General features: G+C 36.7%; 1 protein-coding gene across 1 annotated transcript; it reads left to right on the forward strand.

Moving 5' to 3' along the window:
- Window positions 1–44,811: 44,811 nt before the first annotated feature.
- oprm1.L (opioid receptor, mu 1 L homeolog) lies at window positions 44,812–105,011 on the forward strand. Its single transcript, XM_018262964.2, has 3 exons — window positions 44,812–45,602; window positions 96,097–96,449; window positions 104,246–105,011. Exons 1-3 carry the CDS (start codon window positions 45,313–45,315, stop codon window positions 104,770–104,772), a joined length of 1,170 nt encoding a protein of 389 aa, XP_018118453.1. The 5' UTR covers window positions 44,812–45,312; the 3' UTR covers window positions 104,773–105,011.
- The last annotated feature ends 39,168 nt before the right edge of the window (window positions 105,012–144,179 follow it).

Raw genomic sequence — 144,179 nt, forward strand, 5'->3', positions numbered from 1 at the left:
ATTCAATGTTGATAAATGTAAAGTCATGCACCTGGGATGTAAAAATATCCAAGCCACTTATACCCTTAATGGGACTGCACTAGGCAAATCCATAATGGAAAAGGACCTTGGAGTCCTTGTAGATGATAAACTTGGGTGTAGCAAGCAATGCCAGTCAGCAGCATCAAGGGCAAATAAGGTCTTGAGCTGTATTAAAAGGGGCATAGAGTCAAGGGAGGAGGGGGTCATTCTTCCACTGTATAGAGCACTTGTAAGGCCCCATCTAGAATATGCCGTACAGTTTTGGTCTCCATCACTCAAACAGGACATTATTGTATTAGAGAGGGTACAGAGAAGGGCAACTAAGCTGGTAAAAGGTATTGAAAATCTTAGCTATGAGGAAAGACTGGCCAAATTGGAGATGTTCACGCTGGAGAAGAGGCGCTTAAGGGGTGATATGATGACTATGTATAAATATATAAGGGGATCATATAATAATTTCTCTAATGCTTTATTTACCAGTAGGTCTTTCCAGCTGACACAAGGTCACCCATTCCTATTAGAAGAAAAGAGGTTCCGCCTAAATATTCGGAAGGGTTTTTTACAGTGAGAGCTGTGAAGATGTGGAATTCTCTCCCTGAATCAGTTGTACAGGCTGATACATTAGATAGCTTTAAGAAGGGGTTGGATGGCTTTTTAGCAAGTAAGGGAATGCAGGGTTATGGGAAATAGCTCATAGTCCAAGTTGATCCAGGGACTGGTCTGATTGCCATTTTGGAGTCAGGAAGGAATTTTTCTCCCTCTAAGGCAAATTGGAGAGGCTTCAGATGGGTTTTTTGCCTTCCTCTGGATCAACTGGCAGATAGGTAGTTAATAAAAAAAAAAAAAAAAAGGTTGAACTCGATGGACATGTGTCTTTTTTCAACCTTACTTACTATGTTACTATGTTACTATGTTACTATGTATCATATCTCCCACACATCATTAGATATCAATGTAAACACCCCAAATATGAAAGCCTGGCATCCACTGAACAGTTTGATGCCCAAAATGTATAGGTTAACCTAAACATGTGGTATATAGGGGCCCAAAAATGTAGACACCCTATTTGAGCTATCAGTTCTGTAATTCCAGATACTGCAAAATCAACATATTGACATAGATTGGGGGGGCAAAGTTAGAAAAAAGTACGTTCACCCCAGAAAATCATATATTTTCGGAAAGTACACATTCCCCTGAATCCAAATTGGGTATACATGTCTTTCTACTCCAAAGCACCAAGCTGCAAAACTTTCCGAAGTTTGGCAATTTTAGTGACATTTTCAAAAATCACCTCAAAACGTCCACCATGCAGCATCGTATGTCCCACATACTATTGAGTATCAAAATAAATCACCCCAAATATGAAAGCCTGGGGTCCTCTGAACAGTTTGAGGCTCAATATGTATAGGTGTACCCAAGCATGTGGCATATAGGGGCCCCAAAATGAAGACCCCCCATATGGTCTGGCATTTCAGGTGCTGCAAAATCAACACATTTACATCATTTTTGGGGGGGGGGGCAAAGCGAGAAAAAAGTAAGTTCACCCCAGAAAACCATATATTTTCGGAAAGTACACATTCCCCCGAATCCAAATTGGGTATGCATGTCTTTGTACTCCAAAGCACCAAGCTGCAAAACGTTCCTAAATTTGGCGATTTTGGTGACATTTCCAAAAATCACCTCAAATTTTCCACCCTGCAGCATATGAAAGCCTAGGGTCCTCTGAACAGTTTGATGCCCAATATGTATAGGTGTACCCAAGCACGTGGCATAAAGGGGCCCCAAAAGAAAGACCCCCATATGGTCTGTCATTTCAGGTACTGCAAAATCAACACATTTACATAGATTTGGGGGGGGGCAAAGGTAGAAAAAAGTAAGTTCACCCCAGAAAACCATATATTTTCGGAAAGTACACATTCCCACAAATCCAAATTGGGTATGCATGTCTTTGAACTCCAAAGTACCAAGCCACAAACCATTCCTAAATTTGGTGATTTTGGTGACATTTCCAAAAATCAACTCATAATTTCCACCCTGCAGCATTGTATGTCCCACATACTTTTAGGTATCAAGAGAAATCCCCCCCAAATATGAAAGCCTAGGGTCCTCTGAACAGTTTGATGTCCAATATGTATAGGTGTACCTAAGTATGTGGCATATAGGGGCCTCAAAATGAAGACCCCCATATGGTCTGTCATTTTAGGTGCTGCAAAATCAACACATTTACATCGTTTTGGGGGGGGGCAAAGGTAGAAAAAAGTCCGTGCACCCCAGAAAACCATATCTTTTTGGAAAGTACACATTCCCCCGAATCCATATTGGGTATACATGTCTCTACTCCAAAGCACCAAGCTGCAAAACTTTCCTAAGTTTGGCAATTTTAGGGACATTTCCAAAAATCACCTCAAAACGTCCACCATGCAGACCCATATGGTCTGTCATTTCAGGTACTGCAAAATCAACACATTTACATAGTTTTGGGGGGGGCAAAGGTAGATAAAAGTGCGTTCACCCCATAAAACCATATATTTTCAGAAAGTACACAATCCCACGAATCAAAATTGGGTATGCATGTCTTTGTACCCCTAAGTATCAAGCCGCAAACCATTCCTAAATTTGGTGATTTTGGTGACATTTCCAAAAATCACCTCAAATTTCCACCCTGCAACATTGTATGTCCCACATACTTTTAGGTATCAAGAGAAACCACCCCAAATATGAAAGCCTAGGGTCCTCTAAACAGTTTGATGCCTAAAATGTATAGGTGTACCCAAGCTCGTGGCATATAGGGGCTCCAAAACAAAGACCCCCAAATGGTCTGTCATTTCAGGTACTGCAAAATCAACACATATACATCGTTTTGGGGGTGGGGCAAAGGTAGAAAAAAGTGCGTTCACTCCATAAAACCATATATTTTCAGAAAGTACACATTCCTGCAAATCCAAATTGGGTATTCATGTCTTTGTACTCCAAGTCGCAAGCCTTTCCTAAATTTGGCGATAAAAGCAATGGTTTTTACATTTCTGAAAATCACCTAAAAATATTGCAATTGGCCGCATATATCTCACCCATTGATATACCAAGGCAGCTGGCATGTGCGGACCCCAAATAAAAATAGTGCATATGAGTTTTCTCTGCTGTCGATTCGCCTTCTGTGAACATAGACCCTTGACTTCATATTATGTGCCTCAAGACCCTCCTAACAGCAAAGACCCCCCAAAACCATATATTTTTGGAAAGTACACATTCTGCCGATTCCAACAAAGATAAAGATGTCTTTCTACATGAAACTAACAAACTGCAAAGCTTTTCTAAACGTAGAGGTTTTTACAACATTTCTGAAAATCGCCTAAAAATGTTGCAGTTTGCTGCATTTATGACACACAATGTTTTACGTACAAAGAAAAATCACTCTAAATATGGATGTCAGAGGTCTAATGAATAGTTTGATGCCCAATATGCATACCAAAGTATGTGGCGTGTACAGACCCAAAATGAAAAACATGCATATGAATTTTCAAGCTAGCCAACTAAGCTGCAGAAAAGAGAGCCCCAATGTGCGTTATGTGCCGTAAGTGTAAAAAAGACCCCCAGAAACCCATATATTTTTGGAAAGCACATATTCTGGCGGATCAAACTAAGTAAAATCTATCTTTCTATACCAAAGCACCAAACAGCAAAACTATACTAAATATACATAAGGAACAATAATGCAGGAATAAAATTGCAATAAAACCACAAAAATAGCGTAAATCAATGCAACAACAATAAAATAGTTCAGATTCGTAATTCGTGGCCAAAATCGATTATCCAATAGTCACGCTGGTATGGGAACTTCTGTCTGGAAACCGGTTATCCATAAACTTTGAATTACAGGAAGACCATCTCCCATAGACTCAATTTTAATGAAATAATTCTAATTTTTAAAAATTATTTCCTTTTTCTTTGTGATAATAAAGCAGCACATTGTACTTGATCCCAACTAAGATATAATTAATCCTTATTGGAAGCAAAACAATCTTATTGGATTTAATTTGTGTTTAAATGACTTTTTAATAGATTTAAGGTACAGAGACCCAAATTACAGAAAGACCCCTTATCCAGAAAACCCCAGGTCTCAAGAGTTATGGATAACAGGTCCATACCTTCATATGGAATCAACAATTACTTGAGGTTTCACAAGTATATATCACAGGTATTGGACCTCTTATCCAGCATGCTCGAGACCTGAGGTCTTCTGGATAATGGATCTTTCTGTAATATGCAAGTGCCTCAAAACTTTTTTTTCCATGCAACCATGACGTGCCTTGAGTTGCTGACAGATCTCACCTGCTCTAACTGACACTTTGCAATGCACTGTTGACAAAAAGTATGATGGACTGTTGTGTTCTGGAAGCACACTAATGAACCATGTATAGCTCAAAAACAAAAAGAATAAAAAATACTAAAACGGTAAATACAATTCTAGTTGAATTAATTTGTATCTATAAAAAGTGTTGAATGGATCAGTACAGAGTACTTTTAAAATGCATGTAATCTAAAGTGTATTAAAAAAAAAATTGTAATGATTTTTATGATAATGGTTTATGTAGATGAAGCAGGGTTTACATATGTGCTGTTTTATGCTGTATATTTTTTATAAATACCTACATTGTTCAGGAATAGTTTTCCTTTTAACACCTTGTATGTCAGGAACTTAACACTGTATTTCATTACAATAAAAATACATTGGTTGGCTGCAGGGCCGCCATTAGAAATCACGGGGCCCCGTACAACAAAATTTTTGGGGCCCCCTGGGCCCCGCCCACACTGACGACCAAGCTCCGCCCCATATCCCGCCCACATCGCAGTTAAAAGACCACACAGACATCAGCGCTAAAAAAGTAACCCCCCCCCCACACAAGTTGTAAAAAGCTATTGATGGTCAGGGCCCCCTTATAAAAAAAATTGGGGCCCCAAAAAAAAAAAATTAAAATTTTTTTTTTTTTAAAAACATTGGTGGCAGGGGCCCCCTGTTAAAAAAAACTTGGGGCCCCAACAAAAAAAAATGTAAAAAAAACTAAAAAATAAACAAACATTGGTGGCAGGGGCCCCCTTCTAAGTTAAAAACAAATTGGGGCCCCAAAAAAAAATTTGAAAAATTTTTTATTTTTTTTTGAAAAAAAACAAAAAACATTGGCGGCAGGGGCCCCCTTATAAGTTAAAAACAAATTGGGGCCCCAAAAAAAAATTTGAAAAAAAATTAATTTTTTTTTGAAAAAAAAAAAAAACATTGGCGGCAGGGGCCCCCTTATAAGTTAAAAACAAATTGGGGCTCCAAAAAAAATTTAAAAAAAAAATAATTTTTTTTTGAAAAAAAAAAAAAACTGGTGGCAGGGGCCCCCTTTTTGAAAAAAAAATTTTTTTGAAAAAAAAAAAATGGTGGCAGGGGCCCCCTTACAAGTTAAAAACAAATTGGGGCCCCAAAAAAAATTTAAAAAAAAAATAATTTTTTTTGAAAAAAAAAAAAACTGGTGGCAGGGGCCCCCTTACAAGTTAAAAAAATTTGGGGCCACCAAAAAGAAAATTAATTTTTTTTTTAAAAAAAAAACCCAAAAAAAACAATGGTGGCAAGGGGCCCCTTACGAGTTAAAAAAAAAATTGGGGCCCCAAAAACAAAAGTTTTAAAAAAAAGATTGGTGGCAGGGGCCTATAGAATATTAAAATAATACATTGGTGGCCAGGGGATTAAAAAAAAAAAAACACAAACTGGTGTTCAGTAGAATTGAACTCATGGCTTCAGTACTTCAACTTCGCCTCCTTTCGCGACTTCGGGTCTTTTCACCGCTTCAGGACTTCGGCTTCGGCTGTTTTCGTGACTTCGGGTCTTTGCGCTGCTTCAGGACTTCGGCTGTTTTCGTGACTTCGGGTCTTTTCGGCTCTTCGTGACTTCGTGACTTCGGCTTTTTCCGTGACTTCGGGTCTTTTCGTCGCATCGGCTTCGGCTTTTCGGCACTTCCGCATTCGGCACTGAAGAGGCAAGACGTACGGCTCGGGCGCTCGTAAGGGGGGCCCGGATCTTCAAAAAAATGCAGCGCTGCCGGGCCCCCCTTCATGCCCGGGCCCGGTACGCTTGTCCCCCCTGTCCCCCCCTGATGGCGGCCCTGGTTGGCTGACTCTATTATGGAGACTATTGAGAATTCAAGTTTTAATAAAATTAACTAAGGCCTGTTTCCATATCTGCTCTCAAATATTGTATCTTATTGGTTCATTTTAGGTTAAAGCCAATGTTCTCTCTAATTCCTTCTTGGCTATGTCCACAAAAAAATATTTTGAGTGCACAGTCTAAACTTCTGTACAAACATTTTTTTAAGAATTATGTGCTTTACATATCTTGGATGGGAAGAGTGTCAGCAAACAAATTGGTCCTACTACCAAAAATCCTTTATTTATTCAGGGTATTACCTGTCCCAATAGTGAGATCAGACTTACAGAAACTGGAATCAAATATCTCAAAATTTGTGTGGAACAAAAAAGCTCCCAGGGTAAAGCTTAACACTATGCAAAGATCTACCTCGGAAGGAGGCCTAGGTCTTCCAAACCTCTGGAAATATTATATAGCTGCACAGTTAGCTCACCTGCCAGCCATGCATGCCCAAAGCAATGCCCCCCTGTGGCAATCCCTAGAAAACTGGTTTGTACACCCTTTCTCAGCTGATGCTATGATATGGTCTATGGTGAAACATAGGCCACCAATAACCGGTCGTACTCTACGACATTCTATTAAAATTTAGGATGCGAACGCACCCAATTACTCGCTATTTTCAGCCCACTCCCCAATTAGACCATTTTTCTGTAACCCTCAATTTATCCCAGGTATCCAAAGCCACCCATTTCAGTGGTGGAGAGCCATAATCTTATACGAGTGAAAGACCTACTTACCGTTAGGGGTCCTGCTACCTTCATTTATGAGAAAGATATGACCTCCCAGAATCAGAATATTTTCGAGCAAATCAACTCACACTTTGTTACTGAAAATTGGAGACAACATTTTTTGAGAAATGGTGTATGGATGGAGTCGCACCCTTAAAAGCGATCTCCTCTATGTACAGATATATCAACTCCCCTACATCCTTAATTGACGTAAGGTATATTCAGTAATGGGAAAGAGAACTGGGGAGATCCCTGACAGATAAACAATGGAGTAAACTATGGGACAACTTAGAAAATGTTCTAATAATACAATATTGCTAGAATCTGGTTACAAAGTTCTCTTTCGTTGGTATCTCACTCCTAACAGATTAGCACTTATGTACCCGAATCTGAATAATGAATGTTTTCGGGGATGCAACACGGCTGGAGATATGGTACACATATGGTGGAATTGCCCTCGAGCAACCAGGTATTGGATCAGGGTGTATAATCTAATTTTTGGTGTTCTAAATGTGAATTTATTGAAAGACCCTTATGAGGCGTTAATGGGTTCCCCACCACAAAATGTTACAATAGCACAAAGGAAGCTTATTATCAACATATTTTTGGCTGCTAGGCTGGTCCTGGCAAGATCTTGGAAATCTCTGCAAATAAACTTTAACCTGCTAAAACCCAAAATAGATTGGATAATGGTAAACGAAAAGTTAACCGGTATTGCTCTAGACAGGGTTTCCATGTTTCTGAAAATATGGCAGCCCTGGATAGACTACAGATATGGAGGAACCCTCCCTCCTCAATTGCTGACACTCTGACCATCCAGATATAAATACAGTAGTTCTTTTACAAAAACAATGGGAACGATATGATAACGTAGTAAACCACCTTCTTGCTTCAGTTATTTTTCTTTATAAATATTTTCTTTTTTTCTATTATTGAATATGTATAATTTTAGTTTGATATTTATGTTGAACATACTGGTCAATTGTTACATACAACATGTTCTAATATGATAAATGATTCATCTGTTCATTATGCAATGCTATATGCTATAAGATGTACATGACTAATACATTACGATATTTCCTTGTCTGTAACAAACGACAAACCCTTTTCTTTTGCTTTTGAAAAAATAATAAAAATTTATTGAAACAAAAAAAAAAAATTATGTGCTTTGATCACAATTGATACAAAATTCTTTGTGTGTGGCTATATTAGAGGAGACAGTGGTTAATATTTTATGCTATTAAATTAATATTTTATGCTATTCGGTCTATTTGCAATATGAATGACTTGTCCTTGTTTAATGTTAAACCAGCTTATTTCCCATACTCCTCAATTACCATTAGGGCACGAAATGGATGGGGGGGGGGTCTGGGCTCTTCAAAATATCATCAGCATATAATTCTATTTTCTCCTCTAAAGTTTTATATTTAAGGCATGTTACCTTAGGCTTTTGTTGAAAGAGGAGGGGGCATCTATGTCTTGTGCCTGTACCCTTTGGTGACTTTACCCTATATACATAAACATTAGCCAAAGGTTAATTGAATATCATTTTAATCCTATTTGTAAAACTTTTTCCAAATCCCAAATTTACACAATACAACCCAGAAAAAATGGCTATTTCACAGTATCAAACCCTTTATTAGTCTCTAGGGATTGTATTACTCTGGAAAATGTTTTCTCATTTGTGATTTTGTGAGTTATCGCCTAAAATTTGGGGTTTTCTATGGCATAAAACTTGCCTGATCTGGGTGTATAATATCTGTAATCACCATAGATAATCTCATGGCTAGCTGACAAACAATACTTATTAGTGGATACTTATTAGTGGTAGCTACAAGGAAAGCCATGCCTTCATTGTTGTGAAAAAGAAATTTAATCAATAATTTATCACGTGAAAACTCATGGACAGGAGTTAAGTAGAAGAGAAAAAACATTTCTCCCAATTCAGCTCCAGTTTTTTTCCCAGAGACATCAATAGATTTTTCATGTGATAAACCATAAAATGTTTTTCTGAATTGAATTGCATCTCAAATTGAATCTCGTCCATGACTTTTCATGTGATAAACCCTTTTCTTACTGAATTGAATCTGACCCAATGTCCAGGGACAAATGTTTATAGATTTTTAGTATCATATTCCCTGGGTATATATACTTATATTATTTTTTGTTTGTTCGCTTATATATGCTTACTGTTCTTTGTATCTTTGTTTAATGTATGTTGCTAAGATAATTTTGTTTTGCAACTTTTAGAATTACTAATACATTTGCAATGTTTCTATTTTTTCAGTTTTAATTAAGTATATCAGTTGCTATCATAAGCTTTAAACATGAATTTAATTGTTTATTGATGAACAATTCAATAAAATATGTGAGAGAAACTAAACACTGCAATAATATGATTCAAGTTCTCCCTACAGGGAATCTATATAACTGTAAATGTTTTGCACATAGTGCAGTATTTACTCTGTATTTAACACTTAAACTAGGATTTAGTCAAAGATTTTTCAATCATAGACATTTTATAATTGTAAAAATATACTGTAGCTAAAGAACAACAAAAATAGACACCATAGACACCATATGACACCATATGTGTAGTGATCAGGAACACCAAGAGAAGTACAAGTATGGGATCAGTTATCTGGAAACCTGTAATCCAGAATGCTCCAAATTATGGAAAGGCCATCCCCCATTATATTCAAAAAATTCCAATTTGTAAAAAGCATTTCCTTTTTCTCTGTAATAATAAAACAGTACCCTGTTCTTGATCCAAACTAAGATATAATTAATCCTTATTGGAAGCAAAACCAGCCACTTAGGCTTACATTGTTTTCTAGGGGGCTTAAAATATGAAGATTAGTGATGGGCGAATTTGCGCCGTTTTGCTTCGCCGAAAAATTTGCGAAATTCGCAAAACAGCGAAAAATTCGCGAAACGGTGCCGAATTTTTTTTTCGCGAATTTTTCGCTGTTTTGCGAATTTCGCGAATTTTTCGGCGAAGCGAAACGGCGCAAATAAATTCGCCCATCACTAATGAAGATCCAAATTACAGAAAGATCCATTATCCAGAAAACCCCAGGTCCCAAGTATACTGGATAACAGGTCCCACACCTTTATTGTCTGATTCTTTATATAAATTGTGGGTTAAGTAGGAGAAAATTATTTCCAATGAAATCCTATGAACAATCAAAATCAAAACCACCTTCCTTGTTGTAGATGGATGTGGGTTTGCAGTCTGAGCTACTGGACTTTCCCTTTATGTCAGATACAAAAAAAACATTAGTGTTGTAAAAAATGTAAGTGTTCTCTGGCTTGGTTAATTGGTATTTTATGACACCTACTTTTAAAACCTGTTTATTATCATTATAGCAATCTTTTTTCCATCTCACAGATGAAGGCTCTCAATTAAGCATACTTATGTGAATTGCAGGGCAGGGAAACAGGGTTATCGTAAGATAGTAAGTGGAGTTGGCATGGAAATTTAGAACAAATAAGCATATGGGCAAACTATTACTGTATGTTAACCCTATCCCATCTGAACTAGAAGTAATTTAAATATATTTTACATTTAATTTTCTTAACAAATATCTAGAGAGGTGACCGTGTATTACTGTGGACTACTGTATAATAATGAAGAAAGAAACAAAAGGTGCGCTTGGAAATACCTATAGAGAGAGGGGAGACAAAGCCTATCTAGTGTAGTATCCTCTATGCACTCGAGAAAGTATTAGACGATCGGTTCTACTCACATACAAAAGGATGTAGTTTCGCGAAAAGAATGCCGATCGCGTCTGCCAGCAGTCAGAGGTCGGTTTGCGGCTGATGTATCTGGTCGGTCTTGCGCCTATTGGATGGGGGTGCCAAATAGTGTGGTAACGCTAATTACAGTAAAGCTGTCAAGCAGTTTTGCGCTTACCTCAGTTACAGCTTTAAAGGCGCTGATTCGATCGTGTTCCGTTCCTCCACTTCTAAGTAGGCTGAGCGGCACTTGTACGGGTCTTTGCCGGGTCGCGGACAGATGTTCTTGCGTTGGGAGGGATACAATCTCCTCCTGCAGGCGTGGATCCGATGTCCACCGCAAAATCAAATCTCGGCGTTCTCCTCTGCCACGTGGTCTTCAATCTTCATAAGAGTGCTTTTAGCGATGCCGTCTACTTCTCCACAGGGTAGTTTAAGGGGATTTATTTAAAAAGAAATTCTGCGGCACTATTTTTTTTGCCTTTCAAGTTTTTATTAAATCCAATGATTAGTAAATATAAAACACAGTACAAGGCCCAACGCGTTTCGTATATGGTTATACTTCCTATAGGTATTTCCAAGCGCACCTTTTGTTTCTTTCTTCTTTTTTATCGAATTATATGTGGACGAGTGGATCCACAGACTGAACTTTGGTGCAGCTCCTGTTCCTATCGCTTTGGACTAAGCGCAGTCTTCACTTCTTTGAATTACTGTATAATAATGATGATTTATTTGGCTAAATGTATACGTCCGCCTGTCAAACCTGTTTAGCCAATTCATTCAAAACACTAATCACTAAGATTTAAGAACATTGGAATAAACAGTGGTTACATATGCTGAAGCATAGAGAAGTGATGGGAATATTAGAGTTGGATGATCTGGCTCTTATTACTGTTGGCTAAATCTAATCTGTAATCAGATATCAATAACAACCATTATTGTACTGTCAAAACAATGCTATTCTTGGGCTCTAGGCAATAAAAGTATCAGCACCAATGATCAATTAACATAGAACAATACAGTAGATTCATGCCACTGGCCTTATTAGATGGGAAAGTGGCATTGAATCAGAAAGTGCATATCACTCTGGCCAACCATAAATAATATATCATTGGTTCCCTTCTAAGTTAGGATACTATACAGTCTATCTATCTATCTATCTATCTATCTATCTATCTATCTATCTATCTATCTATCTATCGTCTATTTATCATCTATCTATCTATCATCTATCTATCTATCTATCTATCTATCTATCTATTGTCTATTTATGATCTATCTATTGTCTATTTATCATCTATCTATCGTCTATTTATCATCTATCCATCATCTATCTATCTATCTATCTGTCTGTCTATCTATCTATCTATCTATCCCTCTATCATCTATCTATCTATCTATCTATCTATCTATCTATCTATCTATCTATCTATCTATCTATCTATCGTCTATTTATCATCTATCTATCTATCTATCTATCTATCTATCTATCTATCTATCATCTTTCTATCTATCCCTCTATCTATCATCTATCTATCTATCTATTGTCTATTTATGGTCTATCTATCGTCTATTTATCATCTATCTATCTACATGCCTTGCCCTACCCACCACTGAAATGAATTGTATACTAATAGTAGAATGTATAGCACATACACAAGTTGTATCTAGCAACATCGTCACCACTGGCTCTGGAGCCAGCTATTGTGTGTTATAGGGTGTTATTTTTTTGGTCTCACTGTACAAGACTGAAGAAAAGCCTGTGTGTATAGGTCCCTTTTTATCTTTTAATCTCAATTGCCAGTATTTTCAGATTTCACTTTAATACTCATTGCCACTCAGGTGTTGTAGAATGATTTTAAAAATATTTAATTGAAATAGACAGTTATGAGTTAATGCTACAAATGAATAACAATAAATTACAATAATAGATTAGAGCCATAGTTAAAGGGGAATTCCACAAAACATAACTTAAGCTTTTTGAAATGTAAACATAATTTCAAGCAACTTTGCAATATACATAAATTAAAAATATGCACACTTTTCATGGTATGTAATGGTTTCTGACAGTTCCATAAACCTAGCCCCCTGCTCTCCTGCTGATCTGTCTGACTACTTTGCTGGGCTGGCTGACTACTGTTACTTTGTATCAACAGCCAGCTGTCCGTAGCCTGCATCCTCCAAACCCCACAATTCCTGGCAAATGTGATTTCACTAAGGAAAGGAACATCATAGTGCAATGCATTGTGGGTTATGTAGTTCCATGCTGTCTGTAAGCTGTGGAGAAGTTACAATTTGCAACATCAGTGTTTTAGTCCCTCCTTCCCTGCCAGGATTTCAAATGATGCAGAAAGAAAAGAACTGTTAACCAGCTGACCTCAGCATAGAAAATGGCAAGAAACCGATAATGATGATGGGTATATTAGGGGTTTCTGTGTTATATGGGCCTCTTTATCAAATTTTGGTGTGGAAGCCGGAGTTCCCCTTTAAAGAAAATATAGTGCCATCCATATACCATTAACCTGTAGTATTATGCAGACCGTGATATTACACGGCAATTTGCAAACAATTTGTCTTCATTTTGTATTTGTTGTGGTTTTTTAAAATATTTAGTTTTTTATATAGCAGTAGTGATGGGCGAATAAATTTGCCAGGCACGAATTTGTGCGAATTTCCGTGTTTTCATGCCAGTAAATTATATATATATTATATTAAAAATAATTGTTGTGTGTCAATATTATTCGGACGCCGATTGACTTTAATGCGTTGCTTATAGAGATTACATTCTGGTTGAGGGAGACAATAGTTTTTTTTTAGAATGCCTGAGTGCTAGGCCACCCGCATTAGGAGGTAATTCCTGGTGTGGGCAGCCATGTTGTGGCACTGAGAATAATGCACAGCTTTCGCTTGTTATTTGCATGCATGTAAGGTCACATACATGCACATAATGGGGGAAGTGCTTGTTATATGTGCCACTAAACATGGCTACTAACACTGGGAGTTCCCTCAAGGTGCAGGTCACCTTATGCTCATGGGGGGGAGGAGTTTTATAAAAAATATTGTTCCCCCAGGCGGAGTGAAGCCTCTAATGGTATATATAAAACTGTATGGTGGTGTGGGTAAGTGCTTACGCAGCAACTTTTCATCTGTGCAAAATTCCAACCCAGTACATTGCACACAAAGATAAAGTTATAGATAGAGGTTTGGATGCTAGGATTTATACCTACTGATGTTTAGAGCTAAATTCAAAGTGTGAATTTGTGGAGAGGGCTGACGTGAGAAAAAAATTCTTACTGCCATAATAAATTACAAGGTATAATCTGTTAAACAAACAAGTCCACTGTCTGGTATATGTAGTCTAACCCAAGACATGACAGTTTGAACTTGAGTGGTCCTTAGCAGGGAATGGAGAAAGGAAAAAATGTATGTTGTGTAGGATGTGTATATACAAAGATCCTTTGATCTTGGCAGAAAATTAAATACACTGTTGGCAAGATCTAATTAAGGATCTTTGTATATAAACTTACTGCAAGTTGTACATTATATACAACATACCTTTTTTTTCCCTTCCCAATGCTCTGGAGTTCTGGTGTTCTTTACTTGAAAATGTTAAGAATTAAACTATACTGTCTGCATTTTATGTAACAGCAATAAAAGCTAATAACTGCATTGTAAATAAGTATTATCCTTATTTTCCTCTGCATATCACTCTCGGAAAGCTCAGAGTTTTCCACTTTGCTGCTTTTTATCTTCTGTACATAAAGCCATAAAAATTACTAGTGCAAACGCTTGTGTATCTGATAGTAAAGGCAAATAAAATACTCACATGAGGATTCATTTTTCTTTTGGCAAATAGTGTGCTGAGGTACTGTTATTAGCATCAGCAGTTTGTTATATCCCTTCAAGTCAAGGCTGAAGGTTATTCCATTTGTCTCTTCAGTACTTTCTCAGTCCCAAAGCAGAAATTGTTCACAAGGAACTTTGCCATACAGACAATTGCTCTGTGCTATTTAATATCCTGGGAGTTTGGTGTGATACAAAGTACGTAAGGTTACTTGTAGCTTTAAGATAACATTGTATGACCTTCAGTAATTGTTTTTGTTGTTTATCTAGAGTATAACTAATCTTCACTATCCAACAAAAAAAGTATTCTGAAGACAAAATCCAGCTATTCTATCTGGAGTTAAAGCCATTCTAGCTAATAACTCAACATGCCCTAGGTTTTAGAGTGGGGAATTGACCGATAATTACTTTCTAAAAAACATTATTGCTTAACTTCCACTCTGAGGGCAATACGCTTTGCCTAGATTTATAGACACCCAAGCAGAAATAACCAATAAGAGTGATACAAATGGTAGATTATTCTCAAGCTGGTATTGATTAAATATAGCTTTTAATCATAAATCAATTACAACATTTTTTTTTAAATGTAAATAAACTGTTTAGCCTGTGGCTAGACTGGATATATGCCAGACTGGAACGAGAAGAAACCTTCCACCAAGGTTTGACATGAAGCTATGTGAAACCTGTATTATTATTATTTTACTATTGTCATTAGAACATGTTAAATATATTAAGGGATGGATGAATTTGACCCGTTTCGTTTCGCCAAAAATTTGCCGCCGGCTATATGTCGCCGACGACATAATCAAAATAATAATTTTTTGCCGCACGTAAACAAGACGATAAAAGTCACCCATCCCTAGATAAGCAAATCGGTCCAATTTCGCCAAAACCACAGAAAAATGTAGGTAACGGCAAAAAACTAGCAAAATGCATTGATGGGTGTTTTTTGCACAAAATGCACTAAAGTCAATGGGTGCCTCTTTACAGAGTCTTTTCTTAGTGCAAAATTGGTCAGTAGCCATGTTTTCAAGGCTCTTTTTCCATACAAAATGCATTGAAATCAATAAACAGTTTTCACTTGTTTTTTTTTTGAGCAAATTACGTTGAAGTCAATAGGTATTTTTTTCATGCAAAATTCACTGGCCAGTGAGCATTTTTTCATGGAGTTTTTATCCGTTGAAGTTTCACAGTAACAAAATATGAATATGACAGAATATGCAATTTTGTTAGTTCATGCCTGATGGAATTTCTTTGCTTATCACCATTAATCATTGGCAAAAAATGTGCCAATCAGGGGCAACAGCATTATAGTGGTATAGGATCCGCTATCCGGAAACCTGTTATCCAGAAATCTCAGAATTACGGAATGGCGTCTCCCATAGACTCCATTATAATGAAATAATCCAAATTTTTAAATATGATTTCCATTTTCTCTGTAATAATAAATCAGTACCTGGTACGTGACCCAAACTAAGATATAATTAATCCTTATTGGAAGCAAAACCAGCCTATTGAGTTTATTTAATGTTTACGTGCTTTTCTAGTAGACTTAGGGGCCGATTCACAAAGGGTCGAATATCGAGGGTTAATTAACCCTTGATATTCGACTGGGAATTAAAATCCTTCAACTTCGAATATCGAAGTCGAAGGATTTTAGCTCAAATAGTGCGATCGAACGATCGAAGGATCGTTTTCCCCATAGGCTAACATTGAGTTCAGTAGCTTTTAGATGTCGAACTAGGGGGTCGAAGTTTTTTCTTAAAGAGACAGTACTAGACTATCGAATGGTCGAACGATTTTTAGTTCGAATAGTTCGATTCGAAGTCGTATTCGAAGGTCGTAGTAGCCCATTCGATGGTCGAAGTAGCACAAAAAACACTTCGAAATTCTAAGTTTTTTTACTTCGAATCCTTCACTCGAAGTTATTGAATCGGCCCCTTAAAGTATGAAGATCCTAATTACAGAAAGATCTATTATCCGGAAAGCCCCAAGTCCCGAGCATTCTGGATAAAAGGTCCCCTACCTGTACTATTTTTATTGTACTTGTGCTCTGATAAATTTCAGTCATTCATTACTACTGTACCACAAGTTGGAATTATATCATGTTATTGTGAATGTTCATTCCAGTATCAGTAACTATTTCAGTTGGGGTTTAGTTCATTTTTAAAAAAAAAATAAAGCAACTCCTACTTCAGCAACAAAACCACTAAAATAGGAAATGTCAAAACTTCCATTTGTGTATAAATAGGACCCTAAATCAATTTAGTCTGACCCTGCACTCATTTTGGGATGCCATGTTATATATACAATCAATTCTATGAACTTTCATTTATACAGCATAGCCTTATTGTCATAACATTAATTATTTTAATAAAAGTCACTGCAGATTCTGGCTGAGAAAATGTCTCATTTATGGAATTTAGATGACTAAAGCATCGTTTTAATACTAAAATGTACAAATATTGGTATAGTGGTTTAAAGAGTATGACTCATCTACCATAAGTAGAACTGCAACTGAGGCACATTAAAACATTCACAGTAACAATATTATTAGCGCCAATGGTACACAACACAGATGCTAGCAAGAAATGTAATTTTCCTTACAAATAAGGTACAATTTTAACAAATAACAAATCTGCTGTGTACAACTGAATCAGTGTTTTATAATAAAGGGTATGACTCATCTGACATGAGCAAAGAGGGGCATTGAAATCTACTACATATTCATTAACCAAAAGAAAGTCAGCAACCAGTGAGACATTTTATTGCACTTCATAACATTTCATGAAAACTGATTTTTGGTTTAAAAAAAAAAAAAAAAGATCTAATTTAGCTCTTTGCCTTCTAACTTTTTATTATCTTATAATAGAATATGCTGGTTAGAGAGAAACATGAGTTATCAAGGGGATTATTTACTAAACTCCGAATGGCAAAAATCCAAACATTTCGGGGGTTTTTTAGTATAAAATCAGAATTTCTAGTGGGGAATGGATGGAAAAAGTCCAGCATCTCAGACCTGTCGAGGTTGCATATAAGTCAGTGGGAGAAGTCCCAAAGATGTTCTGATTTTGGGGTTTTCAGGCAAAAATCTGAAGAAATCATAGTTTTCGGGTGGAAAATCCATCAAATTCATATGATTCGTATTTTCATGTTTTTTTCCCTGCAGACAAAATTTGGTGTATTAATAAATAAGGCGAAAAAACTTGTGTGGATTTGATCTGAGTTTTTTTCAGTAGAAAAACCAGTGGAGATAAAGAAAGCCAAATTGAGAGAATAGTATCTTTAGGGATATCTCCACCAACCTATCCAATTTTCCTTTTCATCTTGTAATATTGTTATTAATGATTGACAATACTATTTACATAATCACTGAAGCACTTGTCACTTTACAAATACATAAATCTTTTTATTCTATCAGTTGTGTGTAATGGTCAATACATTTTGAACATAAGCTAACTTCATAGTTCATAATGTTAACCAAATGATTTGCTTAAAATGGACTCCTGTAATTTTGTGCTTTCGGGATAACGGATTTCCAAATAGGGGATCCCATACCTGTAGTTGTGTCAGTAACAATACAACAAAACAATATAATACAAAACAATATTATAAAGATCCATCAATGATCACAATGCTTTCTGTTATGTAGAATATTTTTGTAAGCACTGCAGATGAATACTGCTTAAAACTAAAAGTAAACTGATCTTTAAAAGCGCTTTGTTTATTAATGTGGAATGTTAATGGATGAGAGAGCATTTATGGCAAGGAAGGCACCAGTTTCATCAAATTTTTATGCAACTAGAAAGTCACATGTTTACCAGATGGATAAATCAAGGATATTTTATGCTCGGCTTCAAACAGACAGAAAAACACACTGCAAATAGATAAGTTAGGGTCCAAATCACTCTAGCAAACTTGCATTGATTTGAATAGGAAACTGGAATATGAATAGGAGAGGCCTGAATAGAAAGATTAGTAATTAAAAGCAGCAATAACATTACACTGTTAGCCTTACAGGGCATTTGTTTAAGAGATGGGGTCAGTGACCCCCCATTTGAAAGCTGGAAAGAGTTAGAAAAAAAAGGCGCATAAATCGAAAACTTTAACAAAAAATAATAAGACCTATTGAAAAGTTGTTTAGAATTGGCCATTCAATAACGTACTAAAGGTTAACTTAATGGTGAGCCAACCCTTTAACAGTAAATATCATTATACAGATCAAAAAGTAGTGATGGGTGAATAAATTCGCCAGGCATGGATTTGCGGCGGACTTCCACATTTTGCCACCAGCGAATGTTTTTGCAAAACTGTGTTGAAAAATCAACAAATTGCATAAAATGCATAAAAATTGATGCGTGCCAAAATTATTCGGACGCCCATTGACTTTAATGCATTTGGACAAAACAGTTGCACATATAAAAACTGTCGGGTATCAAAATGATTTTTAAAATGTGTATTTATTAAGGGTATCATAAAAATGTTCCCTGGCAATTACTGTCACTGCATTTTAATTTCAAAACTGCAGCAAAAAGTAGTTTGCTTTTACTTTTAATCTTACTTGAAAATAGCAGAAGTCATCCCAGGGTCCACAAAAGAAGCAGAGGTGGGTAGTGGCTTGATTTGTATTTATCCGTAGGGCAAAATTAGCCAGCCTGGATGATAATATCTATCTCCTTTCTTCTGAATAAATTTAAGAGGGGCTAATTGAAGCAGTATGTCTGCCTTAGTTGCTGGTATTCTGTTGGCCATTCAAAAAAAATCCTTTAAGCAAGATATACTTTCAGGCTCTGTAACCCTTAATACTTGCTAACCTCTAGAAACAAAACCAAATGTAGCAATAAAGCTTTTGTGCATGTCTTTGTTGTAGCAAGGATCCTGAATTCAACTGAATATGTTTAGAATGATTGTTTTAAATAAATGTACATCCAATAGGTCCTTAACACTCTCCACATCACAGTATTTAGTTGGAGAAATCTAATTTTCTTTTTCAGAATTTGTGTACAGAAAGAGCAGGGATTAAAAATTGTATTCCAGAAGGCACACGCATTTATAGCTTCTTCTACCTCTAATATGAAGTACACAGATCAGCAACTGGCTTGATTAAATTCTATTATGTTAGTGATTTGTTGGGTTTTGGTTCAGGCAACATCCAGCAACAAAAGCACAGTTGCACACTCAATGTAGTCTGACATAATAAACATGTACTATACATCACCACCAAGAACAATCATATACCATTATGGTGGTGATTTCTAATACACGATTATTTCCAATAATATTGAGCATGCGTCTGCATATTTGTTTGGGCATCCAAGCTGTACCTTATGTTCACAGTTTGGGGAAGTTCATGTTATGGAATAAAACATATTTTGTTATCCCAGTTTTCATCCAACATCACATTAGGCCTTTCTTTGCTCTTACAGGGTTAGTCTTTAAAGTGTCCTCTATATAGTACTCTACTGAAATCTAAGGGGCAAATTTACTAAAGGGTGAAGTAGCTAATGCTAGCGACATTTGACATTTGAGAGCCATGGAACATTTATTTTACAGTGGGCTCGTGTCTATGGCTTTATTTGATCTCTTTTGTCTTTTTTGAGGTTTGTTGGACAGTTGTATTAAAAAGTGGCCACTTCAAGCATTTGCACCAACATCTCTAATATATATGTCCATACAACTTTAACGTACCCACCCTGTTCAAATTGACCTAAGCGTAAGATCACTAGCGACTTTTCCCTAGGCATAAATGAACGCTAGTGAATCTTCGCTATGAAATGCTCGCACTGAAGAAGTATTCCAGTGTTCCAGGCCCAGTACACAGCTTTGCATTTTAGTGAATTAGTGTAGTGGTAACGAATTTGCGCCTGACGTATTGGTGCGAAGTCTGCGAAGTGGTCGCTGGTGACAATTCACCCTTTAGTAAATCTGACCCTAAGAGTCTCAAGAAACATTCATCCTATATCATAACCTGTTTGCTATTCATACTGCCACACCCTACCAATACTTTGGGTACCCCAAAAATGAACCCCCCAATTTCAGAGCCTTACCCAGGGTCGGACTGGGCCGGCGGGACACAGGGAAAAAACCCGGTGGGCCCCCGGCTCTAGTGGGCCCCGCCAGCCCAGATCCGCAACCTGGATTTCTTCTCTCTCAGGGCCCCACCTCCGAACCCTGACGGCTTCTGCCTCAGGGCCTCCCTTCAGACAACCTCACCGATGCTCAGCACGCACATGCGCAATTGCACACGTAGTTTTTTGCCACTTTCAAACCGCGCGCATGCTGACACGCATGTGCAAGTGGGCACACGGAGAGGAGGGGGAGAGAGGAGGGTTACCGGACAGGAGGCCCTGAGGCAGCACCCGTCAGGGTCCGCAGGAGGACCCAGAGACAGAAGCCCCAGTGGGCCCCGGCCCCCCAGTCCGACACTGGCCTTACCTCTTGCTTAAAAAATTTTTTCCTTTTTAAAATAACAAATGGTTGTCTTTGGATGGCCAGTTTACTCAGCTCTAAATGATAGAAATCTAACGTCCTGTGAACAGAGTGAGTCACATCTGAAGGAAAGCTTTCATTCCAAATGAGTTCTTGAGCTGTTAGTAGTTCTGTCAGTTCAGTTTCACACCATGGTTACAGGCAAGGAACAATATTGAGTGTTTGTACACTAAGGACCATGGACACACCATTTGCTTTTTAATTATTGATCTTTACAAAAGAAGCTGCAAAGAATTTTTTTGTGTGTTTTTGCATGGACTTTTTTTTACAAGGCTACAAAAAATCCTTATAAACGAGTAAACAATATATAAATGAATGAAACAGAAACAGAAAACATATAGCTATATTAGCTATGGCTAATTCTAAGCAACTTTACAATTGGCCTTCATTCTCTATTTTTTATTTTATTTTATAGTTTTTGTATTATTTGCCTTCTTCACTGAATATTTCCAGCTTTCAAATGGGGTCAAAACCCCCCATCTGAAAAATGCTTTATATCGCTACAAATTTATTGTTACTGCTACTCTTCATTACTCATCTTTTTATTCAGGCCCTCTCCTATTTATTTTCCAGTCTCTTATTCATATCCATGCACAGTTGTTAGGGTAATTTGGACCATAACAACCAGATTGCTGAAAATGCAAACTGAAGAGCTGCTGAACTCATAACCACATATAATAAAAAATAATAAATATTATAAATAAAAAAATTAAAAACAGTTGCATATTGTCTCAGAGTATCACTCTCTTCCTCATACTTAAAGTTAACTTGAACGTGAACAACCCTCTTATTGACTGAGTTATACAGTGATTTAAGCTAATATCACTGTTCATGTTAGGGTCACCTGAATAGACATGAATATGTATTGTCTGAGTGGTTTCTTCATCGTACCACAACTAGCGAATTTCAGCGTTTTGCCACCGGCGAATAAATTCGGTGAAAATTCGCCGGCGTCAGTTTCCGATTTTTTCGTGAAAACTTTTGAATTGCTCGATTTTTTTGTGAAAATGTTTGAATTGCTCGATTTTTTGTGAAAACGTTTGAATTGCTTGATTTTTAAGTGAAAACGTTCGAATTGCTAGAGTTTTTAGTGAAAACTTTCTAATTGCTCGTTTTTTAGTGAAACTGTTCGATTTGCTTGAATTTTCATGAAAATGTTCCAAAGTGCTCGATTTTTTTCGTGAAAACTTTTGAATTTCACATTTTTTTGTGAACTTTCCAAAATTCTTAGCAATTTCATGAATTTTGTGGGAAATTCGCCAATTTTTTGGTGAAGCGAAACAGGAGAAATTCGCCGATCACTAACCAGCACCACTGCAGTGTGCGTAACCATGTTCAATAGCATATTCAACCTATTCAAATTGTACAGTTATTGCAGTGAAACGGAGCTTTGTGTTTTTACTCTTGTTTCAATAGTCTTTAAAAGTTCATGCACCAAATCATGAACCTATCATTTTAACTGTGTAATTGTTGTTTCTTGCTATAATAAACCTAATATTTTGCTTTGATGAAGGTGAATAGCAATTACATAAAATACCAGGCTTGCACCATGGAAAGCATCAGGCTAATTTCTTTGCACTTTGAATTTATACAAACATCTCTTTAAAGAGATACTGTTATGGGAAAACATGTTTTTTTAGTGTTGCTCCAGCAGACTTATGTACTTATGTTATACATTTAATTATTAAATCTGACATGGGGCTAGACATATTGTTAGTGTCCTGGGTGGCCCTAGTCATGTGACTTGTGCTCTCATAAACTTTAGATACACTTTACTACTGCACTACAAGTGAGTGATATCACCCCTCCCCACCCCCAGCAGCCCATCAGCAGAACAATGGGAAGGTAACTAGGGATGTAGCGAACTGTTCGCCCGCGAACTAGTTCGCGCGAACTTCGACCGTTCGCGTCCGCCGAATGTCCGCGAACGTTTGGGAACGTTCGCATTTTGAGTTCGCGTTCGATCGTTCGACCATTCGACCATTCGAATTCCTTCGACCGCTAAAAATCGAACGATTTCCATTCGTTCGAACGATTGTAAGCAATCGATCGAATGAAAAGCATTAGATCGAATGGCTTCGATCGTTCGATTCGAATGAAAATCCTTCGATCGAACGATTAAAATCCTTCGATCGTTCGAATCGAACGATTTTAGCGGGTGTTCGAAGTTCGCGAACTGTTCGCGAACGTTCGCATTTTTTGCCGGTGTTCGCGAACGGCGTTCGCGAACACCAAATCGGCAGTTCGCTACATCCCTAAAGGTAACCAGATAACAGCATCCTGGTAAATATAAGAATAGCACTCAATAGTAAAAATCTAAGTCCCACTGTGACTACTTCAGTTACATTGAGTAGGAGAAACAATAGCCTGTCAGAAAGCAGTTCCATTGTGCAGCACTGGGTCTTTCTGAAAGCACATGACCAGGCAAAATGACTTGAGATGGCTGCCTACACACTAATATTACAACTACAAAAATATATACTTGTTGGTTCAGGAATTACATTTTACATGGATTTGCAGTGTAAACAGTGAAAACTACACCATAAAAATCATGACAGAATCCTTTTAATTTAAACCTTTATAACTAGCAAATTTACATCTGATTTAGATGACTCCTCATAATACATATATAAAGTAAAAGGAAATCCTTCCTGTTGTTAAATAAATAAGGAAAATATAAAAAGAGGTTATTGTAATTCAGCCTGGGCCACATTTTTGGAACTTAGGTCATTGTCCTTCTGCTAATAATCATAGTGTTTTCAAGGATGAAATTATGGGCATATGCAAAAAAAAAAGTGCATTGTATGTGAGCGAGGAGAGTGGACAGAAAAGCCAGCTAGCTTCAAGAACTATGTATGACAGGTAGTGATGGGCGAATTTGTCCCGTTTCTCTTCGCCACAAATTTCCTGCGAAATTTGGAAGGTTGTAAACATTTTCCAATTGATCCCTGGGCCTCTCCCATTGACTTAAACAGTAATTTGTCAGGTTTTAGGTGGCAAATTGCCCAATTCAAATTCTTAAAGGTCAGAGTATGATAAATCTCGAAAATCTAATTCGATTTTTTTAAAAAAACTTGAATCGAGTTTGGATAATTCCCAAGTCGAATTTGACAGTTTTGACCTTAAAAAAAATTGGAAATATTGAATTCAAATTTTCAATTCCACCCTTAATAAATCTGCCCCTAAAAGTAAGGTTTTAATTAGATTAACGTAGTGAATGTGCTGATGATCAATCTCTCATGTTTATCCAGTATTCACTTATAGCAATAAGAATGAATTCATATTAAAATTAACTGTATTATTTAAAAGGCTACTCTATTGGTAAGATCTTTGTGGCCTTTTCCCTTAGTCATTCTGGGTGTGATAAATATATATTATTGACCATGACACTCATTTCTACATAAAAGGGTTAATTGCCACATTAATTAAGTTCCTGCCCTTACTGGCAAAGCATAATAAAGGTATTTCATATCTCAGAAAAGAATCCAAACTGGGAAAGAATTCATTAATCAGTCTCAGAGTGAAAGTAGCTTCCTGGCTCAACAAAGGAACACTCTGGGCTGAAATGATTTATCAAAACATAGAAGAAGTAAAATGAGACCTGATAAGGAAAGGTTAAAGCAAATGTTCATTATTGCTGAAAATGATTTTTGAGAACATTATCTTTATCTCTGCTTCACATTTTGTATTACTAATTACATTGGTTTTGTAGACACATTGGGACAAATTCACTAAAGCGCGAAGTGGCTAACGCTAGCGCAAATTCGCCAGCGCTACTTCGTCGATTTACTAACGGACGCTGGTGTAAATTCGCTAGAAAGTGGACCTACTCTAGCGCTACTTCACATCCTTACGCCAGGCGAAGTTGCGCTATGGCGAAGGGACGTAACTATGCTAATTCACTAACTTGCGGATTTTCATGAACGTTAACTCTTGCGCCAGACTTGCCTTCGCCAACTGAGACCAGGCGAAGTGCAATAGAGTAGATAGGGCTTGCTTCAAAAAAAAGTTGAATGCAAATTAGGCATCGCTAGCGTAACTTCGCTTTGCTTGACAAATTAATGCTAGCGTATATTCGCTACCGTTCGCCTCCCTGAGCGCAACTTCAGATTTTAGTGAATTAGCGGCGCCCTGGCGAAGGCGTCGCTAGCGCATTTTCGCTGCTTACCGAATTTGCCCCATAGGGGCACATTTACTTAGGGTCGAATATCGAGGGTTCAAATATCGAATATCGAAGTCAAGGATTTACCGCAATTCATTTGATCGAACGATCGAAGGAAAAATCTTTCGATCGAACGATTAAATCCTTCGATTCGAACGATTCGAAGGATTTTAATCCATCGATCGAACAATTTTCCTTTGATCAGAAATTGCAAGGAAAGCCTATGGGGACCTTCCCCATAGGCTAACATTGATGTTCTGTAGGTTTTACTTGGCAAAGTAGGGCGTCGAAGTTTTTTTTAAAGAGACAGTACTTCGATTATCGAATGGTCGAATAGTCGAACGATTTTTCGAAGTCGAAGTCGTAGTCGATGGTCGAAGTAGCCAATTCGATGGTCGAAGTAGCCAAAAAAACCTTTTGAAATTCGAATTATTTTTTCTTCTATTCCTTCACTCGAGCTAAGTAAATGTGCCCCATAGTAAAATTCCTTAGGTATCTTTTTTTAAGGGGACCTGACACCCTAAGAAAGAATTCCAAAATGTGACTTTATCAGTCTAATTGAGCAAAATCAGATTATGTACAGTGAGGAGGGAGAGTTAATATTAGGAGGGCAGTGACATCTAGTAAGTGAAGAATTGAAACTCACATGTGATTGACAGATTTTTTTTAACAGTTAAAATGAATGAAATGAATTGGGGGTTTATATTTAATTTAAAAATAACATTTATAAGACAGCTTTGTATTTCTGGGGGATAGAGATTTATCATACAGTATACTTGGCTGGGGACTAAAGGTGTGTGCTTTTCTGGTGTCTGATAGGGGGGACACATTAAAAAAATACTCAAAAAGTTGAATATCTTTTTTTGCACCATTGTATTATTACCTCCTTTGTGTTTGGATTTTACTTTTGTAGCTGTATAACTTTTGGAAAAAAATTAGCTGGTGCCATGTCATGATGTAAGTGACTTAGTGCCAAATTTAATAAAAGCTGCATCCAGACTTGGGTTCAATACCCAATTGTAGATCTTACTAGTCTAAGTGCGCTCTATTTAATATTATTGATTTTCAGCTTTTTGACTCTTGGCTTTGTTCCTTGCTATCTTGATCGCTGCCTGCCTAGCCTGCCCTGACTAAAGCTTTTCTGGTGATCGCTATCTGCTTATGCTTTAACGTGAGTGAAGGTATTGCACCAAAGCACCCAGCCCTCTATTCACATAGCCATCTAGTGAGATACTAATATGGCAACAAGTCTCTGTCTTTGTCTTTTCAGTGCAACAATATGGCCACTGTGTTTTAAACATGCATTATTTTAATAGCTATTATTAATGAATAATAAAGGTAGAAAACTATTATCCAGAATGCTTGGGACCAGGGTCTTTCTGGATAAGTATTTTTTTAATAATTTGGATCTCCTTACCTTAAGTCTACTAGAAAATTCACTGAAACATTGATTAAACCCAATAGTATTGTTTTGCCTCCAATAAGGATTAATAATATCTTAGTTGGTGTTTTATTATTACAGAGAAAAAGGGAATCATTTTTAAAAATACAATTATTAATAGTGTCTGTAGGAGATGGAGCTTTCTGAATAACAAGTTTCCAGATAACGAATCCTATACTGGGTACTGATACCAAGGGGGTTATTTATCAAGGTCCGATTTTTTTGAAGTATTTCTAACATAAAAATCCGATCAACTCTGACTGGCCGAATGGACCTTATTTATCATTAAACAAGTCAGAAAAAATTGGGTAGGGCAAATATCCGATAACTTTAGAGCTTTGCCAAATTTTTCATACTTTTCCGCAAATACTTTGGTCCAAAATCCCGAAATTATTGGATATCAGTACGGACAGCAGCGCAGACACTGGGACCTTCCCCATTGACTTATACAGGACCTCGAGAGCTTTGAGATGCTGGATTTTCGGAGTCGGACTTTTAAGACCATCAGGCTTTAATAAATTACAAAAATTCCTAGTTTTTTTAAGTCTGAAAACTACGAATTATTCAAATTTTGGATATTCAGAGTATAATAGATAACCTCCCAATTGTATTTGAATAAATTATCTATAGAGGCATGCAGTGTTATATACTTTTCATACAATTCATATTCAAATATACCTGAATCCATGACCATTACTGAATTAATCAGCTGAGAAACCATTTAATGTTCATGTTGCATGTAGTAAATCTAGCATAAAATCCTTCCCACGTTCTATTTTCTTTCTCCTTTCAGGAGCATCGTTTGATATTCCTTGATTGCTGCTGATTTTTTTCTAATCTCTCATCTCTTATTTTACAAGTTTATCAAGATGCATTTTCCACACACCACTGGAAGTTTCAGGTTCATTATGCATGCCTGCCTGCATTATTGTTTCCTTAATTATGTTCCATACATTGTTTGCTTCATATATATATCTGATTTAGAACTCTTAGGATTCAATAAATTAGTATGGGTCAACAGGGTTTTCATGTGTGTGTGCAATGAAATTCAGTCTTTTACCATGTAAATATTCGATGCAGGTATACGTTATATTTTTCTTCACTCTGCTGGATATTCTCCTGCAGAGATTTGTCCTTCCCTCTCAGTATGCCTCTATGTCAACTGAGGTAGATGATTTTTAATGAAAATTAGTGTTTAATGTGCAATACAGGTATGTCTCCTGTTATGCAGAATAGTTGAGACTTGGGGTTTTCCAGATAACAGGCCTTTTTGGATCCCCATACATGTGGAGGCCTATTTATAAATGGTTGGATTTTAGAGATTTTAGAGATTTCAGAAACCACAACTAAACTCACTTTCTCTAAAACTACAAATGTCATGACATCTATTAAAATATCAGAATAAAAAAAGTACGAACGGAAAATAATGCACCAAAAAATTCTAGTTTTTCGGACAATTCCTAGCGAAAAAAAATCTGAAAACCTCTAAAAGTCTGAATCCATATATAGGACCGCTACAACGTGTAACCTGGAAAGGTTTTGTATTAGTGACTTTCATTGGTTTTACGTACACAAAAATGGGTGGCTGGCTCCAATCTCTATATGGACTAACTAATTAACAACCTCCATTATAAACTTGCTTTAATGCTGTTAGATACCTAAACACATCAAATAGAAAAAAGCAAAAAGCAAGCCACTGGGTAATTCTCACCGAGTGGAAACAGAGGGCGCACTGTTATTCTTTCATATTACCAACAGATGGCGCTGTGTGATATTGCAGTCACTGTTAATCTCTCATATAACCAACAGATGGCGCTGTGTGATATTGCAGTCACTGTTATTCTTTCATATAACCAACAGATGGCTCTGTGTGATATTGCAGTCACTATTATTCTTTCATATAACCAACAGAGGGCGCACTGTTATTCTTTCAAATAACCAACAGATGGTGCTGTGTGATATTGCAGTCACTGTTATTCTTTCATATAACCAACAGAGGGCGCACTGTTATTCTTTCATATAAGCAACAGAGGGCGCTGTGTGATATTGCAGTCTCTTCCCAAGTGAACTGTTGGTATAGGAATGATTAAAAGTGACTGCAATCTCAACTACTGCCCGCTGGCTCGAGTATAAGCCGATGTAGACTTTTTCAGCACATTTTGGATGCTGAAAAACTCGGCTTATACTTGTATATACGGTAATTGGATTTCATGTTTAATTTGAAAAGGACCTTTTATTATACAGATTTTTGTGTCTGGGTGACATGTCCACTTTAAGGTGGGTTGAAAAAAAGACCAAAGTCCATTAAATTCACCCCCTCTAAATGAATCCCAGTACACATAACTACACACACACACACACACACACTGAAACTATATGTACAAATATCTATATGAATTGTAGATTTTAGTATCACTATACCCTTGCATAATTGACGTGCAGTCCGGCCCGGGACACTAGGCAAAATTGCTTCTGGGCAGTAACCCACCAAACAGTGAATGGCGTTCTGTAGACATCTGCAGGTAGAAAGCAATGAAAGCAAACAATCTGAAAATGCTCCAGCTAAAACTCGTTGAATTCATGTAAAAGTCAATGGCAGAGGTCCCTATAACCACTTGAAGATGTTTTTGCCTTCATGATTTTCGGTGTTTTGGGGTGTTTGGCGCTGGTTTCAAACTCAATATATTTGAGGTTTTTAAGTCTATAAACTTCAGGTATTCATAAAAACTCTTTTTTTTCTATCAGATTTTTTTGAGTTTAATTACTAGTGAATTAACCAAATTTGTGGATGGAAGTTTTGGTAAATAGCCCCCTATATGTTAATTGTCAGACTCTATTGTAAACTAAATGTAAGTTATGAACACTTCATAACTATTCAAGGCTTAAGGAAATCTAATATTAAGATCAAGGGTTAAGACACACTATACTGGTTAAAAACCATAGTAGGAAGTTATATATAAAATATATAATTATTTGTGTATTTTGTACCTTGTATACTACAGCTATATTGCAGAAAAATGAACAGATGGTATTTTCTTTGTTAAACATAACTAACTCTGTGCCATCAAGGTACAGGTAACTGTTTTATCATAGAAAATACACAGAGCATGAAACAGATCTTCAATCAGTGCAGGTATTTAAAAGCAAGCATATGGGAGGTGCTACTTAATCATCTTTATACTTTCAGTTTTGTTTATAACAAAAAAATCTATATATTTATCAACTTGTGAATGTTCTCTAAATGTTTTTTGAGTTTTAGGAAATAAAGGTGAACAGAAGTTAAAATCAACGGGGGGTGCCAAATGTTAGCTTACGTTATGCCCTGGTGCATGTGCTGTTACTACGGTTGGCGGCTTGGGTACTGTACTTCTGTATGAGCACTACTGAGCCATCATTTTCTTCCGCCTCTCCATTTTTCTTGGCTGGGTCGGACTGGGCCAGTGGGACACAGGGAAAAAACGCAGTGGGCCCCAACGGCCCAGATGTGCTCCCCCCCATCTGCCTCAAATTACTCGCTCCCTGATCTCCCCCTTCCCCGATCAATAGAAAAAAAGTGGGGGGGTCAGGGGCCTGGGGCGGGTGTGTGGCCCTTGATACGGCAACCCCGGTGGGCCCAGATCCCCCCTCCCATCCAACACTACTTCTTGGCCTGAGCCAATGCATTTGCAGTTAAGTCTGGCTTTTTTTGTAAAGTTTGGATTTTCACTCTACTGATGCACCCCAGCAAGTGTATTTTTTGCTGACAAGAGCTGAACACAATATTAGTAACCTTCATCTCTCAGTCTAATGAATCTAACTTTGATAAATGTGGTGTCTACAAGTAAATTTAGAAGATATATATATATATATATATATAAAAAACAAAATAAAGTCCAGACAACTTATCTTGTGAAGAAAACGAAAATTCTTTATCAAGCAAAAAATGCAAGAATATGCAACGTTTCGAAGCTCCCGCTTCTTTGTCAAGCAATCTAGTATACAATGTTCACACATCCTTAAAAAGGTTACAGCTGTAGACACACCCCCCTAGGGGGTGGTACAAATTAAACACAAATTAGTATATAGTATTTAACCCATTTGGGCATTATACATAGAAACAATCATAGAATTACTTAAATATGTCATACAAGATACACAAGCAATCTGTGTTACAAAGTATATGCTGAAAATATCACATTAATTCAAGGATGCATTTATGTCCCAACCTCTACTCTATATATGCCATAACCTCACTATATAAAGGCATGCAAGTCGTACTCTCTGTTTAACCCTTTAGGGTATAGTGTCTGCAAAGTATGTATCCAAAATTTCTCTCGTTTCTGGAGTTGTAGGAGTCTATTGCCCCCCCGACGTGGGGGGGCAATAGATTCCAACACAAGGAATCTGAGGGTTGCTACAGAATGTCGCGCCGAATGAAAATGAGCTGGAACTGGTAATTTGAGTACTTCCTTTCGAATTGTGGACTTATGCTGACTAATGCGATCACGTATGGGTTGAATTGTTTCACCAATGTAAGCTAAGCCACATGGGCATTTGAGCATGTAGACTACATACTCTGTATCGCATGTAAAATGTCCTCGTAGCTCAAATTTCCTCCCTGTTTGTGGGTGAGTGAACATATTGGTGCGAATCACACTGGAACATTGATTGCACCTCCCACATGGAAACATACCATTCTTTAAGGGGCCCAAAACCCTCTGTGCCTGAACCTTCTGGGTACCAAGGTCAGCCTTGACCAATCTATCTCTTAGGTTCCGTGTACGTTTATATGATAACAGTGGTGGTTCCTGAAAATCAGGAATAGTAGGATAGGCTTTACGTAATAAGGGCCAGTGCTTGTAAATAATGTGATGAATTTTACGAGTACACGGATGATATGTATGTACAAATGGTATGCGTGTTGGCTTAGAAATATGCGGTATAATAACAACTTAACTCAAATTGAACGGGAGTCCCTTAAAGTGTTGATGGGAGATAAAGATGTGATATACAAACCAGCTGATAAGGGGGGAGCATTGGTTATCTTGGATAGGGAATACTATATACAGGAGATATTGAGCCAATTGAGTAATAGAGATACCTATATACAGCTTGATAAAGATCCCACTGATGAAATTACTGGCTTAATATCTGAAGTATTGTCTCGCTATCATGAACAGGGTGTAGTGACTGATAGTTTGAAGGATTACCTTACAAAAGAATTTCCATGTATACCAGTGCTCTACACCCTCCCCAAGATACACAAGAATCTTCAATCCCCTCCAGGACGTCCCATAGTGGCCGGCGTTAATTCGGTCTTATCCCCGTTATCAATCTTTTTGGATAAAGTACTAGCGCCTTTTGTCCAGTGTGGTGAGTCATATGTTAAAGATACATCTCATTTTTTACGCCTAATTGGGGATATAGACTTGGGAGAAGGTACTGTGCTATTGGCAGCATTTGATGTTAATAGCCTGTACACTTCAATTCCGCATGATTTGGGCTCACAGGCAGTACGATTAACCCTCGAGGGTACACAGTACAATACGGCGGAGATTAACCTTTTCATGGAACTACTGGCCCTGGTTTTGCATAAGAATTATTTCTTGTTTCAAGATACTTTTTTTCTGCAAGTGCAGGGGACCGCTATGGGATCCAACGTCGCCCCCACCTATGCCAACATATTTATGAATTACTTTGAACACAATTTTGTCTACAACAATGAATTATACAAAAAACATTGTTTAAGATGGTGGCGCTATATCGATGATTTGTTGGTATTATGGGGGGGTGACGTTGGATCCCTCTTGGAGTTCAAATTACATATAGATACATGTGTTCCCACTATAGGATTTACCCTCACTCATAGTGAGGAAAGAGTGACATTTCTAGATACCAGTGTGTATCGCAAGGGCAGACAACTATACACGGACCTATATGTCAAATCTACAGATCGCAACAACTTATTATGCTTTGACAGTGCACACCCGAGGGCTAACATTTCCTCTCTCCCCAGATCTCAAATGTTGCGTGTTAAGCGCATAGTTACAGAGGAGGAACAGCTCAATACACGTTTGGATGAGATGACCATGAAGTTTACACAGAGGGGCTATCCCAGACAGATACTTGATCAGGAGGTAGCCAGAGTGAAGGAATTGGATCGCACCTCTATCATACAGGACAGAACACGTGATATATCTAAAAAAACACGCATACCATTTGTACATACATATCATCCGTGTACTCGTAAAATTCATCACATTATTTACAAGCACTGGCCCTTATTACGTAAAGCCTATCCTACTATTCCTGATTTTCAGGAACCACCACTGTTATCATATAAACGTACACGGAACCTAAGAGATAGATTGGTCAAGGCTGACCTTGGTACCCAGAAGGTTCAGGCACAGAGGGTTTTGGGCCCCTTAAAGAATGGTATGTTTCCATGTGGGAGGTGCAATCAATGTTCCAGTGTGATTCGCACCAATATGTTCACTCACCCACAAACAGGGAGGAAATTTGAGCTACGAGGACATTTTACATGCGATACAGAGTATGTAGTCTACATGCTCAAATGCCCATGTGGCTTAGCTTACATTGGTGAAACAATTCAACCCATACGTGATCGCATTAGTCAGCATAAGTCCACAATTCGAAAGGAAGTACTCAAATTACCAGTTCCAGCTCATTTTCATTCGGCGCGACATTCTGTAGCAACCCTCAGATTCCTTGTGTTGGAATCTATTGCCCCCCCACGTCGGGGGGGCAATAGACTCCTACAACTCCAGAAACGAGAGAAATTTTGGATACATACTTTGCAGACACTATACCCTAAAGGGTTAAACAGAGAGTACGACTTGCATGCCTTTATATAGTGAGGTTATGGCATATATAGAGTAGAGGTTGGGACATAAATGCATCCTTGAATTAATGTGATATTTTCAGCATATACTTTGTAACACAGATTGCTTGTGTATCTTGTATGACATATTTAAGTAATTCTATGATTGTTTCTATGTATAATGCCCAAATGGGTTAAATACTATATACTAATTTGTGTTTAATTTGTACCACCCCCTAGGGGGGTGTGTCTACAGCTGTAACCTTTTTAAGGATGTGTGAACATTGTATACTAGATTGCTTGACAAAGAAGCGGGAGCTTCGAAACGTTGCATATTCTTGCATTTTTTGCTTGATAAAGAATTTTCGTTTTCTTCACAAGATAAGTTGTCTGGACTTTATTTTGTTTTTTATACATTGTGTCCTTGAGTGGACTAAGTCACAGACCGGTGCACACTCCACTCCACTTTGTTTTGATATATATATATATATATATATATATAGACACATACAAGAGTCCTCTGCACTCAACCCATTATCAATATATTTAAGACAGCGACATTTTGTGCATACTGCTACTAAAAAATGCCTTACCCTTTAAACAAAACAGGGATTGTTTGTCCATATATTGCAATATATTTAAGCTGGCCAACTACGTCAAAGTCATCCCATATCTGGCCAGTCCTACGCTTAATTTTCATCTGATTCATTAAGAATTCTATTGCTTCATTATACATTTTACAAAGGGACTAGGTTTTACCTGCAACTTACTAGCTGCTTTCAAAGTAAACCTCCATACTTGGCTGCCCTTTTATTAGACATCAGTGGGATCACCTGACTATAGCTGGGAAGGGTGGGAGCTACAACATAGAGCAGAGGACTCTTGTATGTGTCTATATGTATTTTGTGGTCACAGCCTCATTGCACCCCCGCCTAATGTTTTTAAAAAATAGTGGTGAGCACAACTTTCCCTTGTTTGTTATAGTTATACAAGAGCAGTGACCAGCTCTATGTTGTAGCTCCCACCCTTCCCAGCTATAGTCAGGTGATCCCACTGATGTCTAATAAAAGGGCAGCCAAGTATGGAGGTTTACTTTGAAAGCAGCTAGTAAGTTGCAGGTAAAACCTAGTCCCTTTGTAAAATGTATAATGAAGCAATAGAATTCTTAATGAATCAGATGGAAATTAAGCGTAGGACTGGCCAGATATGGGATGACTTTGACGTAGTTGGCCAGCTTAAATATATTGCAATATATGGACAAACAATCCCTGTTTTGTTTAAAGGGTAAGGCATTTTTTAGTAGCAGTATGCACAAAATGTCGCTGTCTTAAATATATTGATAATGGGTTGAGTGCAGAGGACTCTTGTATGTGTCTATATGTATTTTGTGGTCACAGCCTCATTGCACCCCCGCCTAATGTTTTTAAAAAATAGTGGTGAGCACAACTTTCCCTTGTTTGTTATAGTTATACAAGAGCAGTGACCAGCTCTATGTTGTAGCTCCCACCCTTCCCAGCTATAGTCAGGTGATCCCACTGATGTCTAATAAAAGGGCAGCCAAGTATGGAGGTTTACTTTGAAAGCAGCAAGTAAGTTGCAGGTAAAACCTAGTCCCTTTGTAAAATGTATAATGAAGCAATAGAATTCTTAATGAATCAGATGAAAATTAAGCGTAGGACTGGCCAGATATGGGATGACTTTGACGTAGTTGGCCAGCTTAAATATATTGCAATATATGGACAAACAATCCCTGTTTTGTTTAAAGGGTAAGGCATTTTTAGTAGCAGTATGCACAAAATGTCGCTGTCTTAAATATATTGATAATGGGTTGAGTGCAGAGGACTCTTGTATGTGTCTATATGTATTTTGTGGTCACAGCCTCATTGCACCCCCGCCTAATGTTTTTAAAAAATAGTGGTGAGCACAACTTTCCCTTGTTTGTTATATATATATATATATATATAATAAAAATATATTTAAAAAAACCTTAAAGGGATACCGTTGTGGGAATTTTTTTTCCAAAATACATCAGTTAAGTGCCAGTCATGTGACTTGTGCTCTTATAAACATCAGTCACTATGTACTACTGTACTCCAAGTTGGAGTGATATCACCCCCCTTCCTTCCCCCCCCCAGTGCCTAACAACAGAACAATGGGAAGGTAACCAGATACAGTAACAGCTCCCTAACACAAGATAACAGCTGCCTGGTAGATTTAAGAACAGCACTCAAAAGTTAAATCTAGGTCCCACTGCAACACATTTAGTAACATTGAGTAGGAGAAACAACAGCCTGCCAGAAAGCAGTTCCACCCTAAAGTGAACAGAACCAGGCAAAATGACCTGAGATGGCTGCCTACACACCAATATTACAACTAAAAAAATACACTTGCTGGTTCAGGAATTAATTTTATATGGTAGAGTGAATTATTTGCAGTGTTAACAAAATAATTTAGAAATAAAAACTACATCATAAAAATCATGACAGAATCCCTTTAAAAAGCAGTTTACACAAGCAAACAACTAGTCCAGTGGTGAGGTTCTACAAAACCCTTTTATTATGAAGAGATGCATATAAAATCTATTATACACTTTGATGAAGGGAAATTAGTGATAGAGAGATCTCACTCACAGGAACAGGAAACATAGTTCAGGAAGCAATCCAGAACCAATAAGCATCATCTTACATCAGACACACAGGAAATGACAATGAAACATGTAGCAGATGAATTCTGGGATCTGTAGAATTCTGTATAATGTACAATAGAAATCTATAATACAGATTAAACACACAGCATAGTGATATATATATATATATATATATATATATATATATATATATATATATATATATATATATATATATATATATATAATGTATTCATAAAAGTATGTATAAAATCGCCCTTACAATTCATTAGATGTGGACAAACAGGCCAAGAGTCAAATATACAATATTAACAAGTCACTATTTGCTACCTCTTCAAGGGTCTCACAAAATCAGAATCCATAATAAAATTGCCAAATCTTGTCTTTCAAGTCCCTTTCAGATGATGAACTAGAAGGGTAAAATAAGAGAAAGTCAGAATGTAAAACCAAATGCATAAGAAGACCGAAGGAGGCAAAGATGGAGTAAAAATGTTTCTTCCACAAAGTACAGGTATGAGATCTGTTATCCAGAATGTTTTGGGCCTGGGGGTTTACAGATAATGGATCTTCCATAATTTGGATCTTCATACCTTAAGTCAATAAGAAAATCATGTAAACCCAATAGGCTAGTTTTAATTCCAATAAGGATTCATTATATGTTAGTTTGGATCAAGTACAAGGTCAAATTGTATTATTACAGTGTAAAAGGAACTCATTTTTAAAAATTGTAACTATTTGGATAAAATGGAGTTTATGGGAAACAGCCTTTCCATGATTCGGAGCTTTAAAGATCATGGATTTCATACTGTATATATTTGAGGTAAGCATACAAACGAATTCATATGCATGCGTTGAGCATTCCAACTCAAGAGTTGATAAAGGTTATTTTGCATCATGCACAGATTTAAGTTAATCAACTAAAACGGCTTTATTCGCTGCCTCTGTCTACGTATCTATCATCTCTCATGTTTTAAGACACTTCAATAAAACAGTTTAAAAGCCAGTGTTTTTTCATGCACAGCTATTTTATTCATACATATTTCAGACTCTCACATTGATGTTGGCTGGATGAGGCATCTTGAGCAAGGTAAAAAGACTAGCCTGATTCCTACTAATAACAAATTATTGTTTTTTTCTTCCATGAATCATTTAAAATGAAGGTTGTGTAATAAAGTTTTCACCACAACCCAATATAGTCCCGCTCAGAATTTCAGCTTTGTAGACTGCATTTTATATGAACAGTGCATAAAATATTAAATCTGTCAGAACTTTATACAGGACGGTGAATGGGGCCTTTCGAAACAAGCATTAAAAAGTATGTAGTGTTCTTAAATGTATAGATGAAAAGGAATTTCAAAGCAGCAAATACTTTGAGGTGTTCAAACAAATAACACCTTCCACGAGACAAGGAAGGAAATTGACTCCCAATCAACAAGGTATCAACCAACTCTAGAGCTGTGGATTAGTCTGCCAGACATAAGTATTTCCAATTTAGTTACAGTCTGGTCTGAAGACATCCGAAATCTGATAATCTCCAATGTGTGCAGAGAACTGTGGATCAGAGGAAACATCTGTGACAATTGTTTTGATGTATCGAGTAGCAAGGGACACTACATCTTTCCCATAAAATTCTATTTTTTCTTCTTTAAAGATAGACTTGCATATATATATATATATATATGGTATAAAAAATTACCATGTCGAAATAAAGTAAATTTTTATTCAAGTCCCAGGAGTGCGCTACCGTCCTTCCCTATACATATCTAGATCCCAGGAGTGGCACCCGGGCGGACCTCGTAAGGGTTAACTAAGAGAGTGCGGATCTGCTTGGCTGATATATATATATATAACAAACAAGGGAAAGTTGTGCTCACCACTAATTTTTAAAACCATTACACGGGGGTGCAATGTGGCTGTGACCACAAAATACATATAGACAAATTGAAGAGGTCCTCTGCACTCAACCCATTATCAATTTATTTAAGACAGAGACATTTTGTGCATACTGCTACTAAAAAATGCCTTACCCTTTAAACAAAACAGGGACTTAGTCTCTTTGTAAAATGTATAATGAAGCAATAGAATTCTTAATGAATCAGATGGAAGTTGAGTGTAGGACTGGCCAGATATGGGATGACTTTGACGTAGTTGGCCAGCTTAAATATATTGCAATATATGGACAAACAATCCCTGTTTTGTTTAAAGGGTAAGGCATTTTTCTGTAGCAGTATGCACAAAATGTCTCTGTCTTAAATATATTGATAATGGGTTGAGTGCAGAGGACTCTTGTATATATATATATATATATATATATATATATATATATAAATATATAATATATATGTTTATTAATGAGGAGCCTGCATATCCCTTAATTAGTGATGGGCGAATTTATTCACCTGGCACAAATTCAGGCCGTGCATTTTCGGTGGTGCATTTTCGCCGGTGAATGTGTGCCAGCGTCCAAAACGAGACAGCAGCGGCGTTTCTAGAATTTTTCGGGACAAATTCACCCATCACTACCCTTAATACTTTACAGAGAATGTTGACTATTGGTCCATGTCCTATACAGTTTAATCAGTAGTCAATTAATCTGCAATCATTTATATAATTGGAATGGAGGAAAGGCAGTATGTAATAAGAACAGCCAAACCTTCTACAGAGAGTGCCTGTGCAAAATGAAATCTAAGTTATTAGCAGTGTAAGGTAGACAAAGGATGAATGGAAAGACAGATAGAGAGCTGTCCATATGGCGGTTATTTATCAAAATCCGAATTCATCTCTTTATTTTCTGAAATATGTTCTGACCATATCCGCATGAGTTATTTCCCCTTATTTATCAATAAAATTTCCTGAAAAATTCCAGTGCGGGAAAAAACTCAAAAAAAAATCATGAAAACAATACGAAAATTCGAATTGTATGAATTTTCTGGCCGAAAACCATAAAATCTTCGGATTTTTGCACAAAACCCAGTGCAGATCAGGATATCTTCAGGACTTCTCCCATTGAATTGAATACAGCTTCGGCAGGTCTGAGACGCCGGATTTTCGGATGGGGTACTTCCATGGTTCTTACAATGGTCTGCATTGCTGCAATGCATTTGCATCAAAGGCAACAGATGCACATGTGACTCCAGCAACATGTGGGCAAAAATAAGGTAATTTAATCTGAAATTGTACTTTGGACACTGTGGTGTGGTAAGTAAATGACCCCCTAATATATCTTGATTTATATTACAATTCAATAAACAATTAAGAGCATTTCTCATACCATATTCTGTTTTTCCAAGATAGTGTATTCACTGAATAACATATGCATTTTAAAAGAAACCTACCAGGACCCCACCAAACAATAAACCCCCAATGAAACATTCCGCACAGGCTTTATAAAGAAATACCTTTACTATATCAATAAGCCAAATACTTGGGGGGCATATATGAATTATGTGAAGACATTCCATTAAACTCTCTGGTTCATGGATATAAAGAATATGTATTGAACATAGGTACTACGCAGCATCAATTCAGAAACCTATAACAATCAGATCTTTGCTTTCATTTTCTAACTAATTCTCAGTTACTATTGGCAACTGCCCTCGTTCAGTTGATCATGTTAGCAAAGGAACCGTACAGTCTTTTATGCTTCTTGATATGTATGGGACCTGTTATCTAGAAACCCGTTATCCTGAAAGCTCTGAATTATTGAAAGGCCGTCTTCCATAGACTCTTTTTTTTTATCCAAATAATTTTAAATGATTTCCCTTTTCTCTGTAATAACAAAACAGTACCTTGTACTTGCTTCAAACTAAGATATAATTAATCCTTTTTTGGAAGCAAAGCCAGTTTATTTGGGTTTATTTAATGTTTGCATGATTTTCTAGTAGATGTGAAGTATGAAGATCTAAATTACAGAAAGATCTCTTATACAGAAAACCCCAGATCCTGAGCATTCTGGATAACAAGTTCCATACCTGTAGTATAACCAAGCTTATATCTAACGTCAAATTTCAAAAATAATAATAATATTTATTTTACCTGAGATACTAGTTACAGGTATGTATATAACAAGGTTTGTGGTCACGAGTCAAAGAGCTTGTATTCAAAAGATTCAGGCTACAAGGTTTCCAGAGTCTCAGTGCAGCTACCATATCTGAAATATGTTGAATTATATTACTGCTGAAGGTAGCTGCGATAGCAACAGAACAGGAATGACAAATAGGATTACCAAAAGAAGGGAGAAACAATCAAAGTACTTCTACTGTATCTTTTTTGATAATCCAGGGTTTCTTGATAAGAGATCCCATACTTGTATCATACAAGCTCATATGGTATCTATTATTATCAGATATGGCATCTGAAATGCCTGGGACCTGGGGTTCTCCAGGGATCTCCCCATATTTATTGAAATCACATAATACCTCAAGACCAGGGGCGCGCCGCCAATGAGGCGAGTTGAGAAACTCGCCTCAGGCGGCAACGCCAGAGAGGTTTCCAGGGGCAGCAAAGAGCCGCTCCTGGTACCTTTAAGAGACGAATTTCCAGTATTTAAACCGGAAATTCGGCTTTAATAATGCGATAGAGTGAAATTGCGCTCTCCGCATTAGTGTTCCTGCCTCCCCTTCTGACAGGTAAGCCGGCAAGGGGGGGCGGCATTGCAGGAGCCGTCTCAGGCTGCCCTTAGCTTAGAATCGGCGCTGCTCAAGACTGCTAAGAAGAACACTAAGCATGAAATATAGCAAATAGGATTGTTTTTCCACCAATAAGGATTGTCTGTTTGCACAGTTCTTATGGAAAATTACATTCCTGAATTTCAGAGCTTTTGATAAATGGGTTCCAAATAAAATATTTCATGCCTGGGATAATTATAATGCTAAATATTAATTCAGGTTTTGAATCTATTTTCCAAAAAGCTTGGCACCTGCGGTTTTCTGTAAATGAGCCTTATGTTCTTTAGTTCCTAAGGCAAATTTACAACTGGGCAGTAACCTATGGCAACCAATCCCATTTTCTTCTTTAAATGTCCTGCTTACAGAAAAACCTAATCCAACATTGGTTGCTATGGATAACTGTTCACGTGTGAATTTGCTAGGGATGCACCGAATCAACTTTTTTGGATTCGGGCAAACCCCCGAATCCTAGGCGAAAGATTCGACCGAATACCAAACCGAATCCTAATTTGCATATGCAAATTAGGGGTGGGAAGGGGAAAACATTTTTTACTTCCTTGTTTTGTGACAAAAAGTCAAGCAATTTACATCCTCGCCCCTAATTTGCATATGCAAATTAGGATTCGGATTCTGTTCGGCGTGGCAGAAGGATTCGGCCAAATCTGAATCCTGCTGAAAAAGGCTGAATCTTGGCTGAATCCCAAACCGAATCCTGGATTCGGTGCATCCCTAGAATTTGCCTAGTGTTGTTGAATAAGCCCCTATGTTTTAACAATACATTATGTCCGTTGACAATAGGGACAAATATCAGTCCTGGTTTGCACCTTGCCCTGTATGCTGAACTCTGAGAGGCAGCTCTTTGAATTCATAATATGGCACAAGAAGAAGATTTCTCCTTACCTAGTGGATTTCTTGCCAACCCATGAGCAAAGGTCTCTTTCTATATATTATCAGATTTAATATGTGAATAATCTGCTGAATGTATGGCAATTCAAATGCCATATAACCTATTAAATATACACAAGTTCATGATCTGACAAAATGTTGTCACTAATGCCATTATAGCTGTAGCATCTGCGGGATAAGAAGACACACATCTGACATGTGGCTGGTAACCACGTACCGTACAACACTGCTCCTACAACAATATGCAAAATATTAAAAGTTTTCTATCATTACAGTCAAGCAAAACCAATTCAGCAAAATTATTTTCGCATCCTCCAGGCAATTTCCAGAGTCACCTCTCTAATCACGGAAATGACATTGTATATGGCAGATAACATACATGGGTGCGTTGAATAACAGTTATACAAAATACTATAAATACATTTTTACGGGAAGCCTTACTAACAAGACACTAAAGAAAAAAACATCTGTGCCCAATAAAAGTAATATATAATAAAAAATAATATAGTCTTAAATATATATGTGAGTATATATATATATATATATATATATATATCTACAAACTTTCAGGCAGCCGCACTCTGATCCAGATTTGTAATGTATTTGTGGGTGCAGGTTCAAAAAGGTTGTACTTAATTGTCATACAGAACCGCACTCCGAAGTCTCTTTAGTGAGTCAAATCACCTTTATTATCATGTGTGTTCAATATGGGACAATACATGGGATCTGTTATCCGGAAACCTGTTATCCAGAAAGCTCTGTATTACCGAAAGGCTGTCGCCCATAGACTCCATTTTATCCAAATATTTCACATTTTCAAAAATTATTTTCTCTGTAGTAATAAAACAATACCTTGTACTTGATCCAAACTAAGATATAATTAATCCTTATTGGTAGCTATATATATATATATATATATATATATATATATATATATATATATCTCCACAAAAACCGCACACATAGGACTTGTTAGTGCAAAAAATGAAAAAATGTTTTATTCCGACGTTTCGGTTCACATACTGGAACCTTCCTCAGGTGGAAGGTTCCAGTATGTGAACCGAAACGTCGGAATAAAACATTTTTTCATTTTTTTTCATTTTTTGCACTAACAAGTCCTATGTGTGCGGTTTTTGTGGAGATATGTACAAGTTAGTAACTTAACCAGCACCTGGGCAGTTGCCTTAATTGAAGAGTGTGCTCCAGTTTTTGGACTTGCTATATATATATATATATATATATATATATATATATATATATATATATATATATATATATATAGGTCCTACCTACTTTTTTTTACTTGACTTAACTTTGCCTATGATTTCAGTTTTCCGTTTTAACCTTTGACTTCTCCTGAAGCTTATTCTGTTGCACACACTCCCTTGAGAATGAAGTTCTGAACAGTGTGCCCACTTAATGAACTATAATGATAGCGATAACTATGTACCACCTCAAGGGCTGTGCATCAGTCTGGCAAGTGTAAAGTATTTTTAGATTACTTGCAGTTGGGATGGAATAACACCTGGAATCTAATAATCTACTTTGTGTGCAGAGAACTGTAGCAATTGTTTTTATGCATTTTCTGACAATGAAAACTTTTTCCTTAAAATATTGCTTTAAAGTAGATAAAGATTGGATGGACCGATGGATAGATGATAGATCGGTAAATGAGGAGAAGGAAGGAATTACAGTAGAATGGGACAGATAATGATGACATAAAGACAGATAGATTGATAGATAGAGATAGATAGATAGATAGATAGATAGATAGATAGATAGATAGATAGATAGATAGATAGATAGATAGATGATAGATAGATAGATAGATAGATAGATAGATAGATGATAGATAGATAGATAGATAGATAGATAGATAGATAGATAGATAGAATTAATGGATAGATAGGCTGGATGGATAGATAATAGATTAATAAACGAGGGAAAGGAAGGAAGTAATTAGATATAGACATTGGGTAGATAGAATAGATAGACAGACAGATGATAGATAGATAGATAGATAGATAGATAGATAGATAGATAGATAGATAGATAGATATAATTAATGGATAGATAGGCTGGATGGATAGATAATAGATTGATAAATGAGGGAAAGGAAGGAAGTAATTACAGAAGAATGGGACAGAAAGAAAGAAAGAAAGAAAGAAAGAAAGAAAGAACAATGGATAGATGATAGATAGACTGAGAGAGATAGAGTTGATGGATGGATAGATAAATAGATAGATAGATAGATAGATAGATAGATAGATAACAGATAGATGATTAGATAGATAGATAGATAGATAGATAGATAGATAGATGATAGATAGATAGATAGATAGATAGATAGATAGATAGATAGATAGATGATATAGATAGATAGATAGATAGATAGATAGATAGATAGATAGATAGATAGATAGATAGATAGATAGAATGTATTTTGTGTGGAGAGAACTGTGACAATTGTTTTGCTGTATCTTCTGACAATGAAACTCCTTAAAATGTTTTTTTTTAAGTAAAGGTTGGATGGAAAGATGGATAGATGATATTGGTAAATGAGAAAGGATGGAAGGAAAGGATTGCAGTAAAATGGGGCAGATAGTGAAATAGAGATAGATAGACGATGACATGGATAAATGAGGGGAAGAAAGGATTACAGTCAATGGGACAGATAATAATAAAGATAGATGGATGATGACAGAGAGATAGGCAGATTATATAAGATAGGTGTCTTTCCAATCGCAATACATTTCAGAAAGTGCAGAAAGCAAGCGATTTCTGGGTACCTAACGTATGCAGCTGCAAGTAAGAACACATTGTCTTTCCACTTGGGCTTGGGAATATAGTAAGTAAGACTAAGTGCTCCTATAAACTGTACAATACAGCACCTCCCAACCTGGCCAGGCGATTGCTGCAGTTTGTAGTGGAGTCAGTACTCCAAGCTCATCTCATATTACTCCAAGCTCATCTCATATCATTCAATGTCTCACGTTTGTGTTGAGTCATTTCTCTTTTCCAAGGGATTAAGGACAAATGAAAACTATTGTGTGATGTTAGCTGCTGCTGCTGCTGCTGGTGAGTGAGTGAGTGATTGTGTGAGTGAGTGTGTAAGCCTTGGTGTGATAGATTGTACAGAGTTGTTGGAGTATGTATATGTTATCAGTGTGTATATGTTGGGAGTGTAGCGAGTGTGTATGTTCCTGTGTTTAACTGTTTGTTGCCCGGCTGCAGATGAGCAAGCCGCTAGTTAGGAGCTCCCTTGTGCCAAAATGCGAATGAATTAGCGCCTGGCGGCGGTGGAGATACTAATGGGGCTGCTGGTGAGGAGGTCGGAAGAGGCGGGGTGTATATAATATGTGGCTGCTGAGGGGACTTAGAAGTGGAGGGTTTGTAGCTGGAAGAGAAGCCGCACGCTCGGCTCTCGCACTGTAGGAAACGCCAATTCCTTGTAGGGCTTCCCAGCGCTTTGTCGGCTCCCTGATCCCTCGCTGCCGCCTCAGAGCTTTCTGTCAGTGAGTGACAAGAGAGGGGGGAGCGCAGAAGGGGCAGCGGCAATAGCGCGGGAGGAGGAGGAGGAGAGTCTCATTGGAGCCGCTCTACATCCAGCGCTCACATCCTAGCGCCTCTTAGCACTAAACTAGCACTCAAGCTAAGCTCAAAATGGACGGTACCCCGACCAGTTCCTTTCGATCTGCCGATAGCCTGCTCAATAGCTCCATCAGCGGCTGGGGTGACAATGGCTCCTACATTCCCATGAGGTGTCCGGTTATCAGCATGGGGAACTGGACCAGACTGGATGACAACAACCTGTCCTACCTGTGCAACCGCTCTGACACTTTCCCTGAGGACAGCGACTCCATCATCATAGCCATCATCATCACCGCTCTCTACTCCATGATCTGCGTGATGGGACTCTTTGGCAACGTCCTGGTCATGTATGTTATTGTCAGGTGAGTCCTGGTCATGTATGTCATAGTCAGGTGAGTCCTGGTCATGTATGTCATAGTCAGATGAGTCCTGGTCATGTATGTCATAGTCAGGTGAGTCCTGGTCATGTATTTCATTGTCAGGTGAGTCCTGGTCATGTATGTCATTGTCAGGTGAGTCCTGGTCATGTATGTCATTGTCAGGTGAGTCCTGGTCATGTATTTCATTGTCAGGTGAGTTCTTCTCATCATGTATATTATTGTCAGTTGAGTCCTACTCATCATGTATGTTATTGTCAGGTGAGTCCTACTTATCATGTATGTTATTGTCAGGTAAGGGCTTGATCCAGTGCCCCCTCCTTCTTGCCTGGCACCCCACCCCAGGCATATCTCAGACTGAGTTCTCCCAGGCAGTCCGATTACTCTCACTAATTGCTACTTACCAGAGAACATGTATTATTTACTGTAAATGGCAAGCGCTTCTCCTTGGATTCTCTATCACACTGGGAAGCCACAGACCTCAAACTCTTGGATGCGATCAAATCAGACCACTTACAACCTGACTTGTTTCATTTAGAAGCAATGGTTTTATTATTTGTACAGATGTATATACTGCCCTATGTTTCTTAGGTATCCATATACAGTGAGTGCCTTTTCCCAACTGCTAAAGATGGAGCAAAACGTATAGTACATGCCATCTAGGGTCCATGGTCTTGGTAGAAAGAAATATAAAGTTTCCCTGTGCCCTGCCCTACAGCCAACCTTCGAACAGGTCCCTCTAAACCCCACACACTCACGAGACAGTCAAAGGCTTGATCCCACCTGCACTTACAGTATTTGTAAATAAACTACAATTAACTTATCACATGTCAAGCTTCAGTTGCAATATAGCAATAGTCGATGATAGACAGATAGAGAGATAGATAGATGGAATCATTTTGTTCCCATTAGACATTATAGTAAAGGTGTTGCTATCGAGGTATGAAGGCATTGCCATTAATTATAAGTAACTTTTTTTCTTCCCTTATAATAATCTGTGAAACTGTATGTACACAGTGCCATCTATTGGATGTGATATCCTTAACAGAAACCAGAAAACGTTTTCCAAACCAAGCCACCATGGCTAAGAGGATTGAACTGAATGTAAAATGAGTATTCTGTCCTGTTTTTTTTATACTGGAGGTTTGCACTATGGGTCCTTCAAGTGGTCAGTCATTCATGTACATTAGGCTGCTTCCTACTTATAATTCAGTGCACATGTACTATATGTAAGCAATTTACTGTGGTCAGCACAAGATGCTTTATTACACTGCCATAGAGTGAGGCCTTGAACAGTACTTAGCTTTTTTATTTTCCTTTATTATTGTTTTTTATTTATTTATATATAGTGTCAACATATTGTGCAATGCTTTTACAGGGACTATATTTCATTCCCAGCAGTTCCTGTCCCAGTGGAGCTAACAATCTAAAGTCTTTATGACAAACACACACACACTATGCCTTGTATATTTGCCTTTTTCCTTTCTTGATAAGACACTGAAGGGCTTGTTTACAATTAGTGGAGCAGGGTTCATAGCAGTGGTGTAAATAGTCTACAGTGGGCCCGGTAGTTGGATGTGCACCTGGGCCCCCCAACAGATTCCATCTATGAATCACGCCCCAAAAAATCTTCCCCTACCCTGCCTCTCGCAATTAGACTTATAGTAGCTCTGCCAGGGCTCAAGGGGGTGGGGGCCTAGGTGTGATTGCACCCCCAGTAAGTGCACCACTGGTGCATAGTGTACAAATAAAGTTGCAAGTTTGTGGTGCTTTGCACCCTGCACTGCCATGAGCATCCACGAACAGAGGTCCTTGAACTCCAAGGACCCACACTTTTTGAATGAATGAATGAATACAGTGCTGTCTGTGTTCAGCAGCTCTGTATTCATGAAGGGTGGACAAGTTGTGCGCCACTGAGAAGTAGTAAGTACAGGGCTGCCTTGTACCTGCCAGTGCTGCCTTCTGCACTTTGCACCACATTTTTAATACATTTCAGAAGCAGATATGCAGATCATAACTATACCCCAGGCTCAAGTGCAACGTAAATAAGAGATTTTACCCTCCTTAGTGCAGTTGCATCTGGGGCTTCTGTAAATGACTCCTCACATCAGTTCTGATCATATGATATTGATGAGTTGTACTACAACAGGGCTTTTAAGCAAATTAATTTACCTGGAAAGATTAAAAAATAGTGAGTATTTTTGTTTTTCATATTGCTGACCATTTACTAGTAATTGGTTCTGTATTACACAGCATCCCTGACATATTAATATAGTTGTATGTGCATGATTTATATACATAGGTATAGCAGAAATACAAGATCATAAAATAGCAAAGACAGTTTTACACAGTCCAATTATGTTTCAAAGCCAGAGATCCATTTGAGTGGGGATGCAGAAACGGCTTTATTGTATTTTCTTGAAAAGCTGGCTGAAGAGGAGTGGAGCTATTCGTATATTATCTCCACTGTTATTTTTTGTTGTATAATTGTAAACAATACAGTAACATTTATTATTTCACTTGCACATAGATCAGCCACTGCCCAGAATATTCCTTGCCTTGCTATCTGAGGGTCTGTTTGTAATGATGTGACTACTGTACTCTAATGAAGTAGCTACTGACAAGTGACAAAATATATGACTTTATATTGATCCAGCACCAAGCCAGCCATAAAATGAATACAGGGAACTATTGCTTTTCCACTGTATTCTCTTTGATATTTTCACCTGATTGGTGTAATCATTTACGCATTTGATTTATCAGAACATATGGAGGAAGTTAACATCTCCAAACCCTTAGGCTTTAAGTTAAATGGGAAATGGGACTTTACAAATAAAGCTTAAATCCTCTTGAACTCAATGAAGTGTGTTCATTTTGTTATACAGCGAAAGACCAAGTTGTTCATTAATATTATTCATACAGTATGGGATCTGTTATCTGGAAACCTGTTATCCAGAAAGCTCCGAATTATGGAAAGGCCATCTCCCATAGACCCCATTTGATCCAAATACTCCAAATTATTAAAACATTTTGTTTTTTTTCTGCAATTAAAAAGCAGCACCTTGTATCTCATCAGAACCAAGATATGATTAATCCTTATTGGAAACAAAACCAAAATATTGGGTTTATTTAATGTTTACATGGTTTTCTAGTAGACTTAAGGTACAGTATAAAGATCCAAATTACGGAAAGATCTGTTATCCAGAAAACCCCAGGTCCTGAGCATTCTGGATAACAGGTCCCATACCTGTATTCTTTTTCCTACTGTTATCTTTTGTTTTTCTTCATCTTAGTCCACCCTAAACTCTGAAAATTATTATTATGTGCATTTTCTTAGTTTATAAAACATGTAAAATAGGTATCCGGTGCCTTCTTGGAGAGAATTCTATATTTTTACTATCTTAACTAGTCTTTTAGTTCCCCCATAATTTTCTTTCTTATTTACATTGTCTGTAAGCTTCTATTTCACATTTCAAATCCCACCTCTTTTTTCTTTAGTCCCTCTCTTCTAGCCATGTGCTTTTGCAAGGTATTCCCTTTTCCAGGTTAACTCCTCCTACTTCCCTTTCATAGTCACTCCACTTCCTTTCTTCTTAATGCTCCTTCCCACTCTGCTTTCTTTTTACTTCCTCTTTCGATTCTGCTTGGATTTCCCCTCCCTATTTTCATCTTGACTCAATTTCTCATTATACCTATCTCTGGTGTGTGCTTTCTTCCCTACCATTAGTCCCTCTGTCATTCACTTTCTGTTTTTCACCTCTTTCTTTCTCAGTTATCTTCATCTTCAACTACAGTCTTACACTGCTTCTCCTGTGTTTCATTCTATCTGTTGCCATTATTTTCAATCTCTCTGTGTCTCTACCATACACATACATAGCTCTTTTCTCTGCTCTGTCCAATTCATCTCCATTTATATTTTCTGCATCTCTTCTCTCATTTCATCTATTTTAAGTCTCTTTCCTGCTCTTGCTTCTGTCTTCTCTACCTGGTAGAAAAAAACCTACAGAAACCTAGAGGCCTGTTTATTAAAGGTTGAATTTTAGTGGTGTCAGAGCTTTTTGAAACCACGATTTCTCTAAGACCAAGAATGCCATGAAAGTTATTAAAAGATCTGAATATAAAAAGCACAAATGAAAAAAAAATGCTGAATCTGGGTAAAAAATATCTATAAAACCTCTTAAGAATTAATGTTTTTCAGATAGTTATTATTGAAAAAATATTCGAAAAGCTCTAAAAGTCTCAAAGGCACAAAAAAGGTCTGATAGGATCAGCATAGCTCCCAATGACTTCTATGGGACCTCAACTGCTTTTACTTGGCAAAGTTTTGTATTAGAGTTTTTTTGTTTTTTTTAGAGAAATAAAAGATCAAATTTTTAGAGAAAAACAAGATTTGTGAAAAAAAGGAACTCCAAATATTAGTAAATAGGCCGCCTTAGTCTGCCATAACCTGGAGATGCAGAAAATGACTGATACTGAGCTCCTAAAGCTTGTAGTTACTCATAGCTTCTATTTGTATCATCTTTATCTACTTCATAAAACTAATATAGGGAGTCAGACAAAAACCTTTTACTTCATTTTACCTCTCCTTTCTTTTCTTTCTTCTCTTTGGATTCTTGTTTCTTCTTCCTTTCCAATTTTTTTCTCTTCTCAGTGTTACAGTATTTCTTTCTTTCTTTTTATATATCAATTTCAATCAAACTGGTGAAGTCTTTAATAGTTCAACACTTCATTGTACCTCCTGGCATCCTTGACAAAGATTAGGTGAGGCTAAGGGGCACATTTACTTAGCTTGAGTGAAGGAATAGAATAAAAAATACTTCGAATTTCAAAGTATTTTTTTGGCTACTTCGACCATCGAATTGGCTACTTCGACCTTCGACTACGACTTCGAATTGAACGATTCGAATTAAAATTGTTCAACTATTCGACCATTCGATAGTCGAAGTACTGTCTCTTTAAAAAAAACTTCGACCTCCTACTTTGCCACCTAAAACCCACCGAGCATCAATGTTAGCCAATGGGGAAGGTCCCCATAGGCTTTCTAGCAAATTTCTGATCGAAGGAATTTTGTTCGATCGATGGATTAACCCTCGATATTCGACTCTAAGTAAATGTGCCCCTAAGTGTGCTTCTAGAGCAGAGGTAGAAGTAAAGAGGAAGTACTGAATTATATTAAAATTAAGTTTTTAAAATATAGGGTGAGATTCAGTTCAGTGAGAAAAAGGTTTATCACGTGAAAACTCATGTACGAGATTCAATTTGAGATGCAATTCATTTCAGAAAAACGTATCTCATGGTTTATCACATGAAAATGCTATTTAGGTCTGCAGAGGGAAAAATTAATTTGGAGAAAAGTTTTTTTCTCCTTGAAATGAATCTCATCCATGAGTTTTCACGTGATAAACCATTTGATAACTTTTTTCTCATTGAATTGAATCTGGCACACTTTAAACCTCTGCCTAAGACATTTGTTTTTGAGGGAAGTCCTGTTTATTACTACTTCATATTGCTCCATGCCTCTTCCCCTAAATTGGGCCAGATTCAATACAGTGAGTAAAAGGTTTATTACATGAAAACTTATGGAAGAGATTCAATTTGAGATGCAATTCAGTTCAGAAAAACGTATCTCAATGTTTATCACATGAAAATTATTAAATTCTATGGGAAAAAAGTGAAAAGTTTTTCCTCCTCATATTGAATCTCGTCCATGAGTTTTCATGTGATAAACCATGAGATAACTTTTCTCCATTGACTATGAAGATTTTCATTCATCCAGGTCATGGTATATCTAATACAAGTAATTCAAAAATAAACAACTGGTCCAGTTGTTTATTTTTGAATTACTTGTATTAGATTTTCTCCATTGAATTGAATCTGGCCCCAGGTTAAATCACTATTTTGGTTTGTCCCTTTTTATTATCTGGCACACTTCCTTTATTCTAAATTTAATGTCAGATTTACCCTGGATCTAGCTCTAGATCACCAATCACACTCTCCATATGTTGCTTAGTTTTCAAGACTTAAGGCAAATAAGTGTCTGAATCATGAAGTCATGATTAATCACTGAAGTAAGATACCAAAACAGCAGTCAGTATGAGTGAGTGGTAAACACAAAATTAGGATATGGACATTGATTTCATATGGTGGACAGTGAAGGATGGTGATTCATTTTGTTTTAATACAAACATGATTTCTCCCACAGAATACAAACCCATGTATAGATGTGCCAGTTGAACTCTTATTGCATAAGCTTCCAGAACTCTAATGGCATTTTTTATTATAAACATTAACAGCAAATTATTTTACAAACTCTGTCATCTACTTTATCTTTTAAAATGTACCTTCTTTAAATAAAAGTAGAAATATATATATATATATATATATATATATATCCTCGAAATGTAGTAGCAATACAATATCTGCAGTTTCTTTTTTATCAAGCTACCCTGTCATTATATTGACTTTGTTAAAGGCTTTATAATATTTTTACAGCAAGTAAATAAACTATTACATTACTTATAATGAAATGTGAAAGAAGCACACGAAGAAAAGAAGAGAGACGGATAACACAATACTATAAAATTATAGACTTTTTAGTGCTGCCACAGTAAAAATATTCTCAAATCTGCCACAATTCAGTGATTTGTTATGTTTGGATCTCTTTATTACTGTCGAGATATGGCTACCTACATCCAGCATGGGGAGTGTAATCTTATTATTATAGGGGACTTTGGTCAGTAGGGAAGAATAATAGTATGCAGTCACTGTATAAACAGTTTTCCAAATATTGTGGTACACCTTTAAAGGAGAAGGAAAGTCGTCTTGCATTTGGGTGCCTAAAGTCGGCTATTTGGAAATTTGAAGAAAGAAGAAGCCAGAAGAAGATCACTCCATGGTGCCTGCTGGGTTTCAGGTAAGTAAATACAATCACTTGGGGGTGCCTAACATTTGGCACCCCCAAGTGCAAGATGACTTTCCTTCTCCTTTAAGTCACAGTCATTAATTGTTATCAGACCTCCCTGGCCTAAACCTCAAAAATTTAAGGCATACTATGATTAGCAGACTATTGAGAAGATTTTCATTAGCAAATGACCATCACTTAACACAGATAATCAGAACAAATTAAGGAAACAGTTACTCGCTGGTGACGCATTTTACTAATTCAAAAAGAAATGTCCTCTAGAGGTTATGACAGTTTCAACATGTTTCTGTGGTTTTTTTTCCAGTTATTATAGTTTTGCTAATGAACGTGAATTGCCATTTAAGCTGTGAGTCTAACTTTTCCCAAGGGACCTCCTAATCTAAATTGTTAGAATTACGTATTTGCTTATCTCAAAATTGTTACAAAAGTATCCTAGTTTAGTCTGGACTTTTCAGTACAAACGTGGGACTGCGGGTAGAGCTGTCAAAAGCGAGACTGTCCCGCTGAAAACGGTACAGTTGGGAGGTGTGGATTAAACCAGTTTCACTTTAGCACTCCCTGTCACTTCCTGGTCCAGCAGGGCACAGAGAGGGCTGATTAAACAAATTACTTGTACTTCTAATAATGAGCTGCTTAAACCCTGCTGCTTAGCAAAGGGAGGGGTTTGTTTGTTTAAAGGTAGGTAAGGGTCACTAAACAAATTGCTCTGTTCCTTTTTATAAAGGGAACGGCGAGGATGCTTAGGGGAAAAAAACCCCGAACTTTTAAGTGCTTTAGCATGGCAAAAAATAGAAACTCTAGATTAGGCAAAATTATAGGCAAATAATATATTTTAACATAATTTATTGTGTTCACTTTTAGAAAAGGTGTTTTTAGGTGCAAACATACATTTTTCAATAGAAATTGGTAATCTAACCCCCCTCCCTAAAGAGGGTTTACTTTTCTGCCTTTCATTGACTTTACTATGTGTTTTTTTTTTACAATACCACTATTTTTCTTTCTATCTTCTTTTCAACTTCAATTAGCTCCACGTACCATTATATAGAAAGATACCAAAATTGCGCCAGCAGCATCCACAAATATGAAAGGAGAGACTGAAACATAGAATAATTACCTTGCTATACTATCATGAAGCCAAATGCATTAGTTTTATCATTTTGAAATACAGTAGCAGATATAAGTGCACTTACTTATTTGCGTTAAATAGTAAGTAATGCAACATTTGGAAGATTGCCAAGAAAGTAAACAATGTAAGAACCCATAAGTCTATTGTTCAGAGCTGCAAAATATATTGGAGTTTTATAAATTATATGTTAATAATTATAATAAGGATACACAAACAAAAAACTAACATTTTATTATATAATTGTAGAGAAATTATTCAGTATTTTTTGACCTTACACAAAACATAGCTGACAGTTTTCATTTGTGTCAGAAGAAAAATGGAATCCTTGTCATGTTCCCATAGAGCTTTAGTTTGGATGGTTGTTCAAAACTTATTTGCAAAGTTACAACTACCTTTACACCAGATGAACCATATTTTTGTGTTTGTGGCAAGGTGCTAAATTTTTAACATAAACAGTGGTTTAATGTATTTATTCAGTTATGAAGGGAATTTAGATCCTGGGTAACACCACATATTTGTGGAATACAAATCCAAACTGCTACAAATGGAAGAGAAATCTGTGTTTAATTAGCTCGCAATAGTGATGCACCAAATCCATTTGTTTTATTGTATTTTGGCCAAATTTGGCCACACACACAAAGCGATTTATTATCCAAATCCTAATTTTCATAAATAGTGAAACCCCAGTGAAAGAATGCATGCACAAAATGTGTACAAATTAGTGTCGATTTCCCTAGTCGGTCTAAAGCAGGGATCCACAACCTTTCTTACCTGTAAGCCACATTCAGATGTAAAAAAATTGGAGGGCAACACAATCATGCATAAAGTTCCTAGAGGTGCAAATTATTGGCTGTGGTTGACGATCGGTTGCTCCTATGAGGATTGGCAGCCTACAGGAGGCTCTGCTTGGCAATACACCTGGTTTTTATGCAACCAAAACTTGTCTCCAAATGAGCACCTGCTTTAAGGCCACTGGGAGCGACATCCAAGAGGTTGGTGGGACTAAAGTCACATGACTGCATTCTGCTACAGCACTGTGATTTGCCAAATCCCAAACACAGGATTCAGTGCATCCAAAGTTTACAATGAAGGGTACATGAGATTTCTTTTGCTTACTGTAGTTAGAGACATTGTGCACATCATTGAATGTAAGGATTTAGGGAGAGAACAATACATTTGTTTTTGTTTTTAATTTTTAACTTTTTAGATTCCAATCCCTGATTTCAGCATTTGAACACCCATCCACCTTCGTTAGACAATGTATGATAACATTATAATGTCAAGAACCAGCTACAGGAATATTTTGCAAAGCAAACTCAAGCTCTCATGCAAATTGCCATTGAAGCTGTATAATAAGTTAACACCTAAAAGTACATATATCTTAGAAACACTGGTGTAATATTTACCATTATATTGTTACTTGAGTATTCAGGACAGCAAATATGTGCTCACTGCAAACATTATCTAACTGGTCTTCTGACTGGGAAAAATGGTGGTGGAGAAACTCACAGAGCTCTAAGGAGTATGAGAAAATGTAGATATAATTCCATTGCTATCTTAAAATAATAATAAAGTTCAAAGTGTATCCAGCAAACATTTCTATAAAGATATCTCAGAGACTTCTACATAATATTATTAATAAATAGTGTATGTATAGAAACAAGGACATAGTATGATAAATAAACATAGAAGCCCTTCACCATCTCCAAGGTTGACAAGCTGGGTCTTTGTGTTGTTCAAACAAACAAGACTACATTTCTGCTGCACACACATGCATACATTAATTGCTTCCAAATGTGAACATCATGCTGTGTGAGCAATGTCATATGTTTTACGATTTGGAAACAGTCACATCATGTACTAATACGCAGGTCTTCACAATTATAAAGGCTACCTGTTGCAACTCCAGCACCCTATTTCAATTAAACATCTAGAAAGACCTGAGAGCAGTAAAGTAGAGATAAAAGCGAAACTAGGGAAACACAATGAAGAATAAGATGCACCAGAGAATGACGAAAAAGATGAAAAAGAATAGAAGTTTGAGAAGTAGAAAAAGTAGAAGACAAGACATGTGGAGAATAGTAGTAGGATGAGCATAAAAAAAGGAGGATGAGAAGAGTAGACAGGAAAGAGGAAGGGAAGGAAATGGAGAGGAAGGGGGGACATGGACCAAAAGGACAAGATATGGCAAGCATTAATCTGAGAATAAAAGACAGAGGAGGGAGATAAAAGGATGAAATAGAATAAAGGAAGAATGTGGAAGAAAACAAAAGGGAATGATCAAAAGGAGAAAAGATAGAAAATGAAAGAAAAAGATAAACAAAGATTGTGGAGTAATATGAGAATAGAGAAGGTAATTGAAAAGCAATGCCCCTGAAGCTACATATCAATTATAAAGACTTTATAATTAAGTATTTTGACATTTATAATAAGTACTAGATTTTGACGTATTTTTTTTTAGCTTCATCTAAATGGCAGGTCCTTTGATATTAGTATTCACTTGCTGCTGCAGAGAATTGGAGATGAATTATTAATACATGCAAATAATTCAAGGTTTCACCAAAGTGGTTTTAAGCAGCTGGCTAACAGTTTCATTCTGAGCACTTAGAGGAGTACTAATGGTAATATTTATTATATCAGAGCAGTACACTGTTGACTGCACATAGGTGTTAATGTGCTAAGGCAAATTAGCTGTTTGTCTCAAGAGGCAACATTTTGGGTACAGCACAAAATGACATCAGTACACAGTTTTGATCACTCCTCTTCAAAGGTTATCAGCATTAGCGTCAGTGGGTGGTTCATCCAAATTCCCCAGGGCAATCAGGTAGGTGAGATTTTTTTTTGTTTATGTTTACTTAACCATAATAGGAGGAAAGATGTTTAGTTGCAATTTGACATGAGGACCCCAGCAACTCACACAACCTGTTCTCCTTCTTTATTTTACATTTGTAGTCGCAAGTCCCCGCTATTAAGTGTTCTATAACTTTAGTATGTTATAGAATGGCTAATTCTAAGCAATTTTCAATGGGTCTTGATTTTTTTCTTTTTATATATTTGCCTTGATTTTTCTGACGCTTTCCAGCATTCAAGTGGGAGTCGCTGACCCCAATCTAACAAAATAAATGCTCTCTAAGGCTAGAAAAGTAGTCATTGCTACTTTTTAATACACATATTTCTGTTTAGGCCTTCTCCTATTCATATTCCATATTCAAATCAATGCATGATTGCTAGGGTAATGTGGACCCTAGCAACCGGACTGCTGAAACAAAAATGCTGCTGAATAAAAAGCTAAATAACTAAAAAAACACAAATAATAAAAAATTAAAACTAATTGCAGCTTGTCTCAGAATATCACTCTTTACATTACCTAAAATATCCCATACCAGGGACATTGATTGACAAAACTTTGTTTTCTGGTTGTAATGAAAGCCAATACAAAGCTTTCATGCCTCCTTGGTAATCAACAGGCAATCGAGGACTCCATTATAAATATAATTCTTGGGTTAGTATGAGGAAACACTTTGTCAGCTAAAGTGGCTAGTAGTAGTGCCTATATAGACAGAGCGTAGTTAGTTTTTACATTGTACAATTGCCATTGTACACTACTACACAACATACGGTACTACATATTAAAAGGTTATCTTCTGAGGGGACCCTGTCCCTGACACATATAGGCTAAACACCAACAGCAATATTCTCTATACATCTGAGACCACATTTATAGTTCTATAATACAAGTATCTGATATTGAGAATGCTCAGTAACTGGGGTTTTCTGGATAAGGGGTTTTTCTGTCAATTGGATCTCCATACTTTAAAATCCGATTTACTAAAATCCGATTTTATCAAATTTTTTTAAATAAAAAAAAAGTTAGACTAAATTCCCATCCATGATTTTGCCTTATTTAACATAAAAATAACAAAAACAATCCGATTGGCAAAATACTGGATAAAATCAAGCGAAAACCCAAACGGTACAAATTTTTTTTTACTTTTCTCCCGAATCACTTGTTGTTTTTTTTTTTTGGGTTGTTGCCTGAAAACCCTGAATTTTCAGTATATTGGGCTAAACCCAGTGCAAACCATGATACAGGATCTTCTAATTGGGATAGGGGCATCTGCCATTATATATAACCTCAACAGGTTCAAGATGGCAGATTTTCGGATTCTGGCTTTCTGCAGCATAGGGGTATAATAAATCCAAAAGATTAGAGGGTTTTTTTCATGAAAAATTTGTTTTTGCCCCAAAAAGCCCAACCCAAAAAAAAAATTTAATAAATGGTTATTTAGCCTATTAAAATTAGTCTATTAAAAATAGTCTATTAAAAATAATTTAAGTGTTAAATAAAACCAATGGTATTGTTTTGTATCTAATAAGGATTATTATATCTTGGGATCAAGTAAAAGGTACTGTTTTATTATAACATAGAAAAAGAAAATATGCTTTAAATTTTTTAATTATTTTTGAGTCTATGGGAGATGCACTTTCTGTAATTCTGAGCTTTCTAGATAACTAATACAGGTATGGGATCCGTTATCCGGAAACCCATTATCCAGAAAGTTCCGAATTACGGAAAGGCCGTCTCCCATAGACTCCATTATAACCAAATAATCCAAATTTTTTAAAATGATTTTCTTTTTATTTATAATAATAAAACAGTAGCTTGTACTTGATCCAAACTAACATATAATTAATCCTTATTAGAAGTAGAATGAGCCTATTGGGTTTATTTAATGTTTACATTATTTTCTAGTAGTCTTAAGGTATGAAGATCCAAATTACAGAAAGACCCATTATCCGGAAAGCCCCAGGTCCTGAGCATTCTGGATAATAGGTCCCATACCTGTACCATATCTGTACCATCTTTCTTACCTAATTAAAGATACGAGTAATACCGTGTCCCTCTTCTGTATAATAAAATGTTGTTTTTCTCACAAACATCATGCTTTTAGGTTGATATTTGCCTCTGTTAATTAACACTGACTGTGCTTCTAGAACCAAGATACTCTAGGGGAATGGAATCAATGTCATTAGCAAAATAAACTAGGTCAAAACCAAAAGTTAATTTTGTAATCCTCAGCAAATTAATCATTATACATTTTTGTGGTTTACCAAAATGTATATTAAATAATTGCTAATACGCATAAAAAGTGATCATTCTTCCAATCATATGTATTTCCTTACTGACTTTTATTAAATTCACCCATCTTTTTAGATACGTATAAGTATTGGATCCAATTTCTGGAACCTCATTATCCAGAAAGCTCCAAATTACAAGAAGGCTGTCTCCCATAGACTCCATTTTAATCAGATATTTACAATTTGTAAAAATGATTTACTTTTTCTCTGTAATAATAAAACAGTACATTGTATTTGATTCAAACTAGAATATAATTGATCATTATTGGAGGCAAAACAATCCTATTGGGTTTAATTAATCTTTCAATGATATTTTGTAGGTATGGAAATTACGGAAAGACCCTTTATCCAGAAAACTCGAGCATTCTGGATAACAGATCCCATACCTGTCGAATTAGATCGAAAAAAAATTAAAATATGCTGATAGGATGAATCTAAAGTTATTGCAGCATGATAACTTGGAAGAATACAGGTATGGGATCTGTTTTACAGAAATCCGTTATCCAGAAAGCTCTGAATTAAGATGGAAGACCATATCCCACAGACTCCTTTTCCTCTGTAATAATAAAACAGTAGATTGTATTTGATCCCAAGATATAATTAATCCTTATTGAAGGCAAAACAAGCGTATTGGGTATTTAATGAATGTTTTATACAAATTATGGAAAGATCTCATCCAGAAAACCCCAGGTCTCAAGCATTTTGGATAACAGATTCCATATCTGTATTCTGTTGGGAGTATACAGATTGCACTGCAATAGTTTATCTTAGATTTCAAATTATATTTGCAGAAATATGCTTCTTTCAACTTATCCCTATTCATTCCTATTATTACTGGCAAGCCCACTGGCTTTATCTGCTTTAGATGTTGCACTGGATGCTCATGAAAATTACCATCAGGGAGCCCGATCATGATGGAACATCAAAAGCCCTTATGTCACACTGTAATTTGCTCTTATCATTCCTATTCAGTATGACAACCTCTTCCCCTTTGTCTAATGAGCAGCATTAGCTTTAGGTGTAAAATGTTTTAGTATTATCTTTGCTGGTCGGTACTTGCCAAAAGCAGAAAGACAGAGAATACTAATTATTGATGTTTTCTCTTTAGAAATCACTGGCATCTATAGTGCTGTAAGATATGAACATATAATTGTCAATCAGAATAATCTGATTGGTAGATGAAATTAAATGGGAGATGCAATACAGGTAAGGTAAAATGACATCTATGTGATTACAGATCTTCCTCTTGAGATTATTAAATCAGCACTTATTGCAGGCTATATATTGTATATATATATATATATATATATATATATATATATATATATATATATATAGAGAGAGAAAGAGAGAGAGAGAGAGAGAGAGAGAGAGAGAGAGAGAGCACAGCCACAGAAATGTAACAGTTTGACAACATGGTGCCTAGGCCAATTAAAGTACAAAATTAATGTAGATTAACAATGTTAGTTACCAGCTTGGACTAATGATTAGTATAGGTAAATCTGATTAGAACACATGTTAATTGACAGAATAAAATGTAATCAAGTTAAATTAGCTTTTTTTTCCTGCCAATTACAGTAGAGGTTATTCTCTGTGATTGCCTGAGAATTAAATAGGATTGCAAGAAACAATAATGAAGCTTAACAATTATTTTAACAAGACAAGGGCAACAGTTTTTTTTTTTATGTAAATCGCCGGCGGGATGGCCGGCATCCTACAACACAAAATCACTATAAACTACTTAAAATCCTACAACACAACAAATATCACTATGAAATTCTTAATTTATTTATCAACATATGAAAAAACTTATAAATCCCATAAAGTTTTACATATATCAAACTGTTGTGGAAATTCAGTTACCAGAGACCACTTGAAGGAAAAGATAACATTTATTTGACACAAGCTCCATTGATTCTGAACGCTGAACAAAGACATCACAAGATTTTTATAGACTTATCTTAAAGGGAGTTACCCGCAGGAGAGCATAGGGATATTTCTACACAGCACAAAAAAACAATGAACTGCTCTTACAGCCAAGCAGGTGGCTCCGCCTTCAAGGCCAGGGTAGTAGTAACCAAGTTTAGCTTGAGAACAGAATCCATCCAAGTCAGATGAGCTCCGGGGGGAATCTGCATACACAGAATATTTTTCTCTCTAAATACCTCACGGTACTTAATCATAGGTGATCAAAGATTTGTTCCCATAGTCAGAAAGATTTTGGAGGGCCTCTACTCTTGTTTTTTTATCTTCTCAATGTCTAGCTGCACATAAGCTATGAAAAGAGAGGTTTTGACAATGAGCCCCCCAGTTTTAAGCAATCTGTGCAGTATAAAAAAATGCATCATTTTGCTGCATAGCCGCATATGTATATATTGTGTAATCTTTGTTGAATGCTGGTTATTTCACATCATTTTTATTTCCTATCATTATGAGTAGGGCAATTGTTGCATTAGAATGGGAAAAGTAACTGCACAATAGATTATATTGAAAGGAGAAAGGTACAATTGGGATGATTCTGTAAAAATGATTCCTATTAAATACCCACATTCACCTAGAGTCAGGCAATTCCCCAGCCATAAATGAACCTAAGGATACTGTGTGAAGCATCTAGTTATTGAGAGTCTGTAATTATTGTTGTCTTTCAGAGGTGGGGTTCTGAACTCAGTTTCGACCTAGACACTATTTGCGGGCAGTTTGCAGGAGTGGGCTGTCCCCATCACTTTTAAAATAGGCAGGTCCCTTGCTTCCTCATTTAAGCGGACCTGTCACCCACACATGAAAATCTGTTTAATATAAGTCCTTTTAAAATTAATCATGAAACCCATATTCTTTTTTTTTCATTAAAACAACCATACTGGTTATAAACTCATTTAAAACTTTTAGCTCTCAATCAATAGGCATAGAGGTGGGGCAGGCAATTACTTTCACTTTCCATTCTGCAATTCCTATATGTCACTGCATTCCTTACATTCCCCCTCCGTCTCCAACATTTAATTTTGTAGCCAGTGCATGGGTATGGGCATCAGGTGCTCCATTATGGTGCATAAACAAGATTTTGGCAAGATTTTAGTTTGCCTTAATAACAGTGTCCACAAAATGGCTGCTTCCTGCTTGATGTTGCTCTTTACTAAAATAAAGAAGATTTAAATCATGTAAACTTAAGTTTTCTTTAAAATGAAGTTTCCTTGATTTGGAATTATTTTTTAGGGCACCAGGTCCCCTTTAAAATAACCCTAATATATTGTATGACTCTTATGGGTAATTTAGACTGTAAGTTCTATTAAGGCACAGAACAATGTATAATCTTTATAATCACAGTGACAACATGGTAGCTCTATATAAATAAGTTATAATAAATGAGAAAGCTTTTGGTACTGTATATGTGTATTTTAGACGTAGAAAGGAATGAACATGTGTTACCACTTTCATGCTTGCCAGCACATTTACTTGCATGAATTGGCTTCAGAAGCACGAACATGCCTCTCTACAGACCTTATGCGTCACAAACTCCAAATAACATATACATATCTATTTGATTATTATTATTGAACTGCTTTCTGCTAAAAAAGCCAGTGTAGCTAAAATTGTATATATATATATATATATATATATATATATATATATATATATATATATATATATATATATATATATATATATATATATATATATATATATATATATATATATATGCAAAGTGAATAATAGTAAAGGTATAGGATCTGTTATCCAGAAACCCATTATCCATAAAGCTCTGAATTATGGAAAGGCCTCCCATAGACTTCTTTATAATCAAATAATTAAATTTTTTTTTTAAATGATTCCCTTTTTCTCTGTAATAATAAACAAGTGCCTTGTACTTGATCCCAACTAAGGTATACTTTAGAACTAGAGGTAAAACAATCCTATTGGTTTTAATAAATATTTAAATGATTTTTTTAGTAGACTTAAGGTGTGAAGATCCAAATTACTGAAAGATCCGTTATCCTGAGCATTCTGGATAACCGGTCCCATACCTGTATTTTATTATGAGCCAACAAAATATGTTTCAATAGCAACACTGGAAAAAGTAAGACTACCTTCCTGACCTGCCTTCTGTAACGAGGAGTCTAACCAAATATCTCTCTGTTAATAAGGTTTAATACACCAAAATAAAAATTTGGTTGAGTTTATATTTTTTATTAAAAACAATCTAATAATAATATTTCCCATTCTTAGCATGCTGACGTGTGTATGCTCTAGCAATGACTTTGAACCATACTGCCCATGTATGCATGGACTGCACATCTATTAATCCTGAGAGGCAATTGTGTGGGAGTGAGGATTACAGAGCTATAATTTAGGCTTCATCTGTACAGCCAATCTAATAAAGTTAGATCATCCCAGGATTATATAAGTGTAATGTAGCATTTCACATATTGTTTCATTATAAGAAATCCTTTAACAAGAGGTAGAGCATCTCACACTTAATCCACTTGGAAATTATGACGAATTTAACAAAAGAAGAACCTTGCCACTGAGAGGCCCAAGGGTTGAATGGAACAGCCCATGAAGCATCTTTTCTATTATTGTGGTATAGTTGACATATGTACAAATGTATAAACCCAACTAATAAACAGCTTAGTTAAGATGAACTGCATCATATCAACTGCATTAAGTACATAAGTATATTTACTGTAAAATATTATATTCTAATGCAGTTTCTTCAGATTGTCATCATGCCTCTCTCTCTAAAGATTCTAAAATCTTTCTAAAACAAAGCTTAATTGATATAATATGGAAAAAGAGTATCTGCCTGTAGATCTATTTGTACCCCAGGCTTCTAAGTAATAACTAGTAAAGTTCCTCTTTCCAATTGTTTGTATAAAAAGCATGTTTCTTGAAGCCCAGCTGCCCTAAATCTTTTATGCAGTAACATTCACAAACTGGATAGAATGAGTGCTCATTATGGGAGAATTTTACTTACTGTAATGGAAGCTGCAGACATGAAAATAGGTTGCAAAGATTTGTATGATAGTGGAACAGCATTTTCTGGCATTAGTTCCCGTATGAATGAATCATAGCATATTATACAGAAAATATTATTTAGTAATTTCTACCACCACCATTTCTATAAAACGGTATGAAATACATCCATTTTCTTTAAAAAGGTCATAAAAAGTTCTCTAAAGTAGAACATAAACTTCCCATTATTTTTCAGTTGAAGAATGATGGGAGGTGTAGGCCAGCATCCATAAAGATGGATGGCAACACTGCTCAATAAAATGCAAAATGCACGGCCAGTGGCACAACAGATGCAAAAAAAACCCACAATCTCCAAATGACTTTCTGAAGTTTGGTTTCCGTCTAATATTGGTGAGCAAAAATGACAAGGTAATCTTAATATGTTGGATAGCAATGAGTTGTCTGACATAGCACTAAGTAGGTTTTGGAAAAATGTTAATGTGAGGTTTTGCTTTAATGCTTTGATCCTTGTTTGTGGATTCATCATGCATTGCCCCTTAATATTATGTTGGGGAATGCTGGGAGTTGTAGCTCTGCAGAATTTGAATGGGGCAACACTGCCTTGAAAGGTTTATATACACTTTACAGAAGGTTGATGCTGGACAAAAACTGCAGATTCCATTTCAACACTCTTCTCTAAGCCAATAGCCAGTGTGTCAAGATGGCTGCCTTCCTGGTATATGAAATGGACACATGCATAAATTGATCAAAAAAGTAAGACAGTCCTATTGGCCAAGGACTGCACTGGACAGTCTTACATATGAGCACCCCAGGTGATCCAACTTTTTAACAATCCTATCAGATCCATTTAGCCTTCCCCTTAATTGACTAAATCAGGCAAACTTGCTTTGTGACAGTGCCAATTGAAAACATCATTGTCAGCCTAGCTTTAATAAAGAAAGGAATAAGAGCACAATATGAAGGAATAGGCCACAAATATATATCCTAAATACTGGTAACATAGACCTACTGTATGCGACAATAATATGAAACAAGCGTTCCAATGCCAATCAGAGAAATCTCATGATACTGTATATTTGTAGAAAAAAAAGTTTAGCAGATACAGAATAAACATTCTGTAGGACTAATTTATTTAATTAAAATTTTGTATTCCAGGAGAACCCCCATTAGTATGTGTTCTCTACATGCAGTGCCACATTCCAAGTGAGGTGCAGCTTTCGGCTTTCATTTTAGGATTGTTCAGGATTTCAGTGCATGTTGCCAAATGTATTGTATATGAACCCTTGGGGTAGCCATTACAAGCGACACACTAATGCACATGCAAACTCCAGCTGGACAGTTTGTATGTGTATATCTTTGACCTCTTTTTTATGACAACCATGATGCAAATGCATCTAGCACTTTGCAAATCTGGGAAAATATTGTGCCTTGTGTGTGCACAAAATTACACAGAAAGATTTAAGGAAACTAGACTTTTTTTTCGTATTTTGCCCCATTAGTAATTGAGTGTATGTGTTCTTTGAGTACATAAAATGCATGCCTCAAAAAACTATAGACTGTTGGGTGATATATTTTGAGAGACTAAGGTGGTTGAGATGCATGTACTGTATGTGGCACAGATATGGAAAACATTGAAGTTTTTAACTTGCATTGACACTATTAAACCAATCCGATCCACCACACAATGCTGATTTATATACCTTTGCCCAACCCACCCCATCTCTGAGGGGGCTGGGGGAGTTAAAGTTTATAAGTAAGTGCCCCAACATCAGTAGAGGGGCTAGAACAGGGCAAGGAGTTCAGAGAGGGGCTTGTATAGTTTTGGTTATGGACTGCGACCTGCCGCTGGCAGCAGTTGGTCTGCTCAAAACCTGTCTGACTCAAGCATTACTAAAGCTTTACTTGGACTGTGTTATTAGGGAATTTTAGATAATATATAGGTATGAATTTCCCTACCAGAAAAAAATATTGTGTTTCTAGAAAGGGTGCTGAATTCTCAAAAATGGCAGTGAATGAGATATTTAAATGAAAATGCTTAAGGGCACTTTAATTTCCTGGTATTATGAGCCTTTTAAAAAAATCCAATAATTGACATATAATCTATATGATCAAACCTATAGAGACTCTCTGTACCCACCTTACAGGCATAACTTTATCTACAGGGCTCTACAATACAGTCTTTTGCTTAGAATTATTCAACATTTCATTTATATTAATGAATTGAGACCTCTCCAGGGGATCCCTAAGACGTAGAAATGAAAAAATCTTGACAGAAACGTATTGACGTTTTTAACATAACACCATGAGTGTTAAGTGCTTTGCTGATGCCTGCAAACTTGGAGTTTACTTGAACTGCTTATTTTGCAGTTTGCAGAACAATCCATATTATCCCTATTAATCATAGACCCTGCTTTTTATGTTTGGGATGTCAAAATTCACAATGTGGTCTGAAGATGATGACAAAACTGTTATGTTCGGTACTATAAAAGAGCCACTACACTACAAGGAGATTTATTCGGTCTAAAGTTGCATTTACAGTAAAATATTTGCTATTCTCCATTGAGAAAGCCATATTAACAGAAAATAAATCTCAAAGTATCCCAGTATCTTGAAAGGGGAGTACTAGTAGTTCATTAAGTTGTAGTTTCAGTTGCGTCCGAGACCTGTTCTTTAATTATGAGATACACCAAATAAACAAGGTGATATACCTTTATTGGTATTTTATTTCTATAGTGTGCCAATTTCTGGCATACTAAAGGAATACAATATTCACGGACACTATACTTGCTCATCCAGAAATGTGGTCTACGGAATAATATGCACAAAGGGGGTTATTTATCAAAGTCTGAATTTATCTCAATATTTTCTGCTACGAACTCCGATCAAATCCACTCGGGTTTTTTTACGCTTATTTCTTGGAATTTTTTTGGAATTTTCACCGGAAAACTCAGAAAACTTCGGGGTATTGCACGAAACCCAGCGCACATCAAAAAATCATTGGGACTTCTACCATTGACTTATATGCAATCTCGACAGGTCTGAGGTGCCGGATTTCCAGATTCAGACTTTTCCATCCTCGAGGTTTAATAAATTCCGAAAAATTCTTGATTTTTTAAAAGTCCGATTTCATACGAAAAAATCTTGTAGACAAGAATGGGCTGAAGTGATGAGAGGAGAAGCGAGGTGAAGGTCAGAAGCAGAGCGAAGGTTGCATGAAAGAGTGTATTTTGAGATCAGAGATGAAATATAGGGAAGGGCTTCATTGTTAAGGGCCTTGAATGTAAGTGTGAATAGTTTAAATTTGATTCTAGAGGAGATTGGGAGCCAGTGAAGGAATATGCATATGGGAGCAGCTGATGTTGACTTGTGAGATAGACGAATGAGTCTAGCAACATCATTTAGAACCGATTGGAGTTGTGAAAGGTGACTTGGTATACCTGCGAGGAATAGGTTGCAGTTTCAAGGTAGGAGATAAAAAGAGACTGGATAGGTGCTTTAGTTGAGTCTGAACTTAGATACGGTCGTATTCAGCCAATGTTGCACAGCTGAAAGACAAGATTTTGCAAGTGTTTGGATGTCTCTCATAGTTTGTTTGTGTACAATATGCTGTAAATATATATTATATATGTCAGAGCCAACATAGCTGCTATGTAATCAGCTTTGAAGAAGGAACTGGAATGTTTTGAAAGCTTGCTATGATTATCATCTTAGCCAAGAAGGTACCACCTTTTCACCACCTTTGTTATGCCTAATATCAAAAGTTTTGCCCTATAACTTTTTCAACTGGCTAACACGGTACTTAAAACTTTACCTGCAAATACCAAACTGAATCTGAATAGCGAAGATAGAAAAATTTAGTCAAGCATGGGTTTGTGGCTAAATTTCATATTTTATTGGAAAAAGATGAAAATTTGGTTAAAAAAATGTTGGCCCGAGAATGCCCACTGACTTCACTGCATCTGAATCCTGATATGTATATTCATAATGTAAGAAAAATAGAAAATATTGGCTTTTAAAAGTCTTGTGATATTAACTGAAACAGCTGACCTAATACAGAAATCCTTGATTTGCTGCCTCACTGTTCAGGGTATCAAAAAACATTTTCCATTAAGTACAGGTATCATGAAAAATCCCATCAGAATAAAACAGAAGGGAATTGAAGGAGGATATGGTGAAGATACTTTTATGGCAGTAGGTTACTACTGAAATGATCTATAATCCCATGTTTGGTTAAAGGGGTGGTTCACCATGAAGTTAACTTTTAGTATGTTATCGAATGACCAATTGTAAGCAACTTCCAATTGGCCTTCATTTTTTCTTTTTTTATAGTTTTTTAGTTATTTGCCTTTTTAGTTATTTCTTATGACTTTCCAGATTTTAAATGGGGGTCACTGACCCCACCTAAAAACAAATGCTCTGTAAAGCTTTAAATGTATTGTTATTAATACTTTTTACTACTCATCTTCTATTCAGGCCTCTCCTATTCATATTACAATCTCATTTAAATGAATGCATGTATCTATCTATCTATCTATCATCTATCTATCATCTATCTATCTATCTATCTATCTATCTATCTATCTATCTATCTATCTATCTATCATCTATCTATCTATCTATCTATCTATCTATCTAAGCAAATAAGATGTGTATACATGAGTAGATCCAGCAAAACAATCTCATCTTCCAACATCAGGCCCAAACAGCTGTATCTCATGAAATTTCAATTCTTGCTACTTTTGGTTTATTCCAGTAGGAACACTGACTCATTTCAGTGACTTCCTTGTACAACATATGCTAAGCTGATGTGTTTAATTACAGTATTATGTTTATTATATAGTTTTAATTACAGTGCTTTACCTTCCACTCCATTGTCCTCTGGTGCTTCTATATCTCCAAAATCATATAAATACAAAAGGGCTACAAGATAAACAGAAAGGAAATAAAGGATATATGTTTGGCCCATTTCCTAGGGCAACACCTGGAGTATTTGCCTGGTATTCTAAACCAGGCAAAGCTTTCATCATACTCTAGTTTCTTTTTCGTGGTGAAGCATGGATACAAGGATCATTAAAGAGAAAACGTGGAATTATTACTTGGACAATAGCAAACTAAATGTAAGATACCAGTGAAGTGGAACAAAGAGGAATAGTGTTGAACCAGTGTCCATGTATTTGTACAATAAGCAGACAATATTGTTTCCTCCTTGATGTTGAATGCCTGAATACAGAGTCACTCATCATTGATCTACACAGTGGGAGGCAAATGGATGGAAGAATAGCAAAATAGAAGGAAAGTACTTGAGTATATGAAATAGACAATAACAACATTTGGCTGTAGTTCAGAGATTTAATAAATAAACTTTTCTGCCGTTAGATACTAGTTATATTTCTTATTTCTCTGTCTGCACAGCATTAAAAAAATTAAAAAACAGGCTTTCCCGAGTCAGATTCTGCTAAATCCAACAATACCTACTCATACCACTACAACTACTGATAATAATAATCATGATGAAAATATTTGAAATACACACAATAATAACTTTTTTTTTACAGAGAATATTTTACCGTATTTTAAAAAGGTTTTCTAGAATTCGCGCAGTTAACATACTGGCAACCTGAAGGTAAATTATATCACCTTGCAGCTGAATTTTCAGATGAATGACTTTAAAATTCAGCATTATTGTGAGGACCATAGAAAACCATGATTGTTATAGCATATGGTAACTGGGAGCAAAAAGTCCCAAGTACAGGTATGGAATCCATTATCCAGAAAGCTCCAAATTATAAGAGGACAGTCTCTCATAGACTCCATTTTATTCAAATAATCCAATTTTTTAAAAATCATTTCCTTTTTCTCAGTAATAATAAAACATTATGTTGTACTCGATTCAAACTAAGATATAACTAATCCTTATTATAAGCCCATTTGGTTTATTTAACATATCGATGGGGGAAATTTACTAAAGGGCGAAGTGGCTAACGCTGGCGAAATTTCAATTTTAATGCTCTTTCGACAATTTTTTGGCGAAAGAGCATTACTACGCAAATTCAGCAACTTTTTGATTTTACTGACCGTTTCCTCTATCGCCAGACTTGCCTTCGCCACCTCAGACCAGGCGAAGTGCAATAGGAGTTCCTCAAAAAAAGGGTGATAGACTGAAAAAGATTGTAAAATATTTTTGGGGTACCCTCCTTCCCCCCTACATTTGCCAACATATGGCACCTAAACTATAGAGTGGGCACATATGTAGGGCATTATAACAACTTTTTTAATAATTTTATTAAGGTTCTCTGGCCTTGAGTAGTGTAATGTATTTGCTGCAGCATATACGGCCATTGTACTTTAACTGCACACCGTATGCTAATTAGCCAACGCTAGCGTAACTTAGAACTGCTGAGCGTAATTTCGCAAGCGTTCGGTACCCTGTGCGCAGCTTCGGATCTTTGTGAATTAGCGTTGTCCAGGCGAACTTACGCCTGACGAAGTGTTGCGATGTGTGCGAAGCCTGCGCTGGCGAATTTGCGCCGGTTAGTGAATTTGCCCCAATGTTTTTCTAGCAGGCCTAAGGTATGAAGATCCAACTTAAAGAAAACCCCAGGTCCCGAGCATTCTGGATAATAGCTCCCATACCTGTACTCTCCTTTAGCAATAACTAGACATCTGTTATTGTTGTAGATGACATTTATTCCACATGGGTTAAGGGTGTGTACAAGGTAAAGAATTAAAAAGGGATCCATCTGTAAGAATTATTTCTGTACTAATAAATGGTCACCATTTGCTTAATAAGAAGTACATGAAACACTAAAGGCGAACCTATATTTTGGTCAAAGTGTATCTATATTGCCCTGCAATAATGGATAGTTTTTTATCTGAAATCCTAGTTAATGTAAAAATAAAACCCCAATGATTTCAATGCTAAATATACAAATATGTTTATTCTTGCTTACAAAGAAAACATCTGCAATTTTCTCTAATGTGGCATAATAAAAATGCAATTAGACAGCAAAATTATAAACAGTTTTTAGGAAATAATCAGCAAAACTGTCAATAGCAAAACATGTTTTCTTCTCTGGTGTTTCAATATATCCCCTTATATAATTACTCCAAGAAAGAGCCATTATGGCTTTTATGGTTGTGCAGACTCGCTGCAGTCTCCAGTTATGTATGATGATCCCAAATCATAGACAGTATAATTAAGTATTGCTGCAACAAAACAGTATTATTGGTAATTGTAAATCAAATAACGCTGCTGCTGAACTCCCAGTACATTGGACATGAATGGAATATAATGCAGCGTAGGCTTGGCACAGATGGCTGGTTGGAAATTGCTTGCACTAAAAAACATATTCTATGAAATGGAAGCAGGAACACCCGCATCTGTCTGTAGTGCCCTGAGAAAGTACAACATAGTTTTTTTTTTCATGGGGCAGCTGGCATCAAGATGAGATGGGATTGGGTTACCAAGGCAACCAACAAAAACGTTTAGAAGTGAACCAAAGCATTGCAATGTATAATCCAATTTTGGGAAATCGTGCATGCAGGCAGCACAGAAGGCAAGAATTAATGGCACTTAGCAATAATACTTCTAATTTCTACTTTTTGTTACTCTTTTTATTAATGCTTTATGTAAAGGCAGAAACTAATACTAATTAGGTAAGTTGCTTTCTATTACAAATATAAGGTATCAAGTAGTTCACTGATGTCTGGGTGGCCCTTTTACTAAGGGGCCAATTTATTAAACCTCACATTTATCTGGTTGAGGTTTTTAAAGGAGAAAATTAAACATTTTCGTGGGGAAAAAAGCTCAGATTTTTAGAGGTTTATTATAAACCAAGGAGCCCATTTACTTAGCTCGAGTAAAGGAATAGAGGAAAAAAACCGTTGAATTTCGAATGTTTTTTTTGGCTACTTCGACCATCGAATCGGCTACTTCGACCTTCGACTACGACTTTGACTTCGAATCGAACGATTCGAATTAAAAATCATTCGACCATTCGATAGTCGAAGTACTGTCTCTTTAAGAAAAAACTTCCACCCCCTAGTTCGCCACCTAAAAGCTACCGAAGTCAATGTTAGCCTATGGGAAAGGTCCCCATAGGCTTCCTAAGCATTTTTTGGTCGAAGAAAAATTGTTCGATCAATGGATTAAAATCCTTTGAATCGAACGTTTCGAAGGATTTAATCGTTCGATTGAACGAATAGCGCTAAATCCTTCGACTTCGATATTCGAAGACGAAGAATTTAACTTCGACAGTCGAATATCGAGGGTTAATTAACCCTCGATATTCGACCTTAAGTAAATTTGCCCCCAAAGCTGTAAAAAATCCGAATCCGAAAATACTCCATCTCAAAGCTGTCAAGGTCACGTAGATGTCAATTCCAGATGTCCCTGAAGTTGTTTCTTGACATTGTGATCTGCGCTGGATAATAAAATGGGTTATATCGACCAATAATCCGGAAAAAAATGCTGAAAGATCAAAAAAATATCCGAAAACCTCTAAAAATCTGAATAGTTAGTAAAAATGTTCCAATAGGATCAGCATAGCTTCCATTGACTTCTATGGGACCTTGACTGCTTTTACTTGACAAAGTTTTGTATGTTTTTTTGTGTGGTTTATTTTCTAAAACCCGAGTTTATCTAAGTTTTTATTAAAACAAAGTCGACCAAACTCCCATCCACGAATTGAACTCCCATATCAATAATTATTTTCGGAAAAGTCGGAGTGAAAAAAAATGTGACAAAATTGAGCATCAATGCGAATTGAAAACTATTGACATATTTAGACCCCTAGTCCAGCTCTACACATGCCTTGCCACATTAATTCATATTGTTCTAGTTCTCTGCACTCTACTTGACGCATTGAATTATATTGTAGTAGCTCTCTGCACTCTTCTTGACACATTCTGTTGTACTGTTGTAGTTCTCTGCAGTCTTCTTGGCACATCCCACCATATTGTTCTAGTTCTCTGCACTCTCTTTGACACATGATATCATATTGTTGAAGTTCTCTGCATTCTCCTTGGTGCATTCCATCATATTGTTCTAGTTCTCTCTTGTTCCTAGAGTCTGGATAAGAAATAAAAAGGCACATTTTACTAGGGAAAAATAGTCCCAAATATAATTGTTTTTTAATGGATTTCTATAAAGTAAAGACTCTTTTTGGTCGTTCTTTTGGAAACATTTTATAGATGATGCTGAAAATACAAAGCAAATCAGTATAAGCCAAGAATACAAGGCCTGTATATAATCATTTCAAAATACAAAAAGTGAAAGGGTAGTTGTGTATTTTAAACCAGCAAATGTTAATAAAGGCCTTTTTTAATTGGAATTTAAATTACTGTAACATTAGGAAAGTGATGACCTCAGAAGATCTGTAAAGTTGATTCTGAAAACCCCTGGTCCCAAGCATGTGTATAATCCTATAACGGTAACTGATTTGATCATGTTTGTTGGATATTTAATTCTTTGATCACTATATTGGAATAGAGGCGACCAACAGCAGGTGCTAGAAGAGCTGGTTTTACAAGGCCAAAAATGCAGATACTGAACTGCAAGATAAGGGCAAAAGGACATAAAACAGGAAATCTATGGAGAGCAACAGTGCTACTTGTTGTGGTACTATAATACCTGGACGTCAGGGTTTTGCCATCCTTTTAAATCAGTTTTGTGCCATGTGTGAGAAGTGCAATTCCTTTGTCAGCTATTGTGTCTATTTTTAAAGGGGAATCTATAGAAACAGGTTTCAGTGTTTAAAAGAGTGGTTGGCTAAAACCACTATAGGGTGCCGCTATTGTTTTGATCTGATTATAGAATAAAACAGGCCACTCTTAATTATGTGTTCAATATTTTATTTTTACTATTGTTAAAATACAAGTGACTTCTCTTTCAACTGCCATTTAAACAAAAAGATGCTCCAGTTCTCTTTCTAGGAGGGCAGTGGCACTGCCATCTTCTAAGTGGGGCAACAGCTAATGGAAAATGAGCAGATGTTTCTGTCCCTGCAGAGCACTTTAAAGTCAGTGTGCTCTGCAGTAAAAATCTACTCATTTTTCCCTTGGCTGCTGCTCTGATCAGTATACAGGAGTCTTGCCAAACATCCTAGAATGGAGATTAGAGTACAAAAAAAGAAATGTGCATTACATAGTGCCTCGTATTGGTCTGTAGCAGCAAAACAAAACATACTTTTATCATATAGGCTACTACTATTTGAATCTCCTGGTGATAAGATGCAGTAAGACAATATATTTGCACAAAAAATGTGTGCTTTTCTAAGCCAAATAGAATAGCCAATATACCTTACTGTTAAATAAAAAACAACTTCTGCTGTATGATATTAAGGAATGGGTTCCCTTATCCAGAAACTATTTTTAGAAGTGGTGAAACAATCTTATTTTTATTTTTTGTTAAAAATTTTTTTAGCAGATTTTATGTATGGAGATCAAATGACAGAAATACCCTTTATGCAGAAATCCCCAGGTCCAAAGCATTTTGGATAATAGATCCCATATTTGCACATTATTCTATAAACTGTATCAAGACAGGTATTCATTTTACTTGAATATTGCTTTATGTACTGTACTGTATTAGATTTTTGTTTGACCTTGAAATTATACAGGTATTAATGCATGCATGTAAATTTTCTTTGCTTAATGTAAACATGTGATTTTCAAATTTGAATACTTTGTCATTTATATATACTTACAGGATATACAGCACAGCTTACTTGGTGAAACTTAATATTATCATGTCACATATAGGGGAGCTTTATTAATATTTCATTTGTGCTGAATCAGAGTTTTTTCAAAATTTGATTTAAAAAAAAAAAATCTAGACCCCTAAGTGTACAGTATGTGTCATTGACCTTAGTCAGCATTTGTAGTATGTGAGGTAGGATAATTATACCACCTTGATCATATTGACACATAAAAGATGGGGCCTAGGATGTAAAGGTGCGTACAATTCTTCAGTTACAAAAAAATGGAAACACATCAACACAGTGACATTTTTGAGTTGTAAATATATTTTACTTATTTGCAACACCTAGAAAATATATAGTAGTAAATATATTATACTTATTTGCAACAGTTCCAAATTTGAAGCTGGTTTTAAATATGCTCTGATATGCATATATATGAATAAATTGATCGTCAAATTGATGAAAACACGTTCAAGCATCTCTAATGGCAGGCCTTCTTTTCTTTAACATTGTTTACTCTCATTGTAGTGTAAATTGCTCCTGTTATTAAGGGAAAAAAGTGTTACCAGAACTCCACTTCAGTTGGGTATATGGTGATCAAATCTTAGCTGCAGTCCACTACAGACCATTTTTGCCTTTATTCAAACTCATCATTGTTATATAAGGTTTCTTACAAAGCACTGAACATTTGTTCTGAAGCATGATTTCTGAATAATAAGGAGCACTGATCTACAGTTTTCATAATATGGTACTCATCATGTTTAATGTTGTGATGTGTCACCCTGTGTTGTTAATTAATTTCTTAGACATCTTAATTAGTAATGGGAACCATGTAACACATTCCTTGAAGGTTGTTTGGAAACATTGTAGGACTAAATGAAAAGATATATTGCGCTTTATAATTAAATACAAGGCTTAATTTAAAAATGTTAATTTAAAACAGTGTCCACCCATAACATCAGCGACTATAATGATATTTTCCTCCTTCCTATATTAAAAATAATTTGTCCATCAAGTTTATGTTTCAGCATCATTGACTCACAAAAAGAAGGAATAAAAAAATGACCATTGCACAATATGTATATACATTCACAAAACTATAGCCCTGAAGATTTGATCTGCCTAAAAAAATTCAAGTCCTTCTTCGGAATCGATGAATATAAAAGGTGTGTTTTGGCTCTGCTTCTAAGAGTAGAAGCAGTTCAAAGGGGGGATTCTTCACAGTCAGGACAGTGAGGTTGTGGAATGCACTGCCGGGTGATGTTGTGATGGCTGATTCTGTTAATGCCTTTAAGAATGGCTTGGATGATTTTTTGGACAGACAAAAGGCTATTGTGATACTAAGCTCTATAGTTAGTATAGGTATGGGTATATAGAATTTAATTAAAAGTAAGGAGGGGTATGTGTATGGATGCTGGGTTTTCATTTGGAGGGGTTGAACTTGATGGACTTTGTCTTTTTTCAAACCAATTTAACTATGTAACTATGTAAAGAATTAACAGTGCCAAAAATGGCAAAAAATGATCATAGAAGGTCCCACTGCAAAAACTCCAGTCTGTGGGTTACATTTTTTCACCAATTAAACAAATTAAGAATGAGTGCCATGTAAGGCATGAAAAATGTTAGACTGTTCTTGTCCTGATAAAATGACTTTTTACTACTTCTCGAATTTTGTGATGGTCCTTTGCATTTAATTAGGAATCAGTCAAACCGTGCATTTCAAGGCAGGCCATTGCCTAGGTTCCTTGTGTTGAAGAACCATTTACATAGCTTCAGGTAAAAATTCTGTTGTTTAGTTCTAAAGGGGTGTCTTCTTGTCCTTTTTCTTTTCATTGTAAAAAAGGATCCCTACAGTACATTGATGCTTCATTCATTGAAAACAGAGTAGGCACACTGAAGGTGAAGCCTTCTCAGAGACATATAAGGACACAAAATTAGGCTCTTTATTTTATTCTTGATGATTCCAGAAAGAAAAGTGATAAATTACAGAGACAGCACATAGGTTTCCATAAACGTAGCCAAGGACACTTTGAACATACAATACCTTCAGAAGCGGAAATATGTGTGTGTTACACAGCTTAGAAGTATTCAAGTAATTCAGACCACAGCTGGAATCCACATTGGGAAAAACTATTGATTTTCTTTTCATAAAGTATTTTGAAGCCATTCAGTGTTTGTAAAAGTTTCCTTTCCTAGAGATTATTTACAGTTTATATATCCCTGACCCTGTCTACTATTAAAGCTTTTGTTAAGTTGGGTGGCTTCAAGGCCTTTATTACTCATTATTTATAAACTTTGGGACAGGAGCAAATATCGTCCCATAGGTAAAAGGTTACGTGGAAGATCATATGGATTTGTCTCAGAATCACAAACTAAAGAATTAAACAGGTATTGGATCTATAATTGTGACATCCCTTACCTGCAAGCTCCAAAAAAAACAGTGGTTTAATAATAAAAAAACAAAAACCTTTCTGCATTCTTGCCTAATACCCTGTTCTAATACAGTAATACAATGGTGTTTTCTAATGTACCTTAACTAATTCAGCATAATCTCATGATCTTTACAAAATATAAGAACATAAATAAATATTTGACATACTAGTAATCCAGATAATGGAGAGAGATCCTTTATCCTATATGAAAACACTATACTATATAACACCGATAATAATTATGGGTAAATACTCACAGTATTTTTTTCATTATAAAATACCCATAAACAGACAGGAATAAGAGTAGATAAAGTAGATCATCCTTTTAATTATATATATTGTCTGCCTTTATCAGAATTTATGAAAAGTATTTTTTTTTATAAAATCAGACTTTTAAAAAATCACGAATTTTTCTGAATTTATTAAACCCTGAGGATGTAAAAATTTAACATTGGTGGTGGGGATAGGCTCAGCATGATCATGACATAATACGCCCATTCATCAAATGCCCTAGGATTCTTCTAGACTGTTAAGCTTCAGACATGTGGGACATATTTATACATGTTGTAGGGTGCCAACAGCAAAGCAGGGTTAATTGTCTTCACCTTTATAGTGTATGTCAATAATTTTAGACTTCCTTAACTAATGAGGGATATAAATAATGAAGCTCTCTTCTATTTGATGTCAATGTCTATCAGCCACTGTATGTTTATTAAGTTGCTAACAAAAATAAGTAATGAAGAATACATTTTGGAAGTAAGGAAAGAAGGTAGGTATCTTTTATATTATATTTAAAAACACATTTTACAACTAAACAATGGGGCCTATATATTAACATTCAAATTTCTATATTTTTTCCGAATCAAACTTTTTATCTAAAAATTATGATCCAAGATTTATAAAATATAAAAACCATAAATAAAGGATTCGGTTTGGGGTCTGGCCAGGATTCAGCCTTTTTCAGCAGGATTCGGCCGAATCCTTCTGAACGGCCGAACCGAATCCTAATTTGTATATGCAAATTATGACTTTTTGTCACAAAACAAGGAAATAAAAAATATTTCCCCTTCCCACCCCTAATTTGCATATGGAAATTCGGATTTGGTTCGTTATTCAGGCAAATCTGTAGTGAAGAATTCGGGGGTTCAGCCGAATCCAAAATATTGGATTCGGTGCATCCCTAAAATAAATACATTGACGAGAAAAAGGTCCTGCAGAATTCAATGGGAGCTATGCTGATCCTGTTGGAGTATTTTGAAGCCATTCAGACTAAATATTTCAACTTACATACAAATTCAACTTAAGAACTGCCTGTATTTATAGTTATGAAATACTCGAAAACCACTAAAATAAGAATGTTGATATATGGGCCTCCCAATGTATAGTAAGCTGTAAAGAATCAGTAATATGCCATAATTTAACAATTTATATATTAATAGCAAAGAAAAAAACACACATATCTTCTTAATTAGGGTATAATATCAATATATGTCACATATTTGATGTAAGATATACATATTTGTTAAATAACATTGCCATTTAAATGTACAGGACAAATATAGTTATCATTGATTATATTTAAATCAGCCTTATTAGCTTTAGGTAACTAATTTCCGGTGCTCTGATAGATTTCCCTGGGGTCCTACTGCTGTACTGCTTAAAAAAAATTCCTAGATCAATTTCTATTACTATTTAAGTATATTATTTGTCTGCCGTCTCTAAGAGATGTTTGGTTCAAATTTTTTTTTACACATTTGGGATATCTCTAGAAAAACAGCTGCAACGTTTGTACTGATTTTTTTGATTTTTATTCTGATTTTTTTAATATGATTGTTTGTCCTAAATTTTTTGTCCAGATTTTCCAGGTAATCCAGAAACATATATCACTTGCGGTGAGGGAGTTTGGAGGAGGGGCAAGGGAGGGGAGGCTAGGGTTTAGGTCTCCTTTAACTGCTCGTCGACCTGAATATGCGTTACTAACTCATTCAACTTGTATCTGGGCTTACTGCCAATAATAATACAGCAGCTAATAATCAGACAGATCTTTGTACATGACAGTATTTATCTTTGTATATATGGTGTTATTCAAGGAAAGAAAGAACAATACATCAGTGCCTGTTGGCAGTACTACTTCAAGTTTTTATTAAATTCAATTTAAATGTATAGGTAAAGGTACAGTTAAACTAAAATATTGGGAATAAGCGGCATCCTACTGTAGGTAGTAGCCTATATATGGATTAATTAAATGGGTACATTTTAATGTACAGGATCACTGACAACATTTCCCCTTCACACACCCCCATTTCTGTATAGTTGCACCCAATATTGAGGCCTACCCCCCATGTTTTTGGTAATAGTATAGGTTAATGTTTTATTCTATTGCTCACCTCTCATTTTTCCTAAAGCTCATCATCTTTTATATCCTGAGGGATTTTCACCTTGAATCTTATATTGTATAGGATGTCAAAAGAAAGGCTAATTTAAAAGCATATTTGATGCCAAAGGGAACGAATTGCATTTGCATACTTCAATAAACCTTTATTTGAAACAATAATTACATTTTGGAACACTGCAGACCTTGCTTACATTTACAACTTTGTAGAAAATACATGAAAGAAAAAATTAGTTCAACAAGGAATAACTGGGAGGGGGTTTCAATTTCATACTTATTTCAGGTATTGAATATTAAAAATGTGACATGACAAAAAGAAACATGGGGAAATACAACCAAAAATGAAACGTTCCAAAATGATTTAGGATTTAATAGACGTTAGATAATTTGGAAATAGTTTAAAAAATAAGGCTTTTTTTATAAAATATTAAAATTCAATAGTAAAGTGACAAAAGAACATATAATATAAGTCTTAAGACTTAAACATAATCCGGGAATCCTATTAAAAAAGGCAATTGGTTACACATCAGTTTGGAACATACTAGGAGGCTTGCTGAATATGTTAGGAACATTTAGGGGGTTATTTATAAAAGTTGATTTTTAGGGGGTATTTTTCAGTCAAAACTCAAATTTTTGGTTTACAAAAAAAACTCACATTTTTAAGTTTAAAAAAATTTTTTTTTTCAAGATTTATTATACCCTGAACCTGGAAATAGCTAGACTCAAAAAATACTCTAACCTGTCGAGGCATGTAGAAGTCAATGGCAGAGGTCCCTTCAACCATTTGAAGATGTTTGTAGCCTTTATGATGTTTGAGGTTTTTTTAGTGGGCTTTGCTCAAAACTTGATTAATTTGAGCAATTCAAGTTTTTTTTTGCTGAAAACTAGATTAATTAGAGTTTTTGGCTTTTCACCCCCCGAGTTCACTGATTTCACTGAGTTTTTTCCATTCAAGTTTTTTCTTAAATCAAAAACATTTTAATTGTCAGTTCATTAGAGGTATAAAAAACCTTTCAAGCCTCTAAAACTCGACCTTTGATAAATAACCCCCTTAATATTCTTGTTGAGGACTCCAGACAGTTTTTAGGAATATTTTTTTGTATCTGTTTCCAAGTTCAATGCATATTTAGCATGATGACTATTCATAGCTAGAAAAAGAATGTTTATACTTAAGGGGTTATTTATTTTTCACAAAAAATTTAGTTTTCGATTGTAGTTTCATTAAAAACTCAAATTTTTTGGGATAAAAAAAACATTTTTTTTTGAGATTTTCGAGATTATGCCCCAAAACTGTTAAAAGCCTGAATCCAAAAATACTCCAGCTAAAACCTGAGGTCATGTAGAAGTCAATGGCAGAGGTCCCTTTAACCATTTGAAGATGTTTTTTGTCTTTATGATGTTTGTGTTCGAATATTTGATAACTTGGCGTAATAAAGGTTTTTAGCCTGTATCGTGATAAAATCAGGTATTTGACTTTTTTTCCCGATTACAATCAATACAATCACATTTTTTTACATTCAGGTTTTTTCATAATTAAGCAAGCATTCGAGTTTTGAACATTCGAAGTAGAAAAAACTTCTCAAACCTCACAATCCCGACCTTTGATAAATAACCTCCTAAATATTTGAATTACGGTAGCAAAGTGTTGCCAGATAAAAAGGTACTACAGGTATGGGACCTGTAATCCAGAATGCTTTGGACCTGGGGTTATCCATACCTTAAATCTGCTAGAAAATCATGTAAATATTAAATAAACCCAATAGGCTGGTTTTGCTTCCAAGAAGCATTCATTATATCTTTGTTTGGATCAAGTACAAGGTACTGTTTCATTATTACAGAGAAAAAGGAAATCATTTTTGGATTCTTTGGGAGATGGTCTATCCATAATTCAGAGCTTTCTGGATATTGGGTTCTGGATAATGGATCCCATACCTGTATTACATTTCCACATATATTACCAATATATTGTTAAGGCAGAACATGAAACATTAGATCTTCTTTTTTGACATAAGCTCATTCAGTTGGGCTTATGTTAAAGAAGCATCATTTTATTTTTTTATTACACAGATATAAATGATTCCACAGACTGAAAGCAACCTATAATTGTCTACCTCTGATTCATAGGAATAATTTCCCAACCACCCTTTTTTCATTAGCCTTTTGTACTGAAAAGCGACGGAGTCTTGTAATTGAAATCTGTCTGCTTTCTATAGTGGCTGGTGCACGTATTCTCTGGAAAACAGAGGGACTTAAAACGATAACCTCATTTCAATTAGCTTGTGTCAAAAGTGGGGGGTTGGTAATTTTTCCCTTGAACCTACCTCTGTGAGCATAATAAGAAGAAATATAATAATCTCTGCTAAGACTGTTACATTTGGGTTCTGAATGAAAAGCATTTCTCATTGCTTTAATTTTAAGCATTGGGTATACCATTTAAAATAATATCTGATGATATAATAATGCCTTCTGCTACTGTAATCATTTACCTAGGTAAGGAATGCATTTGCAAAAAATGGAAGTCTGAACCATTGAGAACTATAAGAATCCCTTCTTTATGTTTTTTTAACTACCTATTGATCATATTGAACTGCAGTAAACATAGCTGCCAATATGCTTAAACCATTAAAACGTCATTGTAGTTTTTGTTGTTTTACTCCTTTTACAGGGCACAATGTTTTTTCTTCTTATTAAGAGGATTTATAATGGAGATAGATTCAAGAATGACAGCTCAGATACTGATTGTATCACTTATGGTTCCCTTGCAGAGGGTGCAAGTGATGCAGGGCAAGCCTAAGATTCTGCAAGTTGGGAGCACTTTCCATCAATTGAGAAACAACAAATGGTGTGCATCAAGTAAAATACAATATATAGAACCCTTAGAAGAAAGAATGACCTCTGAAATTGCACCACCCCATTCAATATTCATTCATTCCTAAAACCTAAAATAAAACTTAATTTTTAATAATGTTTTCTAAAATAATAGTAGAGTAACAGTAAAGGTTAAAATTACAATTAGGAAGTAGTGCAGCGTGGGCTTTGTCTTACAGTACAACCGAATTCTAGAGGGTTAACAGTTATCTGTGTTCAATTAACTACAGTATGTGGAAAACATCCTCACTAACTGCAGCCAGTACAGACCTTCTTCAACTACCCACCACCTCCCCCAGGAGTTTGTATACAGGTCGTGAGATCGTGCTGACGTTATTATAGGCGAGAGTTCCAGCGCCCTGCCTGATTAAACATTGGATATTGCCGTCCTCTCATGTACCCATAAGTGCAGATTCTGCCGTAGCTGCTATACCGGACCAGCCCAAACCACCTGCGAGTTACCCCCACATGTACATCGTAATGGCAGTTTGAAACAAAAATCATTTCTCGGGATGAAGATGTATCCTTTCTCATCACACAAGTATTCTATATTCATTCTATATTCATGATGATGCTCTCATTTAGGGCCTGATAGCACAAAGCATTCATTTTAAAAATCCATTCGCTTCCTTTTGCCATAAGGGATGATTCTAAGTCACCCCCTCTAATTCCTAGGGATATTCTGGATAACCCAGTGGCTTTCAAACCTAGAATGCTAGAATTATTATGATGTTTTAAAAATATGTCTACTGACTAGAGGCAGTTTCCTCTCAGATCTCAATGCTGGATACGTGTTCTAGAATTCTCTTTTTAAAGGAAAACTATACCCCCTGAACAATGTAGGTCTCTATAAAAAGATATTGAGTAAAACACCTCATGTGTAAAACCCTGCTTCATGTAAATAAACTATTTTCATAATAATATACTTATTTAGTAGTATGTGGCATTGGGTAATAATAAATAGAAAATTGCCATTTTAAAAAATAAGGGCCGCCCCCTCGGATAGTAGAATTCACAGTGCACACAAACATACCACATGTTAGGTCACATGAGCCAATTAACAGACAGAGTTGTGTCTTTTGCTTCCACACTTCTTCCTGTTACAGTGAGAGCTGTATTATTTCTGGTCAAGTGATCTCTGAGGCAGCACACAGACCATCATGAAATGGTGGTTCAAGACAAGAGATGTAAAACAGCAATATTTACTTAAATATATATATATATATATATATATATATATATATATATATATATACCAGTTTGGTAAAATTCTTTAATATGTCACCTAATTTAATATAAACTATCTGTTGCTTAAGTATTCATTTTGGGGGTATAGTTTTTCCTTTAAAGGCACGGATAGTCTTGCCAATGTTAATCTAACACAGGGGCAAGTGAGCATGTAAATGCCTAAGATTCAGTTGCAGTAAAATAACCAATTTTTGTTTTTTCAACTACAGGTATGAGATCTGTTATCCAGAATGCTCGGGGCCTGGGGCTTTCTGGATAACAAATATTTCTGTAATTTGGATCTTTATACCATGTCTACTAGAAAAAATTATTTAAATATTAAATAAACCCAATAGGCTGGTTTTGCCTCAAATAAAGATTTGTTATATCTTAGTTTGGATCAAGTACAAGGTACTGTTCTATTATTTCAGAGAAAAAGGAAACTATTTTTTAAAATTTGGATTATTTGGATAAAATGGAGTCTATGGGAGACAACCTTTCCATAAGTCAGTGCTTTCTGGATACCGGGTTTCTGGATAATGGGTCCCCTACCTGTATAAGGCTTTTTTGGTTGATTTTTAGTCTAAGACCATAGCAAACTTATTTATTTCAAATATTTATTGGTATAAGGCTCTGCAGTATATCCTGAAGCATTATTGCCCTACATTTGCTTTCAATTACTTTATTAATGATATATTCACACAATGTCCCTTAATAATACATCAACAGAACTATAACTTGACCCTTTATTAACACCCCACGATAGTTGGATTGGCTACTTTAAAATATTAAACTATCTAAACTACAAAATAAAAACAAAATTGATCTTAAAATGTGGAATTTAACTATTTATGAGTTGAGAATGAGGCACATTGATTTTCCAATTGATGTGCATCCACTTAAATGTGACAGAAAAGAGTTTTTCATTGATTCCATTAATGTTATCGTAAAGAAACAGTGGGAAGTGATTAATCAAAATTTGAAACAACATTATACAACTGTTGCAGGCAATAGCTTTGTGTAAATTAAATGACACTCTGGCAAATGTCCATGCTGTGATGGTTTTTTAGTAAAATAAAATGCATTCTTTAGGTGACGTGTAATTTAAAAATATAAATTACAATAATTAATTTGTAAAAACTACATTGCTAGATTGCATCTGTTTTCCTGCAAATATACACAATTTCCCTGCAGGAGAAGTATTTATTCTAAACATGATTCATATAAAGCTTATTATATTTCTGAGTTCTTAAGTATATTCACACATGGTTCTCTACTAATACAGTGCATTAACTGTTCATAACAATAACAACAATAATGAGAGTTGGATTGTGTACTTCAAAATATTAAAATATCTAATGTCATCTTATCTTATAAATGTTTTTTTTTTTAAAGTGTAACTATTCATGAGTTAAGAATAAGACACAATTCCATCCAGGGAGCCTAAGGATTTATATGGTGTTGCATCCACTGTGGTCTTTGCAAGATAGGTTCTGACCCTTAAAAGCTCAAATCACATTTATATTCTTGAAGAGGCATTTGCTTTAGCCACAATCCATCAGTATCCCAAAGCCTTTTACTATTGATGCTAGTGCCTTATTTTTGCATATGGATCAATCCAGCTGATTCTAACTCTATTGATGCTAATTGTTCTTCAAGCTTTCTTCTTCTGAAAATAATTATCAAAGAATCTTTTAGAATGGTTCATCATTGCTTTATAGAATAGTAATTCCTTCATTTAAGCATTTTAATTTAATTTAAATCTGTTCTAAACATACTACTTATAGCCAGTGGTCAAAGAAGCACAGTATGTTCTTGCTAGTTGTATAAAAGGAAGTAAGCTTTATCAGAAAGGTCTATATGAATACAACAGTAAACCCTCAAAGTAATGCTGCTCTAAGTCCTCTATCAAAAGAAACACAGCATTTCTGTCCTTCTATTGTGTACACATGAGCTTCTGTATCAGACTTCCTGTTTTCAGCATAAACCTCCAGGGCTAGGGCTTGAGCATGCTCAGTTTGCTCATTTCTCCCTTTCCCCCCTCCTTGCCATAATCTGAGCCCAGAGATATGAGTGAGCAGGGAGAGACTCAGGCAGGAAGTGATGTCACACCAAGTTAATATGGCAGCTGCTATCCTAAACAAACAGAGAGAGCTTCTAGAGCGGTTTACTCTGGTAAATGCTGGTAAAGCATTCTGCAGAATAAATATAGTGTTATAGCGTGCACTATTGTCTATCTATTCTATTGCCAATAAACTGCTTTGGTAGCTTTCCTTCCCCTTTAAGCTACCTTAGTATGACTACTATTCTACTTACTGCGCACATAATATTACTACTAGTAATCTGTCCTGTTTCGCTTCGCTGAATAATTTGCTAAACAGTGAAAATAATTGATTTTTGTTGTGGTTGATTTTTTCGCATGTGAAACATTCGCTGGTGGCAAAATTTGAAAATTCACAGTGAATGCATACCTGCCGAATTTATTTGCCCATCACTAATCACAACTTATGCCTGGTTTGGGCCCAAATCATGACATTTCTTTTCTTAAAAAACTAGTAGGAATACTCTTGTCTTTCTACCTTGCTTTAGCCAGCTCCAGTTGACTAGTCCAATAAATTAAATATTAGGAACTCAGAAGGCAAATACAATTTTTCATATTCGTACAAAATATTAACCTTTCTTAAGTAAAATTAATTTGACTTTGGACAGCTTTTGTTAAAAAATTTTTTTTATGAGGGTTGAAATATGCCATTTGATAAGGAGTTGTAAAAGTGAACAAAGACAAAACCAGTACTAAAAGTGTTTCATTTTATAAAAGTAGGATTTCTAACAATAATGACAAAATTAAGCATTTTAGCTTGTATTTTAAAGGTGTGGTAATACATTGACTGTAATAGAGCAACAGCATTAAAAGAAATTATAAGAAATAAAATTTAATGACAATTTGAAGTAACCGGAACCTACCAGGAACTTAATAGGTGTTCATAAAATTTTTATGGTATTTTTAAAAAAAAATACAGCTCCATCCAATTCCTTTTACCAGTGGGCACCTCATAAGGACAATAGCTTACAATAACTTTCAACATAGGTACTATTTCACATGGGACTTTGACCACAGTATTAAATACTGAGAATCCAATCGTTCTCTAATTGGAACATCTTTCATAAACGGTTAAACTGTCACCTAGAGAGTTACATATCTCTTAAATATTATGGCATCTTGATAGCAAATGACTAAGATTTATGATTAAAAAAATTACCTTTGTGGATGTATTTTTATGATTAAGTATGTACTACATACAATTAGCAATTTTCAACCTTTGCTTTCAATTTCAATGAGTCATATTCCAAATTGCATTGGGTGGAACATTTAGAAAACTTCCCTGTACAGATTATTAGACAGCTTTGAATGCTAGATCATGGATTATCAAATGGATATCTGAACCAGTTTTTTGTGGTTCCACAAATTTATAATACCTTTTGTGGGTGCTTTTTTCCCCCTGATTTTACATCATGTTTTCCTAGATTTTACTCCAAATGTTCCTACAAATAACTGTCCACTGTGAATGCAGGTGCTTATTTTTGAATTCCAGGCTTGAGGCAAGTTTTGGTTGTAAAACACATGTAATGCCAAACAGAGCCTACTGTAGGCTGCCAGTCCACTTAGGGGCTACCAAATAGCCAATCACAGCACTTATTTCATCTCCAGGGACTTTTTAATGCTTGTGGTTTTTTTTATTATAAAAATTTAAATTTTTTAACAGAAATTGCCTTAAAAATATTCAACACGGTTCTTTTTTAAATAATATTGCAAAAAAAAAATTACATTCAATAGGGACGAATTGATGAGGCAACAAAAGAACTAGCAATCCCACTTCATGGTGTACATATAACTTAATTCCAGATCCAAATTGCAATTAGATAAGTCCATGACCGAGAATTAACTAAATATGCATCTGATTACTAAAAAGACATCACTTATGTATGATTTTTATTATTTTTGTCATGATATTTGCCACAGGAGATTCAGCTTTGCCTTAAAGCATTGATATTGTAAAAACATGTGACATGCATTTAAAAAAAATAATCAGAATGGCTTGTTTTATGTGCTTAATTGCTTTTTCCCCTTAAGAAATTTTTTCTTGGGTAGTATGAGCATAGTAGGCTAGTTCCAGCATCTTCAAAGAGGTGGTTCACCTTTAAGTTAACTTTTAGTATGTTATAGAATGACCATATGTATTGGCTGTGAAAATGAGGGAGTCCCTCCTATCTCCAATATACTTTAATTAAAAAATGTCTACCATTTTTATAAGAAACCTGACTGTATGCAGTGAAATTTCCCCTTAGTTCTACTTGCTTTGACTGCTGCAGAAAACTTCAGACGGTCTCTAGCTGCTCTGCAGGGAAACAATCATACTTTCAAACAACAGGGGGCGCCCCGCCCACCTTACTTACCAGAACTACCAGAACTCAAGCAGCTTTGTTTGTTTGTTTCCCTGTAGAGCAGGCAGTGACTGTGTAGAGATTCATATTGGATTTTATTTTGCCTTTACATCCCCTTTAATTTTTTCAACTCCAGCTGCAGGGACAAAGATCATGGAGCCAGATTTAAACAGATAAACTGGGATTCTCATTGAAGGATTATTTTGCTGCAGCCACTGGTTCTGCAGAGTTGGAAAAAGTTTAAACAATACAACAACTATAAAATCCACATTAGATTACATGACAGCACAGAACCCAGTGCAGTCTGCATATTCTGATTATCAATTAGTCTTGTATTGGCTTTTGGCAGATAATATTTGACTTGTGCTGTTTTGATAATTTATGATGATCCCTAAGCAGCCCAGGCCACACTGAGCATGTGCACAGTCTTGGTCTTGCAAAGATGTTTAACATAGTTACAAGATGGTGACCACCTGTGACCAACTTTGAAAGCATAAATCATTTTTTTTATTAGGCTTGTGGTGCAGTAAGTTCATGTTTATGTTTAGTATACAAAATACAGCATTTCTAGCATTATTCTATTTTAGACTTTACTTACCCTTTAAGGCTCCCCTTTAAGGCTAAAAAGGTTATTGTTATTGCTAATTTTTACTACTCAAATTTATATTCAGGCCCCTCCTATTCATATTCTAGTCTCTCTCCAATCAATGCATGGTCACTAGGGTAATTTGGACCCTAGCAACCGGATTGCTGAAATTGCAAACTGAAAAGTTACTGAATAAAAAGCTAAATAACACACAAACCACAAACAATAAAAAATGAAAATCAATTGCAAATTGTCTCAGAGTATCAATTTGAAGATATTGTGATCTGCGCTAGCCTTCGTCCGATAATCTGAAAAAATCTAAGTTTTCGGGGGATAATTTAAAAAATTCAAGCGATTCTTGTGTCAGATCTGAAAAAATCAGGCTATTCGTATTTTCACTCAATTTTTTTACCAGCTCTTTAAAGCAGATCAGCTTAAGCAAAGGACAGGCAATTTAAGAGCAAAGCACTCTGTACAGCTAAACAAACCAACTGGAAAAAATAGACAAATTAAGTCAATAGCACTATCCTCCCTAAAGAATACAACAATAAAGCAATGAGAAATAAGAAAGACTTCTTTATTCAGTCAAGCAAAGAAGCTTTAACCCTCTATGTAATCTGTAGCACTAGCATCAAATAACATTGTGCCAACTTGATTCCCCCCCCCCCAGTTTATTAAAGTATTTGAATACTTTAATTAAGTATTTGCATCACTGAAAATGACTGGAATCAATGTTGTTTGCCAGTTTCTTCTGCAGAAAACCCTGACTGTGACTATCTTCTCATTTTTTTTTCTTATATATGGCAGTGCTCAAGGAAAAAAATACAGGATTAAGGGGAAAATGTTGTGAATTCATTGCTGCTATTTTTTTTACTCAATAAGAAAATAGGCCTCTATGAGACATAACCATTTACTAAATTTCGTGGTTGAGAAAAAAAGTGACAAAAGGCTTGCAACTGTTTTTCCCTTGAGCACTACTTTATTTAAGAAAAAAAAAATTCATAGCTGTTTTAAACTCATTTAAAAATCTCAGCTGTCAATCAAATATTGTCTGCCCCTCCTCTTTGCCTTAGGCATAGAGGCGGGGCAGACAATAACTTTCACTTTCCATTCAGCACTTCCTAGATGTCACTGCTCTTCACACACGTTCTCTTTACCGTTTAATTGTGTAGCCAGGGCATGGGGATGAACATCAGGTCCCCCATTCTAGTGCACAAACAAGATTCTGAGATAATGCAAAATGGCTCCTGCCTGTTTGCTAAAATCTTTAATTCCCAGACTAAAGGAGACACGATTGAAATAATTTATATAGTGTAATTAAAGTTCATTTTGCTTAACTAATGTGATAAAATAGGATTTTGAATATTTTTTTTTGGGTGACTGGGCCCCCTTTAAAGCTGAGAAACTCAAAGTTTTAATAAAGTGGGAAATAAAATTGTTAGATACAACAGCCAGGTTTTTTTCTGGGGACTTTTCATGTTTTTTCTTTAACTATTCCCAACTAGTTGAGGTTTCATAAAATACTTTTGTGAGTATTCACACATGCCTTTTTTGCCTCAATTTTAAACTTAAAGTTTTTTTTAAAAAAAACTCAATTTCTCATAAATAACACTCCCTAAATTTACAGTAAAAAAAAACTAAATTAACTTTATTTGATGCACATACCCATTTTATGAACACAGGAACAGTATTTTAAATGGTATCCACTTCTAATATGCATTTGATGCAAAGGTAAATTAGGGGTAGCACCATGTTTGGGCATTCATGATATTAACTAGCCATATTTCCCTTTCATACTCATATTTAGGAATACAAATGTCATATAAACAATTAACTTTGGGAGTCGTAGCCATAGCTGTCATATTTGCTATTTAATTGCCCGATTTCTACTTTCCATTCAGAGAGAATTAATGATGGCATAGAAACAGCCATGGGACTGGATCCTTAACATTAACATTTGTTTTAGCAACTCAAACAGCTAATCCCACACCTCATTTTATGGAATATAGAAAGGTCAAACATCTCCTCAGGGATTTCTCTGACAATCATGCAATTTAAAGAAGGCTTATAATATCCAGCATAATTATATCATCTAAATGTTAAATATTTCATTTTCAGTTTAGTTTATATTAAAATCCCTTTAAGTGTAATTACATCTTATATGTCTATAATTATTTTATACTTGCATGAACGTTTGGCTTATTGCTGGCACAATTTGCAAACAAAATTAGTTTTTCAAATTATTATAATTAATAATAACATATGGAATGTCTCCCCCTACACCCATAACAACCACCTGTAGTTACTACAGTGAAAGAAGACTTGCATGTCTCAAACACCAAACATTTGAATGGTTTGTTTATTGTGCTCAATGTCAATTTATTGTGCTCACTTTTCATGGTGGTAGACACACTCATGTTAGTTTGACTTTCATAATCAGGATGCTTTAGTGTGCTTTTGGTCAACTCATATAACTTGTGGCATTTGAACATTTATTGACAAAGAAATCTTGTACAGTTCAGTAGTCGGGTAGTCATGTTGTTGAGGTTGCTCAAGAGTGAACTAAAAATCAGGTTTCTAAATAAATATTTTGCATCTGGCAAAACTGATTGATCCAAAATGCTGTTATTTCCTATTTTCTAGTTCCTAAACTATATAAATGATTTGCCTATGCAATCATTTTCTACATAGTAAGTACATATATTTTAAGTATATACATATACTTTTAAAAAGCCTCTATTACATTTTATTTCCTTATGTATTTGGCAAACTAAATACTGGAATTAATCTAGGAAGAGAGAGGTTCTCAATTTATATCCCCTAGGACCATCGCCAGACAAGGTTTGCAGAACATGACATTCTAATACATATTTTACTTTAATTATTACAAGAACGTTATTTTTAGTTTAATTAGTGGCTAATTTCTCATATTCCTAAACTCTCTTTTGTGCTCCTCAAGGATCGGTAAGTCCACACCTCAGAGCAATACTAATTAATCTATCCATCCTTTAAAACAAATTAGTTACATTTTTAAATATTCATGGCAACAAGCCTGAAGGCAGAGACTTTTTTTTATATGTAATGGGAAAATATTGGTTCCTTAATTGTTTTTTTTAAATTGTACTAAAAACCCTCACCAGCTCATAGGGGGTTATTTATCAAAGTCTGAATTTATCTCAATATTTTCTGCTACAAACTCCGATCAAATCTGCTTGGGTTTTTTACACTTATATATTATTAAATTTTCCCGAAAATTTGCTTTGCAGGAACAAATCAAATTTTTGCATTTTTTTTCGGAATTTTCACCCGAAAACTTCGGGTATTGCGTGAAACGCAGCACACATCAAAAAATCATTGGGACTTCTCCCATTGACTTATATGCAACCTCGACAGGTTTGAGATGCCAGATTTTCAGATTCTAACTTTTCCATCCTTGGGGTTTCATAAAATCCGAAAAAATTTGTGATTTTTTAAAAGTCAGATTTTATAAAAAATAAATTTTTCCGTGATTTTTGCATTTGGAGTTTAGTAAATAACCCCTATAGTCTTCTTCTTAGTAATGGCATAACTATTTGCTTTCCATAACCATTTGTCATTCTTTCATTTGTCATCTTATATAAAGTAACTTGTTGTTGTTGCTGTAATTTATGTTTAGATACAGTATATGGAAAAGTATATCCCCTTTGTATAAGGATGCTTGACACTACCAAGGAAACAGTAATGGAACCCTAAGGCGATTTCTAAAATCCACATATTTCATAACATGGTATAAATTATTTTAAGATACGCAAGTTTAATTGAATCAAGTGACACAAATTACATCACTAAGCACAAATGGAACTAATGGTATTACTAAAAAATATTTTTGAGGATACTATTAAAGTATAATCATGGTATTGTGTATTACATAGTGATAAACATTCTCTTTAAGAATTAGATGCAAGTCACCTGACTTCATCCCAAGAAGGAAAACAAAAATATAAAAGAACAATAAAACAAAATCTGCAAACCCTCGCTACAGATTTATTGCTCTACTTTTTAAAGGAGAATAAACTCCTTCGGTGCTAAAACCCCCCTCCCTCTTCCCCCCGGGCTTACCTCCCCCCCGGGCAAATGCCCCTAAGTTGCTACTTACCCCTCAGGTCCTGTCCACGGAGTTCACAGACGCCATCTTCCTGGATTTCCCAGTGTTTGGCGGCACATGCGAAGTAGGAAAACTTTGTAACATTCGGCACATGCGCAGTAGAGCTGAACCGGCAAATGCTCCTACTGTGCATGTGCCACCAAACGCTGAGCAATACAGGAAGAAGACCGCACGGGAGAAGATGGCGCCTGTGAACTCCATGGATAGGACCTGCGCCGAGGGGTTAGTAGCAACTAAGGGGTGTTTGCCCAGGGGGGTAGGCCAGGGGGGAGGAGGGAGGGGGGGAAACACAGGGGAGGGGGGAGGGTTTTTAGCGCCAAAGGGGTTGACTTCTCCTTTAAAGCCATGCCTCATTTGGATGCAAAATTATATAAGAAATCTACAATTTTTTTTTGTTAAAGGCATGAATATATGCATGGTGTAGACCAGTAGCAACAGAATGGAAATCACAATTGATGTACTCAATATAATTTGAGTAGGTTAGTTGCATTATTTACAATGTGATTTGTAAAAACATTTGGGGGGTTACTTACTAAAACTCAAATCTATCTCATATTTATATTGAAACAAATCCAACCAAACTCCCATCCATGTTGTTATTTATTAACTCGAAAAAGTTGGGTTGGGAAAAAACTCAATAAAATTGAGTGAAAACTCGAATGGTATGAAATTTTTGGATTTGACGCCTGAATTGCTCAATTCTTTGCGGGTTATTGCCCGAAAACCCAGAATATTTTGGATTATCAGATGAAACCCAACACAGATCACAATATCTTCTAACTGTAAAAGGGACATCTGCCGTTGACTTCTACATGACCTCGGCAGGTTTGGTATGGTGGATTTTTGAATTCGGACTTTTAGCAGCTTTGCTGTATAATAAATCTAAAAAAAAATCAAGTTTTTCCCTCGAAAAATTTGAGTTTTTGCCCAAAAAACCTTGACCAGAAATAATCTAGGTTTAGTAAATAACCCATTAAATCTAAAGCTTCCATGTGGAGCTGGGTTTCTCTAGATTGAAATGATATTTCTCAGAATGAATTAGTTTCCCTTTTTCAAATCAACCTTATGATTATATGTTTATATGTCTTATTTACAAAGAAGAAGCTTTTGCAAATGAGGATGTTTGATGTTAGGCTTTTCACTTCAGTGGATTATATTCTTGTGGCCCTTCTGGACTTGTTTATTGATATTTTTGGTGACAAAGTATTGTCCATACATTGTAGCATTTTACTGTTGGCATGTATGTTATGGCTTCCATAAAAATGGGTAGGCATAATCTGGCCATATGAGCAATTGCAGTATCTTCTAATTCTCTCCTTGTAATTTTAGATCCAAACCCCCAAAAGTGATAATATGCAAACGTAGACATCTATTTGTTATTGCGATTAACGTATTTTTTTCTTGCCGATATTACACTGTAATAAAACTTTAGAAATGGGGATATAGCGCTGTTTACACAGTGAGAATTTGCAGTGCCTTCTGTGATAATAGTATGAAATCTAGACGATACAGAGAGACATGATGTAAAGAGAGTAGACAGGATTCTTTGTTTTAACACATTGGGCTACTGGCTCTGGAGGTGCTGGAGAAAGTTTTATTGTGCAGTGTTGCTTTAATTATCGAGCTAACATCATGACAAGATACTACAGGCTGTTGAGATTATCATCCACTTCAATGGAAGTGTTTCAGTCCCTAATAATATGTTACAGAACAAAGAAATATTTCTAAGATTATTATGCAGATAATTGTATTGACATATACAGCAAAATATATAAGCAGTGGCTTTATAAAAAATATATTGCTTGGAAATGTTATTATATATTTTTACATTTTAAATTGAAGTTCATGTAAGGGTGTTATACTGTATTAAGGTGTAGTAAATTTCGGGCTACCACTATGCAATTGCCATGTTTACCCACAGTGCTGCACATTTTCCTTTAATTCCAGTGTCAGTGGGAGTGTCTTATGCAATTGCATTTGCAGGCAATACTCAAAATTAATTAAATTGTGTTATGATGTGCAAAATAACCACTCCTTAGTTTTCCTCAGTACTCAGGATTACTATTTCTTGTTCATTATCATCAAGGTCTTTGCTATCCTTCCTTATGTGTTGTCTCTTCCTTAAGAAAGCTTTAGGCTATGCTGATACACAGCATAACATCTCTTTCCCTTACATTTCTCTGGTAGAAAAACTGAGACCTATACTGAGTTTGTAATGTCCAATAGCCTCCTAAATCACAGAAAATTCTCTGTATTCTGTAGCTAATCCCTTGCAGTTCCCTAATGCTTGTTGATGAACTAGCCAGCCAGTTTCAATAAAGGAATATATGTCATAAGCAGCTACATACAGGTTCTTCTGGTAGATGAATAATATTCTGGCAAAACATATTAAGTAGCAATACATTATTTCCCAATATAATGCTGTACATTACATGGCATTTTTTTTACCTTTTAGGCAACTTTAGCAAACAGAATAAAGAAGAGGACATAATTGAGTACTAAGGTCATCAAAACAAAGCTCACAGGTCTAGTTGACAAGTGGAGCCAGTTTCTTTTTTTCCCTTTAACATAAGAACATTTTATTCAGATGATTAATGCTAATGCACATACCTTTTCTTTTATCATTTGTTGACATTATAAAATTAAAAAGGTTTCATCCTCTACTGAACACGAAAAAAGGCCCATTTATCAAAGGTCACATTTTGAATTTGTGTAAACTCTTTCAAATTCAGATACACACAATTCTACTGGGAGGTTATTTAAGAAAACATTCTAATATTCGATCAAATGGTTCCGACCTGAAAATTCGAATCGTATTTGATTCGTACAAATCAAATTTTTCTCCCAAAAAAAACTTGAATGTCATGAAGGCTATTAACATCTCCAAATGGCTCAGCGGACCTCTGCCATTGACTTTTAAATGAACTCAGCAGGTTTGAGGTAGTAAATATTCCAATTAGGACTGTTTCCATGGTCGAGGTGGTATAAATCTCACATTGAATAGGGGGATTCAATGTGAAATTTATCCAAACTCGAGAGTTCGACCCTTGATAAATCTGCCCCTTAAGTGCGGGTGACAAAAATTCCTTATCATAAATCTGTGACATTCAATAATTAAAAGGCATCAAAGTAGAGTAGGTTTGAAAAAAAAAAAGATTTTTTTCTGGAAAATATATATATTATGAATTGCAAAATGTTGTTATTATTTATACAATGTTGTTTCTGTTTATGACTTTTATTACATCTCCAACCAAAGATTGTTGTTGTGGATATTGTTTTACCCTGGAACAGTGTAAACTCCTTTCATCCCAATATATTGGTATTTGCTTTTTTAGGACTTTTAACTGTTTCATATTGCACTAAGCCATAGATCTCATAATTAATAAGAATAATTTGTGGAATTACACAAGACCTGGAGCAAACATTGCCCCTGTTACAACATTGTCCCACGTGTCTTTTTTACTGAATCAGTGCATCAGTAATTATTATTGCTTTACGTCATTAAGGTGTTCATATCTCTATTCTCCTTTAGGTACACGAAAATGAAGACTGCAACCAACATCTATATTTTTAATCTTGCTCTAGCTGATGCCCTCGCAACAAGTACTCTCCCTTTCCAAAGTGTTAATTATTTAATGGGAACATGGCCATTTGGCAATATTGTGTGCAAAATAGTTATATCCATAGATTATTATAACATGTTTACTAGCATTTTTACTTTGACCACAATGAGCGTTGATCGCTACATCGCTGTCTGCCATCCTGTAAAAGCACTAGACTTCAGAACACCAAGAAATGCCAAAATTGTCAATGTCTGCAACTGGATACTTTCATCTGCTATTGGGCTACCTGTGATGTTCATGGCTACTACAAAATCTGAAAGAGGTTGGTTTCCTTGTAAAAATATATTTCTCATATAGCATGTTAGAGGGCTGGATTAAATTAAAATTAAGATGTCATACAGTGAAGTCAATGGAGCCTTTAAACATATTGAGGACCATAAAAATCCCACTGGCCTCCCGTTGGACAAACATATTCAATGACATAATTATACTCCAGTTGGACAGGCCTGATCTTGCTTAAGAATTATAACCCTGAAGGAGTTCTAAGAAATAAGGTAAGTTAGAGTGAAGCTAGACAGGGGGAGGCACATTTATAAAAGGTCAAATTTCAAATTCATGGGATTTTTTTAAACTCCTTTAAATTTGAATATACTCTAAATTCAATTGGGGGTTATTTAATAAAAAAATAAAATATCTACAATTCACACAAATTTTACCTGATCGAAAACTCAAATTGAATTCGACTAAACTCGATTTGAGTTTTTTCTCTGAAAAAAACTTGAATGTCAGGAAGGCTACTAACATGTCCAAATTGGTCCCTCAACCTCTCCCATTGACTTATACATGAACTTGGCAGGTTTAGGGCCGGAGTATGATAAATCTCGAAATTCGAATTAAAACTCAAATCGAGTTTGAATAATTCACAATTCGAATTTGAGCGTTTTGAGCAAAAAATTTAAATTTTCAATTTGACCCTTAATAAATCTGCCCCATAGTGTGAAGGAAGATCTCATGCAAGGCTGAAACCTTAAAGGGATACTGTTGTGGGAAATTCTGCACTGGACTGCATTTTTTTAAAAAAGCAAACAGAGACTTGAGCTCTAATAAACTTCAGTCACTCTTTACTGCTACACTGCAAGTTGAAGTGATATCACCCCCTTCCTCCCCCCCCTCTCCATCAGCACCAACAGAACAATGGGCAACTAACCAGATAGTAGCTACCTGGCACCTCTGCTGAAGGATTCGTTTGCATTGCTTAATGTGCCCTGTAATAGGATAAACCCTGTTTTTTTCCTGTTTTGGTGCTATTCTCATGTCTAAGTGGCAATATTTGGGTCACAGTGCAATACAAAGCAGTTTCATACTGAAGTGCTGGCTCCTTCTCAAATCTCAGAATGAGGCACAATGCACTGAGGTGGCTGCCTCCACACCAATATTACAGTTAAAAAAATACATTTGTTGGTTCAAGAATTACATTTTAGATTGTAGAGTGAATTATTTGCAATGTAAACAGTGTAATTTAGAAATAAATATTAAACCATAAGAATCATGACAGAATCCCTTTAAGCTGAGTCAACAGAAAGTTTACAGAAGCCCAAAAAAAATTAAGATAAAAACAATAATTGTATGTGCAGCTAAATATTCCCTCTAGACACATAGAAAGAGAGAGAAAAAAAAGGACAAGTAGCCAATGTTGTAATAAACACAGCCAGATCACTCTGCCTTCAAGGAGAATAGGACATTAACTGATAATATTCAATTACTTTTCCAGTTCCTTATGGCTTTATCTCCCTCAACATAATTTATAATATGAAATTAATAAAGGAATTGTATATGGACTTGCTGAGCATGAAAATGTCTTGTATGGTAGGGTATATAATTAGAAGCATGCCCACTAAAGCATTATGCATCCAAGAGCTTTTGTATATTTCTAGTGGAAACCCCCTTTACCCACAGTTTGCATAGGTGTAATTTATTCTTTAGCATTTCAATTTAGATGTATATGATATTATGAAAAGATTTATATTAAAGAGATACTGACATCAGAAAATAACCTTTTTTATTATCTATCATAACATTGTCTTTGAATCATATGTGAAATTTTGCCTTAAACTTATTTGCCTGATGCTTTTACATTACCTTTCTTACCCCCATGTTTCTCTATGAGGGGACTGCCATATTTGTGCAGCAGTAGTCCATTAGCATTAGAATCTCTTAACTAACAGGTTAAGAAGTGACAGTCAGGTTGGCAAAACAGTCAGGGTTTAGAAATTTCAAGTGACAATTACTTGCAAAAGCAGAACTATCAGTGAAAAACGATCAACATGACATATAGGTAACTTTTAATGTAGATTAATATTTTGAAAAGAGCATTTGTAGTGTCAGTATCACTTTAATTAACTATGTCTTATCATAGTAGAATAAAATAAATCCTAAAACATGATTTATTGGAACTCACAATCTTAATACAAAGACCTAAAATAAAATGTTTTTAAAGAACAGTTTGGCTAAGATACATGCTGAGAACATAACCTTTCATTATATTTAGTGCTTGCAAGTATGAATCCATGATGGAAATGTTGTTGTGAGTTAGACCATTTTTGTACATTAACAATAGTTACAGTGGATTAGTGATGTGCGGGTTGGGATTTCCCCAACCCCCACCCACCCTCCCTCTACCCGAGCCTGACTTCCGGGGTCCTTTTATAGACCCGTGCCGACTCACCCTGCCGATGACATCATAAAAGGGGAGGGGCAAGCAGGTGCAGCGTCTATAAAAGAAGAATCATCATAAGATCTGTTAAAGTGAAAGCAAATGTGAATTAAATTCAACAGTACTATGTGTACTATTTGTTCTTTGACCAAATATTTAAGTTAACTAAATAAATTCTACACTGACATTTTATTATCTGTGATATTTTTATTTTTAAGCTCATAAATAAAAATATCTCAAAATATTTTTATGTACCATCATAAAATCTTATCTGTGAATAATTATTCAGTTCCTGTATTGTGTAGAATAAAGACAGCTTTCATAGATTTATGTATTTTTGAGATAAGAATGTACCTGTTTTGCACACTGGGGGTTATTTACTAAAATCCTGATTTTACCTAATTTTTATTTAAAAAACCACAACCAAACTCCCATGCCCAATTTGAATTTATTTATTAAATTTTATTTATTAATTTAAATACTCAATTGAATCAGATCAAGAAAAACCCAATAAAATTGAGCAAAAAAACCCAACTCGTACTATTTTATCTGACTTTTTTCCTGAATCACTAAATTTTTGGGCTAAACCCAGCGCAAACTAAGATTAATTCAAATTATTTGGGCTAAACCCATCGCAAACTACGATTAATTCAAATTAAGATTGGTGCCTCTCCCATTGACTTATAAAGGATTTTCGGATTCAGGCTTTTTGCAGCATCGAGGTATAATAAGTCTTGAAGTTTTTGCCACAAAAAGCCCAACCAGATATATTTGAGGTATATTAAATAACCCCCTGTGTGAGATGAAAAAAAAAAAAAATTCCCCTCTTATCTGGTTGATACACCTCGAGAGTGGTGTCATTTCAGGGCCACGGTGAGGGCCATAGTGGAGTGTGGGGACAGGTCAGGTTGAGGGTCAGTGGGTCCTGGTTGGGCAAGGGTTTACCAGACTGACACAGTACTCTAGCTTATCCCACAGATTCTTCAGTAGATTGAGATCAGAGCTCGTTATAGGACATGGTTTTTGTTTTCCATCTAATATAACAAAATTTCAGTTCAGGATTTGCTATTCAGTAGAAAAATAGAATCAATCAAGGGTCTAAATACTTTTGCAAGAGACTGTATGTGATAAAGTGAAACACGTAGTTACATTGTACTGCTCATATTTTATTATAAAATGTGCAGTATTGATTTGGGCCTTTAAGCAGTGATAAATAGGAATGGCTCCTTGCCCAGCAAACTATCTGCAACACTAAAATACAACTGAATTAAAAACATATATATATTCTTATAATATACATTATTAAAAAAACTCTATTGGCTACCCTATCTTCATTTTATGTGCTGCAATAACAATGCCTTGAATAATATATCTCACATAAAGGAACTGTCACAAGCAATTTCCTTTAACAAGACAAATTATTACTCTTCCTTTCTTGCTAATATTAATTTTGCAGAAATTATATTCCCTTTGAACATTTCAGAACGTAACCAAGAAACCTTGAGCCAATGAGACAGGAACATGACACATGCCGGAAACTATTTATATCAGAAGCACTATTAACTGCAAAAGCTTTACTGTTATTTTCTTGCTCTTCAGTGAATAGTAATTTACACACTCACACTGGCAAAGGATTGTGGATATTTACAACAGGCATTGTATAATTCTTCATGAACACAAGGACTTTAGAATTGTTCCATCTGTAACCATGAAAACAAACGGTTCGTGTGGAGCAAGTCAGTAAACAGTCAGCCTCAAATGTCAACTACTAAACAGGATGAGCATGTAGATTTCACCTCTTACTAGTACTGGCTACTTAATACTGATGAGCACATCCTATATACTAACCGAAGGCCTATCTATGTCCCGAGTGGAGGGGAGGCAGATGCGCACGCAACTTCGGTTAGGATCTATGAGATGCGCGCGCAACTTCAGCCGAAAGACATAGATGCGGCCTTCGATTAGCAGATGTGCTGGAAGGTTAGGATCAGAACAGGTTAGGATCGGGGAGGCAGATGCGCTGGAAGGTTAGGATCTAGGGAGGCAGATGCGCTCACCGTCTCCTTCTGCCTCCCGCCGCCTCTTCTTTCCTGCTCACTCAGGCGGCGACCGCTGGAAGGTTAGGATCTAGGGAGGCAGATGCGCTCACCGTCACACTAGGGGAACCGGTTGCGTACCTGCACGAAAGTCTGTATAAGCGTCGGCCATCTTGCTACTCCTCTGCGACTTTGTCATCCGCCCACTGCCAAATCCGCCCACTAAAGTCTGTATAAGCGTCGGCCATCTTGCTACTCCTCTGCGCGTTTGTCATCCGCCCACTAAAGTCTGTATAAGCATCGGCCATCTTGCTACTCCTTTGCAAGTTTGTCTAATGGCGGCGCTAGCGTCACTCTAGGAGGGGAACCGGTTGCGTACCTGCACGAAAGTCTGTATAAGCGTCGGCCATCTTGCTACTCCTCTGTGAGTTTGTCATCCGCCCACTAAAGTCTGTATAAGCGTCGGCCATCTTGCTACTCCTTTGCAAGTTTGTCTAATGGCGGCGCTAGCGTCACTCTAGGAGGGGAACCGGTTGCGTACCTGCGTGGGTGGCCATTTTTAGCAAAACGGGCTATATTATCTCCAAAAAATATTGATGTTGACATGATAAACAACCAAGTGATTGCATTACTTCCTGGACAAAGCTGTGTCTTTCTGAGTACTGACTGTATTGATTCTGAAGACGAAAGTGAGAAACTTAACTTCCCATTAGAATATTTAAACACTATCAACAATGCTGGATTACCACAACACAATCTTATACTCAAAGTAGGAACAATAGTCATGCTGTTAAGAAACCTTAAGGGTAGGGGCACACGGCGCGATTTCGCCGCGATTCTGCGCTAAGCGAGTTGTCGCTGCGTTTTTAAGCCGAAATAGCTTTGCTAACTTTGGCGCTGGCGTCAATGCAAATCGCGGCAAAATCGCTGCGCTAATTCACGCGCGGCGATTCGTTTTCTATTGTCGTCCGAAGTTGCCTCGCTGAGCGTTTCCGGGCGACAGTAGAAAAAGAATCGCCGCGTGTGAATTAGCGCAGCGATTTCGCCGCGATTTGCATTGACGCCAGCGCCAAAGTTAGCAAAGCTATTTCGGCTTAAAAAACGCAGCGACAACTCGCCCAGCGCAGAATCGCGGCGAAATCGCGCCGTGTGCCCCTACCCTAACACTAAGCAAGGTTTATGTAACGGTACACGGTTGGTTGTGAAGAGCATGAGACAAAATGTTATCAAGGCAGAAGTGCTTACAGGATCCCATAGCGGTGATACTGTTTTGATTCCCAGAATTGACCTTACCAGTTCTGACCAGGAATTACCTTTTAAACTTAAACGACGACAATTCCCCATTAAGGCTGCATTTGCCATGACAATCAACAAATCACAAGGACAAACATTGGATAAAGTCGGCATTTACCTATCTGAGCCTGTGTTTGGTCATGGTCAACTTTATGTTGCATTTTCAAGAGTGCAGCGTTCATCTGATGTTAAAGTCAAGATTTTAAGTACAGCTCACCAGGGAGAACTCATTCAAGGACAGGAGAACATTTTCACAAAAAATGTTGTTTATAAAGAAATTTTTCAGTAACACTTTACTACCAATAAACTCAAAATTTAAGAATTCTAATAGCAGATAGGTAATAACAAGCAATAGGCACAGATTCACTCTACATCCCCACAAATTAGCGTCGCCAGTTGCTGCCTGGGGATGCCGAGTGAATCAGCACCCATCGCATTTTGCTGCCTCACTGTTGTTACCATTCTTTCATTAACGATTCTTTAGAGAATCGGGGGTTTACTGGTATATAAATAAATTATCTGACAATATTTCTAATAATAAGTGTTTTTGGGAGGCCAATTTATCAAATAATATGTAATTTATTTTAAATTTATTAAAAAACTTGAATCTAAAAAACATGAAGAACAGCCAAATGCAATGTAATCACATTCTACCCATCAAGGCAGATTTATCAAGGGTCGAATTGAAAATTGAAAATTAAAATGTTCACTTTTTTTATGGTCAAAACTGTCAGATTCAACAAGGGAGTTATTCAAATTCTTGATATAATGGGGTCATCTTAATTTACAGAATTTGATGGCAACTTTTACATGACAATTCCAGCATCAGTGGCCCTACACACGGGCCAATAAAAGCTGCTGACTTGGTCTGTCTGCCCATGTGTAGGGCCCTTAGATGGGCTTTCCCGATCGATATCTGGCCAAAAGTCGGGCAGATGTTGATCGAGTAGGGGTAAAAAATTCCATTGGATCGAGGCCGCATCTGTTCTTTGATATGGTCCTGCAATCCAACTACCCGTATAGCCTCCATTCTGATCCGATCACTGGGCCCTAGAAGCCACAATCGGATCAGCCCGATACGCTCATTTGGCGACATTGGCAAACGAGCGGGTCTCCCTGTGTATGGCCACCTTTACACCGTTGTTTTAGTTCTTTATATTTAAAAGAACAAGAAACCACTTTAAAGAATTAGAAAATCACTTATTACAGATTAGTAAGCCTCAAAGGTGAGGAACATATACTTGCCTGGTTGGGTGATAGGAACCAGTATAATTTTTTTCATAATTTTTGTTCATTTTTACCAGTTTTAGAAAACAGTTACATTAATGGTATTCTAGCTACTGTTCATATAAATTATACCCAATGCATAAGTAAAAATTTAATCCATAAATTGCTTACTATAATTTGCTATTCAAAATTCACCAGTAAACCCTCAAAGTCCTCTGTCAAAAGAAACATCTAATTTCTTTCCTTCTTTTGTGTACACATGGGCTTCTGTATCAGACTTCCTTCATTAGGCTTGAGCCTGCTCAGTTTATGCCTCTCACCCTCTCCCACTCCTTTCTCCCTCCTCCCTTCCCTGCTGTAATCTGAGCCCAGAGCTATAAGTGAGCAGGGAGAGTTAGGCAGGAAGTGATGTCACACCAAGCTAAAATGACAGCTGCTTTCCTAAACACACAGAAAGAGCATCTAGAGCTGTTTACTCAGGTATGGTAAATATACAGAATAAATATAGGGTTCTATCTAGGGCTAATCTATTGGCAATAAACTGCCTCAGTAGCTTTCCTTCTCCTGCAAATATAACAAGTATCAGCAGTGATCCCGAGCCAAGAATTTCAAATAAAGTTTGCAGGCAAGTGTATTAGGAATTTTTAACAAGCATAGCACAAAAGCTTAAACAAACAATTGCTAATAATGCATTCGATTTTTATATCTACAAATAGTTTTGCCATAAAGGGTATAAGAATGACTATAAATGAATAAACAGTAGCATGCATGCCCCTTATATGTTACATGATCCAATTAAACGTTTTAACATATAAAACATTTACACAATTCTGTTATCTTTGTATCTAGGTTCTACTGACTGTGCTCTTCTCTTCCCACACCCATCATGGTATTGGGACAACCTACTGAAAATCTGTGTTTTCATTTTTGCTTTTATAATGCCAGTCCTAATCATTACAGTGTGCTATGGCATGATGATTCTGCGACTCAAAAGTGTGCGAATGCTTTCTGGCTCCAAAGAAAAGGATAGAAATCTGAGAAGAATCACCAGGATGGTCCTTGTCGTGGTGGCAGTGTTTATTGTCTGCTGGACTCCTATCCACATTTATGTCATTATAAAAGCGTTGATCAATATCCCTCCCTCTCTTTTCCAGACTGTCACCTGGCATGTTTGCATTGCATTAGGCTACACAAACAGCTGCTTGAATCCTGTACTGTATGCTTTTCTTGATGAAAACTTTAAGAGGTGCTTCAGAGAATTTTGCATTCCTACATCATCAACCATTGAGCAACAGAACTCCACTCGCATGCGGCACAATACACGTGACCATGCCTCCACTGCCAATACTGTAGACAGGACTAATCATCAGGTATGACTAGCAGTGGAAATGTCATCTCTGGATTCAAGAGTTCCAGCAAGAGATGACATGACTTCAGAAGTTACTCAAATAACTACAGGCCTTTAATATACTGCTGGCATTAGATCAATTGAGCATCTTTGTTTTCATGCTTGGAACTTTCCAGGCACTCAGAATGACAAATGGTATGGTCTTGAGTAGTTACAGTTCTTAAGAGAGAAAGACCTAAACATGTGCCCTTGATCTTTGAGGAGGGCGTCACTGTACAAATGTAAGTTTCAAAAACAAATATATGAAAAGCCATATGGCAGTGTATATAAATACTGTACAGGTAATTCTCAGCATAGATATAATGTTTTGGGATTTGTGCTAAAACAGTTCTTTAACTTAAGTATAGGTGCCTGTGTTACATAGTGATAAATGTTTTATTTATTGAAGTATTCAAAAGGGTGTGCACAGACTTGTATCTTTAACATGCATACTGTCCTAGCCTTTTATCAGTGATTGTACAGTATATTTGTTACTGCACTGATTTAGTTTAATTTTTCCCCACAATTACCCCAAAGGCCAGCGTCTGGTCTGTTATCACTTGACTGTAAATGATAAAGGTAAGAACTTAAAAATACAAAACAAGATATAGAAAAATACAAGGATCCTAGAGGCTTTGTTAATATATTTTATTTCTTAAGTGCCAGCAAGATCAATGCCAAAGTCTGTGCAAATGTATAGCCCTATATGTGCCATGCAGCAGAAAATCAACTCTGCACATAGTGTAACATGCATCAATGCCTCCCCTATACATTTAGATCGTAGTGAAATATATAGGAGCTATTTCACAGATCTGCACCATTTGTTTGAAGTAGTAATTATAATTATTATTGTTGCCCACTATCCTAAGTGTTTTTTTCCATTTAGCTGTAATAACCTTTACAACAACAGCCCATGCAAACTGACGTTTACATACAATATACAGGTTCATATCAATTGATATATCATATAAATGCCCTTATTTGAAGCCCCCTTCGGTGCCTTGTCTATTTAGTGGCCCACAGCAGAAGAGACACATATAAAACAAGAATTATTGTTTACATGGTTATAGGAAACAGCCATATTATGCATCCAGTCACAAGGTTAATCCATTGTAAATCAGCCTTGCCTCCCTAAGCATTGAATGTAATAAATGCTCCATTTCTGTGGTTTGGCAGATTTAAAACAACTATATCCTAAAACAGCAGCCGGTGTTTTACAGGTGACAGCTTAAAAGGTAAAATGCATTGTTGTATTGATTCTAATGCTTTATTTATTTATGTTCTGAAAAACGTAATTTGCTAATCCACTATAGCACTTTCTTAAATTAGACAGGCCATGGATTGTCAGACTGAGGTTTTTAAAAGGCATCTAGTTGAACCGTTGCTGGTATCTGCTGCCATGTTCTTACATACAAATATGGGTATTTTAATGTAAATGTTTTTTCTAAACTTTTTTAATAAGTTTTGAAGAATTGGACAAAAAGGTTAGCAACTGTAGAGCTAACCATTTCCTTTTAGTTTGCATTGCAAATATATATCTGATAATAGCATTATGCTATTGAACAGTGAACATATTTGAGCTTTAACTGTCTTGGAGCATTGAGTATATCCAGTCCTGTATTGCAATCATGCCTAAGATGTATAATTCATGATCGGTGCCATAAAATAATCCTCTCATTTTTGTTTTTTGCAAAAAGATGCCAAACCTCCTTTTCATATTAATGCACCCAAACAAGGCTGGACCAAGCCAACAGGGCATCCTAGGCACCCCGGTCGGCTACAACCCCCCCCCCCCCATTGTGCACGTGAGAGTGCATGAGAAGGGAGGGAGGGGAGAGCAACGAAGGGGAGGGAGGGGAGAGTGATAGAGAGGAGGGAGGTGAGAGCAGCAGGAGAGTGAAACTGGACTAGTGGTAGGCAGAAGACATTTAAACAGGTACCTGCCCATTGCCCCCACAACGTTGCGCCCTAGGCAGGTGCATCATTTGCCTACCCCTAGTTCTGACCCAGCACCCAAACTTGAACCAAAAACATGGATACACTTCAAAACACGTTTTCACGTGCCTTGAATCAGTTTGTAACAAACCTATATATCCGCAAAACACTGAATATTTTATGTAATGTAACTATCAAAATTACAACTATTAGTCAATATAATTTCAGAGACATAATAAGCAGAATACCAGCAAAATGGTGGCAGCTCTGCTGCTTCTTGCCCATCACCTCCTGTGATATTTCCATGTTACTCTTTATCCTTCTTCCCTCCTTAGCTGCTTCTTATTTTCTAATACTCTCATCTTGTGATTACTTTGGCCATTTGGCCAAAGTAATTTTGTTTGTCTTTAATTCATTGCTATGTTTTTTCTCTTATGTGTTTAGCTGACCCTTGATTACCTATTATTATCAGTATGTTTTGTAACAGCCTTTATTATTCTATGCCTTATTTTGGGATTCAATCATGGGAAAACATGTTTTTTTTACAAATGCATCAGTTAATAGTGCTCCTCCAGCAGAGTCCTACATTGAAATCCATTTTTCAAAAGAGCAAAAAGCATACCTCCCAACTGTCCCTTTTTCGGAGGGACAGTCCCTCTTTTGACAGCTCAACCCGCAGTCCCTCATTTGTACTGGAAAGTCCCTCTTTTCTCTGCACTGAACAGCGAGAAAAAGAAACAAAGTTTCTCACTTAATTGGCTTTTAGCAGAGAACCCAGAACAGCTAACGGGTGCAAATAAGATACTTTGTAACAATTTTGAGGCACAAAAGGAGAAATATTTTCAAACTTTCATAACCTGACAAATTTTGTAAAACAAACATGGTAATTAGGGGGTGTGGCCACAGAAAGGGGTGTGGTCAAAGAATTGCTGCGCTACGTGCGGAAAAAACATTTTTGTCCCTCTTTTTACTTCCAAAATGTTGGGAGGTATGCAAAAAGATTTTTTTTATATTTAATTCTGAAATCTGACATGGGGCTAGACATGTTGTTGATTTCCCCTGTGCCCTCAGGCGTGTTACTTGTGCTGATAAACATGTTACTGATAAAATTTTGACTGCTACACTGCAAGTAAGAATGATATCACCCCCTCCCTCAACAGAACAATGGGAATGTACTTGCATTGCTAAAATGTGCTCCCAAGCCCCCACCTAGCTGTAGAAATGAGAACAGCACCCATAAACACATTGTGAAGTGCTTGCTCTTTCTGAAAGCACAGGAAAAATGAAAAAAGAGATGGATGCCTACACACCAATACTACAACTAAAAAATAATATATGTAGTGTTTCAAGAACAAAAATTGAACTGGTAGAATTAATTACTTGCAATTTACAGGGCGTAATTAAATAATAAAAACAATACCATAAAAAAATGACAGAATCCCTTTAATTTGGTTTATTTTTTTAATGCAATTTCCTGCCATTTCCCTATGTTTTGGTAATTCTGATGGATATTCTGATATATATATATATATATAGATAGATATATATATATATATATATATATATATATATATATATATATACATGTAGAAAGCTGACGCACACTGATAAATCCCAGTGTGCGTCAGCTTTCTACATGAATATACAATTTTTTCTGACTAGCACCTCTGTCTTTGCTTCAGTAAGTTCAGCCCTTCTACATATACATATATATATATATATATATATATATATATATATATATATATATATATATATATATATATATATATATTTCATAGGTGAAAAGAAGCACATTTAAAAAATCAAATGGATATTACGTTGCTCTTTTCTATGTCAATCACTTAAATCAAAATGTTAAAAAAGAAGCAAGTAACACATTAAAGCAGAAAGAAAGGTGGAATCACTGTGGGGTGCCAACATGTTTGTGATTATAATCGCTTACTTGAGACTCCAGGGCGGTGCTCCTCTTAGCTTAAAAACTGCACTTGTTCATTCCGGTCCAGGTGCCCATGCACAGTAGAGTAAAAATCCAACCATATAAGGAAAAAGCTGGCTTTTCACTTTACTGGAATGCATTCTGGCCTGGGGACACAGAGAAGACAGATGGAGTGGAAGGAATCCCAACTCTCACAAGTACCCCAGGGGGATAAGCAATTATAATCATTGGGGAGTATCTAGCATTTTGGAACCCCCAGTGATTATACCTTTACTTCTACTTTACGTTCAGATTAATAAAGTTAACTCTCATAAATTTTTCATGTTGCAAAACATTTGAATTTATTCGTCCAACATTCACCTTATCAATGCATTGTTAAAAACAATGAAAACTCTGTATATTTAGTCAGATCTAATATGTCATACCTTCTGTCTGAAAGTATATTTTCTTCTCAGTTGTTTTGGATTGTGGAGCAAATAGCAAATGGTGCTAAACTACATGAAACAACCATTAGAAATGAAACAGGTAGCTTTAGTAAATTAATAGCTGAACTACTTGATTTGTTTCTTTTTATTACTTTTACCTATTGCTCAAATAAGAGAGGAAACTGAAATGTCTTTGTATTGTATATGGGAAACATTTTTTTCAAGATAAATGTCATATACTTTATCTTACTGAGGGATTTAAACAGCCAACTAATATTTTATAAAAGCATATTTAGCTCAGCCATATTGTAATACTGTTGTGCATTATGAACTGAAGCTGCAAACATATGACTGCAGCTAATTACATTTAATTGTGGAAAATCAGGTTTAGCTTTTAGGGTTACTGAGATATTGTCTGTTGGTCTATATTTTAATCAAAATGGATTTTGCATGCCATGGATTTTGTTTTTAGGTGTGTTACACTCAGGGACAGTTTCACCCATTGTATGCAGCATGTCTGTCTGAGTGTACACATGAAATACTGACGGGCGGTCATGCTGAATACGGGTGGGTGGGCATGTTGATTGGCTGAGCAACAGCGACACCGCTGGAGGTGAAGCAACAATTCACTGGATACTTTCTGGAGGAACATCCTACCTTCAAGCAATTCATGATGTAAGAGGTGACATAGGTCTGCACGAAACACAGCTTGTAGCTTCAAATTGTTTATTGCTATTTGTTGAATAAAGCTTGTGCATGTATTTTAGCAGAGAAAGTCATATGGAATCTCCTTTAGCGATACTATATAATGAATTGCATTAGTTATTTATTAGTTCTTAGATACCCTGTCTTCATCATGTATTTATATGTGCGTGTGTGTATCAATTAATGTGGCGATTAGAATTTTATTATACACTTAGTACCTTTTCAAACTTAAAAATTTGATTAATTATTTTCTAAACATAAACTTCAACTGCTAAATAGATTGACTATGAAGCTATCCTATAAAGAGACCTTTAATGCCACTGAATCTCAAATTAAGAGAAAAAGAAAATATACAGTATTCCTATTTGTATTGTAATACTAAGAGGCGACTGTATTTATTTATTTATCTATTTATTTCCCTCATGCTTTGTTTTTCCTTGCCTTCTACGAAGGTCATACTAGATCAGTTTGCAGTTTCTGTCTTGCATTCGTTCTGTCCTCCCATGAACAATGAACATTCAAGAGGAATAACAATTCGTTTTTAAGCCAGCACAGAGTGAGATGATAAAATGATGCCATACATATAGGCATTCATATGGCATAAGCGCAATTTTAGTAGAAAAATAGGATCGTGGTCTTTACTGTTACTCTTTTCTATCATTTATATGTATACTTGCTTACTGTAAGACAAGGAGGTTCAGCAGGGACATAAGTGGACTTTTTAACATTTCACAGCTACAATTTATATGATGTATATTCAGGGATGGGATCCGTTATCCAGAAACGTGTTATCCAGAGAGCTCCGAATTACAGAGAGCCCATCCAAATTAGTTATCCAAATAATCCAAATTATTAAAAATGATTTCCTTTTTCTCTGTAAAGATAAAATTGATCCCAACTAAGAACTGCTTAATCCTTATTGGAAGATAAATCAGCCTATTGGGTTTATTTAATGTTTACATGATTTCCTAGTAGATATGAAGATTCAAATTAAGGAAAGATTTGTTATCCAGAAAACACCAGGTCCCAAGTATTGAGGTCCCATACCTGTATACATGTTTGCATCAGTATGCCAGTGGTTGTCACATTTATACCTAGCATGAGTAATGCCCTGTTGCACTTCAGGCTCTACTAACAGATATTGGGCTGCATCAATTTCTTTTTCCTTTTTTCACCCAGTTACTAGGGAACATCAATGCACCTACAGTGACTGATAATGAATAGATAGCTTCACTAAAACCACACCCCATGTTGGTAAAGTGGGGGTACCCATGAGAACATTGAGACTTTAGCAGCAACTGTTCATCTTATACAAAAATTCCCTTTGTAGACCTCTGGCTTCAAATAATGATGACAAATCTAATTGCATTAAAAAGGCTTGTAAAGGTCAATGTGTTATTGTAGGTAACAAAATGTATAGGGGTAAATCAATAAAAAGTGCAAAACTTGCTACAGTCACCTATAGCACACTATAAGCAGGCTGCATTCACTGGTCCTCTGTTTTAAAGCAAACATCTCATGGGTTGCTATGAGTAAACGCTGGGCTTTTTATTATATTCCTCCAATATTCTTTTAAAAAAATCAAGTATAATATTATTTTATAATAAATATAGAAAAAAGACATTATATAGATATGTGTCATTGTGACATCACATAACATTGTCAAGGGACTGTAAATGAAATAAATGAACTGCAACAAGAGGAGCTGAAAAAATGTATTTCCTTGAAGTTTTGACAGCCATCTACTCACAGTTACATACATCTTCTCCTGCTCTTGATTTGTTATGTAAGTACTGTATGTCCATGGAATTGGGAAACATGGATCGTGAGAAATGATGGCAGTGACTGCATACATTTATATTTTATACTCACTTAAAATTTGAAAGTGTTTGAAATGTTTTCATAAAAAGGATATTAATAAATTTACAAGAGCAACAAAAAAAAAATTCAAAGAATGTGAATGTGCATCTTTTTGTCTGATATCAGCTGCTTACTATTGTATATTATCTGTATAATGTTTGCTTTGGCATCTAAAATGGCATATTTAAAAAAATGTGAATAAATACCACTGCAACTCATATTTCTGTAAACAATAAGCTGTAAGTGTGCTATATAAATACATTGGGTAAAATATCAATATATCAGTATATTTTATTGCTGTGTCCATAAGCACTGTGCTGAAATGTATTTGGCATCATATATTCTATTTTGTATATACTGTTTTATCCAATTTTACTGAAAATGTGTATCACCCCATGAATGGGAAGCAATTGTATAATGTAAAAGAAGAGACAGGTATAAGCTTCTATGTGCCACCATCATTTAGAAACTATATGCCATCTATCAACGTTTATACCATAAAACGCATTAATATTCTACTTAACATCAATTTAAATAATAAAACTGCTTTGCACCGGGTGATTTATGTTGCTTATTTAAGTTAGCTAAAGATTGCAGTTAAAATAATGTATAGAAATAGATGCTCTTGGGCTAAAAAATGCCCATACTTAACATGATATGAGTTGGATGTATCTTCATCGAAGTCTGACATATGTGTATGCAAGAAAGAAGTCTCTATAATACAAAAAAGATATGTCCTTCATAAGTGCACTGCACCTGTTGTGTCTAACTCTGAACCATTTGGGCCACTAAAGATGCTTACTAACAAGGTGACAATCATAGAACTCTGTGTATACACTAACTACTGTATGTCATCACAAGGGTGAATGTTGGGACATACAGTATTCAGTAGGGTAGATTTTGTTTCCATAGAGCTGCTTGAAATTTATATTCAAATACAGAAGCTCCATGTGACACACAGAGCATGTTATATATATATATATATATATATATATATATATATATATATATTAGAACCCCAATATATTTTTTTAGGGGACTAGGAAAAAATAGTGGAGCTGTGTTGCAGCCACAGTGGGCATGCATTGTAACCTGTACCAAATGGCAAGGACATATTTAAATAACCACCAACTATTGTGACATACTATTAACAAAGATTCAAATTTACAATCACATAAGCATTATATGTGTATAAAACACATACAATACCAGCAACCAAGGGATTGAGTGAGGGTAGGATGAGGCCAGCTTTCCAGTGCCTTGATCTCCAGCTAAGATCCTACAGTAACTACCCTTGATGCTTGTCCCCACTATAAAAACCCTCCCTTAGAGTGCTAGGAACCTTTGTTAACCAATGTTCCCTCTAAATCATGTGCTCATGTTCTTGCACACAAATTTTGAGGCCAGCGCACACAACAAATTGTGGTACGCACAAAGAAGTTTGTGTAAAACACAATATTTTGTATTAATTCTACCTGAGCACAGTTTTTTAAAAAGTAAAATGTAAGTAATGCCTTACCCTCAGGCTTGGAGTGGCAATCTGTGGGTTCTGACAAATGCCAGAGGGGCTGCTATAAGGTCCCATAGAAAGTCAGTATTTAGTGGGCTGGTGGGGGCTGTTTGGGCCTCTGTGTGGGCTGATTGGTGCTCTGTGTACCTGAAATGCCAGGGCCTATTTTAATTATCAGTCCGGAGCTGCTTGCCCTTTAAACAAAACAGGGATTGTTTGTCCATATATTGCAATATATTTAAGATGGCCACTATGTCAAAGCCATCCCTCACTTTCATTTAATTCATTAAGAATTCTACTGTTTCATTATACATTTTACACAGGGACCAAGTTCCCACCCATTCCAGTGACATTCAGGTGATTCCAGTGGTGGCCAATAAAACAGCGACCATTTGGCAGTTTTAACCTTGAAAGCAGCAAGTAAGTTGCGGTTAAAACTTAGTCCCTGTGTAAAATGTATAATAAAGCAGAAAAATTCTTACTAAATCAAATGAAAGGGAGTATAGGATTGGCCAGACCAGGGATGACGTTGACGTAGCTTGAATGTATGGAGACACAAGAGAAGAGATGTAGGGAGGGGCAAAAATTCTTTGCTTATTGGGAATCCAAGATAAGAATTTCAGGTGTGAAGGTGTCTGTCTTCTCTTAGATGAGAGGAGGAGGATTCAATGAAGTCTAATACAGAGTGTAGTGGAGAGAGGTGGAAGTTAGAAGGCCGGTAAGTAACAAGCTATAGGGAGTGAGAGCATGCATGAGCATTTTATCTGTTGCTTGTAAAAGAAAGGGACATATTTAGCAATATTGCATAAGAAAAGTAACAGATTTTGGCAGGGGTTGATAATATGGTCAGAGAATGAGAGAGAGGATTCAAAGATTACCCACAGACAGCGTGCTGTTGATAGGCGCTGTTTCACAAATTTTCCACCGTTTTGAGAATTTCGAGGGAAATTTGCGAATTTTCCGCCGAAGCGAATCGGAGCAAATTTGCCCATCACTACTTGGAGGCAGTTATTTAAGTCTATGCTTGCTTTCTAAAAAGGCCCTACCTGTCAGAACAGGATGACTGGGGTTAAGTTGATCCTCTCTGGAGGCAGGACAAACTGAAAAAAACTTTCTCCAATCTCTTTCTTTCCCTGTGCTCTACCTCTTCCTCCAGTTTTTTTCCAGTTTGTCCTGCCTTGGAGGCAGCCACTTCTCCTCTCTTGTTTATATATATTTATGCATTAAGTTGATTTTATTTATGTAGTTTCAGTTTTATGCACCCTTGTGAGTTACTATTTGGATCTGGTAGAGCCCCTCGTGAGTGCTCCCATCATGACTATTTAGATCCTGGAAAGCCTGTCTTCCTGTTATGGTGCATACGCTCCTTCAGGTAGAACCCCCAATGCGAGCTCCCTTATTTGACACCTCCCGGCAGTTAACTTGCTACGAATCGCTCCTAGGTTATACCCAGGTTGAGCCCCAGCCACCTGCCTTAGGAGATTGTTTGGCGCGGTTACAGGTAGTGTTCCATCACATCATGTGACATCACACACCCTCTAGTTGGCGCTAGAGGATTACACACCTAACAGCTGTGCACACCTCCTTAGACACGCACTTCCACGGGCGCCTCTTTTACGTGCGCAGGGTTCACAACTACAATTCACTTCACTCCTGCACTGCACTCCTGTTACCAATCAGTGACACGCTATACTACTTCTACAAGAGGATATGATGCACAGTTCCGGTAGCAATTTCAGGTACAGGTACACCCTTCTCATTATGGCTGCTCAGGATGACAAACCTTTATCTTTAATAGAGGAGATTGATCTCCCAGATAAACCACGCAAGATTAATACTAAGGTTAAGAGAATTCAAAAAGGCACTGCAAAAGTAGGGAACATTCTCCATCTGAAATCAGTTTGAAAAAAGTAATAATTCATGCTGTCCCAGATTCGCAACCTACTGTACCCTTTCAGATGCCCACAATGCTATCAGGCCCAGCACAGCATCAGTTACCAGTATCTGCTGACCTTTCTCAATGTATGTTATGGATTCAATCCACAATTAGTACATCTGTCAAACAGGCAGTCTCACTCTCAGCAAAGTCTTTACCAGTTCCTGAGTCCAACAAGGGGAAATGTAAGTATTCAGCCTCTACTTCATCCCAGCAGGACTATGAATCCCAATCCTATCAATCTTAAGGCAAATTCAGTACTACAGACTCAGAGGATGAGCTTTGTCCCTGTCCTCTGAAGGGACATCTGGGGGTTTAGATGAACTATCTAGACAGCTGGAAGAGGTAAAAAATATCCTCTTATATACAGTATTACCCACTGTAGAGATCAAGGAAAAGCAAATAACACTTTCAAAAGCTGTTAATGTGTTAGGTAACACTTCTAAAGGGCCTAGAACAGTTCCAGTGTTTAAGTCTATTGCTGAATACTTTGAGGCAGAATGGCAGCAAACAGAAAGTCGTTTTTAATACCTGATGGTTACAAACATTGGGACAAGGTCCACCTTGCCTGTGGACGCTAGGTCTCTTAAAGACCCGATGGACAAAAAAATAGACTCTGCTCCAAAATGCGATTTTCAAAACACAGGACCCATTTTGAGACCTGTAATAGTGGCGCAAAATGCTGGTGTCAAGAGCTTCTGAAGCACTCTACAACTTCTCCATAACAATTTATCTCAGAATTAGAAAAAATCAAGTCAGCCCTGACGTTTCTAAGCGATGCTGCACTGGAGACGGATAAACTAGCCGCCAAAGCTTCCACAGCTTTGATCACAGCTCATAGAGTCCCATAGTTACGTCAGTTGTCTGGAGACAAGGAATCCAAACATAAACTGACTTCCCTAAAATTTTGTGGATTCCAGATCTTCAGGCCAGAGCTGAAACAAATCATTTTGGATGTCACCAGCGGCAAGGGTGCCTTCTTACGACAAGGTAGACACCGTAGGTGGGACTTCCACAGATGCAACTACCACCACAGAGCATGGTCATCTACCAGCGAACAGGCTCCATACCCCAAGCTTACACTCAACCCATTGAAGGTTCAAGTTACCCTGGCAAAACCAGACCATGTTCACCCGTAAGCATACTGCAACCAAAAGTCAGGACTCCTGACCCTTGCAGCACACCAACCCTACATTCAGTAAGAGGAACTTAAAATGCCTTTGTGCAAACTTGGTGAAATTCCATAACGGGCAATTGTGTATTGAACATTTTAGATCACTGCTACGTAATTCCCTTCACCAAAAACCACTGGAGAACATATTCATAACATCATTTTCATGTTTAAATATTTTATTTTCACATTAAACAAATAAAATCAATAGACAGAAAATATTATGCAGAAGAAGAAAATACATTACAGTCGACTCAATGGTATGTTATTATCAAAAAGAATAATTAAGAAAATTAAGAAGAACTAACAAAAATTAACTAAGCCAGTAGATGCAAATATAATAAAAGAAAGTAAAAGTCAATTAATCATCTGGAATGTCGGATAGATCTTTTTACAATTGAAGAAACCGCATTATTTGATCACCAGTGTTAGAGTTGCATATTTCAAAATAAGGAGACCAGATCAGCCTGAAAGAGTCTTTAGAATTACTTCATTGAGATTTAATTATTAAGGCTTCTTGCCAGCTAAGCTGACTCATTTACGAAATGGTGTCCTATATTGAGGGGGGTTCCTTTTGTAGCCAAAAATTAAGTAAAGCTTTCAATACCTTCTGACTCTACAAAGAAATAAGCTCTGTTTTCCCTTCACCAAAAACCTATTGCAAAACAGGGTGGTAACTCCTGTACCTCCAGAGCTCCAAATCCATGGGTTTTATTCAAACCTGTACCTGGTATTGAAAAAAAGACAGTGGGTTTTGCCCAAAAAATGGGGGCCTTCTATGCCTGGATGTCGTGGCTTCTCAATTCAACTCACAACTTCCATGGTTTATAGCAAAGATCCAGAGGCAGAAGGGGTGGATGCTCTCATCAGCCCTTGGAACCGTCACCTACCATATGCGTTCCCTCCCATTCCCATCATCCCCGCTACACAAGATAAGAAGGCTTCTAAGACCAAGCATTCTCCACATTACTTGTGGCAAGGAATCATTCCATCTCTGCAGCATACCACAGAGTCTGTAAACTGGACTTCCTACAAAACAAGAGTTGACAAAGATCAAAAGTACTTTGGTGCTCAAAGTGCAGGTGTCTGCCTTTTTGGCCCTCTTCCACAGACAATGGGCTCTTTTGCCAGAAGTTAGACTATTCTTTCAGGCACTCATATAACTTCTTCTAGGAAGGATCCCCTTCCTCTCTGGGACCTAAATTTGGTACTCCGAGCACGCTAAAGGGCAACATTTGAGCTCCTCGGTTCGTTGACCTAAAGTTTCTATCCTGGAAAATAGCTTTCTTCCATGCTATCTGCTCAACGGGTCTCTGGCCTAGCTTCACTGTCTCACAAACAACCCTGAACAATATGTCAGCAAGATAAAGTGATCCTTTGTACAATTCTATCAGATGTGCCAAAAGTCTCTTCGGAATTTTACCTCAATCAAGAGATTGTGCTCCCATCGTTCTGCTCTGAGCCAGAAAACCCTTGGGAGCAATAGCTACATATTCTGGATGCAGTACGGGCACTAAAATATTACGTCCACAGGTTTAGAAAATCATATTCCCTTATTGTTCTATATGGTAACAGCAGATAATCTTTAGCAAGATGGCTGGTCGCAGCCATACTGGAGAATTATAGGTCCATGGGTAAAGACTTACAGTACCTTTACAAGTTAAGGCACATTCCACTAGGAAAGTTAGTGTATCCTCAGCATTTCACAACCTGGCTTCTCTGTATGCAAAGCAACTTCTTGGACCTCCCTTCACACATTTTCCAATTTTTCCAACTAGATGTTCTGGCCTATGGCAGAAGGTGCTAGAAGCAGCAGTGACACATAGATAGCTCCTACTTTTTTCAAGTTCATGTCATATTTTTCTGCACCTCTATTTTTTTGTTGGCCCCCTTCTTTTTCAGACAGCTTTCCCAGTCGTACTAAACCTGATTTTTTTGCCAACCTGCATGACCCTGTCAATTAGAGTTTATAATGCTAACAGACTTCTGCTGCACAAATATGGCAGCCCCCTCATAGAGGAATGTGGGGGGATCAGATCGCTAAGTAAAAGCACTAGGGTAGGAAGATCCAAATACATTTATTCACTTTACAGATACATTTACTTTAATAAAAGTAGTCGCATGCTTAATTAGGTGTTTTAAAAAGCCCATCACAAGGAATACAGGTAATGTGGGGCATTTTACATTTAATTCTATGGTAGACAGTAGAGAGGGATTTTTGGTGCAACACTGAAAAACAGAATGGATTAAATGTCTGAAATATGTCTTGTGTGCCATAGGCCTGAAAGTATCAAATTGTCAACAAAATGAATAACCTCTTTGCTGAACTACAAAATTTGAGCACATCGGTAAATAAGAGGTCCTTGTTCTTCAGTGAAATTTTACATTTTTAGATGTCAAAGCTTCAAGAAAGAACCCATTAAAATCAGATGCTCATACATCTCCTTTGATTAAGCATTCCATAGAGGTAATGACTCCTATGCTAGAAATAAAAGCCAGCAACAGATTAATTCTACGTTATATATTAATATGCAATGCAATATGATAAGGTGCACGGCCCTACAATCATACTACCCTAGCAATACATAAGGAAAATAGTTTAATAGTGTCCACAATGGGGCATAGCTTAACCAATACCCTAAATCCAGTAACCTGTGCAATGGAATTTCCACAATCATCTTGTTTATATGAACATATATTGCATATCTAACCCATTACATATATAGCTTTACTGTGTCTTTAATTACTAAAAGCACAGGAAGAGGTCATACCTTCTAAAACTTATAGGGGCAAATTTACTAAAGGACAAAGTGGCAAACGTTGGCAAAAATTCACCAGCGTGACGTCATTTCGGCACTTCGCTGGCGGAATTTCACTAGCGAAGAAGATACTCTGGCACAACTTTGCACTGTAACGCCAGGCGAATTTTCACTTTTGCGAAAGAGCATCACTACGCAAATCCACGTTTCAAGTTTTTGATTTTACTGACCGTTACCTCTATCGCCAGACTTGCCACCTCAGACCAAGCGAAGTGTAATGGAGTAGATAGGACTTAGATAAGTCCCAAAAAACTAGGGATGCACCGAATCCAGGATTCGGTTCGGGATTCGGCCAGGATTCGGCCTTTTTAAGCAGGATTCGGATTCGGCCGAATCCTTCTGACTGGCCGAACCGAATCCGAACCATAATTTGCATATGTAAATTATTGGCGGGAGCAAAATCATGTGGCTTTTTGTTACAAAACAAGGAAATAAAAAATGTTTTCCCCTTCCCACCCCTAATTTGCATATGCAAATTATGGTTCTGGTTCGGTATTCAGCCGAATCTTTCGCAAAGGATTTGGGGGTTTTGCCGAATCCAAAAAAGTGGATTCAATGCATCCCTACAAAAAACCCTGGCGTGATAGCTGCGAAAGTGCGAATTTTTTTTTAGGGTACCAAGCTTCCACCCCTACATTTCCTTACATATGGCACATAAACTATACAGTGGGCACATGTATAGGGCAATATAACAACTCTATTTTAGTTAACGTTCCCTGGCCTTGTGTAGTGTAATGTATTTGCTGCAACATATACATTCATTGTACTTTAACTGCACGCCAGCGTAGTCACTTCGCCCTTTAGTACATTTGCCCCAAAGAGTCAACTATAAGCAATTGTCAATTTTTTTAAAAATTATTTCTTTTTTCTCTGTAATAATAAAATGTGATGGTAACTAAGATGCATAAATTCCTATTAGTGGGAAAAAACAACCCTATTGGGATTTTGTAATGCATCTGTAGTCACACAGAGACTACATTCATTTTTTTATTCAACTGAATAAAAACATGTTTATATCAAGTGAAGTGATATTAAAGATAAAGGAAGATTCAAAAATTCAAAGGATGTGCATTTTGTCCTTCACGTACAGCATGGTTTTCTGAATTAATGATGAATGTGCATCAGACACAAGACTGATCAATGAAATAAATGTAGATGATTGCTATGAGATGGATCTTCTGCCACAGAGGAAATTGATAAATAGCACAGCATGCTCTGGCATTCACTCTTTTTTTAACTATCTAAGTACAGTACTAGAATTTCAGTTCTATATAATGACAGCAGTTAGAGATAGTGATGGGCGAATAAATTTGGCAGACACGGATTCGCGGCAAAACTTTCAGTTTGGATGGATCATAGTATTTGGCAAAACTGCGGCGACTATTCGCCGGCAAAAAATCCGCCACATCAAAAAACAATTGTCGCGCATAAAAATTGTCACGCGCATAAATATTTCGCATATCAAAATAATTCAGAAACCCATTGGCTTTGATGCATTTGGGCAAAATATTCGTGCGTATAAAAATTGTCGTTGTAAATTCGGGATTTTTCCAGCGAACCGAAGCGGCACCGATTCACCCATCACTAGTTGGAGACTATCCTTACATACATGTTAAAGTATGTTGCAAACAAAATGTACTTTGAGTACAAAAATGTACTTTGAAAAACTTTGAGGTCTTATTATGCACCCCTTCAAAGTCGAACTGGCCCAGCGGAACACCAGGGTAAAACTCAGACCTTCTCCCTGCCCTGGGCGCTGTACCCTTACCTCCAACCTAGCCCTGATAGCAGAGTGGGGATGCGGCTGAGGCCATGGCCTAGTAGTAAAAAGGGCAACATTTGACAAAAGTGAGTAATAGCAGCCACAAAAAACCAAAGATGGAGTTCTCCAAGATACCATAATACTATACAAGCAAAGATATCTCCGTGTTCCACGTATTTAGTGCAGTTCTGCAGAAAAATACATATGTATAAATGTGTAGCGGCTGAGAAAGTGCCAGTTTGGTGCCTTCTTTCCTGCTGTAACAAATAATAATCCAGTGTCAGAAAAGCAACACATGAAACATATACATGGTAAGAACTACTGACATAACCAAAATTGAAATTCTGATATTTATTGTGCCGCCGTTTCACTGCTCTGCAGAATTTAATTAGATGTCTTCATCCAATTCAGCAAAGCTAGGAAAAATACATTGATCAAAAAATTATTAACGTTTGTTACCCTGTAAAAATAAAAAGAAAAGGCAAAAAATTATTATTAAATGTAATTTGTGTTATTATATAAATTGATTAGAAAATGCTCATTTATTTCTGTAAAGATAATGATGGAAGGGAAATAAATACTTTATCTGACAGTTTATAGCAGGCTTGGTACAACAGGCTTAGCAATTACTTGAAATAGCTGTGCCGCTTAATGAACATACCTACAAAACGTGCCATCGCCAGTTTATTCTATACAAAGTATAATTAGTACTATAATTAGATTGCCTATGGATATAAAAAAAAAGTAAAACAAAGTAGCAACTAATGGGCCCAACAAATGGCTTTTATATTTTCCCAGAATTAATTAGATTATATTTTTTCTACCTGAGACATAGCTGCTACTTTTCAAATTCAGTGTCCTATATGTAAATGAAACTTCCAAAAATATAGTTTGAAAACAGACCCAAAATTGAATTCAGAATACAGTAACAAGCCATGATGCTCTTAATGCTAATTATATGCATCATACATAAATAAAGGGATGCTGGTAGTATTTCATACCCAGGACACCATGATCCCTTTGCTTTTGGCGACTGAAAATCTAGGGGGAAGTCTCCTGCATCCATCATATACTGTATACTCTATAGTCTATATACAGTATACCTGTACTATTATCATGCAAAACAGCACATAGAGTTTTGATGCTGAGCCCCCAGTGAGGGTGGTGCTCATAAATAAATGAGAATGGTTCCCCTCAACAGCCTCTTAGACTGAAGGTGACATGGACATTTTTGTTCAAATTAACATCTTAGGTTCTGATTGGCTACCAAAAAGATTATGATGGATGTGACTTTGGTCAGTAGGCTTTCAGCACCTTTAGGCATGATGGGTCTTATGTAAGCAAAATATCTTATCAACAGTCCTGTGGAGGTTTATTGGGAACGCTTCAGACAAGCATGTTTATAGAAGAAACGTTTACTACACACAGATACCGAAACTAATAGACAAGACACGTCAGAACTAACGTAAGGTCATGGACTTAATGCATGAAGATTCAAATTACTGAAAGATCCATTATCCGGAAAACCCAAGGTCCCATACCTGTATAGTTTATAATATATATATAGCCAGGTCATTTATTTTTAATATGGATACAACATGGTGTACCAACACCTGGGCTAGCTAAAAGCAATTTTGTTTGTGATCTCTGAAACATAGACTCCACAGTTATGGGGAGATTAGCTTTGCTTTAGTCCCTGAACCTTTATATATGTACCACATATAAAAAATAATTCCTAAAATTAATAAATACAATAATTACTAGAGAAAAATAATATAATGGTATCTGTGTAAAGATCAGCTGACTGTCTCTAAAGTATCGTTTTTTCGTTTACGCTATTTAATTATAACTTTAAGAACATTGTTAAATATGCATCAGTGAACGTATTACTTAAGCTCCTAGAAATATATTGATAATTTTTTATTCTTGTTATTCTTATTTGAAATATTCAGTATGACAGTATGTCAATATTGGGATTAAAGCAAGGTTATTTGATTCGAAGTAGAGTTAATAATAACTTCATTTTTTTAACTAATTTCCCCAAGATCTCCGATTTTCTCATTACATTTCCTTTCAGTATCCATTGATAATAAATTCAGCGACATTTCAAATTGTATCACATTAAATAACATCATCCATTTTTACATCATGTTTTTTTTTTAAAAAAAAAATGTCCTCAAATACCAAATATTTTTACATGTCTGTAAAGTTGTTCCTGTAATGAATAAGGTTATGGACACAGGAATGGGAAGTGAGGGGGAGGAGCAGAAAGTGTGGAGAGAACAGCCATAAATAAAGCTTCAGTTCTGCAACACCCTGCATTAGGTTACCACAATAGCTAACATATCTGAAAAAATAAACTTTCAGGAGCAGATTCACTTACCAGTGAAGATTTGCCAGTGACAGCTTCGCACCCATTGCTACACTTCGACCAGGCGAAAATTCGCTCAGACAACGCTAATTTACTAAAATGGGAAGTTGAGTCCAGGACACTGAAGGGTAATGAATTTTCTCTTGCGTTACTTTTGCAATCAAAGTGAAGATGCGCTAGCTCAGGCTAATTTGCATACGGCTGGAAATTATGAAGTTTAATGGATGTATATGTTGCAGCAAATACATTACTTTACACAAGTCCAGAGAACAGAGAATAAAGAAAATAGAGTTGTTATAATGCCCTACACATGAGCCCACTGTATGTTCCATATGTTAGAAAATGTATGGGGGAACGCGGATACCCAAAAAAAAATGTAAGCAGGCTATCACCCTGAAAAAAGGAAAAAAGACGCCAGAGTTTTTTGGAAAAATTTTTCCACTAAAAATTGAGGAAGATCTATGCTATCCAATGCACTTCGCCTGATCTGAGCTGGTGAAGGCAAGTCTGGCGAAAAAGGTAACGTTCAGTAAAATCCGCATCTTAGTGAATTTGTGCAACGTCCAGTCGCCAGAGCGAAAATTTGCCTGGCGATAGAGTGCAAATGAGTGCCAGCCTCTGTCTCTTTCACTAGCGAAGTTACGCCTCCGCCAGTTATTAAATCGGCGACGTGCCTAAAAACAGTAACCCTGGCGAATCATCGCCAGCGTTAATCACATGGCCTTTAGTAAATCTGCCCCTAAGTGTTTTATGAAATTGATCACAGAAAATAAATTTGAAGACAGTAGAAAGGAAATAGAGGATCTACATGGAAAACCGAGTAATGTCATGTATATACAGGCCAACACGATGGTGAAATGTTCAAAGCTGCCTGATCTCCAAACTGACTAATATATCTGTTATAGGTGACTGATATGCAGATAATGTCCAGGATCAGCGGCCCCCATGCACATACAGTGACAGATTAAGGATATGTGAGGCCCCTAGGCTACACTTTCCACAGGCCCACCTTCTAAATTACTCCCACTCCCAAAAGTTTAGCATTATACAACAATTAACTTTCAAATTATTAACTATTAGCTATCCTGGTCTTTCAGGAAGTGGAATTAAATATGGAGTTGACCCATACAGCCTCTAAAGCCATTTCAATGATTTTTGGAGTGTCCCGTCATTTTTCGTACCATGTTGAAAGATTTACAGTATATCGTCTACCAATAAGTTCTCTGCATGTATTGCTTATCTGACGATCTGACGATATCAAAGGGAGACTGTCACTACTATTTGTCGGACATAACTTTCGTATGATTTCTGTCGTATGATTTTACTACTTTATATTAATCTGAATGGTTAGTTGCAGTTCAGAAGATTGGCATGGACGATTGTCACCCAACATAGGCTACTAATCTGCACGTCTATGGCCATCTTAACTCGCTCACTGTCTATATTTTTATTTGGCCTGGGTCAGGGTCATGGGTGCACCTGGAGACACGATCTAACTTTTTTAATTATTATTTTTACTGACTCTCGACAAACCCAGAGAGAGAACTCAAGCACCCGGCACGCACACAGCTGCCCAAATCTTCCCCCAGCAAGTACCGTGCACCTGTCCCGACCGGACCCAGACCCAGCAGTACAGATAAAAAATACATCTTTTAAGGAAAAGAAAAATAATAATTATAAAAGCTAGATGGGCCTTTAGACTTTAGCCTATGGTAGCCTAATTATTAATCCACCCCTGTGCACATGCAAAAAAAGTATGAAAGTTTTGTTTACAGAGCATAATTCATTGTGCAATGTGCAAAAAATGGTGCAGTCTGCGATTTTATTTTACTTTGCATAATGACCCTTGCTGTTGCAGTGCGCTTACTCCAGGGTGCAAATGCTTGTTAGATAATCACATGCACCCCAGGGAAATAAAAAAAACCTTTTTTAATGATTTTATCTGTGTGCATATGGCCATTTTATGACCAGAGATTTAGGAGAGATTATAAAAGACAGATTATAATTTATATGTGAACAAATTAGATTCCCTTTAAGGAAAAGGAAAGCCAGAAGAGAGGACAGAGAAAGAGAGAACAATCGCCTAGGGACAGATTTGGCATTAGCAAAAATCTTTGCAGGAAATGACATTGCAATGAAATTAAACACACATTATCAGGCAGTTGAGGAGTGTTTCTGTACACATTTACTGGTAATTGTGCTGCCTTATTTATTTTTCAACATCTATCCTGTGCATTTGCAACTTTATGACCCCCTCATAAACACTTCTAAACATACTCTGAGGTTCAGACACTTTCAGCTTTGCAGTTCTCACAGCCTGTGACAGATTGCTTAATTAGCTACAATCACCTCTAATTCCACACTACTGTGATGAGGAGTATTCCACTTCACTTTGATATATATTTAGACTCTATGGAGACAGCAGCACTGAGGATTTAAGTGGGATTTGGGTAAATCATTCCAAAGTGAATCAGATATAAGCGAGTTAGAAGCAGTTCAATAAGGGGGACAACCAGCAGTACCTTGGGATTTACCTATCTATTAATAGATATATGTTCCAATAACACTGTCCATAATCTCCTGTTTACTCTGCATCTCTGTTTAGAACTCATGTCTGCTTTTATCTCTTCATTTTACTGTGCTTGTTCAGTTTAAAGGGGTGCGTCACCTTTAGGGTAAGGCCACACTAAGCGATAGCGCGGCGATTTGACTCGCCGCGACTATTCGCCGCGACTTTTAATCCTCAATCGCTGGCGAAACTTTGGCGCTGGCGTCTATGGGAAATCGCGCAAAATCGCCAGCGTAAAAACACACGCGGCGATCTTTTTTCTATTGTCGCTCGAAATCGCCTAGCGAGGCGATTTCGAGCGACAATAGAAAAAAGATCGCCGCGTGTGTTTTTACGTAGCGATTCCCCATAGACGCCAGCGCCAAAGTTTCGCCAGCGATTGAGGATTAAAAGTCGTGGCGAATAGTCGCGGCGAGTCAAATCGCCGCGCTATCGCTTAGTGTGGCCTTACCCTTAAGTTAACTTTTAGTATGTTATAGAATGGCTTTCATTGGCCTTCATTTTTTCTTTTTATAGTTTTTGAATTATTTGCCCTTTTCTTCTGATTCTTTACAGCTTTCAAATGCTTTGTAAGGCTACTAATTTATTATTTCTACTTTTAATTACAGGCCCTCGAATATTCATATTCCAGTCTCTTATTAATATCAATGCATGGTTGCTACTGTAATTTGGACCCGAGCAACCGGATTGCTGAAATTGCAAACTGGGGAGCTGCTGAATAAAAATGTAAAAACAATGAATAAAACTCAAAAACAATGAAAACCAATTGTGCATTGTCTCAGAATATCACTCTCTGCATCATACTAAAAGTTAATTTAAAGGTGAATAACTCCTTATTTGTCGTATAGACGTCTTTATTAGAGATGTTGGTGCAAATGCTTGAAGTGGCTACATATATTATTACAAATGTCCAGGGAAGCAAAATAACAAAAGAAATTCTCTAATGCCCTAGACACGAGATTGCAAGAACTCAAAGGAAAACACTGCAGCCCAGGCTTGCAAAATCAGCAAATTTTTTATTGAAATGCAGGCATAAACTCTTGCCTTATGTATTTTGTGCTGTAACTAGCACTTAATCATAGGTTTGTGGTTACATTTATTAACATAAGAATTAAAAGGGTTTAGTATGCATTTATATAAAATGTACGGTTACCCTGCGGTTCTAAAAACAAAGTACCAGCTTGCTTTAGAAACGCTATAGTAGTTCATATAAATAAGCCAGTGGGTTGCTGTTCCAGCTCTGCGTAATGTTTAACGGACAAGCTGAATATAATAGTTTAAGTTGAGATGGCGTGGGATGCCATTCACGGCTCTCACTAAACAATGTTTGATATCACACTAAGAGGTTGATATAGGACCGCTGCTGCATTTTTTTTTTTTGTAGGTGCTGGCCAATCAGCTATAACCTTTGCATTTAAATAAAATAGTTTTGGTTTACGAAATTAAGTGATTTGTGCATGCATTCTTTGAGAACCGTTCATTGAGAAGAAATTTGGTCACAAATTAAATGCACAAGACAATGTCAGACAATTGAGTCAATGCTCTAAAGGAACATTGCAATCTGGATATAAGTGGTACTAATACTGTACATGTCAGGGTGAAGCAAAAAATAAGATCCATGAGGACCACTTAGATTGAGCCTTTTTAGTTAAAAACTGTAGCTAAACTTATTTTGTTTGCTTAGTCTTACTAGGGATGTAGCGAACTGCCGATTTGGTGTTCGCGAACGCCGTTCGCGAACACCGGCAAAAAATGCGAACGTTCGCGAACTTCGAACACCCGCTAAAATCGTTCGATTCGAACGATCAAAGGATTTTAATCGTTCGATCGAACGATTTTCATTCGAATCGAACGATCGAAGCATTCCATCGAATGCTTTTCATTCGATCGAATGCTTACAATCGTTCGAACGAATGGAAATCGTTCGATTTTTAGCGGTCGAAGGAATTCGAATGGTCGAACGATTTGTATTCGAATCGAACGCGAACTCAAAATGCGAACGTCACGCGACGTTCGCGAACATTCGGCGGACGCGAACGGTCGAAGTTCGCGCGAACAAGTTCGCCGGCGAACAGTTCGCTACATCCCTAAGTCTTACAGGAGAAATTGGAAATCAAAGTGGCCTACAATGGAATCTTTAATGTTCATACTGACTTGGTGGTCTAGGTAGAGAGAGTTAAAACAAATACATATTATGGCACACTTTACACCTGCTCTCATTATAATATGTTTTTTTTATGTTATAGTTTCAGGGGGTTTATATTGGCATCAACTGGATATTCCTGAATTTTGTTTTTGCATGTTTTAATTATTAGTTTCAATTAGTATTTCAATAAATATACTGTTATAATTGTGGGAGCACAGATGGCACATGGCTCACTAATTAATTTAGTTGGAAAAAGGGTCTGTGTCGGCTTAAAAACAATGTGGGGAATAGCTTTATGCATAAAATGCAGGAGACTTAGCCGTGCTTCCACAACCCTCCTTTTTGTATTTGTATTATGCATGTGCTCACAATTTGAAAATCATCACATGGGTCGTCAATAGCAATTATGCAAGCCTTTAATGTCAAGGGCGAAGCCACAAAATGGGTTGATTTTGGATGCTTTGATTGCAGTGTCGGACTTGGACACCAGGGGCCCACCCAAAAACCTTAGACCAGGGGCCCACCATAAAACCTTAGACCAGCGGCCCACTCTCAGTACTAATATTCTTCACCTCCTCAATCAACCTCTATTCTCCTAGTCTGTTCTCTTTATACTATAATCAATTATTCCATCTAGTTAGCCTCTTTGTTCTCATAGAAATAGGGAATGGCCATGAAATAGGCCAAAAGTTTAGCAGCATGAGGGCCACTGATACCTGGGCCCATCGGGAGTTTTCCTGGTATCCCTGTGGGCCAGTCCGACACTGTTTGATTGCTACATTTTTAGTGGTCCAAAAGACAAAAAGTGCCTGACAATCTATTTTCCACAATTCACATAAAGAAAGATGCCAGTTACAGTCATTTTGGCTTGACCAAACAATAGGATAGGATTGACCATACAATAAATAAAAGATTAAGTCATACACACTATTTAAAACATCCTCCTTCCAGAATAATTACAGTGTAGGATGCCATTCCAAAAACAATACAATAAGAAACCACAAATGTACATGGGTAGTGGATCCACTTCTGGACCAAGCCCTTCAATTTGGCTTTAGTATGTTGCCCGGTGTCTGTTGAAGCATACCCATTAAACATCACATATTTAAAACATTATTTTATATAAATAAAGCTTTGGGGGGGAAATATTTTTTGAAAATAACGGGCCAGTTTCAATTTGATGAGAAAGGCTTATCTCCTCATTCAATTCCAGATTGTCCCATAGAGCCAGATACAATTAAAGGAGAAAAACATATCTTCAAACTCCATTGACGTCTATGGGAAAAAATGGAACTGAATTAGGAGAATTTTTTTTTTCTCCTCAAATTGAATCTCACCCAACTTTTCAGGTGATAAACCATAAAATACCTTTTCTTATGGAACCAGATCTGGACCAATATGTGTAAATCAACAAGTCCATAATGAAACACCATTATGCACAATTTTTGTGTGATACACAGGCAAGGCAAGGAATGCCAATGAATAAACAGAGCTGGGACTTTTACTACCCCAACTTTTTTGCAGTTAGATGGCTTTTCTTATCCAGTCTAAATCATATACAGTAGAACCCCTATTTTCATTCTTCCAGAACTGATGCCATTTTGTAGTGGTCCCTCTCAGGCAGGTTGTGTTTATGCTTTCCTGAATTTAATATTGTCCTGGAATCTGTCCTCTTGTCCATAAACATGTTGCAGTTATACTTTCCTAAAGTAATTGCTTTTCAGTTTTGCACCCCCAGCTATGAGTGTATCTTTGCTTTTACAAAAGAAAGAGATATCGAATGACTATTGATACCCAGATTAATGTTCAACTCATATAATGTCTCTATGCAGACTATAATAAATATTGCTTTAATTATAGTTGGACTAGTGCACAAGGACACCAGTCGGCCTGGGTACCCCAATCTGACACTGAATTCAATTCCTAACTTGATGCCCAACACCTTAATTTAAGTCAAAGGTATGCTAAAATGGGTTCTAAATGTACTGTAATAAAATCTGAGGCTTTAGTGTATACACATATATATCTGTAGATGTTCATCATATAAGATCTAGATTATTTGAAGAATATACCTTGAACGGGTAGTTCATATTAGATGGAATTATGTCATTATAATAGGTTGGGTTTTTTTTTTGCTTTGTCTTGAAAATGGATATTTAAGCTGTTAAAATTCATTACATTTTGTCAGCTAAATTGGGAGCAAAGGGCAAGTCACGACCCATGTCTCTTTAATGCCGCCGTGCACTATTCAATTTATTTGTTTTTTATTTTGTACTGCTAGCTTTCAATTCTCATGAAACGAAATTGAATAAGTCATGATGTCAGGAGACTGAACTTAAAAGATCTGAACAGCAATAGGAAAACAAGACCTTATCTTCTGTAAATAAACGTTGTATTCTCAATAAGGAAAATGTTAAACGTGACAGAAAGCATATGCGCATTGATTTTAATGTTGCTCTTTCAGTGTACTTGTACTTTCAGTATAAAAGCTCTGCCGCAGCCTATCATTTTTAAAGGGACAGGATACCCCCAACAATGGTGCAATGAATAGGGCTTGTACATACTTTGTACTTTTTGTTTTAATTATGAAATATCTATGGTTGTTTTTATTTCTTGCCCTAAACTGGGCAAAATTGGAAAATATAAACTAAAGTTGCACAAACATAAAGTCCACTGAAAAGCCCTCTGTATAGAACATTGTAAAATAGTCTTTTCCTTTCCCCGTTTCTAGATAAAGAGGAGCTCATTGTGCAGAGGCTTCTGTCCTTTGGTAGTTTGTTTGACTTTTCTCTTTGGAATCAGGACTTAGAATGTAGCTTTAGATTTTTATTTTCAAATTATTATAATATTAGATATGATAATACACTGCATGTGAAGTATTAACTATTTCACAGTAATACCTTTGTCCAACGTTTTTATTTTCTTTATGGGAGAAGAGTGATTTCAAATTTACCTTCCAGCTCCTTTCTTTCTGAATCCCTCATTTATTATGGCTAAGGGCACAGGCAGCAGCGAGGACACCAATACAAATCACTCCTTTATGTAATAGAATAACTCTCTGAGGATAACAGTGGAAGGGACTAAGAATCATTCTTGCCGTAGGCATATTTACTATATAGGCACTCAAGGGCCTGGACCTATGGCAGCAGCTTTAAGGGGCAGCCCTCTGATGTCTATATGGTACCAAAAATGTTTTCCAAAAAAACCCACTTCCTCTGCTGCAGGATACTTATCTTATATACTTACCAGCGGCAGAGTAAGGGGGCGTCTCTGTTGCGGTGCATGACGGAAGTGACATCAGGTGCATGCACTTTGTAACGTAATGTCACTTTTGCTGATGTCAAGAGCATGTGCAGTAGGGGCGCACGCAGATCCAGTGCCCGGATCAGCACCAGACCTAAATACACTCCTGATGCTTGTATAAAAACAAATGTAATTCCAGAAGATATTTTAGTATTTTAATGCAGACCATATTTATTGGGTTTATGCTGAACTTGAAGGAGAAGGAAAAAGGAAGATTATTTCATACTTACCGAGATCTTCCTTTCCTAGACGAACTCCATGTCAGTATGTTACGGGATAGCCCCTCCTCCCTGCTCCCAGTAGAAGGAACCTCCCCAAGCCTTTAAAAGGCCAACAACACCCACCTACCGGCGTCTTTGTAACAAGCTCTTAAATTACCTGAAAAAAAAGGGCGGGTGTACTGACATGGAGTTCGTCTAGGAAAGGAAGATCTCGGTAAGTATGAAATAATCTTCCTTTTTCCCTAGACGAACTCCATGTCAGTATGTTACGGGACGTAGCAAGTTAACATTATCCCATGGGAGGGAATATACTTTAAGAAGAATCTGTAATAAGGAAAGGAGTATTGCTGACTAGATAGTCCACCATCATGCAAACTCTTTACTTTAATATAGAGAGTCCAGGTGAAAACCCCAGGATAAGTTCACCAGGCTAAGAATAGCGCTATAGTATAGCCTATACTATAGAGAGAGAGAGAGCGCGAGAGAGAGATGTTAGCCCACTGAGAGTGAGGAACAAGTTAGCTCACTAACCACCACTTCACCCTCCAGAAGAGAGAGAGAGAGGAAGACAGTCCTGTGCAAGGCGAATTCAGCAAGCTGAAATACTTACTCTCCTACTCACCAAAAAGCATTCATCACATGTATGCCTAATTTCAGTGCAAATTGCAAGGTACCTGTAAGAAACACTTGGTAGGAGTAAGAACCCAAAACAGACCCAATATAGGAATGATCTGTTTAGGATATAACCATAAAAGTAGGTTATACAATGTACCCTGAGGTACCCAAGGCCAGTACCATAAATATCTTCATATCAGAATGCATGTTAGTCAGGACTGTTCTAACAGAAAACAGATCCTAAAGATCTGAGACAAGGGCACCTGAGAAAATAATTGGGATTAGAATTCCTTACACTGTGTAAGGTCCTGTGATGAGGCAGACTCAATTAACTATAAATAGAGCCCCTGTTGGTTGACCCAACCTAGTACTCTAAGAGGTATAACTGAGTACCCTTAAGGTTACAGATCCCAATAACCCCTGTGCAACTAAAGGACTAATCCCAAAATTTATGGAAGCAGATTATATGTCCTGGATAAATGCTTATAGTCACCCACAAACCTGTGCTCTTTCTACCCGTAAGGGACCGATTTATATGTGGAATCAACTATACTACATATTTAATCATTGAGGCTGACCTTAGAACTGGAGGGACCCTATGTATGTTCCAGTAAGTGTCAGAAGGGCTTCTGATCCACTAGAGTCATGCTGGGTCATATGTATCAGGAGTGGCACAGGAATGTGAATCCGAGAACAAACCAGGATAATAGGAGTGTCGTATCTGGAAGTTACCTGGACATTGAGCTCTGTGCGAATGTTTCAGACACAATTTTCAGCAGGTGTAAATGTAAATCCCCCTAGTATAGGGAACAATGTGACAGACATGGTCAAAACAGACAAAAAACACTTCCAAACCTCCCATTTGAAGCTAGACAAACCTGTAGGACAGATACATAAAATATCCTTAATTCATTCTCAATGAAATTAATAAAACTGGAAGTTGTAAGAGATTACACTCTACTGTAATGACTGCAACCGTTCCACTTAAGAGAAGACTATGATCCTGCTCAGGAGAGCCAAATACATTCTTGCCCAAGCAATAGGACAGGTAGCAACTGCAGTATGTAACTGTGAGGAGGAAAGATCCGAAACTGCTGGTGTTCCAAGAGGGCACAGACATAGAGAGGGGGAAAAAAAAATTAACACTCCTAGGACGCCTCCATCTGCTGTCCAATCAGTTACCTATCTGGTGTGGAAGAACAGCCGGCCCTGTATTCTAAAAAATCACTAACTAGGGGATTGAGAAATTGAAGAAAAAATGGGCCCAAAATAAGTGCCTTCTGGACACAGAGCAGAAAACTTGGCCTTAAGTCACAAAGCTGCTTTGTTTTGCTGGTAGTATAAGCAGAATATCCCTATCCTGGGCCAGACTTGAACAGAGGTCATCTCTATTGACTAACAGACACTTTGAGGACTCCTATAGCCTGAAAACCCTTGGTTTGAAATATAGACCTTATGCAAAGTCCCAGTGGCCTGATATGTATGTTTACCCTGTCTCTATAGACACCCTGTATTGGCAGATAAAATGTCCCATCTATCCTGACATTAAGAATATCAGTAGAAATAGTATAGGAATAACACTGGGTAGTGGCTCCCCTCTCTAATTTGTAGGAGGCACCGAGGAGTCACCATAGAAAACGGTAGAGATACATCTAGGGATCCTTCAGCCAAGCATAGAGAATTGTATACCTTGTTCTTCCTTAAACCTATGAATATGGAATTTCCACAGGTTGCACCCCTAGAAACTAGCCAGATGTCATGGCTGCTATAGTGAAATTTATGGATGAAGAGTTCAAGTACTGATTGTTCCAGGAATCTTCATAAATACTATATGTTGCATAAAAATATAGGTTTATTGAGCCAACGTTTCTGGTTCCACAAAATAACCCATCCCAAAGACACAAATCATATATAGATATCTGTGCAAACATATATACACATTCATATACATGCCTTAGTATTAAAATATATGCACCTGCCTATGGCCCTCTTATAGATGCAAACATATATGTTGCTTGGTAGACCAGTGGTATTATGGAGCTTATCCATAGAATAGGATAGGCAGTAGAATCCCCCTGCAGGATGTGGGCCATGGTGCGAGTATATATTAAAATGTGTGATAATAATATGTACCTCGGTCAGAGTCCTAAGCTCCTGGTTCTGGTAGAGCACAGTACCCGACCCCAGAGCTCGAGCTGAGTGGGTAGTAATAAACCGCACAATTGACTGGGCAAAGCAATTATCTGGCCCTCCATTCGTTCAGGCAGTGATCAGTGATACAAGGCTGCTGAATCTGGAAAAATTTACATTCAATGGTCCCAAAAGTAGTACATACCTGTGGTTATTGTTAACCCAGCAATCCTTATGACAGACAGGCTTCAGAACTCCTGTAGTGTTTATCAAGACAAAAATTAAGCTTACCTGCCATTGGGAAAAATATTGTCTAGTGCAGTATAAAATTACATTCCCTGCTTAATTTATTAAGACATATCTTATCCCAGGAGCAATGCCATGGAATGAAAAGACATTCATATGTAGGTATTGCTATCAATACTCATCTGGATTAAACCTGAATGTACCCCAGAAACAATTACAACCCCATGTAATGCATAGTTTAGGTTAGCTGCAGTCAGAGCAAACCTATATCCGACCTTCATAGCCACCCAGCCCAGTGATCTACATCTATTAGAGCTACTGGTTCAAGGTGAGCAATAATTAGAGCATATCATACTGCAGAGAATAGGAGCATACAGATATGATCACAGCAACATGTAATACATAAAACATTAGCCACTGCTTAGGGCAAGTGTATATCTGGTCCTAGCCGTTCCCAGGCCTGTGCTTTACATACCTTAGGGCTACCTATTCCAGGTGAGCCATAGCCAGGGTATATACTGCAGAAGAAAATATAAGCACAGATACAATCACAGTAACATGAAATACATAGTTTATATTAGCTGCTGCTTAGGGCAAGCATATATCAGGGCATAGCAACTCGAAAGGCCTGTGCTCTACATCGATTAGGGCTACTTGTTCCAAGAGAGCAATAGCCAAATCGTATACTGCAGAAAACATGCAATACATAGTTAGGTTAGCTGCTGCTTATAGCAAGCATGTATCAGGGTCTAGCAGCCAAACAGATCTGTGCTCTACATCTCGCAGGGCTACGTGTTCCTTGTGAGCAATAGCCAGAGCATAAGCTGTAGAACAAAATAGTAGCACAGGTACAATCACAGCAACATGAAATACATAGTTAGGTTAGCTGCTGCTTCGAGCAAGCATGTCTCAGGGCCTAGCAGCCAGCCAGACCTGTGCTCTACATCCCGTAGGGCCACGTGTTCCATGTGAGCAATAGCCAGAGCTTAAGCTGTAGAACAAAATAGGAGCACAGGTACAATCACGGAAACATGAGGTCCATAGTTTAGATTAGCTGCTGCATAGAGCAAGCTTATATCAGGCCCTAGCATTCAGCCAGACCTTTGCTCGACCTCCATTATGGCTACCTGTTCTATGTGAGCAATAGCCAAAACATAGAATGCAGAACAAAAATAGCCCAGTGATCCATATTCAATAGGGCTACTGGTGTCCTATTTGTAAATGGCCTGAATTCAGCACCCAGCCTGTCAGTATACAATACTTGTTAGCCCAATTATCTAATTGTAGAAGGGCTACTGGTTTCAGGCAGGCAACAAGCATAACCAGGCACAGTGCAGATAAGCATATGATTATATAGCATGCAAGCAGTTAGTTAGACTTTAGTACACTGCAGAACAGCATGTGGACACACTCCTTACCTGCTGCTCATTATGCAAGGCTGGAAGCAGACCCCTTAATGCCACAAATTCCAGGACACTCTATTGTTAACAGGAAAACAGGCCTCACAAGTTTACTGACAACAGCAGGACTTACCTGAGGCTGCAGCTTCCTCGCCTGCTGAGTTAGAGAGTGGGCGGGGCCATCTCCACTTGCTTTAGCTGGACCTGATTATACTCAGCTGGTGTCTGCACTCAGTGGGGGGTTGATTATACTCAGCTGGTGTCTGCATAGGCAGGGAACCCAAAGCAACTGCGTAGGTTATACTGAGGCAAATTGGATAACTAGTGTTGGTGCCTCCTGCACAGGCCCAAGTTTGCTATAATATGAACCCTATAGCACAACTTTGTTTGTTTGTTTTTTTTGTTCTTTTTGTTTTTTATTATTATTTTAACTACCTCCACCTTAGGAAAGTCTGTTGAGGAAGGCAGTTGGCCATGACCTGCCCCCATTAAAACAAAAAATAAAACAAAGGTAACAGGGGGCAGTAAGGTTCAGGCCCCTAACTAATTAGCCTAAACTAACTGCCACCTCCCTCGACCATCCGTAAAAATGGGGTCTAGGGGCCACATACACCACTGCCGCCGGACGCCTGGGCAGGTCGGGAGGGCACACGGATGGGGGGACAAGCACCTGCCACCCAATGCTCTTGATAGCAATACAGGAAGGCAACTGAAATACAGGCAGACAAGGAGTAGCAAACATTGCACCTCAGTGCCTTACCTGATTCAGGAGCTGAAGTTCAGAAGACTCCAGGTCTGAGGTAGTGTGCTGGGGGAAAAAAGGTCCCATGGACCAAAACCCCTGTCCCTAGGATGCCTTTTGGGCAGGCCTAATGCTTTCCTAGGCATAAAAAGAGAAAAACAAAAATTTGCTTCTAATGATTGAGGCATTTGTTCAGAGAACAAAGCCAAGAGCATAAGAGAAGGAACAAAAAGACGCCGGTAGGTGGTTGTGGTTGGCCTTTTAAAGGCTTGGGGAGGTTCCTTCTAATGGGAGCAGGGAGGAGGGGCTATCCCGTAACGTACTGACATGGAAATCGTCTAGGGAAAGTAATTTCACACTTGGGGGTGCCAAATGTTAGGCACCTCCAAGTGATTGTATTTACTTACCTGAAACCCCAGGCCTGTGCTCCTATCAGCAGAAAACTGCACCGGCCCGGGGTTATACCAGTGAGCACCACGGAGCGATCCTCTTCCGTCTTCTTCTTTCTTCAAATTTCCCGGGGCAGACGCATGTGCAGTAGAATAAAATAGCCGACTTTTTAGCAAAAGTTCGGCTTTTAACTCTAATGCACATGTGCAGCTGCAAGAAGAAAGAAGAAGCTGGAAGTGGATCGCTCTGTGGTGCTCACTGGTATAACCCCGGGCCGGTACAGTTTTCTGCTGATAGGAGCACCGGCCCGGGGTTTCAGGTAAGTAAATACAATCACTTGGGGGTGCCTAACATTTGGCACCCCCAAGTGTTACGACTTTCCTTCTCCTTTAAAGGTATCTGACGCAAATTTTGGACAATAATAGACTTTGAAATCATAAAAAATATTAACAGTGTCATCTTTATCAAATATGTATTGGAAAGTTATTATGTGGAGGACCCCTTTAAGAAAGTTTTGCACTTTTAGCTGAAAAGTTTTCCCCTATTCATTTTGCAGTATTTGTTTTCTTAATGGTGGTTGCTGTGAGGGAATGGTGTTAAGCTGAAAATTACTTGAAGGAGGGTATTTACTAAAACTCGGATTTATTTATTAAAACAAATAGTGATGGGCAAATTTATTAGCCAGGCGCGAATTCGCAGGCAAATTCGCCGGCGCCGTTTCGTGAATTTTTCCAGCTTTTCGCGAATTTCACGGGAAATTCGCAAATTTTTCGCTGAATCGAAATGCCCCAAATTTGCCCATTACTAAAAACAAACTAACTCCCTTCTACAAATTTAACTCATTAATCAAAAAATAAGCTAGAAAAAAACATTACAACAAAATTGTGCGTCAATTCAAATCATACAGCTTTTTAGAATTAACGCTCTGAAAACTTGATTTTATCGAAATTGTCTCTGCGACAGCTTAAATTTATTGGATTATCAGACGAAAACAAGCTCAGATCACAATGTCAGGAAGCATTTTCGAGAACATCTGCCATTGACATTTCGGATTTGGATTTTTAGCAGCTTTGGTGTATAATAAATCTCTAAAAATTTGAGGTTTTTTTTCCCTCTAAAAATTTGAGTTTTCCCCTTTAAAAACTTGACCAGAAAATTTTGAGGTTTAATAAATAGGCCCTTAATTGATTGCGACACAACTTAGGGTCACATTTACTAAGCTCAAGTGAAGGATTCGAATATAAAAAACTTCAAATTTCTTTGAATTTCGAAGTATTTTTGGGGTACTTCGACCATCGAATAGGCTACTACAACCTTCGACTTCGATTCAAACGGTTCGAACTAAAAATCGTTCGACTATTCCACCAGTCAAAGTACTGTCTCTTTAAAAAAAAACTTTGACTACGTACTTCGGCAGTTTAAACTTACCGAGGTACAATGTTAGCCTATGGGGACCTTCCCCATCACTTTTCTAAGCTTTTTTTGATCGAAGAAAAATCCTTCGATCGATCGCGTAAAATCGTTTCGATTCACAGGATTTTATCGTTCAATCGAACGATTTTTACTTTGATCGAAAGATTGTAGGATTTGCACTAAATCCTTCGAATTCGATATTCGAATTAGAAGGATTTAACTTCAAGGGTCGAATTCGAGGGTTAACTAAACCTCGATATTCGACCCTTGATAAAAGTGCCCCATAATGTATGTTTATCTGGCATGTTCTATTTCATGCTGTCTCCACTGTCTCAATGGGGTAAAAGCTCTCTGAACTCAAACAGTTATGATGAATAGCACAGCGAATATTAAAACTTGCTATTGGTTTTAAATCATTCCATCTCTACCCACAAATCCAAAGCTCCAATCTTCAGAAACAAGTAAAATAAAAATCAAATAAATTCCCGCAGAGACCTTTTCTTCAGAGAGAGCTGAGTAAAACAAGCCCTGCAGAGACTAGATATGCTGATCAAAAAGCTGAGGTTACCTCACTCTAGGAAAACTTTATCTTGCATTAATCATTTGTTATTAAACATAAATAAAATATAAGCCAGTCGCTGGTTCCTTTTATGATTTGCCTTATTAAATAAACCACCCATAGTATTGTAGGAAAAAACAACGACTACAATCATTGACAATCATTGATGCTTTGGTTGTTTTTTATAATCGTGCACTATAAAGAGCGTTATATTTTTTTTTATCATTTTGACATTAGTTTTGCAGGCATTAAACCTCCCTGTGTATATATTATTTTCTTTATAGACCAGTTGCTTGCAAGTCTTATAGATAGGACCTGAATGGTCATTTTAATTAGAACATTTTAAGAAAAAATATACTGTGCTGATATATCCGGCCCACATTGGGTGTGGAGGAAAAGGGTGCAGCTTACGTCACCTGCACTGGAGTCACACAGATGGATTGTTGCCAGGGATGAGCTAAATATTTTGCCACGCTTCACAGCAAAAACAACTACAGACTCTATATAGTATAGTTTAAAAAATGTTGCTTGGTTTGAAAAATGTTGTGTGAAAAAACACTCACTGTCTTCAATGCATTTGGTGAATTTTTTGCCAAACGGCAGAAACGGGATTTATCAAGGGTAAAATTTCGAATTAAAAAAAAAAAACTTCGAAATTCGAATTAAAAAAGACCAACCAAAATTTAATAAAAAAAACAACTGTTTTTTTTTTCCGGGTGAATAGGCCGTTTTTGTTCGATATCGAATCGTACAAATGAAAGTAATAGTGCATTCGATCGAAATCGAATCAAAGTTTTTTTAAAGAAAACCTTTTTTGGACTCCAGATAGGTTCTAGGTTGTCCTCCATAGGCTAAAGCAGCAATTTGGCAGGTTTTAGATGGCGAATGGTCGAGGTCGAATTTTTAAAGGGACATTCGATATTCCAATTTTCTAATTATTTTTAAATTCAAATTGAATTTGGACTATTCCCTAGTTGAGGTACACAAACAATAGCTCAAATTCAGATTTTTTTTAAATTAAATTTTCACTTCGACCCTTGATAAATCTGACCCTTAGTTGCAGGAACAACAACCTGCCTCTATCTGTTGCTAGGACTTTCAAGGGCTCAAGAATTGGGTGCTCAAGTATTTTCTGAAATGTCAACCAGACTTGAAAAACAGATTCACGTGCAATTATGTTAATGTTGGCATCAGTCCCTTGAGACTCCAACAATGGACCAGATTCAATTTAGTGAGGAAAAAAATTCTCATGGTTTATCATGTGAAAACTCATGGACAAGTTTCTATTCAAGGAGAAAAAAAATCTTTTCTCCTATTTCATTTGCAGTTTTTTTCCCATAGACTTCTATAGAGTCATGTGATAAATAATAATGGGCGAATTTATTCTCCAGGTGCCGGGAACAAGCAAACAGACGACCATTGACTTTAATGTGCAACAAAAAGCGTCGAAATTGTCTTGATGCCAGCATCGAAATTCACGTTTCACAAGTTTTTCTGCGAATTTCGCAGGACATTCGCGAAATTCAATGGGAAATGAAAAGAGACAAATTCACCTATCACTAGTGATAAAGCAAGAGATACATTTTTCTGAATTGAATTGCATCTCAAATTGAATCTCGTCTATGACTTTTCACTAAATTCTCCCTGAATTGCATCTGGCCCAATGATGGAATTCTAGGGAAAAAAACATATTAGGGGAATGTAATTAAAATCACAAGCTTAAAATGTTTAAAATCGTATATTTTGCAATTATTTAGCTCACAATGTAAAATCATTCCCTGCAATTATTACATCACTAAGCAAAGGTTATCGTTAACGCCTGCGAATGTTCCCAAAAACTAGGGATGCACTGCATCCCGGTTTCGGTACGGGATTTGGCCAGGATTTGGCCTTTTTCATCTGGATTCGGATTCTGCCAAATCCTTCTGCCCATCTAAACCTAATCCTAATTTGCATATGCAAATTAGGGGGTGGGAGGGAAACCACGTGACTTTTTGTCAAGGAAGTAAAAAATGTTTCCCCCTTCCCACCCCTAATTTACATATACAAATTAGGATTCGGTTCAGTATTCGGCTGAATCTTTAGCAAAGGATTCGGGATTCGGCCAAATCCAAAATAGTGGATTCGGTGCATCCCTGTGAGGTACCCATTGAGGTCTGAAATCAATCAAAAAGGACACAAACAATAAAAATCTTGGTCGCAAAGGTCTTTGCTCTAACGAAACATATTACATTCCCCCAAGTGATCCCTAATGACCCTTGAAATATTTTCCTCCTGGTATTGGTTGTAAATAAGTCCTACTGTAGGTACCAACTGAGAACTATAAATAATCTTTAGGAAAAAAAGTAAAAAAGAAAATACTAGAGTACGTCCTTCAAGGAGAGTTGCGCACATCAAGCTTTGCAGAAATATGTATAAGCTGATCAAAAGATGAGGTATCTCACTCTATGAAAGCATCAGATTCCATTAATGATTTGTTGTTGATCATAAATAAAATATCAGCCAGTCACTGGTGCCCCTTATGAACAACTTTATTAAATAAACAACCACGAATATCTCATTAATGAATAACTACTACTCAATCAAAGAGGATTAGACCATTGCTGATGTCTGGCCTGTTTTTTATAGTCAGATGAAATAAGACCTCAGCTTGAATAACAAAGACTGACATGAGCGTATAATATTTTTATGAGAAAGAAATGAAGATATATAATCCACAGTTATTAAAGTGATACTAACACTAAAATACTAATCTTTACATTTTTAATGCATATAAAGGGGCGTATTTATTAACATTGGAGCTAACATTGGCGGTGATGTTGCCCATAGCAACCAATCAGCAATTAAATTTGAATAGACACCTACATGGCTGAAAACAAAACCAAAGATCTGCTTGGTTACAATGGGCAACATCACTGGTAATGTGTGTCTCTAATATTAATAAATATGCCCCTAAGAGTTACCAATAAGTCACGTTGATCGTTTTTTCGGGATGTGTCTGTAGTTGTTACTTGAAGCTCTAAACCTGACTGTTTTGCCAACTTGACTGTCAGAGTTGCTAATACTAACGGACTAATGCTGCACAAATATGACAGCCCGCTCATAGAGGAACATGGGGGATCAGATAGGTAATACAAAAGCATTGGGGAAATACTTTTATGGCACAATTATAAATAGCGTGCAAAGACAATATTATGGTAGATGTACAAAAGGTTTAATTTCTGCTGTTAGTGTCTCTTTAAAGGTGGGTGAAAGTGGTACTGCTCACTTCATCACCTGGGGGTGGAGTCACACAGATGGAGTGCATGCTGTTGCAATAAAGAGAACAAGAAAAAAAGGCATTTTTGCAGCACTTACATATTACATATATCCAGAAAGCTCAAAATTACAGAAAGGTCGTCTCCCACAGGCTCCATTTTATCCAAATAGTCAAAAGTTTTAAAAAAATATTTCCTTTTTCTCAGTAATAATAAAACAGTAGCTTGTACTTGATCAAAACTAAGATTTAATAAATCCTTGGTGAAAGCAAAACCAGCCGATTGGGTTTAATGTTACATGATTGTAGCACACCCTTGAGTGAGCTTTTGCTGTGTATTGAGGCTGTGTGTGACCAGGCTAGCACTGCTATTAGTGTGCCCCAGACCCCCAGTGTACCCGTGCAACTCCTTGCAACTCCCGGTACCTGGTGTGGATAAATGCAGCAGTAGATTCAGCCAGACAAGTCCTTTGCAGTAAATTATAACTGGTTTATTAACAGAGCACCGGCAAGATCATAAGTTACAGTACTTTGATGTTCACTGGCAGTTATAGAGTAGCCTCCAACAACAATATTCCCTCCAGGGGGGTAGAAGATGCAACAGACGGAGTAGAAATCAATATAGATCAGTAACAATAGACTTGGGAAATAGTTACCACTCACACTGGCACTATCCTTTATGGTTGAACACTAAGGCATGGGTTTCTCAGCCTGGGGTCTTGTATCTTGGCACCGGACTTGATCCTCACCTCACCCACTGTATTCAGCCTGGGATCTTGGGTCTTGGTATCCTATCTGGTCCTCAACTCACACACTGTAGTCCCTGCACTAGTGGTTCAAATACCACGGGGTCCTAACCCCACTATTTCTCCTCGTTGGAGCCACATCTGCTCACTAGCTACCCTGTGCTGACTCTCACTCCTAGAGTGACTATTACTGTAGTGCTATCCCTATCTCACGCTTCACTAACTTTTCCGGCAGACCTGGACCTGTAGTACCTCACACTGAGGCAAAGTCCCAGGACAGACCCAGACCTCATGGTGCTAAACCCTTTTATATTATCAAACCATGCCATCTAGTGGACAATCCCCAGGTACTAGTGTGGACCCAGCTAGGGACATAGCTGCCTGAGTTAACTAAAGGACCCTTAGGTGTCCAAATACTAAAGAGGAATGCCTGAGATAAATACACCCAAATCTCAGGGTCTCTACATTCTCCCCCCACTTAGAAACGTCAACGTCCCCGTTGACAAACTAAACAGTTACTCTCAAGTGCACAATAAATCACATTTTAAATAACATTTACTATTTGTACATCACGCTTCAACAGCCTCTCCAGAGGACTGCCCATGGTACAATGGATCCTGTAAACAAAATATTGCAAACATGCATTTTTCCTGAGCACTGTATCAATACTTAAATGCAACCTCTTACTGGGTCCACGGCCGTGGCCCTAAATCCTATTACCTCGGGATTAACCCTACTATTACCAACACTGTACTTAAATCATGTATTCACATTTCTTTTATTTATGCACTTAGGAGGGAAAAAGGGAATTGGGATTTTGGGACAAGTGTCCCTTAACTATTTACAGTCTCTGGGTTGTTTGCCAAAGTCCTCCTTCCAGGTGGGTGCGATTCACCCCTAGAGTGGCTAAAAATAAAGAACCCACTACAGAGTCCAACATGGTTTCAGTCATGCTGCAGATCAAACCTGAATCTCTTGACTCCAGGGGAAGCGTCCCCAACTCGAAGTGTCTCAACCCAGAGGTTAATAACAAAAATAAGGCTCCATTCCTTGAAGTCCATAAACAGTTAGCTTGAAAAACAAAGTGCAAACAAAAGACCTACTCCGGTCACTGGGGGTGGTTACTTCACCCTTCCCCCACAACAGAAAACATCACCCTCCTAGGTGTGGCATGGCAGCAAGAGAAAAAAAACAGACCTTCTTAACACAGTCCTGTTTCTCTTCAAA

Source organism: Xenopus laevis, chromosome 5L, assembly GCF_017654675.1.
Source record: "Xenopus laevis strain J_2021 chromosome 5L, Xenopus_laevis_v10.1, whole genome shotgun sequence".
Classification (NCBI taxonomy): Eukaryota; Metazoa; Chordata; class Amphibia; order Anura; family Pipidae; genus Xenopus; species Xenopus laevis.

Excerpts from the sequence above, each read along its gene's own strand:
- oprm1.L (XM_018262964.2), top strand. The coding sequence starts at position 45,313 with ATGGACGGTACCCCGACCAGTTCCTTTCGATCTGCCGATAGCCTGCTC. Across the intron at positions 45,603-96,096 it reads GTCATGTATGTTATTGTCAG|GTACACGAAAATGAAGACTG; the intron begins GTGAGTCCTGGT and ends ATTCTCCTTTAG. Across the intron at positions 96,450-104,245 it reads TACTACAAAATCTGAAAGAG|GTTCTACTGACTGTGCTCTT; the intron begins GTTGGTTTCCTT and ends CTTTGTATCTAG.